The following is a 118,800-nucleotide window of genomic DNA, read 5'->3' as shown; positions in this document are numbered from 1 at the left end:
TTTTAGGTCACAAAAATTATAAACTTTCTGTTAGTGCCATTAGTTTTAAACTTTAAATAGTTTAAGTTTGAATTTTTAAAAATTTGTGTGAATCACTAGTTTATGAATAACTTTACTATAAAATTAGAAATTTTTTCTTCTTTGCTATTTATTTTTTATTTATACTTACAATTAAATACTTATAGTTTGATTTTAGGTCACAAAAATTATATTCTTTTTGCTACTGAAGAATATTATAGTTTTATTTTAGTTGATCATAACATAATATTTTAATTGATTGTTTTTATTTTCATAAGAGTTTTGTAGTTTATTCTGTTTGCTATTAATTCATTCTTTGAGCTAAATGACTCTGAAATTGGAAAGCATTTCAAAATGAACTCTGAAAAGGTTGAAAGTTGGCATGGTATCATCATTTCACCCACATAGCATGTTCCAAAAAGTAGAGAGGGTTACGACAAAAACTTGATGCACTTCGTGTACAAAATGGACAATCACTTTAGAAGTATCAAAGTTTCAAACCATAAGACATGAAAGCATTTCAAATGAACTCTGAAAAAGTTAAAAGTTGGGATGGTATCATAATTTCACCCACATAGCATGTGCATGTACAAAACGGACAATGGTAGCATGTTCGTCTGTTACAAATTTGGCATGGTATCATCATAATAGTTGCGGGAGAAAGTCTTCACTTTTTCTTCGCTTGTGTCATTTGCTTAATGCGCCGTAACCATGGATAATCTTCATTGTTTATCAGGATGCTTGGGTCAGCCTTGACATTGAAGGGAGGAATTTCATGAAACTTTTCATAATCTTCAAACATGTCTGTCTTGCCGTCCACTCCCAGGATGTCCCTTTTTCCTGAAAGAACTATGTGGCGCTTTGGCTCATCGTATGATGTATTCGCTTCCTTATCTTTTCTTTTTCTCGGTTTGGTAGACATGTCCTTCACATAGATAACCTGTCCCACATCATTGGCTAGGACGAATGGTTCGTCAGTGTACCCAAGATTTTTCAGATCCACTGTTGTCATTCCGTACTGTGGGTTTACCTGTACCCCGCCGCCTAACAGATTGACCCGTTTGCACTTAAACAAAGGGACCTTAAAATCAGGTCCGTAGTCAAGTTCCCATATGTCCACTATGTAACCATAATATGTGTCCTTTCTGCTCTCGGTTGCTGCATCAAAGCGGACACCGCTATTTTGGTTAGTGCTCTTTTGATCTTGGGCGATCGTGTAAAATGTATTCCCATTTATCTCGTATCCTTTGTAAGTCAATACAGTCAAAGATGGTCCCCTGGACAACAAGTACAACTCATCACAAACAGTGTTGTCACCTCTGAGACGTGTTTCCAACCAACTGCTGAAAGTCCTGATGTGTTCACATGTAATCCAGTCGTCGCACTGCTCCGGGTGTTTGGAGCGCAGACTGTTCTTGTGTTCATCGACATACGGGGTCACCAAGGTAGAGTTTTGTAGAACTGTGTAGTGTGCTTGAGACCAAGAATATCCGTCCCTGCATATTATTGAGTCTCTTCCAAGAGTGCCTTTTCCAGTCAGTCTCCCCTCATACCGCGATTTTGGGAGACCTATCTTGTTAAGGCCAGGAATGAAGTCAACACAACACCCGATAACATCCTCTGTTTGATGGCCCATGGAGATGCTTCCTTCTGGCCTAGCGCGGTTATGGACATATTTCCTTAGGACTCCCATGAACCTCTCAAAGGGGAACATATTGTGTAGAAATACGGGCCCCAAGATGACAATCTCGTCGACTAGATGAACTAGGACGTGCGTCATGATATTGAAGAAGGATGGTGGGAACATCACTCCTTAGCCTTGGTACGATTTCTAGATCGATCACCTTCTGAGAGATTGCATTAAGGAATGCACATAGCTTCACAATGGCTAATCGGACGTTTTTCGGTAGAAGCCCCCTCAATGCAACCGGAAGCAGTTGCGTCATAATCACGTGGCAGTCATGAGACTTTAGGTTCTGGAAATTTTTCTCTGGCATATTTATTATTCCCTTTATATTCGACGAGAAGCCAGTCGTGACCTTCATACTGAGCAGGCATTCAAAGAAGATTTCTTTCTCTTCTTTCGTAAGAGCGTAGCTGGCAGGACCTTTATACTGCTTCGGAGGCATGCCGTCTTTTTCGTGCAAACGTTTCAGGTCCTCTCGTGCCTCAGGTGTATCTTTTGTCTTCCCATACACGCCCAAGAAGCCTAGCAGGTTCATGCAAAGGTTCTTCGTCACGTGCATCACGTCGATTGAGGAGCGGACCTCTAGGTCTTTCCAGTAGGGTAGGTCCCAAAATATAGATTTCTTCTTCCACATGGGTGCGTGTCCCTCAGCGTCATACGGAACAGCTAGTCCACCGGGACCCTTTCCAAAGATTACGTAGTGTAAATCATTGACCATAGCAAGCACGTGATCACCGGTGCGCATGGCAGGCTTCTTCCGGTGATCTGCCTCGCCTTTGAAATGCTTGCCTTTCTTTCGACATTGATGGTTGGTCGGAAGAAATCTCCGATGGCCCAGGTACACATTCTTCCTGCATTTGTCCAGGTATATACTTTCAGTGTCATCTAAACAGTGCGTGCATGCGTGGTATCCTTTGTTTGTCTGTCCTGAAAGGTTACTGAGAGTGGGCCAATCGTTGATGGTCACGAACAACAACACCTTAAGGTTAAATTCCTCCTATCTGTGCTCATCCCACGTACGTACACCGTTTCCATTCCACAGCTGTAAAAGTTCTTCAACTAATGGCCTTAGGTACACATCAATTTCGTTGCCGGGTTGCTTAGGGCCTTGGATGAGAACTGGCATCATAATGAACTTCCGCTTCATGCACATCCAAGGAGGAAGGTTATACATACGTAGAGTCACGGGCCAGGTGCTGTGATTGCTGCTCTGCTCCCCGAAAGGATTAATGCCATCCGCGCTTAAAGCAAACCATACATTCCTTGGGTCCTTTGCAAACTCATCCCAGTACTTTCTCTCGATTTTTCTCCACTGCGACCCGTCAGCGGGTGCTCTCAACTTCCCATCTTTCTTTCGGTTCTCACTGTGCCATCGCATCAACTTGGCATGCTCTTCGTTTCTGAACAGACGTTTCAACCGTGGTATTATAGGAGCATACCACATCACCTTCGCAGGAACCCTCTTCCTGAGGGGCTCGCCGTCAACATCACCAGGGTCATCTCGTCTGATCTTATACCGCAACGCACTGCATACCGGGCATGCGTTCAGATCCTTGTATGCACCGTGGTAGAGGATGCAATCATTAGGGAATGCATGTATCTTCTCCACCTCCAATCCTAGAGGGCATACGACCTTCTTTGCTGCGTATGTACTGTCGGGTAATTCGTTATCCTTTGGAAGCTTCTTCTTCAATATTTTCAGTAGCTTCTCAAATCCTTTGTCAGCCACAGCATTCTCTGCCTTCCACTGTAGGAATTCCAGTACGGTACCGAGCTTTGTGTTGCAATCTTCGCAATTGGGGTATAACCCTTTTTTGTGATCCTCTAACATGCGATCGAACTTCAGCTTCTCCTTTTGACTAATGCATTGCGTCCTTGCATCGACAATGACCCAGCGGAGATCATCATCATCGGGCACATCGTCTGGTTCCTCTTGATCTTCAGCAGCTTCACCCATGGCAGCATCATTGGGCACATCGTCTGGTTCCTCTTGATCTTCACCAGCTCCCCCCGTTGCAGCATCACCGTATTCAGGGGGCACATAGTTGTCATCGTACTCTTCTTCTTCCCCGTCTTCCATCATAACCCGTATTTCTCCGTGCCTCGTCCAAACATTATAGTGTGGCATGAAACCCTTGTAAAGTAGGTGGGAGTGAAGGATTTTCTGGTTAGAGTAAGACCTCGTATTCCCACATTCAGTGCATGGACAACACATAAAACCATTCTGCTTGTTTGCCTCAGCCGCATCGAGAAACTCATGCACGCCCTTAATGTACTCGCGGGTGTGTCTGTCACCGTACATCCATTGCCGGTTCATCTGCGTGCATTATATATAATTAAGTGTCCAAATTAATAGAAGTTCATCATCACATTAAAACCAAAGTGCATACATAGTTCTCATCTAACAACATATAGCTCTCCAGAGCATCTAATTAATTAAACCATACATTGAAACTATGTAAAACATTTCAATGCGAAAACAAATGCGATCATAATCGCAACCAAGGTAACAATTGATCCAATGGCATAATGATACCAAGCCTCGGTATGAATGGCATATTTTCTAATCTTTCTAATCTTCAAGCGCATTGCATCCATCTTGATCTTGTGATCATCGACGACATCCGCAACATGCAACTCCAATATCATCTTCTCCTCCTCAATTTTTTTTGTTTTTTCCTTCAACAAATTGTTTTCTTCTTCAACTAAATTTAACCTCTCGACAATAGGGTCGGTTGGCATTTCTGATTCACATACATCCTAGATAAATAAAATCTATGTCACGTTGGTCGGCATAATTTTCATAAACAATAAATGAACCAATAGTTATAAAGATAATATACATACCAAATCCGAATCATAGACAGGACGAGGACCGACGGGGGCGGATACCAAAACCATCGCACTATATAAGATGCAATAATAAGTGTAAGAAAATGATACAAGTATCTATCTAAACATACAAGTAAGAATATTTTTCCTTTCAGAAAGAAGATAAGAACAAGAGGCTCACCACGGTGGTGTCGGTGATGAGATCGGCGTGGGTGATCGACGGCGGTGAAGATGGGGACGGGGCGTGACGGACCGCTAAATCTAGACAAATCTCGAGGAAAATGGAGCTTGGAGGTCGAGCCTCGAGAGGAGAAAGCTTAAGTAGTGTGGCTCGGGCATTCCATCGAACACCTCATGTGCATAGGAGGTGAGCTAGAGCACCACAAAGCCCTCTCCCCCTCGGCCAGAAAAAACAGAGCACTGTGCTCTGCTCTTGCGCGAGGGGGTATATATAGGCACTTCATTGGTCCCGGTTGGTGGCATGAACCGGGACTAAAGGGGAGCCTTTGGTCCCGGTTCAAGCCACCAACCGGGACCAATGGTGGTGGGCCAGGAGTGAGGCCCATTGGTCCCGGTTCGTCCCACCAACCGGGACCAAAAGGTCCAGACGAACCGGGACCAATGGCCCACGTGGCCCGGCCGGCCCCCGGGGCTCATGAACCGGGACCAATGCCCACATTGGTCCCGGTTCTACACTGAACCGGGACTAATGGGCTGAGCCGGCCTGGACCATAGCCCTATTTTCTACTAGTGGTGGATTATACGCACTCTCACCCTTCCACCATTGCTAGCCTCTCTAGTACCGTGCAACTTTTGTCGGTACCATAAAACCACCATATACCTTCCTCAAAACAGCCACCATACCTACCTATGATGGCATTTCCATAGCCATTCCGAGATATATTGCCATGCAACTTACCACCGTTCCATTTATTATGACACGCTCCATCCTTGTCATATTGCTTTGCATGATCATGTAGTTGACATCGTATTTGTGGCAAAGCCAAAGTTCATAATTCTTTCATACATGTCACTCATGAGTCATTGCACATCCTGGTACACCGCCGGAGGCATTCACATAGAGTGGTATCTTGTCATAAGTATCGAGTTGTAATTCTTGAGTTGTAAGAAAATAAAAGTGTGATGATCATCATTATTAGAGCATTGTCCCAGTGAGGAAAGGATGATGGAGACTATGATTCCCCCACAAGTCGGGATGAGACTCCGGACAAAAAAAAGAGGCCATAAAAAAGGGAGAAGGCCCGAATAAAAAATAAAAAAAACAATAAAAAATGAGAGAAAAAGAGAGAAGGGACAATGCTACTATCCTTTTATCACACTTGTGCTTCAAAGTAGCACCATGATCTTCATAATAGAGAGTCTCCTATGTTATCACTTTCATATACTAGTGGGAATTATTCATTATAGAACTTGACTTGTATATTCCAGTGATGGGCTTACTCAAAATGCCCTAGGTCTTCGTGAGCAAGCGAGTTGGATGCACACCCACTTAGTTTCTTTTGTTGAGCTTTCATATACTTATAGCTCTAGTGCATCCGTTGCATGGAAATCCCTACTCACTCACATTGATATCTATTGATGGGCATCTCCATAGCCCGTTGATACGCCTAGTTGATCTGAAACTATCTTCTCCTTTTTGTCTTCTCCACAACCAGCATTCTATTCCACATATAGTGCTATGTCCATGGCTCACGCTCATGTATTGCATGAAGATTGAAAAAGTTTGAGAACATCAAAAGTATGAAACAATTGCTTGGCTTGTCATCGGGGTTGTGCATGATTTAAATATTTTGTGTGGTGAAGATGGAGCATAGCCAGACTATACGATTTTGTAGAGATAGCTTTCTTTGGCCATGTTATTTTGAGAAGACATAATTGCTTTGTCAGTATGCTTGAAGTATTATTATTTTTATATCAATATTAAACTTTTTTCTTGAATCTTATGGATCCGAATATTCTTGCCACAATAAATAATTACATAGAGAAATATGTTAGGTAGCATTCCACATCAAAATTTCTGTTTTTATCATTTACCTACTCGAGGACGAGTAGGAATTAAGCTTGGCGATGCTGATACGTCTCCAACGTATCTATAATTTTTGATTGTTCCATGCTATTATATTATCAACCTTGGATGTTTTATATGCATTTATATGCTATTTTATATGATTTTTGGGACTAACCTATTAACCTAGAACCCAGTGCCAGTTTCTTTTCCCCCCTTGTTTTAGAGTATCGTAGAAAAGGAAAATCAAACGGAGTCCAATTGACCTTGAACTTCACGGAACTTATTTTTGGACTAGAAGAAGCCCATGGAGTATCGGAAATGGACCAGGAGAGTCCTGGGCTGCCCACGAGGGTGGAGGGCGCGCCCACCCACTGGGCGCGCCCTTGCCTCGTGGACAGCCCGGAGGTCCACCGACGTACTTCTTCCTCCCATATATACCCATATACCCTAAAAACTTTGGGGAGCACAATAGATAGGGAGTTCCGCCGCCAAAAGCCTCCGTATCCACCGAAAGCCAATCTAGACCCATTCCGGCACCCTGCTGGAGGGGGCAATCCCTCTTTGGTGGCCATCTTCATCATCCCGGTGCTCTCCATGACGAGGAGGGAGTAGTTCTCCCTCGGGGTTGAGGGTATGTACCAGTAGCTATGTGTTTGATCTCTCTCTCTCTCTCGTGTTCTTGAGGTGGTACGATCTTGATGTATCGCGAGCTTTGCTATTATAGTTGGATCTTATGATGTTTCTCCCCCTCTACTCTCTTGTAATGGATTGAGTTTTCCCTTTGAAGTTATCTTATCAGATTGAGTCTTTAAGGATTTGAGAACACTTGATGTATGTCTTGTCGTGCTTATCTGTGGTGACAATGGGATATCACGTGATCCACTTGATGTATGTTTTGGTGATCAACTTGCGGGTTCCGCCCATGAACCTATGCAAAGGGGTTGGCACACGTTTTCGTCTTGACTCTCCAGTAGAAACCTTAGGGCACTCTTTGAGGTCCTATGTGTTGGTAGAATAGATGAATCTGAGATTGTGTGATGCATATCGTATAATCATACCCATGGATACTTGAGGTGACATTGGAGTATCTAGGTGACATTAGGGTTTTGGTTGATTTGTGTCTTAAGGTGCTATTCTAGTACGAACTCTAGGGCTGTTTGTGACAGTTATAGGAATAGCCCAACGGATTGATTGGAAAGAATAACTTTGAGGTGGGTTCTTACCCTACCATAATCTCTTTGTTGGTTCTCCGCTATTAGTGACTTTGGAGTGACTCTTTGTTGCATGTTGAGGGGTAGTTATATGATCCAATTATGTTATTATTGTTGAGGGAACTTTCACTAGCGAAAGTATGAACCCTAGGCCTTGTTTCAACGCATTGCAGTACCGTTTACGCTCACTTTTATCATTAGTTACCTTGCTGTTTTTATAATTTCAGATTACAAAAACCTTTATCTACTATCCATATTGCACTTGTATCACCATCTCTTCGCCGAACTAGTGCACCTATACAATCTACTTTTGTATTGGGTGTGTTGGGGACACAAGAGACTCTTTGTTATTTGGTTGCAGGGTTGCTTGAGAGAGACCATCTTCATCCTACGCCTCCTACGGATTGATAAACCTTAGGTCATCTACTTGAGGGAAATTTGCTACTGTCCTACAAACCTCTGCACCTGGAGGCCCAACAACGTCTACAAGAAGAAGGTTGTGTATTAGACATCAGGGGTAGGGATGGCAATTGGTCGGGTTTGGGGCGGGTGGAGCTGGTCCAAATCCAACCCATGACCCATCTTCCTACCCTCTGTCCATCCACCAAATTATCCATGGGAAAAACTTGTGCCCATGTCCAAACCCACTGGATACCCACATACACATGGAGCTCCATGGGCATAGAAAAGTCAGCATGAAGCCTTCCCAAAGAGCAAATTAACTCATCATCATTCACTCACAAATGACAACATAAGCTACATGCATAAGTAGGCAACAAGTAATACGATGAGTCCTTAAGTGTGACATACCAGAGGTTGATTCTCCAGCATATAGCTCATGGAACAAGTTGCATATTTCCTGCCATTTCCCATTGATTCGCTCTTTCTACATCACTGGCATATGGCCGCACATGTCATACGGGTATCCATTGGATATCCATGGAGCACAAACTATAACCATGCCCAACCCGGTTGTTCGTGGGTATCCATGTCCATGGACCCATGGGCGAAAATGTGCTCCATACCCTTGCCCAACCAGGTCGGATATCCATGGGTATCCAGATCCATGGATAAAATTGCCATCCCTAATCAGGGGCAAGCACCACATGTTGAAGGATCTATGACAATATAACTTCTATGTGAATATGAATAAACATAAATCATTAAGTTGTCTTCCTTGTCCAACGTCAACAATTTTGTCATACAATATTTTGATGGGGGCTCACAATCACAAAAGGTTTCCAAGATAGTATATTTGCATGTGAATCTTCTCTTCCATTATTAATTCTTTCATGAATTGCATCATTGACCAATGCTATGTTTGTCAATCTCTAATAAAATTTTCTACTTATACTTCTCCTTATGGGGTGTCATTACTTACCATGAGATTAGCATATGATCTTTTTCATTTATTTCCTTTCTTTTTATTGAACATGAAAGTAAAAGAAAGCAAAACTCGACCTAAACTTTATTATATATCTCGCACACGATTACAAAGATAGATCACTAAGCAAACTATCGAAAAGAAAGAATCGAACTAAACTTTATTCATCTAAAGCAAAAGATAACTATGGATCGAACTTAGATAAGTAAAGACAAAGGATAGTGGAGGTGATACGATACCGGGGCACCTCCCCCAAGCTTGGCGAAAGCCAAGGGGAGTGCCCATACCCGATACTCAATGTTCTTTTGGTGATGAAGAAGGACGTGGTGATGATGAAGTGGAGGGCTTGTCCTTCTTTTCCTCCAACTTATCCAGGAGGATAGAGTTATCTATCCTCAACTCATCTTTCTCCGTCTCATGCTTTATTATCCTTCCGCATAATGCGTCCATGCTCTCATTCTTGAAACGATGATGGACTTGTTCATCTTCATCTTCCTCATCGGTGTACCACATATAGGGATAGGTATCCTTGAAGATATTCTTATCTAGAGGTCGATAAGTACCTAGACAATCGTCCTCAGAACTTTGAGAGGACGTATTTGCATATCTGGCAGAGAACAACAAGGAAAAGAGAGTAGAAGATTTCTCCATGATACGGTGGTCAATAGGTTCGGGGGTATATAAAGATTTTTTATCTTGGGAAACAAGCAAACAGAAGAAAAATGGAGTCCGGAAGGTACTTGAGGTGGGCGCAACCCAACTGGGCGCGCCTGGCAAGCCAGGCGCGCACTAGTGTCTTGTGCCCACCAGGGTCACCTTCCTGGTAGTTTCTTATTTTCCTATTTTTTCTAATATTCCAAAACTGACAAAAAATATTTTTGCGGATTTTTCGGAGTCCGTTTAGTTACGTATCACGTACCTCCTATTTTTCATGATTCTGGAGTGTTCCGGAAGGTTTGTTTTATGTATTCTTCTAGTGTCATAGTTTGGATAATGTTGCTTTCAACATTAATGGGCGTACCTGAGATATAATGTTTTATGCGTTGCCCATTAACAACCTTCAGCATTATTTATTTTGATAGCTCCAGATCGATAAACCTCCTCGATAACATAGGGTCCTTCCCATTTGGAGAGGAGTTTTCCTGCAAAGAATCTGAAGAGTTGTACAAAAGAACATATTCTCCAACTTTAAACTCGCGCTTTTGGATTATTTTATCATGTCATCTTTTAACCTTTTCTTTAAATAACTTGGCATTTTCATAAGCTTGGGCTCTCCATTCATCTAATGAGCTAATATCAAATAACCTCTTTTCACCGGCAAGTTTGAAATCATAGTTGAGTTCTTTAATTGCCCAATAAGCTTTATGTTCTAACTCAAGAGACAAATGACAAGCTTTTCCATAATCCATTTTATAAGGAGACATACACATACGATTTTTATATGTTGTTCTATAAGCCCAAAGTGCATCATCTAATTTCTTAGACCAATTCTTCCGGGACCTGTTGACAGTCTTTTGAAAAATTAATTTTATTTTCCTATTGCTAAGTTCAACTTGACCACTAGACCGAGGATGATAGGGTGATGCAATTCTATGGTTAACATCATACTTGGCAAGCATTTTATGGAAAGAACCATGAATAAAGTGTGAACCACCATCAGTGATTAAATATCTAGGGACTCCAAACCTTGGGAAAATAACTTCCTTAAGCATTTTAATAGAGGTGTTGTTAGCAGCACTAGTAGTTGGAATAGCTTCTACCCACTTAGTAACATAATCAACAGCAACCAAAATATGAGTATACCCCTTAGAGTAAGGAGAAGGTCCAATGTAGTCAAAACCCCAAACATCAAATGGTTCAGCAGCAAGTGAATAATTCATAGGAATTTCCTTACGCTTACCGATATTACCTAATCTTTGACATTCAACACAAGTTGAGACAAACTTATGAGAATCCATGAAGAGAGTAGGCCAATAAAATCTAGATTACAATACCTTGTGAGCAGTTCTGTCTCCCGCATGATGTCCTCCATAAGCTTCAGAGTGAAATTTCCGTAGGATTTGTCCCTGTTCATGCTCAGGTACACAACGTCTAATAATTCCATCTACTCCTTCTTTATAAAGATGTGGGTCATCCCAAAAGTAATGTCTTAAATAATAGAAGAATTTTTTCGTTTGTTGGTATGTAAAGCTAGGTGGTATGTATTTGGCAACAATATAATTAGCATAGTCAGCATACCAAGGTGTACTATTAGAAACATTTATTGCAGCTAATTGCTCATCAGGAAAACTATCATTAATAGGTTGTGGGTCATCAAGATTATTTTCATGCCTAGACAAGTTATCAGCTACGGGTTTCTCCGCTCCTTTTCTATCAATGATATGCAAATCTAATTCTTGTAGCAAGAGAACCCACCTAATGAGTCTAGGTTTAGCATCTTTCTTTTCCATAAGATATTTTATAGAAGCATGATCAGTGTGAACAATAACTTTCGAATAGACAATGTAAGATCTGAATTTATCACAAGCAAACACTGATACGTCCATTTTGCATCATGTTTTCCTACTATTATTTATGATATTTTTATGCATAATAATGCTTTTTGGAGTAATTCTAATGCCTTTTCTCTCATAAATTGCAAGGTACACACAAAGAGGGAGAATTCCGGCAGCTGGAATTCTAGACCTGGAAAAGCTACGCCAGGCTACCTATTCTGCACAACTCCAAACAAGATGAGAATTTACAGAAATTTTTTATGGAATATATGAAGAATATTGGAGAAGATAAATACCAGAGGGGGCCCACCAGGTGGGCGCAACCCACCTGGGCGCGCTAGGGAGGCCAGGCGCGCCCTGGTGGTTTGTGGTCACCCAGGCCCACCTCCGGTGCCCATATTCTAGTATATAAGTCATTTTGACCTAGAAAAATAAATAAGGAGAGGACTTTCAGGATGGAGCGCCGTCGTCTCGGGGCGGAACTTGGGCAGCAGCACTTTTACCCTCCAGCAGAGCGATTCCGCCACGGGAACTTCCCTCACGAAGGGGGAAATCATCATCGTCATCACCAACAACTCTTGCATCTTGGGAAGGGCAATCTCCATCAACATCTTCAACAGCACCATCTCATCTCAAACCCTAGTTCATCTCTTGTGTTCAATCTTGTTACCGGAACTATAGACTGGTGCATGTGGGTGACGAGTAGTGTTGATTACATCTTGTAGTTGATTAGTATATGGTTTATTTGGTGGAAGATTATATATTCAGATCCATTATGCTATTTAATACCCCTCTGATATTGAGCATGTTTATCACTTGTGAATAGTTACTTTTGTTCTTAAGGTCACGGGAGAAATCATGTTGCAAGTAATCATGTGAACTTGACATGTGTTCGATATTTTGATAGTATGTATATTGTGATTCCTTTAGTGCTAATCACAACACCTCTATTAAAATGCTTAAGGAAGTTATCTTCCCAAGGTTTGGAGTCACTATATATTTAATGAATGATCATGGTTCAAACTTTATTCATGGCGCTTTTTGTAAAATGCTTGCCAAGTATGGTGTCAACCATAGAATTGCATCACCTTATAATCCTCAATCTAGTGGTCAAGTTGAACTTAGCAATAGAAAAAAAATAGTCTTGCAAAGGACTGTCAATAGGTCCCGGAAGAATTGTTCTAAGAAATTAGATGATGCACTTCGGCCTTATAGAACAAGATATAAAAATCCTATGGGCATGTCTCCTTATAAAATGGTATATGGAAAAGCATGTCATTTGCCTCTTGAGTTAGAACATAAAGCATATTGGGCAATCAAAGAACTCAACTATGGTTTCAAACTTGCCAGAGAAAAGAGGTTATTTGATATTAGTTCATTAGATGAATGGAGAATCCAAGCTTATGAAAATGCCAAGCTATTTAAAGAAAAAGTTAAAAGATGGCATGATAAAAGAATCCAAAAGCATGAGTTTAAAGTTGGATAATATGTTCTTTTGTACAACTCTCATTTCAGATTCTTTGCAGGAAAACTCCTCTCCAAATAGGAAGGACCCTATGTTATCGAGGAGGTTTATCGGTCTAGAGCTATCAAAATAAATAATGCCGAAGGTACTAACCCGAAGGTTGTTAATTGGCAATGAATAAAACAATATATCTCAGGTACGCCCATTAATGTTGAAAGTAATATTATCCAAACTTTGACACCAGAAGAACACATAAAAGAGTCCTTCCAGAACACTCTGGAATCGTGAAAATAAGGAGGTACATGATACGGTAAGTAAACGGACTCCGAAAAATCCAGAAAAATATTTTTTTGTTAGTTTTGAAATATAAAAAAATTTAGGAAAATAAGAAACAACCAGGAAGCGTACCCTAGTGGGCACAAGACACCAGGCGCTCCCATGTGGGTTGTGCCCAGATCGGGTACCTTCCAGACTCTGTTTTTCTACAATTTGCTTGTTTCCCCTAGATAAAAAAATCTTTATATACCCCCCGAACCTATTTATCACCATATCGCAGAGAAATCTTCTGTTCTCTTTTCTTGCTATTTCCGGTTAGATCTGTTGAGCCAGACATCATGTCTTCTTCCTCGTCCAACAACATGGAAGAGGATGCTTGGTTGATGAAGATCGAGCTGAAGAGAGAAGAGCCCATAGAAGCCGTCAAGGGAGACAAGAGCAAGGAGGTTACCAAGGATCAAGCACCGGCAGCTGAGCAGCCCTGGCCTGCTAAGGAAGAAGAAGAAGAAGATATCCTTAAACCTTACTATGCTCATCTTACACCGACTGAGATTGAAGCCTTTTGAATCATTGAAACGGTTCGTGTGCAAAATAAATATCATACTCATGAAAATATTCTGCATCAAGAGCACATCATCTTCCTTCGGAGTGTCATCCGTAGATTGGAAAATCTCTTGACCGTGAAGGATAGGATCACCTCTACTACACCACCACCACCACCATTTTCTTCATCAGCAAAAGAAAATTCAGTATCGGGTATGGGCACTCCCCTTGGCTTCCGCCATGCTTGGGGGAGGTGCTCCGGTATCGTATCATCCTCACTATCTTTTGCCTTTACTTATTTTATTTCGATCCATAGTTATCTTTTTGCTTTAGATGAATAAAAGTTTAGTTTGATCCTTTCTTTTCAAGAGTTTGCTTAGTGATCTATACTTGTAACCGTGTGCGAGGTATATAATAAAGTTTAGTTTGAGTTTTTGCTTTCTTTACTTTCTTGTTGGACTAAAAAGGAAGGAAGTAAATAAAAGGAAAGGAAATAAATCAAGAAGATCTTATGCTAATCTTATGGTAGGTGATGACACCACATAAGTATAAGTAGAAACTTTTATTAGAGATTAACAAACATAGCATTAGTCAATTATGCAACTAATGAAAGAATTAATAAGGGAAGAGAAGATTCACATATAAATACACTATCCTGGAAATCTTTTGTGATTGTGAGCCCCCATCAAAATATTATATGCCAAAATTGTTGAGGATAAGGAAGACAAACTAATGATTTATTTTTGTTCATATTCACATTGAAGTCATATTGTCATGGATCCTTTAACATGTGGTGCTTGCCCCCTATCTTTGCTAGCGAAAATTTCCGCACTAAGTAGAGATACTACTGGTGCATCCAAAAACCTTTAAACCCAAATCTTATTTTCAAGTGTCCACCATACCTACCTAAGGATTGAGTCAGATCCTTCAAGTAAGTTGTCATCGGTGCAATAGGGCAATAAAAATTGCTTCTAAAAGTGTGAGACCATTTAGTGTAAGAGAAAATTGAGAGTTGTAAGAACTTGTGATGGTGAAGAATAAAAGTGACATAATGCATAATGAAGGTTTCCATCACAAGGGGCAATACAAAGCGCATGGCAACCTCTGCTTCCATTTGCGAAGGGCCTATCTTTTACTTCTATGTATTTACTTTTATGCAAAGAGTCAAAGTTTTCTCTCTAGTCCTTTTTATTTTTCTCCTTTGGCAAGCATCATGTGGTGAGGAAAGATCTAGGCACATATGTCCAACTGAATATGGGTAGCATGAGTTATTATTGTTGACATCACCCTTGAGGTGCATACGTTGGGAGGCGAAACTATAAGCTCCTATCTTCCTATGTGTCCGGTTGAAACATTTTGCACATGTGTATGCGGTGAGTGTTAGCAATCATAGAAGACTAAGTGATGGTTGAGTATGTGGACTTGCCTAAAGGCTCCGATACGTGACCCTTCCTCAAAAAAATGATGAATTGTAATTGCAAAGTTGACTGAGAACATAGTTTGTTGGTTTCTAATAGAGTTTATGCTTTATACTTCGATAGTGTGATGAATTGTTACTTATTCATGAGAAGTCTATGATAAAAGACCTATGATAAAAAATTATGTTAAAGTTTGTTGCTGTTATAATAATTCACATGATGCTTCTATGTCCGTATTTTGTTTTTATCGACACCTCTCTCTCTCTAAGCATGTGGACATGTTTATCGATTTTAGTTTTCACTTGAGGACAAGCGAGGTCTAAGCTTGGGGGAGTTGATACGTCCATTTTGCATCATGTTTTCCTACTGTTATTTATGATGATTTTATGCATAAGAATGCTTTTGGAGTAATTGTAATGCCTTTTCTCTCATAAATTGCAAGGTACACACAAAGAGGGAGAATTCCGACAGCTGGAAATCTGGACCTGGAAAAGGTACGTCAGGCTACCTATTCCGCACAACTCCAAATAGGCTGAAACTTCATAAGGAATTTTTATGGAATAAATAAGAAATACTGGAGCAAATAACTACCAGAGGGGGGCACCTAGTGAGCACAACCCACCAGGGCGCCCCAGGGAGCCCATGCGCGGCCTGGTGGGTTGTGCTCACCCAGGCCCACCTCTGATGCCCATCTTCTGGTATATAAGTCATTTTTACCTAGAAAAAAATAAGGAGATGAATTTAGGGATGAAGTTCCACCGTCTTGATGTGGAACTTGGGCAGGAGCACTTTTGCCCTCCGGCTGAGCTATTCCGCCGGGGGAAGTTTCCTCCAGGAGGGGGAAATCATCATCATCATCATCACCAAAAACTCTCCCATCTTGGGGAGGGCAATCTTCATCAACATCTTCAACAACATCATCTCATCTCAAACCCTACTTCATCTCTTGTGTTCAATCTTGTTACCGGAACTATAGATTGGTGCTTGTGGGTGACTAGTAGTGTTGATTACATCTTGTAGTTGATTACTATATGGTTTATTTGGTGGAAGATTATATGTTAAGATCCATTATGCTATTTAATACCCCTCTGATCTTGAGCATGTTTATCACTTGTGAGTAGTTACTTTTATTCTTGAGGTCATGGTAGAAATCATGTTGCAAGTAATCATGTGAACTTTATATGTGTTTAATATTTTGATAGTATGTATGTTGTGATTCCCTTAGTGGTGTCACGTGAACGTCGACTACATGACACTTCACCATATTTGGGCCTGAGAGAATGCATTGTGGAGTAGTTAATAGATGATGGGTTGTGAGAGTGACAGAACTTAAACCCTAATTTATGCGCTATTCCGTAGGGGACCGATTGGATCCGAAAGTTTAATGCTATGGTTAGGATTTATCCTTAATACTTTTCTCGTAGTTGTGGATGCTTGTGAGGGGGTTAATCATAAGTAGGAGGTTTGTTCAAGTAAGAACCACACCTAAGCACCGGTCCACCCACATATCAAATTATCAAAGTAGCGAACACGAATCAAATCAACATGATGAAAGTGACTAGATGAAATTCCCTGTGTACCCTCAAATTATCAAAGCAACGAACACGAATGCCTGTCCTTTGCCTCAAGCATGATTAAGAAGTAGGAAATATAACACTTGTATATGTTTCTCATGTATTAAGTGCAGCCAAATTCGATTTATTCCTCACATGCACAACAATACAAAATGCTACCCATGACAATGGACATCGCATTGCAGAATTGAACCAAGAAGTTAACTAAACACCACATCAAATGAACCAAACATTAACTGAGCACCACATTGCACGATATAACATACTCCTAAATGAAGATTAGACGGTTAACCAAACAGTTAACTACAGCCAATTGTAGCAATTGTATTTGTTTCTCATATATTTATTACAACCAAATTCAATTTATTCCTCACATGGTATACAATAACAGAATGTACCCACAACTATTGAACATTGCATTGCAGAAGTGAACCAAACAGTTAACTAAACACCACAACATAAATGAACCAAACGTTAACTGAGCACCACATTGCACAATGTATAACCAAACCAAGCATGCTTGACAACTTGGAAATACAGCAATTGTCACTACAAAAAAAGACACATCCATGACATTTTGGGCCAAACGAATTTTTTTCTATCATGCTTATGACATTTCTATGACGATAGTTGTGACAAAACCCGGTGGTGGGCTCCTACTTCTATGACAAAAAATCATGACAGAATATGGGCTTTTCGTCCTGGGCGGGCCGGAGATGCAGCTGCATGACATTCTTTGGGTCGTCCATGATGGAAAAATTGTGGTAGAAGCGAGGACGAGGAAAATATGACGGGAGTACCCGATTACGGTGGGTGGTCGGGGGCCGAGTGATGCGCGTTTCTCTCGTACGTACGCGCATGTGTGTGAGGCATTGCGCTCTAACTGAACCCGAGCGAGGCGTTGGCTCTAACTGAACCCGAGCGATTGCACTAGCTACGTTACTAAACCGAGCTATCGATCCCTTGCTATTAACTGAACCTGAGTGATACCTTCGCTACTGCTACTGACTGAAGCCGATTGATGCTGCCTCTTGATGAACAATGAGCGTTCTTGGGGGTTTGGATGAACAGTTCCCGGTGGGGGGTTGGATGAACAGAACCCCATGGTGTTGTCGCTGGATGAACAGTACACCAATTGATCGAGCCGGTGGATGAACATGACCCCGTGGAGGGCTGGATGAACAGGACCCCGTGGAGGGCTGGTTGAACAGTAGCCGGTGGATGGCTGGATGAAGAGTAGCCCGTGGAGGGGTTGTTGAATAGGACCCCATGAAGATGGCTGGTTAAACAGTAGCCGGTGGAGGAGCGCGCGGTGGAGGCTGGATGAACAGGAGCCCGTGGATGAACAGTGGTAGGTGGAGGCTGGAGGAGGTCGATGTTGGATGACCAGTAATCCGTGGAGGCTGGAGGAGGTCAACGGTGGAGATGAACAGTATCTCATGGAGTCTCGTTTCCCGTACGACACACCCCTCCCGATGAACAGGACCCCCGTTTCGACCGTAGCGCTCCAACACAAGTCTGTTTCCTCCATTTTACGGTACACCACACCCCTCCTGATCAACAGGACCCGTTTCGATCAAGAGAAGTCCGTTTCCTCCGTTTTGCGGTACGCCAGACCCCTTTCGATGAACATGATCCTGTTTCGACTGTGGCCGGTTGAACACAAGGCCGTTTCCTTTGTTCTGCGGTACGCTAGGCCACATTTTCATCGGCTGTTCCGTCCAAACCAGTTGGCTCCCGATGGACAACACGCGTTTGGTTGCCTCCCGATGAACACGACATATTTTGTTGCCTCCCCATGAACACGACGATGACACAGTTTCTCCGTTCCGATCCAGCCATGCACACGAGCCCTGGCCGTACGTATGCGCGAGTAGGCGTTCGAGACCCCGCACGTATTGACGTACGTGGCCATATTTTCTTTCTTGCACCCTGGCTATACGTACATGTACATGCTACGTGCTACTACGACACGTGCGCACCTTTACTACAACACATGTGTTCCTCTACATCGATCAGTATGTACGTACATGTTCGCGACCAGAATGACAACGCTACGTCAGCTTCGACTAGGTGGGTCCCGACTGTCAGGCACTTCCTTGCGTGCGAAAATGTTGCTGGTGGGTCCCAGCAGTTAGGGGGCGAATCATTTTTTGCCTGTAATATGGACGCACTTCCTTGCGTGCGAAGACGTAGCTGGTGGGTCCCAACAGTCAGGGGGAAAACATTTTTTCGCGAAATACGGTGGCCCGTCCGACGGGTCCCTGCTGTCAGGTGGAGAAATCATTATTTTTGGTGTAATAAGGAGGCAGTTCCTTGCTGCGACCGTGGACCCAGCTGTCAGCCTCTCCACGTACAATACTTTTTTGATGGAAGTCGTTCCTTGACCACATTGACCATGCCGCGGCAAGAGCACCAGGGCGGTGGACGACGGCGAGGCCTAGGAAGGGGACGACGCGGAGTCGGGGAAGACGCGGTAGTGGAAGCCCACGCGGAGAGGAATACGAGGGTTCATTGGTTCGGCTGTGGTGTGAGCCCGTGGTGGGAGTAGTAGGGGCGGTGAGGCCTCAACGGCAGAACAGCCGGCCACTGGAGGCAGGAGCAGGCGGTCTCGTCGGCCCTGGTTTGGGCGGCTGGTGCAAGAAGAGCACTGATTGAAGAAGCAGCAGAACCGTTCGATTCAAATCCAACGGTAGCTGCTGCTAGAATTGTTTGTTGACTAAATGGACAAAGCCTTGCATACGTGTCAACTTAGTAGGCCCACAGATCAGCCTCTGAACCGGTGTGCCCCAGATGTCAGTGGGAGAAATCATTTTTTTCACGTAATAAGGAGGCAGTTGATTGCGTGCGGCTAGACCAGCGGAGGGAGTAGGGTGGGCCAGTGAAGCCTGCGCGACATGACAGCGGGCCACAAGAGGAGGGAGCAGGCAGTCCCGTCGGCGCTAGTTTAGGCGGCTGGAGCAGGAAGATCAGAGATTGAAGAAGCACGTCGGCCGTTGGATGGACATCCAATAGTCACTGCTGCTAGAATCGTGTGTTGACTGACAAAGCTTTCAGTAAACAAGTCAATCTCGAAATCTGTGGTGTGTACAACCCATTTGTTATTATTTTTATAACTAGCAGGGTGACTGCGCATTTGCGTGGCTAGATTTTTTATGTATAATCTTGCTCATGCTTTTACATATTTACTATGTTCACATTTATGTGTTGGTAACTTGTATACTTATGAGATAGACATTTGAACTTATAGATAATGTTGTATCACAATTGCAACATGGTGAACTTGTTTACTTAGGTGTGTCACAATGTAAATAAAAAGTTCTATAGCGTGCATCATTCTGGTATAGAATCATCACCCTTTCTGTTCATCTTTTCATAGTTATTTTGATAATTTTCAACCGAGGATTAAATCGACACTACTAAAAAAATGACTATAGTTAATATAGACATTAATGACGCACCATGTATGTGGTGCGTCATTGCTATATAGCAGTGGTGCACCAGAATCAGATGCGTCATTGCTATGGTTTTACTAATGGCGCACCACATGAGCAGTGTGTCATTGCTATTCTTTTGGGTCCATCCCCCCCCCACCCGACATAGCAATGGCGCACCACACCTAGGTGTGCCACTACTGTGTAGCATAGCAGTGGCGCACCTAGGTGTGGTGCCTACACAGTAGTGCCACACCTAGGTGTGGTACGCCATTGCTATGTCTCACACACACAAACACCCCCCCCCCTTTGGATCGCCTTTTAGTTTTTTTTAAAAAATAAAAGAAAATGATAAAAGATTCAAAAAAATAGATGCCCATGTGTTACATGTTCTAGTTGTTAGGAAAATTAACAAACATGAATTTTGAATTTTTTTGCAAAAGGCCGCCGTGTTTTGGTAAAATGACCATAACTTTTGCATACGACCTTCGATGAAAAAGTTTTTTATATGAAAAATCATCTACTCGAAAAGTTACATTCTACGCTCATTATCGATTTTCTAGAATCCTCAAAAACCTAACAGAAAAAATGTTACGGAGCTTTCAAGATCTGGAGAGGCAAAAAAATTCAAAAAAAATCAAACTCAGTACTGGCGCACTTCCCCATGGTGCACCATTACTATTTTCCCGCCTTCAAAATTCAAACTATATCAAAAAAAAATAAAAAAAAGTTAGTAATGGCGCACCTGCCCAAGGTGCACCATTACTACCTTCCCGCCTTCAAATTCAAAAAAAAAAGTTAGTAATGGCGCACCTGCCCACGGTGCGCCATTACTATGCCGTATATATGGCTGGGCGGGGTCCTCTCCTCCTTACCTCTTCATTTTCTCCTCCACTCCATCTCCTCCTCTCCTCCACTCCATCTCCCCGCCTCTCCTCCACCATACTCCCCTCCTCCTCTCTGGCGACCTCCTCCTCCCTCCTCTCCTCCCCTCTCCTCACGGTTTCTCCTCCCTCCTCTCCGGTGAGCTCCTCCTCTCTCCTCTCCGGTGATCTCCTCCTCCCTCCTCTCCGATGATCTCCTCCCCCCTCCTCTCCTCCCCTGCCCTCACGGTTTCTCCCCCCTCCACTCCGGTGAACTCCTCTCCGGCGACCTCCCCCTCCTCTCCGGCGATGTAGGCGAGCTCCTCTCCGGTGACCTCTCCTCCTCTCCGACGATGTAGGCGAGCTCCTCTCCGATGACCTCCTCCTCCTCACGGTCTCTCCTCGGCCCTCCTCTCCGGCAAAGAACATACAAGATCCAAAAACGAGAACAAAATGTGAAAAACTATCATGCGAAAAAACAAGCAAAAAAGGGCAAAATAATCACGATCCAGATCCAAATTGAAAATTCAAAAATAGCAATGGCGCACGGTGGGGGTTAGACGGTGAGCCACTACTATTTTCCCGCCTTCAAAATTCAGAAAAAAAATTAAAACATTCAAAAAACAAATTACCAGTGGCGCACCTGTAGCAATAGTAATGGCGCACTACAAGGTGCGCCACTATTACCTGCAATACTAATGGCGCACCAGAGGTGCGCCATTAGTATTTGTTACTAGTAGCTTGGTAATAGTGGCGCACCTATAGTGCGCCATTAATAGTCAAAATAGGTGCGCCACTAACAGCCTTTTTTCTAGTAGTGCGACAGAGCATGCATGTACTAAAAGTTTACCCACCCCCCTACTCATATTGCGATCACTTGTCATAAGTTGTTGTTTTTATTGTTAACTATAGTTTTGCATTACCTTGTAACTTTTGCTAAATTTATATGATTTATCGCTAAGTGAGAACTTTTATCCTATAATATAATATGCCCACTTGAACATTGGTGTTACTTTATTATTACTATCTAATCTGATGTGTGTCTTCTATGTTATTTTCATACATGCAACATACATTTGATTGTTCCCTGTTTAACACTTCTCCTTCGGTACCAACTATTGTAAAGTCCAACATGATTTCTATATTTTGCATGCATATGGTTGTCTTTTCAGTGAAAATTACACTTTTAAGTAACCTATGGACATTGAGGTTTTGATACATCTGACCCCAAGGGATGTTAACATTGGTTCTCCTTCAATACGTCGTCATTCATAATACCAACTCAATGTCATTCGATTTATCATGAAATCAATTTTTCATATTGTGTAACTTCTGTATTACTGACATATGTGCTTTGTTAGAAGTGATACACAATATTAAAGTTATACAATATTAATATGAAAATTGAATCGATGTTACATCTGATGATATTGCTTTGGTATTGTGAATGTTGCTATTTTTTGCCATAAATTTGGTCATACTCTACCAAGATTGACTTACGACAAAGCTTATATGCAGACTAAAAAGAAACAGGAAGATTACATGCTGGGAAGTTTTATTATACTTGCCAAATTTAATAAATTTGTCCCATTATAATTCATTTTAACCAAATAATTAAAGTGCAACTTAGAGCCCAAATTAATACACCTAAAGCCGTTGCAACTAAATACTACCTCCGTCCCATAATAAGTATCTCAAATACAAAGTTGTACCAAGGTTGAGAGACTTATTTTGAAACGGAAAGAGTAGTATGTTATGTACTCGGACTAAAAAAACTTTAATATTTACCTGGTACTGATGTAGCTTGGTTTGTGTAATTTTTCGTTTAGGGTAATGGAGTGGAAGTTGTGCGCCGCGGCCGTCAAGTCCTGGCTCTGTATGGTCGCCGCTAATTCCAAATTGTACTGGACCATCAGCCGGTCTTAGGTCCAACTTCGGCTTTTGCAGGTGTGCCTGAAGGCCGAGGCCCACCTCATTTGACATGCGTTGCAAAACAGCTTGGTTCGGAAAAGTTCAAGGGATACCTCGGTTGTTGAATCTCAAATCTGACGACATCTAAAGAGCTATTGTATGCCTTTATAAAATTTGGTGCATATATGTGTGGGATGCATGGCAAACACATTATACATGATGCTTGGATATCATGATGCTGCTTGTACCCACACACATGTATACCTCTGTGTACGTGCAATGCAATTCATGTTAGATAATAATTACACTTAATATTAGGTAATATAAATTTCACGTTAATACCATTCAAGATGTAATTACTTAATTAACGTTCACGTTGATAATATGCATGATATTAGGGGAGGGTGGTAAATATGTTAAGTGTTAACCATGTTTAATACTAAACACCGGAGCGATATAGACCATTGGATAGACGAGGTTGAACAGGTGAGATATGTTGGATCACTACAACTTGCCCTTGTTATATTTGTACAGATGCATATTCTATTTTGTCATCCCATCTTGACACGTGGCTTGTATAAGTCCGCAGAATTCTGCAAATAACAGAAAGTGGTGTTGTATCTTGTTTCCAACATAAAATAATTCGTGAAATTATTGTTAATTGGAATCACATTTAAGAGATCTACTTTTGCATTAATTTTGGTCATTTTTGAGGCAGCCATGTCCATACCAGGTTTCCTCGTTGTAAGCACCTAGCCCAGCACCCACAAAAGTCACCAGCCGGATCCCACAGGAGAAGGACGCCGGAGATTAGAAACGAACAATGGGAACATCGCGCGATGTTGGAGACATCTTCAGCTCGAAGAGAGGGATCACGTGGCATCCACCCATGCCCCTGACAATTGCTCACCATGGCCTTGCTGCTAGTGCAGCTGAAGAGACATGGTCCATCGCACCGGTGGATGTCCCCTACGGCTGGGATGACGCCGTCCTCATCGTCGTTGCCGTTGCCTCTGAGCCCATGGCCCTCTCCTGAAAAAGGAGAGGCCGAAGGCCTAGCCACCACCCTCCTTGGTTATAGTGCAGGGATTGCGATAGCTGCCTCCGGCGACGGCGAGGGAAGGGGGAAGGAAGGACAGAGGTGGCATGACCTAGACCACCCCTGAGTCGCCCCGGGGAGGATGACGTGAGGCAGGTGACGTAGGGGGGGGGATTATTTTCTGCAGAAAGGTTTCTAGATCTTTCCCTAATAATAAGCGATTATCTCTTCTGCCCTACTGCTCACCGTCACGGGGCTTTTGTAAAAAAGTCCATGAGTTTTTATAAGAATCAACCCGCAGTCCTTTTCTAAGTGGCTAAAAAAACGTTTCGTTTTTGTAAAATACACCCCGACCCACTGCCTCCACCTCCTAGCCACTCATCCTCTTCCTCCCTACCGACTGCTGCGCCTCCACTCCCTTTCGGCCGGCCCTGCCCCTGCACCACCACCCTTCCTCGCCTCCGCAACCACCAACGCCGCATATGGTGGGATCTGCACTCCCCGCGCTCATCTCGATGGACAGAGGCAGAGGGCCAGCACCCATGGTGGTCTCGAGCCCAGATGCAATGGCTGATGCGTGCTCTCCACATCCGCCTGCCGCCGCCCATCGGTCGCCGTTGACAGCGAGGAAGACCTAAGCGCATCTTCTCGGGCGGGTCCAGGGCATCCGCGGCTCCTGAGCGGCGGGATACGGCACGGCGTTGCAAAATCCTCCGATGTGCTCCACTTCTGTTACGGATAGCCTGCGCCGGCGACAGGGATGGGGAGCCGGCGGCCAGCTAACAGGGGAGCGACGGACTTCGTTTGCGTGAGCGCTTTGTGGAACGGAGAAAGAGAAGAAAGCAGAGAAGCTAGCCGCAGCCTCTCCAACCTGGTCGCCAGTGACGCACTGGCTCGCCGGACGCCCCTCTTCTTTTCCCCTTTCTCCATCTTCTACCCCCCTTCTCCCGCTGCACTCCCTATTCCATCCCCCCTCTGATCTGAAGCGAGGGCAGAGGAGGCAGTGGCTGCTGGAATTTTGTCTATTTTGGGCCTAGCCCAATAGCAGTTTTAGAAATTCTTAATAAATCCTAGAGGCCCACGCAGCCCATTCCTGCAAGGCAAGAGGTGGAACTAAAGTTTAGTCCCACATTGCTAGTTTAGAGGGAGTTGGGCCTTTTTATAAGGGAGGTTCTTTCCCCACTTGTATGAGCATGAGAACAAGAGGGGCATCCACGCACGCTCCTCCTCCACCTCGCCACGCCACGCCACGCCTCGTCACGACACGCCGCGGGTTGCGGGAATGAGCCGAGCCGATGTCTAAATTTTTGCCACGCACTATGGATATACGAAAGGTCACACGGAAGCTGAAAAGATTTTTGCGAATGTGGAGTTCGAATGCGAACAGTGCAGCCCTTCGGCTGCTGGCTGTTCACTTCATCTCCGTCTCTTCATTTCACCTCCCGTCGCTGCCCTCTCGCCTCCTTCTCTTGCGCCTATAAAAAAGAGGTCGCTCCTCCCAGAGAGATGCACCAGAACTACTCCTTCCCTCGCCATCGGTTCCATTTCTGAGCTGCTGATGTCTTCCTCATTCCGGCTTGCGGCGTGCACCACACGTCAGGACAGTAGGCCTCCGAAACCGCACCTTTTGAGTCCTGTACGGGAGAAGGGTGATAAGGTTTTTGGGAAGCGCTCAGCGCGACTACTGGCTGCTTCATCATGGACGATCCGGTCACCGACGACTACTTCCCCGACGACGACTTCTTCACCGACGTCCACGACCTCCTCGACGACATGGCAGGCGAGGACACCGACCCCAAGTCCAGCGCTTCTGCTGCTGCTGTCTCGTACGTGTTCTTCTCCTTTCTATTAGAGGTCCTGCTACAGTTCCTTGTTCTAGTATTTGCCCTAGATATGTTAGACTCTATTTCATATATGCAACTTGCCACATTGTCTTCTCTAGATATGTTTAGTTACAGTTCATATATGAAGATGGTGTTTACCTTCTCTTTGTCAAATCGCATGGCTTGTTTTATCACTACTACACTGGTCATGCTTTATTTAGTATTTCTGTTAATAAAATCATTCAATAAATTGCTCATATTTCCAACAATCCAAAAAACTTATTATAGGCAATTTACCCCGAGTGGTTTTGCTGCTTCCATGAGACCTCCTATGTTTGAGGGTATCCATTATAAGAGGTGGCGCGTGAGAGCAGTCTTATGGTTTCAACCATGAGTTGCTATGACGCCACTCTTGGCAAACCTGAAGGAGAGCTTGATGCTCAACAGGCACAAGCCTTTCAGAAAATGGATACTCTGTTTAAGGCTGCTCTCTTGAGTGTTCGTGGTGAGAACATAGTTGATGCTTATGCGTCAATTGATAATGGAAAAGATATCTGGGATGCACTCGAGGCCAAGTTTGGGGTCTCGGATGCTGGCACTGAGCTGTACATCATGGAGCAATTCTATGATTACAGGATGACTGAAGAGCGCTCCGTGGTTGAGCAAGCTCATGAGATACAGTCATTTGCTAGAGAACTTGAGCACTTCGGTTGTATGCTACCGGACTAGTTTGTTGCCGGAGGTATCATCACTAAGCTTCCTCCTTCATGGAGGAACTTTGCTACCTTGCTGAAGCATAAGAGGCAGGAGTTTTCCGTCCCGGATCTCATTGGCACTCTTGATGTGGAAGAAAAGGCGAGAGCAAAGGACACACGTGCTCGAGGTATTGAGGGAGGATCTAGTGCCAATGTGGTACAGAAGCAGAACTTCCAGCCCCACAAGTTCAAGAACAAGGGCAAGTTTGATGGTAAAGCAAAGTTTGATGGGAAGAACAAGGTTGTCCAGCACAAGAACTTCAAGAAGAAGAATGACAAGAAGAAAGGTGTTTGTCATGTGTGTAGGGATCCTGGTCATTGGGCACCTAGTTGCCCTAATTGCTATGACAAGCGTCACCCTGGGAAAGGCGGCAATACCGCTAATGTTGTCATTGGAGACACTAACATGAAGGATGCTGTGTATGGTATATTTCCCACTATTCTTTCAGTATGTCATTCTCCTAATTGGTTGATTGACAGGGTGCTAATGTGCATGTATGCGGTGATATTTCCATGTTTTCGTATTATCAGACCGCAGGGACTTCAACCGTGATGATGGGAAACGGTTCAAGTGCTTCTGTTCGTGGTGTTGGCACGGTCGATCTGAAGTTTACTTCGGGGAAGATTGTGCGGCTGAAGAACGTGCATTATGTCCCCTCCATCAATAAAAATCTTGTTAGCGGATCTCTTCTGTGTAGAGATGGCTATAAGCTTGTCTTTGAGTCGAATAAATTTGTAATATCCAAGTATGAAACCTTTGTTGGTAAAGGCTATGAGTCAGGAGGCCTGTTTCGTTTATCTTTATCAGACATTTGCAATAAAGTTGTTAATCATGTTTGCAACAATAGTGAATCAAATGTGTGGCATTCACGTCTTTGTCATGTTAACTTTGGTTGCATGTCGCGACTAGCGAAGTTGAACTTAATCCCTAGTTTCACCACTGTCAAGGGATCTAAGTGTCAAGTTTGTGTGCAAGCTAAGCAACCTCGTAAGTCTCACACGACTACAGAAACGAGAAATGTTGCACCACTAGAGCTCATACATTCAGATCTATGTGAAATGAATGGTGTTTTGACAAAAGGTGGAAAGAAATATTTCATGACGTTAATTGATGACTCCACTAGATACTGCCGTGTGTATCTTCTGAAATCTAAAGATGAGGCTTTGAACTTTTTCAAGATCTATAAAGCTAAGTGGAAAACCAACTTGATCGAAAAATCAAGAGGCTTAGGTCCGACCGTGGTGGAGAGTATTTTTCCAATGAATTTGATGCTTTTTGTGCGGAACATGGTATAATCCATGAGAGGATGCCTCCCTACTCACCTCAGTCAAATGGGGTGGCCGAAAGAAAGAATCGTACTCTAACTGATTTGGTTAACGCCATGTTAGACACATCGGGTCTCTCCAAGGCATGGTGGGGGGAGGCGATATTGACAGCATGTCATGTCCTAAACCGAGTCCCCACAAAGAACATAGAGATAACTCCATTTGAGGAATGGGAGAAGAAAAGGTTAAAACTCTCTTATCTGCGAACATGGGGTTGTTTGGCGAAAGTCAATGTTCGAATTCCAAAGAAGCGGAAGCTTGGAGCAAAGACCGTGGATTGTGTTTTTCTGGGATATGCTTTCCATAGCAATGGCTATAGATTCTTGGTTGTAAAATCTGAGGTACCTGACATGCATGTCAGTACGATCATGGAGTCGAATGATGCGACTTTCTTTGAAGATATCTTTCCCATGAAGGATATGGCTACCTCATCTAATCAGGAGATGTCTAGTTCATCGAATCAGGAAGAAGTTACAATTACCGAACCTGCCATTTCGATGGAACACTTTCAAAGTCCTGTGGAGGAGAACAATGAAGTTCCTACTAGGAGCAAGAGACAGAGGACTGCAAAGTTCTTTGGTGATGATTTTCTTGTGTATCTCATAGATGACACTCCCAGTTCTATTTTAGAGGCCTATGCATCTAAAGATGCTGACTACTCGAAGGAAGCGGTTCGTAGCGAGATGGATCCCATCTTGGCGAATGAAACTTGGGAGATAACTGATCGTCCTTATGGGTGCAAACCTATAGGATGCAAATGGGTATTCAAGAAGAAGTTTAGGCCTGATGGTACTATTGAAAAGTACAAGGCTCGGCTCGTGGCTAAGGGTTATACCCAAAAGGAAGGTGAAGACTTGTTTGATACTTACTCACCTGTGGCTCGACTGACCACTATTCGAGTTCTACTTTCACTAGCTGCCTCACTTGGTCTACTCGTTCATCAAATGGATGTTAAGACTGCTTTCCTAAATAGAGAGTTGGACGAGGAAATTTATATGGAACAACCAGATGAGTTTGTACTAGATGGTCAGGAAGGAAAAGTGTGCAAGTTGCTGAAGTCTTTGTATGGACGCAAGCAAGCACCTAAACAGTGGCATGAGAAGTTTGAAAGAACTTTAACAGCTGCAGGCTTTGCTGTAAAGGAAGCTGACAAATGTGTGTATTATCGCCATGGTGGGGGCGAGGGAGTTATCCTTTGCTTGTATGTTGATGACATACTGATTTTTGGAACAAATCTGAATGTTAGGAGGTCAAGGATTTCCTATCTCGCTGTTTTGAGATGAAGGAGTGGCTGATGTCATTCTGAACATCAAGTTGTTGAGAGACGATAATGGTGGGATTACATTGCTTCAATCTTACTATGTGCAAAAGATCTTGAGTCGCTTTGGCTACAGTGACTGCAAGCCCTCTCCAACACCATATGATGCTATTGTGTTGCTTCGAAAGAATCGAAGAATTGCTAGAGACCAATTGAAGTATTCTCAGATTATTGGCTCGCGTATGTACTTAGCCAGTGCTACAAGACCTGACATCTCTTTTGTTGTTAGCAAACTGAGTCAGTTTGTTTCAAAACCAGAAGATGTGCATTGGAAAGCTCTAGAGAGAGTTTTGCGTTATTTGAAAGGCACTGCGAATTATGGAATTCACTACACTGGGCACCCAAAGGTGCTTGAAGGGTATAGTGACTCAAACTAGATCTCAGATGCTGATGAGATAAAGGCCACGAGCGGATATGTATTCACTCATGGAGGTGGCGCTGTTTCTTGAAAGTCTTGCAAGCAGACCATCTTAACGAGGTCAATAATGGAAGCAGAACTCGCAATACTAGATACAGCTACGGTCGAAGCAGATTGGCTTCGTCGGCTCTTGAATGACTTGCCGGTTGTTGAGAAACCTGTACCGGGTATCCTTATGAACTGCGACAATCAAACTGTAATCACGAAAGTGAGCAGCTCAAAGGATAACATGAAGTCATCAAGACACGTTCAGAGAAGGTTAAAGTCTGTCAAAAAAATGAAAAACTCCAGAGTTATTGCATTGGATTATATCCAAACGTCTAAAAATCTGGCAGATCCTTTTACTAAAGGTCTATCACGTAACGTGATAGATAATGTATGAAGGGAGATGGGCATGAGACCCACAATATGAGTTGTTCATAGTGGTAATCTATTCTTTGTGACCGGAGATCCCGTGAATTAGATAAGGAAGACAAGTTGTTGATCAACTGAGAGGAGAGTATCCTTACTATTCACAATACCACTCCATGAAGATGCAATACTCTCCTAATCTGCATGGCAGGTTGATGTTATCTTAATGTGTTCTAAGTGGCTCATTTAAGCAGAGATGTTATCATGCAGAACATCTTTTGAAGAACACACCTATATGAGTCTGATTGTCAAACGTCGCAATCTATGAGAGTAGGGTTCTCTCTAGTAAACTCATGAAAGGTCACGGAGTATGACGCATAAGCTCCACCCGCGGGGAAGACCCACGGTAGCCACGTATCGGTTAAGGCTTTATGTGAAGTTAGATTCGCAGAAAACTTGCAATTCAAGGTAGTGTAGCATAGAGTTCTAGGTGAAAGTTCAACTTAACAGTCTCCACTGCAGTAGCGGTATATAAAACAGTGTTTTGGAACCAAAGGCAATTTTTGTGTGCCTCTCGGATCTGGTGGGGGATTGCTGAAATTTTGTCTATTTTGGGCCTAGCCCAATAGGAGTTTCAGAAATTTTTAATAAATCCTAGAGGCCCACGCAGCCCATTCGTGCAAGGCAAGAGGTGAAACTAAAATTTAATCTCACATTGCTAGTTTAGAGGGAGTTTGACCTCTTTATAAGGGAAGTTCTTTCCCCACTTCTATAAGTATGAGAACAAGAGAGACATCCACACGCGCTCCTCCTCCGCCGCCCGCCTCGCCATGCCACGCCACGCAGGTTGTGGAAATGAGAAGCTGAAAAGATTTTTGCGAATGTGGAGTTCGAATGCGAACGATGCAGCCCTCTCGCCTCTACGATGCGTTCCGGCTGTACCTCCGTCCTGCTGTGCGCTCCTGCCTGAAAGACCTTGGCATCGTCGATTTGTCCTCGCGAGTATGACCTGCCGCAGCTCCTCATCTCCTCCATGACATCTACCAGTGACATGCTTCTTTGATCTAGCAGCCAGTCTGTCATATTATTTCCTATTTAAGCAATTATTCTGCATACATCAACACATTAGAGCTTCTTCTACAGATGGTTACTGATTACCTAAAACGTTGCTGAATTTAATTAAATATTCAATAAATTATCAACTAACAAGCTAACTATGCATGTATCTGATTCTTTCTTTCAATTGTCTCCTACACTGATAAATTTAGGCTTCAGATTTTGTAGTTTTCTGCAGGCTGTCAGATAAATTCTTCTCGACATCTTATATTCTATATCTTTTACAGGTGCGTCGGTCGTCCAAACATTGTAAGGGACATTCTAGGATTTTAATTTGACATAAAATCTGTATTACTTCTACATTGTCTCAAGACTCTCAACAATGCTGGGCTGAATATGCTGCAGCTATGTGCGTACAACCGTTCTCCATTGTCTCATGCACTCCCAACAAGGCCGGTTAGAGATGCCAGTACCGTAGCTGATGTACAGGCTTGACAAAGACAATTTCCCTCCATGCTGGCTGGGCATAACCATATTAGCACGCCTTCACATCCAGGCTCTCGTAGCACTGGTGACACCAGGTCTTTGTGCGATCTGATGGTCAGATCACAATTGTCATCACTAGCTATTGCCGATGATGTGGCGGAAACAAATCCTACTAATCTGCATACGCAGTGGTAAGCTCAAGTATTGCTGTCTTATTTAGAATTGTAGATACAGTGGAAACAAAGCAAAGCCTAGCATACTTGCACTAATATGTTTCATGCGAGCTTAGTACTTGCTTATTCTAATTAGTTAAATTTGAGATTTGACAAATTTATTTCATGAGAGAGTGCATAATTTTAGTTCCTATTTTCGGCTTGATTAGTTCCAAATTACAAGGATACGAGTGTTCAAAAGATAACTAATTGAAACACTGAACTTGTTAGTTTGATGACCTCCGACTAGCAGTTATATGCATGTTCTTCTCTCTTCCGGTTGTGTGACATGGATTACTGAATTTTAAAGAATATATATGTTTTAGGATTTTTGGTGATGTTTCATTCAAGCAAAGAAGAAACTTAACTAGGCTTGAATTTTGGTAGAGAATATCCGTATAATATGTCCTTGCTGTAAATTATTTACTTTGTTGTCGGAACTTTTTATAAAATGTTTTAGCCCTTTTTTAGTTTTGGAGAGACACTAAATGGACAGAGAAAAATACAAAAATATAACATGTATGCATGTATTTATGGTTTTTCATTGCGAGATTTAGATGACCTGAAGCTGTTAAATGAGATACTTTTAATTATAGTTATCATTTTTTTAAAGTTCGATCCCTTGACCAACTTGCGATTTTGTACATGTTGTGCCACATATCTTATTCAATATTACGGTCTTCAATTCACAAAATCAGTTTTCTCTATCACGGATGCTCCACGTCACAAATAGTTTGCGGGTGATTTTGGTATTCTTGCGGATCTGACCTGTAAGTTGCTCTCAAGTTTTGCACTTCTTGAGTTAATGTTATGGCCGGTTTAGCTAGGCCCACCGGGCAATCTTAGCCCACAAGTTATCTTAGGTTAATTCTTATGTAAGTTATCTTAGGTTAATTTTTCTGTAAGTTATCTAGGTTATAAATATAGGCTATAAGACTTTTTTGGAATTAAGCAATAAAAAGATTATCTCTATTGTCCGGCTCCCAGAGGAGCCGGAACCCTATCCGCCCCCTGCCTCTTGCGCTCCTGCCGCCATCCTCCTCTCCCGCGACGGCGCCCAGCCGCCGGCGCGGCCGCTCATCGCCACGCCCAGCCCCCTCCTTTCCCTACTGCCTACGGCCAAGACCGGGCAGAACCCTACCTCCTAACACCTTGGTATCAGATACCCGGGTTTCGACCATGTCTTCACCGCCTCCAAACCCGCCACCACGGCAGCCACCGCTGCCCAACACCTCCCCCATCGCCGCTGCCACCAATTCCACCAACGCCGCCGCTGCGTTGCCGGGCACCACAGCCTCCCTATCGGCGCCAATCTCCCCCGCACCCGGCACCACGCCGGGCCAGGGCCAGCCACAAACCCCCCTCCAGCAACCACCGCCGTCGCCTCCCCCAGCGCCGCCGCAATTCACACTAGAGGCCATGGCCGGCGTGCTCAATGACCTGGTCGTCGCGGTCCAGGGCATCCGCCTCTACTTGGCGGGCCCGTACGGGCCGCCTCCACCGCTTCATCCGGCCGCGTCCGCGGGCCAGCAGGCGCTGCCATGGTACTCAGTACCGGCGGCTACCCAGCGCTTTCCCCAACGGCGGCTTCGACGCCGCCTTGGCCGCAGTGGCCGACGCCGTTCGCGGCGCCAACCGCGCCGCCCGCCACCACCCAGGGACCGCAGTGGCCGACGTGGGCCCCGCCGCCCGCGTCGTCCCTCACCGCGCCATCCCTCCCGGTGGCAACGGTGCAGGTTCCACCACCGCCCCCGCCCAACCCTAGCCTGGGCCGGTCCTCGCCGAGCGGCCTTCCGATCCAGGAGGTCCGTTTCCCTTCGTCACCGTCACCACTTCCTGGCTGGCTCCACGGGTCGCCGTCAGCTTCCACGGAGGGCCGGCCGCCGTCAGGGTTCCAGTTGCAGCCCGAGGCGTCGGGAGCCACAGGGGACTACGCCGGCCCTTCCACCCTAGACCGAGCTTCGTCATCAGCCCTCCGTACCGCCGAGGCAGTGGGCCAGGGAGCGCCACACCAGCAGCCGCCCCGGTTTGCAAAGATCGACTTCGCCACGTACGACGGTTCCGACGACCCGCTTAACTGGCTCAACCAGTGTGACCAGTTCTTCCGTGGACAGCGCACGCCCGCGTCGGAGCGCACTTGGCTGGCTTCCTACCATCTTCGCGCGGCCGCCCAGACATGGTACTACGCCCTCGAGCAGGACGAGGGCGGCATGCCACCATGGGATCGCTTCCGCGAGCTATGTCTTCTTCGATTCGGACCACCGGTACGCGGGAGCCGCTTGGCCGAGTTGGGCCGCCTACCGTTCACCTCCACGGTGCAGGATTTCGCCGACCGCTTCCAGGCACTAGCATGCCACGCGCCTGGTGTGACGGCCTTACAGCGGGCGGAGCTCTTCGTCGGCGGCCTTCCCGACCACATCCGCGTGGACGTCGAGATGAAGGGGCCACAAGACCTTCAGACGGCCATGTACTACGCCCGCGCGTTCGAGCGCCGCGCGGTGGCCATCCAGCTGGAATCACCGTCCCGGACCGCCGGGTTGCTACCCGGGCCGGATTCCGCGTAGGGTCGGCCTGCGCAGGCTTCTGCGACACCCCTCGTTGTGACCGCTGCGCGGCAGTTCCGCCGGCTCACATCAGCCGAACTGCTCGAGCATCGTCACCAAGGGTTATGCTTCAACTGCGACGAGCCCTACACGCCCGACCATGCCTGTCCGCGACTCTTCTACCTGGAGGTTGCCGACTACATTCCGGAGGACACCGTCGCAGCCGACCTGGCCGCCCCAGCTGTCGAGAAGGTGTTTGACGCTGGTTGATCGCCTCCAGGAGTTCCGCAAGCGCTTCCCCACCTTACAGCTCGAGGACAAGCTGTTTGTGCAGGCGGGGAGAAGTGTTATGGCCGGTTTAGCTAGGCCCACCGGGCAATCTTAGCCCACAAGTTATCTTAGGTTAATTCTTATGTAAGTTATCTTAGGTTAATTCTTCTGCAAGTTATCTAGGTTATAAATATAGGCTGTAAGCCTCTTTTTTTGGAATTAAGCAATAAGAAGATTATCTCTATTACCCGGCTCCCAGAGGAGCCGGAACCCTATCCGCCCCCTGCCTCTTGCGCTGCCGCCGCCATCCTCCTCTCCCGTGACGGCGCCCAGCCACCGGCGCGGCCGCTCATCGCCACGCCCAGCCCCCTCCTTCCCCTACTGCCGACGGCCAAGACCGGGCAGAACCCTAGCTCCTAACAGTTAATCATTCATGATCGATATTGAGCACTCAACACTCTTAATTATCATTTATATCTGCAGCTCTATGCACTTCCTGAATTAGTGGTCGGCGATCAATATTGAGCAATCTACATTCTAACTGTCTTTTTTGTTGCTGCCTTATCTTTTGCTTAACTTTGACATTTCTCTTATTCCAAGGTAACAATTTTACAGTGCCCAGAAAAATTTAATTCATATAGGATGTAACTTTTATGTTTGGATGAGCCATATAATGTACTTTTTCCTGATGGCACCAACTAATCTGCCATGCCGCTGCTCTATAGTGGTTTCTTTGAGAATGACTACACATAAAAAACAATACAATGTTCCTGTATTCATTTTTCAGATAGGATGTCAACCTCTTTGGATCTCGCATGACCTATTTGGAGCACTTTCATCTCCCTTCAATGCATTTTTGCATCTATATTATTTGGTTGCGACGAAGTGCCTACATAATAAAAGAATAAGATGCCTCCTTTTTAATGTCAGATACTCCTGAGCATTATTAATCCTGACTACGATACATATAAACTCACTCAGTATAAAAAAAGTCTTGAAAATTTCTAGCTCACGCAGTTGTGGGTTGATGACTAGCTCTATTGATCTGTTCCAACCGTTCGGAACCGTGCCATTGGCCTCCCCCAGGTCCTCCTTATAAATTGCAATCTCTTCTTCCCCAGGTTAATTCCCTCCTTGCCAACGCCCCCCTTGATGGTGGCCTCCCATAAAATCACTCAACGATACCTCGCAGTCGGTTCTGCACTCCATCGTTTTCTGCCGTTGCAACGCACGGACAATTTTCCTAGTAAAGGCCTATTTAGTTAAGGAACGGTGACATGAAGTGGCCTGCTGTGAAGCCCTCCTTAGAGCTGGACACCTCATCTTGATCTGGATGGTTAGGCCTCATTAGCATCCGTCAAAAACTGCAAAAGTACCCTTATTTTGTCCATTCGGTTTATTTGGTTCACATGGGTCGGTTTGTGCGATTTATCCATTTATACGATATTAATTTTTTTGATAAATGCGGCATGAAATTAAGATATGGTTTGGTTTCGGTATATATCAAATTATTTTGTTATGGTTTCCATATATACCATAATAATCAAAGTTGACGGGAATGTGAAAATCTACCCCTCTACCCCTAATAATAAAACGAGGAGTGCTTCTGACGGTACGTCATAAAAACTCTCCTTAGAGTTGCTATAAATTACCCAATATATGCCACCCATAAGTTAAAAAACGATTCATATTTTTCTTCAGAACTCGCGCCAGATTTCGTTCATTTAAGTTAAACCCCTTATATAACGTAAGCACACATGCAGTGCAGTGGCTGGAGCCGCGAGACGTGGGTTAATTTTCTCCCTTTTCTCTCTTTATACTGGTGGACGTAGGATATAATTACTCGCCCAGGCGTCACTTAGCAGCTGCACACAATTCGGCCCACCAACTGTATCTTTAGCCTTTCTTTTTCCGTGCAGATTCAAATGTTTTTTAAGGCCATAACTTTCAAACCCTAACTTCAAATCTAACATGTTATATATAAAAATACCTCAAATAAATATTTATATTTCAAATATGCTATTATATTGAATGTTAATAATTTTTAAAATTGGTTTAGGATGCAACCTTAATTAATATTATTTCTATATGGGGTATTTTGGAAATGCATATTATGTATGTTTGCTACCCAATTTAAATTTAGTAGATATGTCAGTTTGGTGCTCTCACAAAATCTATTATTGGCACAATAGGATATGCTAAATGTTAATCATCCTCACTACCAACCCCTATATAATGATGCACACTAAATTGCTGATACAAGCTTTACGTAAACCAGTGGCTTAACGTTGATTTTCATATTGTTTGAAATTGTGCCCATAATTTTTTTATGAATATTCTTTGCTGATGTTGTCAGGTGTGTGTATGAGGGGTGATTTTTTTCCTCCAGTTGCAACACATGGGCACGTTTTGCTAGTGAGATAATAATAATTTACAAATTTATTACTCAAAACACATACTTTTTCTATAAAAATAGTATATAACTATATATATAACTTATATATGCATGGATGGATTCATGACTTGATGGGTATGGATGGGCTTAATATATTTTTTACAAAAGAGCTATGCTAAAATAAAATGGATGTATTAGCCGGGAATCAGTCTCTTGTAAAAGAAATTGACTACTTGTATGGTTGTTCGCCTCAAGAAATATAAATATATTTCTTACTTCAGTTTCTTTGTTAACTCTTTGATTTTTGGTATATACCATAAAAACCCAAATTTAAAATGGCATGGAAAGTTCATATCATATTGAAGCCAGAAATCATAAAAACCGAAAAATTGGTTTGGTTCATTTTATTTTCGGTATGGGTTTTCAGCTCGGTTTCAAAATGCATAGGGTGAAAGATAACACAGACCATGGGAGTCGGCAGCGTGAAGTCACGTGCAGGCATGGAGTCCTGCATTTTTATATTTGCATCCCTTTGCTTTGTCCTGTCAGGCGTTGTGTCGCTATGGTGGCATTGTATCGGCCGGTGTATCCGAAAGTGTTGTTCTAATTCTGAGCTCACATGAGATCGTGTGAACACTAAAATCATATTTTTTTTAAAACAAATTCATAAATTTCTGTTTTTTTTGTGAAACATTTACAATTTTTTGATAACTTGCAAAATTTCATCATGAAATGACATTCATGGAAGACGTGGCAAAGAAAAACAAGATCAATGCTCCAAAATGCGTTCGCAAATAGCATTTTGGAGCATCAATTTTGTTTTTTCTGCCACATTCTCCTAAAATGTTATCTGGTGATGAAATTTTGCAAGGTATCAAAATATTTGTTAGTGTTCCACACAAAAATAAGATATAATCTTTGGATATTTCTTTTCAATTTATTTTGATTTTAGTATTCACCTGAACTCACATGAACTTGAGATCAGAACAGACGCGTACTCGGCGTACCGTACTTATTTTCATTTCTCTGGATCTACTTTTTGTTGAACTCGTAAGGGCCTCCATTTTAAGCCGAGCATGCGGATCCGCTCTAAGAAAATACGACCGTGTTTATCTGCTCGCAAAGCTTTGGATTCACGGATCCAAAGATAAGAAGGGAGCTCCATTAGAGGACAGACCAAACGCTAGAGCATATGGATTCGATTGATCTGAGAAATCTTCATTTGCTAGCGCTTGATACGAACTTCAACCAACGGAAACACCTGTCAGAAGTCAGAACCCAGTGGCCATGAGCACAAGACTTATGAAGCATTGTCCACCTCGTGTTGTGATCACACCAATTTGCGGCAACTGATTCAACAACAAGAAAATAAGGTAGACTAGAGCTGAAACCCATAAGATCATAAAATCAACTCATAGTTCTGGCACTGGCACGTGGATTACTAACTTTCACGCACCCTTGTTCATAACTATTTTCCTGCAGTGATGCATATTGTGCGTATGTTCACACCAAATTAATCAACAAAGCAAAGCAAATGCATCCACGAACGACTCATTACAAATTCATAATCTAGGTTAATGCTAACACATTGACACCGGTGTGGACGTCGTCAGCGTCTCCGATGAACCTGCTCCAGAACCAGTGTCCCTTCCAAACGTGCACCATCTCCTCCATGGGCACGTTCTTGGTCTCCGGAAGGAAGAGCGCGACGAAGGCGGTCATGATCACCACCCAGCCGGCGAAGAAGTAGAAGAGCCCGAACTTCAGGTGGCAGAGCATGGTGAGGAAGGCCTGCGCGATGACGAAGGTGAAGAGCATGTTCACCGACACGGTGATGCTCTGCCCCGCCGACCGAATCTCCAGCGGGAAGATCTCGCTCGGCACCAGCCACCCCAGCGCCCCCCACGACCACACGAAGCCTGCCACGTACACGCAGATGAAGAGCACCACCGCCGCCGCATAACCCCTGGGCATCTCTCCCACGCCACTTGTCCCGAACCTCACCGCGATCAGAGTTCCCACCGCGATCTGGGACACCAGCATCTGCGCGCCGCCTTGCAGGAACAACTTCCTCCGCCCCAGCCTGTCGACGGTGAACATCGACACCATCGACCCGAGCACGAGGACGCCGCCAGTCATCACCGACGAGAGAAGCGACGCGTCTCCCTTGAAACCTAGGGTCTCGAATAGCACCGGCGCATAGAAGTTGATGACGTTGATGCCGGAGACCTGCTGGAAGAAGGGGATGAGCACAGCCATGGTGAGCTGCGCGCGGTACTTGCGCATCAGGATGTTGCGCCACAGATGCTGTACTTGCTTTGATATTTCCCTCGCCGCCACTAGGTCCGCGTACTCCTCGCCGATGTCGTCGGTGCCGCGGATACGGCGTAGCATCCGACGCGACGCCTCCGGGTGGCCTCGCTCCATCAGTGAGTTGGGGGTGTCCGGGAGGAAGAGTGCGCCGACCGTGATGATCACCGCAGGCACCGCACAGCCGCGAGAGCCAGGCTGACGCGCCAACCATGGCCGCCTTTGATTTTGTTAGTGCCGTAGTTGATGAGCTCCGCTGCCAGGATGCCGATGGTGATCATGAGCTGGAAACCAATGTTGAGCATGCCGCGGAGATGCGCAGGTGCCATCTCCGATAGGTACACCGGCACAGACTGCATGGATGCGTATACCAAAATAATCATTCAATTGAATCATGTGGCATGCTTGATTTAAAAATATCAATATGAGATATATGTTCTTTAATGCGTACCGTAGTAATCACTCAAATGTTTTTAATGTCTTGACTATAATTTTCAATAGACCGACACATTCTCAAGAGTGACAACCCAATAACATGATCTACAGTTACTCAAGACATTAATAAGGATACACAGTTAAATTAGGAAAAGGGAAAAAAAACATGACCACAAAATATTATGCCGAAAATCAAGAACACGCAACAACACTACCCGGCCCGTGAAAAACACAACATGTGTCCTAGCTCCCCGGCCGCTAGTGGTCCATGCCGTGAGTGGCAGTTTTGTACTTTTTCATTTGTATATATAAATGTAAGCTTTTTTTTTTCAAGTATACTCCTCCCCGTTGGTACATGCATGACCCGAAGTAAATGAAATGAAGAAATGAATTGTGCCCAATATATGTCTCCTTCTCTTTTTTCTTGAAACGGAGGCAAAAGTTTTGCCTCATCGATTAATGAATTAATTAAGAAGAAGAGAATTCTCCAGTTAATTTACGGAAAACCGGGTGAAAACCAATACAAATGAAGCACATACTAACTACTCACACAGTAAGAAACCCCACAACCGCACAGGTGACCCCGCCAGTCTCTTCGAATACACAACATCCACAGACCCGACATTGCTACTACACCAAAAGAACGCCGACAAGAACACTTGTACACAACACAAAGCAGATTCGGAATTGTCTTTCCTTCCAAGGATAACTTGTATCCATGCGCTTCAGATTATTAGCTTGGAGTTCGCCACCAGCAGTATAGCCAACCCTACCCTATCACGTCAATCCCACAAGCCTCTTATACATTTCCGTTCGCTTGTGGCGGGGGAGTAAGTCAAAATAGAAACAAACTCATCTGACACCTCTCAAGGACGGGCTAAGAGATCGAAGGTCATCCATCAAGCAGTCAGAGACGCCTTTCCTGTGGCGCTACTCTTTCCTTTGCCCACCTTCTTTTGTTTGCCCCTTATTGGCGTCCCAGTCAAGAGGCAAGCAATCGACCTACCCAAACCAGGTCTAGCAGTTTCCACATTGGCGAGCAAGTCACAAAGTTCCTTCGCGAAGAAAGCATCTGGGTTGGGAGTAGGTGGCAACACACTTGGCTCAGTGGTTGTGTCACTCACAGGCATCACCTGCTCGATGGTTGCAGACGAGGGAAGGGCAGCAACATCTTAAACATCACGCTCCATGACACCGAGAGGTAGGCTGCCTGACGCCTGACACCCAATGGACTTAGGCGAGCGAGAGACAACAACATCCAAATCACCACACTCCTCAACATCAAGTATTTGGCTAGACTCCCGAGGTGATGCAGGCAATAATTCTGCAATCGGGATCGCCGAGGGGGGGGGGCACCTTCAGTTGTTCGACGGACAGAGGCAAAACCGGAGCCCCACACAGGTCCCGAAGCTCAGGCATGATCTGCAGCACCGGAGTAACAGCCACATTATTGTCCGGTCCCTCAAAGGCTGGCAACGATGAGCTGGTGCTTGCATGAGGGGAGAAACAACCATGAAGCCCGGCTCCCCTCTCGAGCTCAAAGCTAATATCAGGCACAACCAAAGGGCAAAAAACATGAGCGGTCTGCAACACAAGTGGCGCCAGGGAGAGACCGTCCAATGCAGCCTCAGCTCGCTCCAAGAAGCTTCCCATCCGCAGCATCCAACCTTGCATGGTGTCAACGACATCGCGTAGAGGCTGAATCGTCTTATCAAGCCGGAAGGAACCCATGCCAATGAGCTCAGAGCGCAGCAGCTCGACCTACCCCTCCAAGGCAGACCGCACAAGCGTATCCGTCGACGGCACAGAGCCAGCAGGAGCATAAACGATCGAGGCCCAAGAATCATGACAAGATGTCTTCGAGGGGAGCGAGGCTTTTATCTGGATCTTCCGAGGAGCTGGAGCCTCATGGTGCCCAGCGGAGTGGCGGGGCAACATTGATGCAGTAGCGCTTCCCAATAAGTTGAGGGGACGCCAGGCGTTGCAACACCCACGCGCTCGATGACTATTCAGCAGGCACCGAGAACACCTAAACGGATTCTACAATCCGCCGCACGGTGTCTAGGATAGAGGCATCTACAACATCTACCGCGAAGCCAAGCCGGGGCCAGACGGGGAGCCCATGCAGGGGCCGGCGACGTCGGGCGTCGCATGCTGCCCCTCGGCAGCACCTTCTGCCAACCTCCGCACGTATCCACCTCAGACGCCAGGCCCAACTGAGCACCCAGAATGGCGGATTTGGTAGCCGACCGTGGCATCCGCGGGGCCAGCTCATTGTCATCCTCATCTTCTTCATTGTCCGCAAGGGAGCTCCACAAAATAGATGCCTCCGTGTCCAAACCTGATGCACTGCCGGTAGGAGTTAGAGATGGTGCGGCTTCAGCAGGAGTGGAGGACGACGAAGCGGCACCAGCAGGAGACGGGGTTGCGTGTCGACAGCAGCAGTCGAGGGCGACAGCGCAACGCCAACAGCAACAGGAGTCATGGACGACGCGACACCAACATGAGTCGTGGACGAGGGACGCCCAAGCAATGGCGGCGGACGGCCCCCAAACCCACCATCCATCTGGCCAGGGTCATGCGGGGTTGGAGCAGTGCACACAGCGTGAAGGCTGGACATCCCGGCAACGCCGGCCGAGGGAGGCCGGGAGCTCGATGCAGCCCCAACGGGCCTCGGGGGATATCCAGTGTGGGCCAAACGGCCACCATCGGCTGGGGCTGCCTCGCGGGAGGCAAGAACAGCCGCGGCGAGTGCAGCGGCGGCAGCCGAGGCGGCCGACGGATCCGGAGTTGACGACGCGGACGCAAGCGCCATGGGCAGCACAACGAAAGCTCCGAAGGGAGAAGAAATGCAGCCGAGAGAGGACGCAGAGAGCACCCCGAATCTGGTCTTGGCAGAAGAAATGGCTGCCGGAGGGAGTAGACCAGCGTGGAGCCGCTGGCCGGGGCGCAGGGTTGCGGGAGCCATGGCCAACAACCACTTAAGTGACAAGTAGATGATGTGGAACTGTCTCCTTCTCTTTTCATTTCTGCCTACATATACCAATTGATACCGTTGTAATTTTCTATATCTAAATAGCTATCACTCATTACTAGATTTACCTTCACATACGTATTTCCACATCATCTCAATTGTTGATATCATCATGTATTGCATGTACTCATTTTTTCGCGAATACCCGAAGTTTGTTTAATTTTGACTAATAAAGGAATTAGAATGGATACAAATTAGGGTACAAGACATGACACTAATGCAAGGTGGCGTGATGATGCCTGAAGCAGAGGGACAAGAGATGCTCGTCCTAAATAAAGGATACATACAGCTAAACCCACAAGCTCCGAACAAGTGAGGCACACTGAACAAGCAACATGTCCAACATCGCCAAAGTCATCACCGGGGTTGCCACGAGCGAAACAAGACGTGCCACCTCACAAAGCCATACATGTGTTTTTTAGGGGTACCAGTCATGGATGCGACTCACAAGTTAATTTATTTGCTTTAATTTTTACTAGCAAACATGCTCGTGCGTTGCAACGAGAGAAAAAACTTCTTCCATGCTTAGCTCATGAGTCCGTGTGTTGTCATGGAAGAAAACTCACGTATATGATGCTATCAAGATCCATCTTAACAAATAACTTAATTATCCATTTGTTAAAGTATCATACATGCACAATATATGCATTTGGGTACATAAAGGGATACATAGTTGAATACCCATGCATTGCTATCGAGAAAAAATCAACCGATTGCAACTTTCTCATCCCCCAATTAAACCTACGCACCTTGACCACCCTGAACCCTCTTGTCACCCAAGTAATAATAACATAAATCTACTTTAGTCACGGGTTCATGGCCAATGCATGACAAAAGTCTCTATGGAAAAAAACTATAGATCAAAGACACTTTGGGACGCTAGTTTGGGAAAGAGGGTATGCATTTCCATCCTTTGTCACCCATGTAACAACATAAATCTACTTTATTCACCCAACGCGGGATATAAGTCTGTATGAAAAAAATTATAGATCAAAGATACTTTGGGACGCCAGTTTGGCAAAGGGGATATGTATTTCCGTCCTTTGTCACCCAAGTAACAACATAAATCTGCTTTAGTCACGGCCAACGCAGGACAAAAGTTTGTATGCAAAAAACTATGGATCAAAGGTACTTTGGGATGCTAGTTTGGCAAAGCTTGTATGTATTCCCGTCCTTGACAACTTAAATTTGTTCATAGTCTCTTAGATATTTTCGGAAACATCATACATCAAAATCACGGTTAGCAATCTTAACTATGGGTTTGTCTGAATCTCAGTGAAAATTTCCGAACATGCATCCTACCTACTTCTGCTACTCAGCTTCAGAACCATTAAAAGTAAACAGCTGAGCTTGTTGCCATGGTTAGAAATTAAACCGGCTTAAATTAACAGCGCAGTGTACAACAGACCAGGAAAAATCTTAGTTTATATATACACTACAATCATTGTCATCTATATGCTGGAGTTACCTAAACAAATATTAATAAGAGAAGTAGGCCTGATCACATGCATTTGAAACTCAGTTCCGGATTGCCAGGGATAAACATGCATATGGTTGCAAGTTTTGTTGGCCTATAATTAGGTCTGTTTTATCTTCCGAGAAATCAGTTGATTAATTGTGGCAGCAACGAGATGAGACGGCCTGCTTTTTATTCGCATGACCATCGCATCCTTGCGTACATACCATGTTGGGCGGTGACGGCGGCCACGGCGACACGGCGACAAGATGCGGTTGCCTCCTCTCATCCAGCTACTGCGTTCCCGGGTACACTACCGCCACCGCCGGCGGTTACGACGACATGCGTTGATGTGATGCGGCTAACCCAGCCTGATCGACGACGACGACACTAATGAACCTTCCGTCTCATGTACGCATCACCATTATGCATGCACTTCCTTGTATTTTATTTAATCCTCAGAAATTGAATCTCACGGACTAATGCGATATGGCAGTATAATCCATGAACACCATGGCGACTTAGATGTATCCATCGGCATCCAAGAGCTGGTCTGTCATCGGTGCATGCAGTTTGGCACACGCGTGACGGCGAGAACAGCTTGCAAAGACAGCAGGGACAACCGTGGTTCTTACCGACGTCCAAAGTCTAGAACAAACTCTCATTGGTGACATGTACATAGCTATAGCATGCATGCGTTTTACTCTATTTCAGATCCTTGTAGTATTTCTCTTCGTTTCTGTATTCTTGATGAAGGGAATCGGCTTGACGGCGAAGATGTATATACCCATTGATGCATTATATACTGTTATTAGGAAAGTATATGTACTACTGATGAAGTATTTTTTATGGATATACATACCCTTTTTTATGAACATATACTTTCTAGATATACTCTTTTTTTTGTGGGGCTATCAAGATATAGTCTTTCTTATGTCTTACCAAAAAAATGGTATATACCCTCCCACAAAAAGTGGTATATACCCTCTCTACGGAAAAAACATGGTATATACTCTCTCACAAGATGTAGTACATACCTACTAAAGGAAATTCTAAATATACTCCCTTAAAGAAAAGTGGTGTATACCCTGTAAGGAAAAACATGATATATACCCCCTCACAAAAAATAGTACATGCCCACTAAAGAAACATATAAGATATACTCAATAAAAAGGGGTATATACCCTGTAAGAAAAAACATGATAGATACCCTCTCACAATACACACTACATACCCACTAAAGAAAAATGTGGATATATCATAATCTGTTGTTTTCTACGTAGGTACTGAACTACAGTCTAATATTGAGCAATATACGTACACTATTCATTATTTTTGTTGTAAGTCGTCCAACTCACAAGAATAGTGTGCACTACAAGTAGTATATACTCAAATTTTCAGAATAGTACGTACTCAAAATTGAGAGTACTACATTTGACGATGGCATATCATGCATGGACGAAAACTAAATAAAAAAGATGGGGTCAGCGGCTTCAACTAGTTAGTTCCTACCTTTTAGGGATTAGGTAGCATGCAGTCGGTTTTTAATGGTGCTATTGGGTATATCCATCCAACTAACACACCGCATCCACTAAAGGGCATGGGAGTATGTACTCTTGGAAGTACAAAAGAGGTGTCCTGGAAAATGGGTTGATACTCCTAGGAGTACATACTCCTCCGATCTCAGCCAGGCATATGCGTTGATTAACGGGTTTTGGTTTTTAAAAATAGACAGATATGTCTACCCGATTGAGAAAACCAGCCACACCCTCCCGATTTATACGGCCAGATAATTGGCATATATAACTACCTCAAGTCAAAAGACCAAGCTACCGTTTCAAACATATCCCCGTCATATTTCACGGCCAAGAGGTAACCATCGTGATCCATTTCTTTCATCCATCTTGTTTTGAATAGGCATGTTAATCTTAGATCCATCTCATTCTAATTCTCTAGATCTAGCATGTGTACATGTATTCTTTCTTTTTTTGTTCGTCTGAACATGGACTTTTTTCCGTGCGCGATTAATATGCAGGCGCTCGTGGCGGTGGCGGCCATGAAGATGTACGGCTGAACCAACCACTGGCTGCTCCGGTGTGGCCCGGTGATGATGACCTAATATCTGGCAGTGCGATTACTTATGGGTAACGGCTCCGCGCGGAGGCGATGGCGACTAGCGGTTGTACTCGGTCACCGCTCCGGCAAGGTTGCAATCTTGCAAACACCTAGACACGGCTGGCAAGCGACTGCTCATTCATCACCGGCGGCGGCAACAACGGCGAGGCTACACATCGCCGACCGGTGGCTGCTCCGGCGTTGGCGCGACAGTGACTTATCCCTTACATATTTCATACTCCACAAGTTATAGATCTATACACGCACGTACACAAGCATGCACCACAATCAGGCAAAGAAACGTGCTAGTGCTCACTTTTTGCTTCAGAGTGTACATGAATAGATATTTCATTTTGCTTCAGAGTTTAGTACGTGCATAGGTACTTCGTTTTGCACCACAGAAGTATGCACTTTCTCTTTTGCATGGTAATACGTGTCTCATTTATATAGAATAGATCAAGTTACAAGGCACGTAAGCACCGTGTTGACGAGGCGGCAGAAGTATGCACTTTCGCCGCCAAGCAATCTCATCACATATTGTACTTGTACATGTATAGGGGACAAAATGAATATACTTCTTTCAGTATCTCTACTAATATGTACAAGTATTCCTTTATTTAGATATACTCCTTATATTTGGAGCATATACTCTTTCTCATTGTTTTTTTTGGAGATACTCCATACTTCCTTTATAACATTCTCTCGCCAGATACTCTATTCGTTATGAAATACCATGTACTCCATACTACTCTTTTTTTTACAGAACCATACTACTTTATTTTCATACTACAATACTACATACTACCTTGTCTTATGATTATACTCCCTTTTTCGTGTGAATTTATGAATGTACTTCCTATATTAAAGGGCACGTCTAAGACACACATATTGTATTAAAATATGTGTCATGCACACAAAAATACATGCTCCACACTCTTAATGGAAAATATACATATACAACATACTTCATACTCCGCTAATTATATGCTAAACTCATACTCCAAGTATACAGTAGTATACTCCATGCGGCTAAAAAGTAGGTATATACTATATTGCTATCAAATTTTGAAGGAAATTTATAAGGTCATACTACATACTCCATAGTCCATACTACCTATTTGGCTATTTCTAAGAAAAAGTAGGCACGTATTCACTAGGAAATTTCTTTCAGTCTACAAGAGTAATCAGCGTATACTATTGATTTGGCTATTTCTGGTAAAAGGTAGCTACATATTCACGGAAAATTTTCTTCCACCGAACAAGAGAATGATTAGCGGTTAACGTGGTTATCCGATGTATTGCCTGTTCACGTACGTAGGCTGGAATAGAGGAGGTGGTTGAACAAATGCATCAGCTGCCGGATTATTTTATTATAAACTAAATTAGTTGCTACTGTTTGGATTTCACCACACCCGTTAAGCCAATCTCCTTACCCGGTTGAGTGCAATGGTGGAGGACACGTGGAGGACAAACAACTAGATGGTAACTACCACCGGTGGTAGATAAAATTTGTCCTATATATATAGAAACAAACAAACAAAACTACTGTAGCACTGCACGTGTTCTTTTCCTAAGTAATATTGCAGCTGAAAAGCTTTCATATTACAGCTCAAAAGTTTATGCCGGTTTAACTCTTCTTTTTCATTTTTTCATGAGCCAAAAAAAGGCTCATCGTGTTAAAAAAGGCTCATCAATCTAGTATGATACGGGAACACCCAGCTCATCAAAACTACCGTAGCACAGCACGTCTTCTTTTTCGGAAACACTAATGCTCACACTTGTGGACGTTTGCATCTCGCCCACACGCGTGGATCCGCGTCCGTTTGTACGTGCATGAATCTTGGCATGTTTGTGGTGTCACGTAGGACTGGGTTGCTATGTGGGCATTCACGCGCTCGCGTACACGTTCGTTTCACCATATGGAGGGGTCGGTGTGTGGGTGTTTAGCAGTTCGCCCACACATCAGTTTTCACTCACGCACAAGGGCTAGTGTGTGGGCATTTGCCATCTCGTTAACATGCCCGTCTTCTCTCCCACACCCAAGCTGTCAGTTGCCATGCGTTTTGCAGTGTACATGGCAACTGCCCCTAGTGTGCTTCTAAGCAGATGACAACTCTCTCTTTTTTTATCCAAACATATCAGTTGTCATGTGTTTTGCAGGGTATACGGCAACTGCCCAAGTGTGCTTGTAAGCAGATTGTAACTCTCTTTTACCCGAACATGTTGTTTTGCCATGTCTCTTTATAGCGCTACACGGCAACTGCCTAGTGTTAGTAGGTGGCAACTCCTAAGGTTTTCAAATCATGGCAACTGTAGTAAACCAGACCATACATGGCAACTACTTAGTGTTAGTAGGTGGCAGTCTCTAAAGTTTTTCAAATCATGGCAACTATAGTAAACCAGACCATACATGGCAACGGCTGTAGTTGTCCAAAATGGAATCTGTCACTTGGCCTGAGATGACAACTGCAGTTGAGCAACCATGACAACTGTAGTTGTCCGACATGGCAACTGTAGTTCAGCGACATGGCAACTGCAGTTAAACGGACATTGAAGAGGGTCCGGACCATGGCAACTGCAGGAACGCGTGGTGACTGTTACGCGGGACGCGCGGGGCCGTGAGGTAGGTGGCTGAGAGAGGTCATGTGGGCGTTATGCATTTTTCCCACACATAGGCATGTGAGAGGGACCGCAAAAAAACAAAGGATGTGGGCACTAGTTGTTTTGTTCACACGTAGGTGTGTGAGCTGGTCCTCTTAAACACCATATAAAATGTGTGGACAGACCCCTTAACAACCACACGTATAGCAGTTATCATCGTCCTTTTTTTTCCCTTTCAACCTCCTCCTTCCCATCAAGGCCAAAGGCCCATTTGGACGACACAGAGGGCCAACCAGGTCCCTTCCCCTCGTACTAATACGAGGCTATTACACGTCGTTTACGTAGGATGAGGCTTGTCTAAAAAAACATAGGATGAGGCGACGACGTAGGTGATCACTCGTGCTTCTTCCTTTCCTTCTTGCGCAACGCGTCTGCCCGCGATATAGCCCCCTCCGCCTCTCACAATCACATGAGGACACCCGCACAAACCCTTCACCGTCATCTGGCGGCTCAGTGACCCGCCGGCAGCAGGTGTTCCTCGCAGACCTGCCACACCCTTCTCTCTGCCTCGACCCCTTCTCCGCGGGTCTCCTCTGCCCGCCATGGACGCCGACCCTGTCCCCCTGCCTTCTTCTCCCCCGAGCTTGACTGAGCCACAGTCATGGCACCAAGCATAGAGCTCGGCTGCCTGCACTTCGACCCCTTTCCCTCTTCTCCTGCTGCATCACCGGCCCACGGCTGCCTCCCCGTTTTCTGCCCTCCCTTCGGCTTCCCTTCTTCTTCTCCAATTCCTTCCTACCATGGCACTCTCTTCTCTCTCCCTAGAGGAGGAGCTCACAAATCATGTCTCCCGCTTGGCCTCTCTTTAGGTCTCAAGGCAAGTTAATTCCCGAAACAGCTTCATGATTCCCCACACAACTTTTGAACGTATATAAATTGTTGAAAGGTGATGAAGACGATGGAGGTGGGACTATATAATCTGTATAGCGAACATCTTACACAACAAGAGAAGGTTAGCTTGGTTGGCTCCATCCTTGTGGTCATAAGGAAGATGTTGCCAATTTGAATCCCCACGGAAGCAATTTTTTTGCTAGTCTACCGAAAACTGCATGAAGCAAGCCCAACTCGGCCTAGATGGCCAATTCCGCATGGAAAACTAAGAAAAACGTATGAAGAACCATGAAAGTCTCCGTCCTTTAACATCAGGTAAAGATATGGTCAACATCTTTACGCTTCACATTTTTGTTAAAGATGACACCCTTGTTAAGTTCTGTTTGAATGACTTTCTCTTTCAATACATAATTTTGTCAGAGTACATGCTTTGCAGTATTATTTTATTAAAATATAAACAGAGAACTCTCTTGCATTTGTCTTTTCCATTAGCTTGAATTGTTTGCGGTTCCTGCAGCAGCCGCCAATTTTGGGGTGGGGTGGGGAGGGATCAAAGTGGAAAAGTAAAGTGGGGCTTGCCGCAGGACATCATCTGGTTAATCAATAATAATCAAGGGCACAGCCTAGTGATGCAAACAAAACAACAAAGCAGTCAAACTTCGTGGAAATTTCTTGCTTGGACTTTGGCGACATATATTTGCATACGGCGGCATTGTGATGTGACCTTGATGGTGACTTATATTTGCATATGGGATTGTGATGTTAACTTGAGGGTGACATATATAAAATTGAAATAGGTAAGTGAATCAGCCTGTTTTCAATTTGCGGATGCACACACATCTCATGTCATGGCATCATGCAGAAGAATCAACGTAGTGAACAGTCGTGTACCTGATTGGCGAACCCGATGCCGACGCCAAGCAGCATGCGTCCAACGATGAGCATCGCAACGTTCTGGGCAGCGCCATTCAGGGCGGCTCCCACGAGGAAGGTGAAGCCGCCGGCTAACATAGACCACTTGCGGCCAAGGATGCGGGTGACAGCGGACGCGAAGAAGGAGGCGACGAGGGCGGCGAGGTAGAGTGAGGATGTGAAGGCCTGGAGCAGCTGGTTGTCGTACTGGCAGTACTGGTTGCTCTTGCTGGCCGCCTGCTTCTGCCGGTACACCTCCGGGAAAAACTTCAAGAGAAAGGGGTCCATGGACGTCACCCCGCCTGAGATGCCGATGTCGTACCCGAAGATGAGGCCGCCGGTGGAGGCGACGACGCAGGTGAAGACGACGTACAGGGTGAGCTGGCCAGGGTATTGCTTTCCGCCGGCCGTGTCCACGATGGCGCCGCCGGCCATAGCCGACTGATCAGAGCTATGGATGGACGAATACTAAGTTACTGACTAATACAAGCTTTCCAATGTTGAATATATAATGCCGGGCTTCCGTCGGGCCACCGAGGAGCGGAGCCTCAGCTCACTCTGCTTATTCCACAGACGAAGTCAGAAAAAATGGATGTAGTCACAAATAGGTGGTGGGTTGGTCAAAAATGGATATTAGTCTTCGTTTATATGCGTGTTTCTCTTTCCAATAGTTGCCAAACAAATTGTCAGGAGTATGTAGTCAGTACACCCACCAAGGTATGCACCACTGATTTGATTTCACAATGTCAGTGTCTGGTACGTGAAGCAAACAAATAACGGAATAAGCTAAGTCAAGAAAAAGTCTAGATGACGCTCCGTCTCCGCCGGCAGGAGCTACGGTTCGGTGATGGGTACTTTAATTAAGCTACTAGTGACCAGCGTTTGGGTGATTGAGCTAAGTGACCAGCTCGTTAGGTGATTTTTATTTTTCAGGGAAAGATGGGAGTTTATATTCCATGATAAGTTAACAATTGAGAGGCACAAGTTTCTCGATACACCGAGGACCTCTATGCATCAATACAACAGTAGTATAGTCTGTACGACTGTATTTAGTTAGCCGATCTACAACCCTATTTTGTTCTTTCTTAATTTTCTGGGAACAAACTCCCTCTCTTCCACATGAGTGCTTTGGTTTTCACTGCGAGATGTCTATACGCGGAACTTGTCAACATATTCTCAGAAAGAATAAATAGTGCCTCAGAAGAGTCTGACTAGATCAAGGTGTGTTTGATCGTGTGATATAAGGCATGCCACCAATTGATAGGCAAAGGTGGCATGATCTTTTCTTTGACGTGCAAGGCAGTTTCATTAAGAGAGGACTAGCACATATGCCCGTGCGATGCAACGGGAGAATAATCAGTATGCATTTAAAGTTAGTGAGAATTATATGTGCAAGCAAAACCTTGTGCGCACGTGAAAAAGAAACATTTAGCTTCTCGGTTTCGCCGGTGTGATGTAATCAATCCGCTATTTTCCCATTCATTGACCGAGGGCATTTAAGAGTTTTGTTACGTCATCGTACGCCCGAGAAGGCCCATGAAATATTTAATCTACTTTTCCTTTCAGTCGAGGAGATTTTAAGGAATGAAGTTTCTCAATATTGTAGGAAACATGAACCAGTTTTAAAATCTGAGCAGTTTTTTGAAAATTATGTATACTTTCACAAAAACGATATTTTTTTGAAACAAGGACATCTTTTAAAATCCACAAATATTTTTTGGAAACACCAACTTTTTTTATAAAACATGAACATTATTTGAATTTGTGAATATATTTTTAGAATGGGCACGTGTGTTGAAAAATCATAACATTTTTTGAAAATGTGTATCTTTTAACATTATTTTGAATTGTGAAAATTTCACCAAAACAAGAATATTTTTTGAATTTGGAGAATTTTTTAAATTGCCATTTTATTTTTAGAAATCTCGAGCAATTTTGAAAAATAATATAAGTTTTCGAAAAAATAGGAAATTTTTTTCAAGTTTCGAATATTTTTCAAAATAGCAACAATTTTGAATTATGAACATTTTCTCTATTTAGATTTTATTAAAATTCTGAACATTTTTTGAGAATTTTGAATTTATGAAATAAATTTATAAGAAAATAAATTTGGATGTGAAAATAGAGATAGGGGAAGGAGAATAAAAATAGAAATAAAACATACAAACAAAGAAAAATGGGCCAGCCCATTATTGGTTGCCCTGTGTGAAGCCCCAACTATTTGTGGTCACATGCGGAAAATAGAATTTTCACAGCAGGGTGGGCAGAAAAATAATTGGGCTGGTTTCGCTCAGCCACAACGCGCGGCCCATGTACGAAATTCTGGAAAAGCCTTTCTTTTCTAACAAACGAACGCATAATAATTTAGTACCACCTCGGATTAAAAAATATTCTTTTCGGCGGTGAGCAGATGAAAAATTGGCGAAACGCACCTCGCTTTATTAGTAGGTATAGAAAAACAAATACCGAGTGACCCGGTTTATAAGGGAAACTAGACCGGAAAACCACAATAACAATAAAGAAAAGAAAAGAAGACAACCAAAGCAGACCACCAACTCCTGACTTGGCCTCTGCCCAGAGATATCGAGAGCAAGATCATTGGAAACATGTTCAAGAAGGCAAATGGCGCCTGATGACATCGGCATCCACCGGTCGACCACCAAGCTTACACCTAGCCCCGCGCTCCACCGCCCACCGAAACTTGCGAGTGGTTTGGCCATATGCCAACAACCTCCAATGTCCATTCCACCCCAATCAGTCGTGGCTCAGTGTAAGGAAGTACTCTTTGATAATGCCTCCAAGGAGGACACCTACATGCACCAACATCACCGTCAACGACCCCTCTTAAAGAACAAAGTTTTCGCCCAAAGCCTTATGCCTCGCCACCTCTGACCTAGCCTAGGGGCCAGCCCACTGCGAACTTTACGAGGGCGAGTTGCGGCTCTACTCGCATTCAACAGTGGCCAGCCTAACCAGAATGAACAGAAGGATGCAATGGCCTCCACATCGCCATGGTGGACTGCAAACAACGATGTTGGCACCACCACCAGCACCACTGCAACGGGGGCTCCATAAGCCACACTGCGCCTGTATGCCAACAGCAACACGCAGCCGCTACGTCACCTTGGCCAACCTGAAAGTGCAACTAATCCCCGATGGTTTTGGTAATTAATAACAACAAATATGTCAATGATCTAATGCTCATTGCTAATAGATTTCAAGAAAGATCAATGATTGGCATGGCAAGAACTAATGGATGTGGACCCCTCAAAATGTCAAGGACAAGGATTGGCAACTCCAAGACTCTACATTTATGGTTTAGTGATCCAAGATCACATTGAGTCCCTTAGGAAAGCCAATACTATTAAGAAGGTATGAGGTATTGATGATGAGGTTGTTGCTCAAGTGCTTAGTGATATTGCTCCAAAAAACCTCAATCATTTTCTCAAAAGAACACATATGTCCAAACCCTAGTTCACCATGTCGGTCCCACCGATACTATCCACTCTGGACCCACCGATATGACCACTCCCATTGCCAACCCATAACCCTAGCAATTTGGTTTGACCGAAAATGGATCTCGGTCCCACCGAGATGGCACTACCAAGTTTCTGTATTGGCATTGTTTCACTTCAGAATCACCGAGTTGAAACAATCAAAAATTCTGAGATTGGGCTTTGCACTAGCGATTGCACTTCGGTCCCACTGAGTTGTTCCACTTCAGTCCCCACCGAAAAGCCCAACATTCATATCTTTTAATCTGATCGGTCGCACCGATTTGGGTCAAAAATGTCCAACGGTTGGATTTTGGGTGAAGGCTATATATACCCCCTCCACCCTCACTCACTAAAAGTGAGAGCCATCAAAACAAAACGATACTTCCATCATTCGTTTTCTGAGACAAAACCACCTAGTCATGTGTTGAGATCAAGCGATTCCATTCCTATCAATTGAACCTTGATTTCTAGCCTCTTGAAGTTACTTTGTACTCCAATCCCTCTCCTACCCAAGCCAATTATGTATCAGACATATTGAGTGTTGAGGAGACTATCATTTGAAGCACAAAAGCAAAGAGTTCATCACCAACACAACATCTATTACCTTTTGGAGAGTGGTGTCTCCTAGGTTGGTTAGGTGTCACTTGGGAGCCTCCAAGATCACGTGGAGTTGAAACAAGTTTGTAAGGGCGAGGAGAACGCCTACTTTGTGAAGATCTACCCGAGTGAGGCTAGTCCTTCATGGACGTAAGTCATGATGAAATAGACAAGGTTGCTTCTTCGTGGACCCTTCGTTGGTGGAGCCCTCTATGGACTCGCGCATCTGTTACCCATCGTGGTTGAATTCTCCATCAACATAGATGTAAGATAGCACCATCTATCGGAACCACGCCCAAAATCATCGTGTCTTCATTGCGAACTCATAGACTTGCATGTGTAGGGTATATTTGACTTGGTAGAATTGCTAAAACTTACCCACAACTAAAATTAGGAAAATGATAAGTTTTTATTTGGTCAAGTAGTCTAATCAGCCCCCTCTAGACATACTTTCGATCCTACAGAACCACGTCGTCTGGTGCATAATCTGGCCACAACGAAAGCCACAACCAAAGCATAACGCGACACGAACCTGCCGTGATCCAAACCACAGATGAGCGACGGCCGATAGGACGCTCGTTTGATAAAGTTTACTCCGGCCACAGCCCACCCAGGCAAAGATCGGGCTATCTGTTACCCAAATCAAGCTCCCGCCACCACCATGTGTGTGTCGTGCCACACTGCCACGCCCAACCGCACGGGTCCACGCCGCAAGAGTAGGATCACAACCGCGCGACAGAAGACCTCGAAGGCCAATGCGGGAACAATCAAATTGGGTTTCCTAGATCTGGGCCAAAGAGTTGTCGCACATACAGCCACAACAACCGCCGAGCACCGAGGCCTCACTGGAGGTCCTCCATGCAACCAGCACGACGCCCAGAGCCTCACCAAACAGACCGCCACCAGCTGACGCCTCCTAGCGTAGCCCGCCGCAAATGAGCCTCCATCGACCAGAGGAACAAGGCCCGTTGCCGCCATCTCCCTCCTGGACATTCCCAGAGGGGGGTTGCCAGCCGGGGCGAGGGAGAGGACGGGGAGGAGGGGAGGAAGGCTAGAGATGTGCCACCGCCGCCTGTGTCGCCATGGGGAGGAAGTGACACGGGGGCGGTTTTCTAACCAATTCCACAATGATATCTCTTGTGGGAAGATCTTTCGTTGAGATGATAACTATCGATTGTCAATCCGACTACAACGTCCAACCATGTTGCTACTTACTACTATCTAAACTACTTTCGTGGAGGTTAATGGCGATCCCGGAAACAAGATTAGCATAACCCCAAATATCTATTCCTGGAAGACATCGAAGAACGAGAAAGAATATGATAAAAACAATCTAAATATTGTGGATATAGATGAAGTATTGATAAAAGTGGGGTTCTGATAGCAATCTTGGCCAGGTCGTTGGATGCAATCGAACTACCTCACAATGGCTAATTAACCTTTAACTAAATATAACCTAAGAAAAACGCTAGGGGTTTGATCTACTTATATAGGACTAAGGTGTGGTAACCAAGTGTATGGACACACGTGCAAGGCAATGAAAACCAAACATAGGTCATACAAGACCCATGGGCCCAAGTAAAGGTGACACATCATTGTTTGACTTGTAGTTTGAATTGGATTCTGCATCAACATCAGATTGTTTTGGTGATGTCTACGTGATCGGGACGAATTTTGAAGGTGAATCTAATGACGTAGGAATGTTCACAAGATAAGCAGTCCAACAAAGTAAGATTCACCTAACTTGGAGTTCGAACGCAAAAGTTATAGGCATTTGAAGTCAGTTATGTCTGTGTCGTTCGAATCTGAGTCCATAGCATGTGGAACTTGAACTGTAACTTCTTTAATTATTACCAAACGTGGATTGTACAAGTGTTCAATAATCCTGCAAATAGACATGAAGCAAAAATAGGTAAAGTATTTTGCCCTTGATAACATAAGAAATTTATTGAATAATTTTTATTAGAAAACACCTAAAAACACACATATATGGTATATTTTTCTGTCATATCCAAGGTAGCGATGTCGATTTCCGTATCACATAGTACCACCTCACTGCTTTCATCACCGGCCATGAAGCTGAGCGTATCTACCATTTAGAACTCCTGGATCGAGGCCGCATGCCACGTGCATAATGGCGCCATGGCTGGTTGTAGGCTGTCCGCAAACTTGCACATCTCCTCGTCCTTGTCCTTGTGCTCCTCGGCTGCGTCCTCCAGGATGTCGGTGAGATCTTCGATGTTGGCGATCAGATGAGTGGTGGGTGGGTCAAAAAAATTTGATTAATTATTGCTCCTGGGCACAGCACGACGCCATGCCTTGAAGAATTAACTCGCTGCAGGAAAGATGTCGCGCTAGCAATCAGGGTGTTGCAAGCTTGCTTCGCCATTGTTTGTGGCCCCACAAGATTCTGAGATAAACAACTTTTATGGCGCATCATGACTGTGTGTGTCATCACGCACAGTATGACCATAGAAGACCGAGCGAGGTCAGCCATAGGAATTTTGGTACGAGAATGAGGGAAACAAAATTTACATAGCTCTTGGGAACTCAAGCAGGGATGAACATCGTCTTCCAAGATTTTTCTCAAGTGCGTTGATAGATTGAAGACTCCAGGAGGCATGAACAATTTTGTGATGACCTTGTGGAGCACTTGTGGGAGCTATATGGGCGTTGAACTTCCTCATGTTTACTTTGAATGCATTTCAACCATTTATTATGTGTGAATTTTAATATCCATACTTGTGGATTTGAAAATTAGGATGAATGATACTTCCTCCTTCCCGTTATGTAGGGTGTATAAGCTTTTGGTAAGGAAATTAGCACAAGGCTTCTCGCAAATTAGTGGCCATGGTTATAAAAAGTTTCTTCCATGATATCTTTTAGAAGCATGGTTGGCTCATCCACCATTAGCAATGGTTAGTTTACTGTGACCATACAAGAGAGAATATCAGGGGCTCGGTGCTAACACGCCTTAGATGTTTATAACTCTTGAGAAAGGTTAGCCCAAGGTTTTGGGAAGAAGGGAGTATGTGTTAAAGACAAAAATGTAGGAGTAATTGATGGTCAAATGGTCTTGTCTAGATATGTATGCATTAGTGTAAACAGAAGCCGGAAAAACAGATTTTAAGATCGAATTTATAGGGAAACTGTTTCGTCCGCACACAATTCAAATCCAATAACTTAGTTGACAGACCCCTAAACGTACTTATAGGAAATAGGAAGAGGTTTTTGAGAGAACTACTGAAGATGCTTCAATAGGATATTGAACGTGGATGTTGTCATTTACGATGAGGTTTCCATGATATGTCATATTCATCTCCGTTCAAGGTTCTTGAATGAGGATGTCGTCGTCTCCGACGAAGCTGCTCCAGAACCAGTGTCCCTTCCAGACGAGTACCATCTCCTCCATGGGCACGTTCTTGGTCTCTGGAAGGAACAACGCGATGAAGGCGGTCATGACCACAACCCAACCGGCGAAGAAGTAGAATAGACCGAACTTCATGTGGCAGAGCATAGTGAGGAAGGCCTGTGTGATGATGGAGGTGAAGAGCATATTCACCGACACGTTGATGCTTTGTCCTGCCGATCGAACCTCCAGAGGGAAGATCTCGCTCCGCACCAGCCATCCCAGCGCCCCCCACGACCACACGAAGCCCGCCACATACACACAGATGAAGAGGACGACCGCCGCCCCATATCCCTTGGGCATCTCCCCCACCCCGCTAGTCCCAATCATCACGGCAATAAGAGTTCCCACCGCGATCTGGGACACCAGCATCTGCGCACCGCCCTGCATGAACAGCTTCCGCTGCCCCAGCCTATCGACGGCAAACATCGACACCACCGACTTGAGCGCGAGGACGCTGCCGGTCATCACCGACAAGAGGAGCGACGCGTCTCCCTTGAAACCCAGGGTCTCAAACAGCACTAGCGCGTAGAAGTTGATGACATTGATGCTGGTGACCTGCTGGAACAAGGGGATGAGGACGGCCATGGTGAGCTGTGCACGGTACTTGCGCTGCAGGATGTTCACTACAGGAATCGCACCCTATGCCGACAGCCCTGGCCGTCGGCATATCCCTGACTGGCCGTCGGGACAGGCCTATGCCGACGGCCCTCGTCGGCATAGGGTCGTCGGCAACATATCCGTCGGCGTAGCCTGGGAGGCCGTCGGCATAGAAAGGCCGTCGGCATAGGTCCTATCCTGACGGTGTTCGTACATCTATGCCGACGGCCCTGGCCGTCAGCAACATTACCTCCAAACGGTGGCCGCCGTCAAGTCCTGACCAACGCCTGCTCGCCACGTGTCAGGTCTATGCCGACGGCTTTTCTACGCCTACAGCCTATCCTTGGCCGTCGACATAGGTCCATAGATGCCGACGGGGGCCGTCGGCATAGATTTGGCCGTCGGCAACCCCAGGTTTTCTGGTAGTGATTGCGCCACGGATATTGTACTAGCTTTGATACTTCTCTCGCCGCCACCAGGTCCGCGTACTCCTCCATCAGTGAGTTAGGGGTGTCAGGGAGTAAGAGTGAGCCGATGGTGAAGATGGCTGCAGGCACGGCCGCGAGTGCCAAGCTGACGCGCCAACCGTGGCCGCCTTTGATCTTGTTAGTGCCATAGTTGATGAGGGCCGCTGCGAGGATGCCGATGTTGAGCATGAGCTGCAAACCGATGTTGAGCATGCCACGGAGATGCGCCGGTGCCATCTCCGACAAGTACACCGGCACAGACTGCATCCATGCATACCAGTAAAATCATTCAACTAAATTAGCTGGTGTGCTTGATTTCCCCCTTTTTAGATCACAATATGAGATAGACGTTGACTATATTTTTACATAGGCCAACACATTTCTCGTTCGTAGAGAGTGATTCTAATTTCACCCAAGAACATGATGTATAGTTAGTCAAGACATCAAGGATGCACATAGAACAAAAAGAGACGACCCAGAAAAATCATGCTGAAAACAAACGACAACGCACAACAACATAAAACAACACTGACCACCACATTTGAAAGTACAAGAACCGTGAGAGGTTCTTCCACAGCAGTACCTCCAGAAGACGAATATACACACATGCCAACATCTTCAACTTTGCATTAATATTTTTCATGTGAGCCATGCCACCTCACCAAGTCATGCAAGTATTTTTAGGGGTATCAAGTTATGCATGTGAGTCACAATTTATTATTTTTTCTTTGATTATTGTATGGTCATGAACGGCATCTGTGTTGGACCTCGGAGCAAAAACGAGATAATTCATTGCTCACATTTTTTTAAAGATGACATCATGTTAAGTTCTGTTTCAATGATTCTCTTTTGATACATCACTTTCTGATGCACTTATTCTATTGCTTTTGAAATGTGTACCGAGAATACTTTTACATTTTTATTTCCATTAGGTTTAACTAGTCATCAAACCTGTGCACCTGCACGGGCTAGTAATTTTTTATTTAAATGTAGGGGCATTTGGGATGCTATTCGATCATTGTAGAAGTATTTATTTTCTGATTTGCTATACGAAAAAAATTGAGTTAAACCACTCCATCCCCTTGTGAATGTACTGTTTGCATGCATATCCTTTCCAACCATCAATTATGTCACACTTATGTGGGTGATATTCTTGTTGTGTGAGGCCATGCCCCGGGAAGTTTGGTTTTATAATAGTTATAACACCGTTCCAGTTTTATAAAGGTTGCCTCCGTATTGGTGGCTATAGTGTTGTAAATACAAAATTCGGTGGATGTATCATTTCTTGCCCTTTTCCCCAAAAATTATGATGAAGTTTGGTGTTATGGTTTGAAGACTTTCAGCATGCCGTCGGTAAAAAAATTACCTTTATTATATCATATTGTTTTTGAGATCATATTTACATAAAATATGCACGCAAAATGTTTTATTCAGGAGGACATGATGTAATTCATTTCACTCATGATACATAGTGAATCCATGCACTGTTTTCTGTCCGGACAGATGTGATACTGAGCCCATTTATATTACATGAAATGCAACTGTAATAATTTTTTCTTAGTTTTTTCTCTTAAACTACACCAGATAGATAATATGATTTTAATTTCTTCTACAAATATGTGATACTCGAGCCACATATATGATACTGAGCAGATCCTAGCAACAATATCTGCGTCAATAGATATTGTTGTATTGTTTTCTTAGTTTTTTTCTTTACGCAACATCAGATTATATTTATTTTTCTAACGGCCGACAGACATAAGGCTTACTTTTATTACCTTATGTCAGTATATTGGCATGGAGATTTTAGGATATAATCATTATTAATATTTATTTCTCCTAATTCAGAGAAAATAGAGAAAATTATGTAGTTACCACACCTTCCATCAAAGTATCAGAAAATTTGACACATGTATCCAATCATCTGAACTACCACAAATCTGGAGCACACATTTTTTTTTCCGAAAAGGAGGTTATCCCCCGGCCTTTGCATCGGAGTGATGCATGCGGCCATCTTATTAATAAGCAAAGTTCAACAACGTCTCCAAGTCCCGAATAACAAAAAGGCTCACAAAGAGCAAAAGCATGAACATGAGATAGCCACACCCGGGGAACGATGAAGCCGGCTTGTGCAGTTAGACCAAAGAATATACTGGTGTTGTTGGCCTGCTGCCGGCCAGTAGCCCAGTACCCCCCCGTCATCTCGTGGCATGGACCTCTTAAGCACTTCACCTCATCTATTGGATGGTCATGAATTCACTAGCGTTTAAAAGTCATGGTTTTTTAAAAACACACGACTGCTGGTGCGTACAGCGAGATCCGATTACATGGCTGCGACGTTGGATCTCAGAAAGATCGATTGGTGATGCCGCACGTGGAGGGTGTTGACGACAGGAGGCAATTTGTCCTCCAGCGGATTAGATGTACAGGGCGGCTTGTTGAGGACAGGAATTAATTAGTAGCTGCAGTGAGGATTAGATGTATTTAATCCTGTATTTCCAATTTTTTATTACCGAGTGAGATGGAAAGAGATTAGAGTCCCCGCGTCCACATAAAAAAGTTATTAGAGTCCTCCTCTCTCACGTGGGTGGAAGCGGCCATGTAGGGCACATCATCGGATTGTTATTTTTTCATCATTAGTTAATCCTATGGATGGAATTTCCTAACCTCTAGATTTAACGTGGAACCTCATATGGTATGCCTCGTATGGTGCTTTCAATTAGTAAATATAAGATAAGATTGTTTTAAACAACTACTTTTTATGTATTTATTTTCACATGATTCCTACATCAATGCACGATGCATACATCATCTAGTTAATTAATAATAATTAAGATACAAACCACCTAGTGATGAGGCAAACAACAAAGCAGTCAAACCTGTTGGAAATTTCTTGGTTGCACTTGGGAGACATATATTTGCATACGGCGGCATTTTGATGTGACCTTGAGGGCGACATATATTTGCATAAGGGATTGCGATGTTAACTTGAGGGTGACATATACACAACTGAAATAGCTAAATGAATCAGCCTGTTTTAAATTTTCGGGATCCACACACATCTCATGTCATGGGCTCATGGCAACATATACAAGAATCAACGTAGTGAACAGTCTCGTACCTGATTGGTGAACCCGATGCCGATGCCAAGCAGAATGTGTCCAACGATGAGCATCGCGAGGTTCTGGGCGGCGCCATTCAGGGCGGCTCCCACGAGGAAGGTGAAGCCGCCGGCTAACATAGACCACTTGCGGCCAAGGATGCGGGTGACAGCGGACGCGAAGAAGGAGACGACGAGGGCGGCGAGGTAGAGTGAGGAGGTGAAGGCCTGCAGCAGCTGGTTGTCGTACTGGCAATACTGGTTGGTCTTGCTCGCAGCCTGCTTCTGCCGGTACACCTCTCGGAAAAACTTTAAGAGGAAGGGGTCCATGGATGTTACGCCACCTGAGATGCCGATATCGTACAAAAATGAGGCCGCCGGTGGAAGCAACGACGCAGGCGAAGACGACATACAGGGTAAGCTTGACAGGGTATTGCTTTCCGGTGGCCGTGTTCACAATGGCGCCGCCGGCCATAGCTGTCTGATCACAGCTACGGATGGACGAATACTAAGTTACTGACTACGAGCTTCCCGAAGTTGAATATATAATGCCGGGCTTCCGTCAGGCCACCGAGGAGCGGAGCTTAACTCAGTCTGTTGTCTGCTTATTCCACAGACGAAGTCAGAAAAAATGGATATTTGTCTTCGTTTATATACTCATTTTATATAGGCTGCAACGTGTATGGTTGCGCATAATTAGAGCTACGGAAACTGAAGGGTTATAGGTGTTATTTTTTTTGAGTTGTTTGGATTGTTCACCACATATGTCACGTGGTGGTTACAGGTGTTTCTCTTTGCAATAGTTGGCAAAGCAAATTGTCAGGAGTATGTACTTAGTGCTCCCACCAAGATAAACCACTGATTCGATTTCAGTGTCGGTGTCTGGTACGTGAAGCAAACAAATAACGAATGGAGGAATAAGCTAAATGAAGCCGCATCGTCCTTCCTTTCCGGCGCCGGCCCTTTATTTATATATTGGTGCAACACAAGTCAAGAAAAAGTCTGATTGGCACCCCGTCTCGGCCGGCATCCTGCTCTCCAGAGGGTGCGGTCAGGAGCTACGGTTCCTTGATACACCTAGGACTTCTCACTAGTAGAAAATAGGGCTTTGATTAGAGCCTGCCAAGCCTATTAGTCCCGGTTCAGTCAAGAATCGGGACCTATGAGGACATACGTCCCGGTTCGTGCGTTCAGAGACCCGGCCGGTCCTCGGGAGACATTTGTCCTGGTTTATGTGAACCCATTTGTTTCGGTTCTAGGCACGAACTGGGACCAATGGGCCTCGCTCTTGACCCACAGCCATTGGTCCTGGTTATTGGTCCTGGTTCGTGCCTAGAACCGGGACAGAAGGCGGGCCTTTAGTCTCGGTTCCAGCCACGAACTGGGATAAATGAGTTGCCTATATACCCCCCTCGCCGACGAGCAGAGCACTCCACACTGCTCTGTTTTTTTGACCGGCGAGGGGAGGGCATTTGGGTGCTCTAGCTCACCTCCAATGCACACAGGTGTTCGATGAAATGTCTGAGCCATGCTAGTTAAGTTTTCTCCTCTCGAAGCTGGACCTCCTCCATTTCCCCGAGATTTGCATAGGTTTAGCGGTCCGTCACGTCCCGTCCCCGTCTTCACCGCCGTCGATCGCCCGCGCTGATCTCGTCGCCGACACCACCGTGGTGAGCCTCTTATTCTTATCTTCTTTCTGAAAGAAAAACAATTCTTACTTTAGATAGATACTTGTCTAATTTTCTTACTTTTGACACACATAATTATATATAATGCACACAGATGAACCGACAATGGATGTATGGTGACATACACACCTACGAGTACATTAAGGGCCTGCATAATTTTCTCGAAGTGGCTGAGGCAAACAAGCAGAATGGTTTTATGTGTTGTCCATGCCCTATATATGGGAATACGAAGTCTTACTCTAACCGGAAAATCCTTCACACCCACCTGCTTTATAGTTTCATGCCACACTATAATGTTTGGACGAAGCATGGAGAAATAAGGGTTATGATAGAAGATAGCGAAGAAGAAGAGGACGATGACAATTATGTGCCCCTGAATACCGTGATGCTGCAACGGGGGAAGCTGCTGAAGATCAAGATGAATCAGATGATGTGCCCAATGATAATAATCTCTGCCGGGTCATTATTGATGCAAGGACACAATGCGAAAGTCAAAAGAAGAAGTTGAAGTTTATCGCATGTTAGAGTATCACAAAAAGGGTTGTACCCCAATTGCGATGATGGCAACACAAAGCTCGGTACCATACTGGAATTGCTGTAGTGGAAGGCAGAGAATGTTGTGCCTGACAAAGGATTTGAGAAGCTACTGAAAATATTGAAGAAGAAGCTTTCAAAGGATAACGAATTGCCCGACAGTACGTACACAACAAAGAAGGTCGTATGCCCTATAGAATTGGAGGTGCAGAAGATACATGCATGCCCTAATGACTGCATCCTCTACCGCGGTGCGTACGAGGATTTGAACGCATGCCCGGTATGCTGTGCATTGCGGTATAAGATCAGACGAGTTGACCTTGGTGATGTTGACGGCGAGCCCCCCAGAAAGAGGGTTCTTGCAAAGGTGATGTGATATGCTCCTATAATACCACGGTTGAAACGTCTAGTCAGAAACGAAGAGCATGCTAAGTTGATGCGATGGCACAGAGAGGGCCGTAAGAAAGATGGGAAGTTGAGAGCACCCGCTGATGAGTCGCAGTGCAGAAAAATCGGGAGAAAGTACTGGGCTGAGTTTGCAGGTGACCCAAGGAACTTATGGTTTGGTTTAAGTGCGGATGGCATTAATCCTTTCGGGGAGTAGAGCAGCAATCACTGCACCTAGCCCGTGACTCTATGTATGTATAACCTTCCTCCTTGGATGTGCATGAAGTGGAAGTTCATTATGATGCCAATTCTCATCCAAGGTCCTAAGCAACCCGGCAACGACATTGACGTGTACCTAAGGCCATTAGTTGAAGAACTTTTACAGCCGTGGAATGAAAACGGTGTACATGTGTGGGATGAGCACAAACAGAAGGAATTTACCCTGCACGCGTTGCCGTTTGTAACCATCAACGATTAGCCCGCCCTCAATAACCTTTCAGGACAGACAAACAAGGGATACCACGCATGCACGCACTGTTTAGCTGACACCAAAAGTATATACCTGGACAAATGCAGGAAGAATGTGTACCTGGGCCATCGTCGATTTCTTCCGACCAACCATCAATGTCGAAAGAAAGCCAATCATTTCAAAGGCGAGGAAGATCACCGGAAGAAGCCCACCATGCGTACTGGTGATCACATACTTTCTATGATCAATGATTTACACGTAATCTTTGGAAAGGGTCCCGACGGACTAGCTGTTCCGAGTAACGCTGAGGGACGTGCACCCATGTGGAAGAAGAAATCTATATTTTGGGACCTACCCTACTGGAAAGTCCTAGAGGTCCGCTCTTCAATTGACGTGATGCACGTGACGAAGAACCTTTGCGCGAATCTGCTAGGCTTCTTGGATGTGTATGGGAAGACAAAAGATACACCTGAGGCACGGGATGACCTGCAACGTTTGCACGAAAAAGATAGCATGCCTCCAAAGCAGTATGAAGGTCCTTCCAGCTACGCTCTTACCAAAGAAGAGAAGGAAATCTTCTTTCAATGCCTGTTCAGTATGAAGGTCCTGACTGGCTTCTCGTCGAATATAAAGGGATTAATAAATATGCCAGAGGAAAAGTTCCAGAACCTAAAGTCTCATGACTGCCAGGTGATTGTGACGCAACTGCTTCCGGTTGCATTGAGGGGGCTTCTACTGGAAAACGTCCGATTAGCCATTGTGAAGCTATGTGCATTCCTCAATGCAATCTCTCAGAAGGTGTCGATCCAGAAATCATATCAAGGCTAAGGAGTGATGTGGCGCAATGTTTTGTGAGTTTCGAGCTGATGTTCCCACCATCCTCTTTCAATATCATGATGCACTTCCTAGTTCATCTAGTCGATGAGATTGTCATTCTGGGACCCGTATTTCTACATAATATGTTCCCCTTTGAGAGGTTCATGGGAGTTCTAAAGAAATATGTCCGTAACCGTGCTAGGCCAGAAGGAAGCATCTCCATGGGCTATCAAACGGAGGATGTCATTGGGTTTTGTGTTGACTTCATTCCTGACCTTAAGAAGATAGGTCTACCTAAATCGCGGTATGAGGGGAGACTTACTAGAAAAGACACGCTTGAAGGGGACTCAATAATATGCAGGGATGGACATTCTTGGTCTCAAGCACACTACACGGTCCTACAGAACTCTACCTTGGTGACCCTGTATGTCGATGAACATAAGAACATTCTGCGCTCCAAACAACCGGAGCAGTGTGATGGCTTGATTACATGTGAACACATCGGGACTTTCAGCAGTTGGTTGAAAACATGTCTCAGAGGAATCAACTAAAAAGGACGGTACTAAAGCTTTTATAAACCTCTAGTATTATTGAAACTAAAATTATATAGAATTTATGCAACTAAAATTACCAAAGTATTTTCTGTTCAAAACATTAAAAGCAAAAAGAATTTTCATAAAATAAATACGAAAAGCAAAAATAAAATAAAATAAATAAGTATAAACAAAATAAACTTTTATAAATAAGTAGAAACAAAATAGAATAAAATAAATAAGTAGAAACAAAATAAAATAAAATAAAGTAAACTTTTATAAAATATATAAGTAGAAACGAAATAAAATAAAATAAAATAAACTTTTATAAAATAAATAAGTAGAAACAAAATAAAGTAAAATAAATAAACCTTAATGAAACAAATAAAAATAGCAATATTCAATATTTTGTCGTAAGTACAAACAAAATAAAAAATTAAAGAACAAAGAAAACAAAAAAACTGGAAAAAAATTAAAAACAAATGCCACCTACTGGGACACCACGGCCTGAATACGACTGGAAACCCAATCATGGGCCAGGATTCAGCCCCGCTACAGGCCCAATATGCCCACAGGCAAACAGTGTCAGGTTAGGCCCGAAAGCCTGCTATTGAGAGGAGCTCGAGAGGGTTGGCGCAGCAGCGCTTATAAACCACTTTCGAGCTCTCTCAGCTAGCGAGGTGGGACTAAACTTTTGACGCGGGCAGCACAAGGCCTTTGGTCCCGGTTGGTGGCTTCATCCGGGACTAAAGGGGTGCATTTGTCCCAGTTGGTGCCATGAACCGGGACCAATGCTGAGTGTATATAAGCAGCACTTGTCAAATTTTTCATTCAGTTCTTCGATCCGCCTCTCCGCGCCTTGCCTCTCTGCCGCCGAACACCTCGACGCCGCCAGGCTGCCGGACCTCGACATCGTCGCCACGCCTTGCCTGCCCTGACACCGCCGTGCCCCTGCCCTGCCCCGACGCCGACGCCGTGCGCCCCTGCCCTGCCTCGACCTCACCGCCACCGTCGTGTGCCCCTGCCCTGCCTCGACCTAACCGCCGCCGCCATGCGCCCTTGCCCTGCCTCGACCTCACCGCCGCCGCCGTGTGCCCCTGCCTCGACCTCGACGCCAACGCCGTCGCGCCCCTGCCCTGCCCCGACATTGCGTCGCTCCCCTGCCTTACCATCAACGCCGCCACACCACTGCCCGCCGGATAGGCCGGTACTCCCTCCTCCCTCCCACCCCTCTCCTCTATCCTTCCTCCATGTATGCGATGATGGTGAAGTTGGTTCAGTGCAAAATTTCAGAGAATTGCATGTTTTCAGCCATGCTCACAAGGTGTTTGATGGAATGCTAGGGCTAGCTAGGGAACTTTGTTTTATGAGAAACTTGGCAGGATGATGTCTCCATGGATGTTAGTGAAGATGGTCAAGTTGGTTTGATAAAAGAAAAAACTTGTTAGTGCTCAAAATTCAGATTTTTTAGCAAGGAAGATGTATGCATGTATGTATGGATGGATCGATATGGATGTATATACAAAATGTTCATATATGATGTTTTTTTGTTCATATGGTGTATGTATTCTTCTTCCTCTTCTTATTTTTTATCGGGTATGTCGTTGTCGATATACCCCCCTCCCCGATAACTTTTAGTAACTACTACTTAGAAAGTGTTTAATATAATTACTTAGAAAAATAATAGAATAGTTAAACTAGTTTATTTTTAGTAACTGCTTAGTAGTTGAACTACTTGATTTAATAAAACTACTTTATTTTACTATAGAAGTAGTTTATTTTTGGTAAGTACTACTTTATTTTATTTATAGTAAGTGCTTAGTAGTTGAACTAGTTGATTTAATAAAACTACTTTATTTTACTATAGAAGTAGTTTATTTTTAGTAAGTACTACTTTATTTTATTTATAGTAAGTGCTTAGTAGTTGAACTAGTTGATTTGATAAAACTACTTTATTTTACTATAGAAGTAGTTTATTTGTAGTAAGAAAATTAATAGAACTAGTTTATTTTTTTAGTTCAAGCAATTATTCCCGCATCGACATCGTCGATGCCTATCCTGCATCCTCGTCGTCGACTCGGCGAAGGAGGCCGGCTTGATCAGGGGGGGGCATGTCCGGGACTGGGCTCCGCCGGGCTGTTTGTAACATCCCAATTTTATTAAATTTGGATGTTAATAGAATCATTCAATGCATATCATATTTCTTTGCATTTTGGAGTTTTTGAAATATTCAAATAATAGTTTTCCACTCGAGAAAAACAAATGAGAGGGGATAAGATGACTTCCTCAAAATATAAAAAGAGTGGGAAATTTTATTTTGAATATTACTTTAAGTTTTGGAGTTGTTTAGTATTTATTTTATTTGCAAAAAGTGCATTTGTTGCATTAGGAAATTTATGTTCAAAATGTTCTGTGCTTAAATTAATGTTCATTAGGCTCTAAATATTATATAGTTATTTTTGAAATTAATTTTAGTTATGAGCATTTTGGTCTCCTGTTAAAAAAACACACACACACGCAGCCTGGACTCAAACTGGATTCGGCCCAGGAGCGCCCTTCCAGCCCAGCTAGCTATTTCGGCCCAAGGTCGCCCGCGCACCCCAACCTCCCGCACCGGTCGATCGCCCGCAGCCCCCCTCGCTCGCTACCGCCGCCGCCACTGACGGGTGGGCCCCGCTCCACCTCATCTCCCCCAACCTCCCGCTTTCCCCGCTCAGGTGAGCTCACCGCCGCGCTCCCGCAACCGCCGGGCGAGGCCCCACGGATAATGCATATCCGCGGCACCCGCACACCCTCCCCTCGCTTATAAATGCCCCGAGCTCCCCTTAGTTGACCTCGCCGTCCCGCTTCTCCCCACGCTGCCCATAGCCGCCATTGTCGCCGTTTACATCTCGCCGGAGCCGCGCCGCTCCGTCATCCCTTCCGTCGCCAGTAAGCCACCATGGCCTCCCCTTCTTTGTCAAATGGCTCCCCGCGGCAAAACGCACCTGTTTGACACCTTTTCCTCGCCTAGGTCCCGCCGGAGACGACGCCCCGACGACGCCCGACCTCGCCGGAGCCCACGGAGCGCCGCCGCCTTCACCTCGCCGACCCCGACGCCCCTAAGGAGAACCAACGCCTCCATCCGGATGCCCAAGCCGCGCCGTAACTCCCCGTCGACGAGGACCACCGCAGCCGTCGTCCCCTCCGTCACCGACGCCGCGCCGCCGTCTTCTGCTCGTCGCCGACGTCGCCAGCCGCTGTAAGCCACCGCACCTCCCCTCATTCGTTAGATCGAAGATCCACGGCCCAGATTAGATTAGGTCCATTTTTTTATTTCGCGAAGAGGTACGCGGTTAACCGCGGTTCCCTTAGACCGTGCGGTTTATTGAAACCGAGCGTCCGTTTTTCTTTAATTAACCACCGCCGTTGTTTTTTTTATTTAGCGGCCGTTCGCCATATAGCCTCCGCAGCGGACGCTGCTCGGCCAGCAGGAGCTACCACGTGGCCAGGGACTTGTTTGCGATAGTTCTTTTTCTGTTTAGTCCCTGATCTTAGATTAGCCATAACTTTTTAACCGTAGATCCAAACTCGATGAAACCAGCGGCAAATTCTTCGTATTGTCTAGATCTATCCAGTAGCATAGTTTTTGCAAAATTTGATCAGATTCAAATTTGAATTTATTCAGATTTGAATTCGAACTTCAAATAGCCATATATCACAATTTATTCAGATTAAGTTGATTCCTTTTGCATGCTGTCACCGTAGCAAAACCCTATCACCTGGACCTTTGTCACAATAATTTTTCACACACTAGAATCTGCACTTTAATATTTTTACTAGTATGCATAGTATGCACTATATTTCACATCACCCTTTGAACCATAGGCCTATGATGTTTTGCACTTAGAGTATTTCTGTAGTAGCTTAGTGTGTTGTATGTTCATTTGATTTTTCCGAGACTTTTTGCTATGCATGTTCTTTTGGTTCTCTGGAATGTTTGCTTATGTTTGTTATCTTCTTCGCGATAGATTGCCCGGAGTGCGAAGCAGAATATTATCAGTCTTTAGAATTCAACCAGCAGTACCAAGGCAAGTTGCATCTTGATCATGTTTCATTACCTATGTTTTTATTATGCACTTAGTTCTTTGCGGTAGGACTGCATGGTAGGAAACTGGTGCCGCATGACCTTGCTTTTCAACCAGTAGTTCATTGAGGTAGGTCTGAACCATATAACTTTGTCACCATCGTTTTACTTTATGCTGCTATGCTAAGTACACGTGGATTGGGGAGTGACCATTGTAAAGTTTGAGTGACAATGTAGTAAATAGGACCTAAGTTAATTAATGAACTACCTAGGCGGAAACTTGTGGGAATGGTGGCGAAGTACAGTGGGGCACGCATGGGAAATCCATGGTGGTGCACCACTAGTGGACCGTCCGCTCAGGCTCAAAGAGATCAATTGTTTTCCCATGTCTAGAAGCTTACATGTGCAACCACATGCCAATATGGGCTCTGGCTTAGTTGAGTAGTTAGTGTGACCCCTTCCGGGATGGGCTAGCAGATGTAGAATGATGTAGGTGTACCGGCCTATCCGTGGGTAAAGGGGGAACATTTTCGAAAGGCTATGTCTCGATCTTCCGATCATGGAGGTGGTCGAGTCTTGTGGGGAAAAGTGCACAACCTCTATAGAGTTTCGACCTAATCGATTAGCCGTCTCCCCGGTTACGGACAACTTGAGCATCTAGTAGTGGAAATGCCGGGAGATCTCCTCACCTTTAAATTAAATATTTGGGTTTTAAATGAAACTTGGGAACGGATGGAGTTGGGTTTGCCAACTCATCCCATGCCAATGTGTAGTAGTAGAATAACATCTTTTCTAATAGGGAAAAACTAGCTTTATGCAAAAACTAAACATAAAGCTTTCCACCGGCCAAATTGCATGTAAATATAGGTTCATTACAGTATGATGTGACTTGCCAGTACATTCAATGTACTGACCCATTTGGCTGCAACTTATCATGTTGCAGATATATCCGACGAGGTCGATGTTCTACACTCAACCTTGCTCGTGGAGTTGGACTCATTTACTTCTTTGCTTCCGCAGTATTTTCTTATTAGCTCTATGCCCTATTTTGTAATAAATGTATTGCTCCTGGACTATCGATGTAATAAAGAGATGTGTGTTATTTCTGTTATTTCATGGAGTACTGTGTGTGCTAGGAAGTCGATCCAGGGACTAGCATGGTAAGCACAGAGACTTTGACTCTTACCTAGTCGGGTCGCTACAAGATGGTATCAGAGCACACGTTGACTATAGGACAGCCATAGGATAAAGACTATAGTTTTCATTTTCCATATATATCCTTTGGTCTCGTACCTTCTCTGCTTCAATAATAATTTATTTTCTTTTTCAAAATGTAGATGTCGTCCATCCTTGTTGAGTTCGAGCAGCCCGATGAGACCATGCCCTTTGGAAGGCAGCTGGTGAAGATCACGAAGCAACTGAAGATTGGGCTTCCCACATTCACTAGAACCTTCACGGCCACCCTGCCCGAGGAGACACGTTGGAGGATTGATGCTCATATTCCCGGACATATCCTTGGAAACTGCACCAAGCCCATTGATTTCCATGTGGATACCACAACATGGGGCTTGGGCAGGGGTATCGCTGCTCACATTGCTCTCGGACGCATTCGAGAGGTGTATGACGAAGACCTCAAGAGGACCTCCTTCGTGATGTGTGGACGCCACGACACAGATGGAGATGTGGTGCGTACCCTGGAGGACGAGACGATAGCATCCCATATCCAGGACATAGAGGAGCACATTCGTATGATGGAGCTGGAGCTGTCCGACAACATGGTCGTCATCAAGAACCTCATGACCCGCAAGGCCGAGCTAGAGGAGGAGCTCCAGGACGCTCGCATCGAGCATGAGGGAGAGCTGGACACACTGCAGGAGAAGATAGACGACCTGAAGCTTGAGCTTGAGGAGGCTGAGGAGAAGCTGGATGAGGGAGAAAACATCCAGGAGGATCACTCGTATGGTGCCTATGTCAGCCAGGAGAGGGACCAAAATGATGAGCTCGGAGATGATGACACGGAGAGCGATGCAAGGACACCCGATGTCGACATGGTTGACTTCTCCTCATCTGATGAGAGTTAGATTTTATACCACCATGAGAGTTTAGAAATTCGATTTCGTTATCCGATTAGTTTTATTTCATTTGTAAGACCTTGTCAAATCTTGTGACATGGCTTACTTTAGGTTTGATTATTCATGTGAACCTCTTTGTTTGAAATTGAATTGGAGCGATTTGAAGTTTTATTGCTATCATGCATGTGCATATGGGTAGTGTGATTTTACTCGCTAGGGTTTGTTCTATTCTAACTCGTCATCCACTCTGAAACCCATCAGATGCCCCCAAGACGTGACCCCGGATTCAACTTTCCGCCGGAGGTTACGCAATTGATCCAACAACAGAATGCTCTTATGAAGATGCTCATTCAGAACCAGAACCAGAACTAGAACAACAACAACAACAACCCACCGCCGCCACCCCCGGTTGACAGTCTTACCCGTTTTCTGAGGCTGAACCCACCCGTGTTCTCCAGCAGCACAGAGTCGATCGTCGCAGATGACTGGCTCCGCAAGATAGGAAGGGAGCTGGCCACGGCAGGATGCAATGATGCGGAGAAGGTGAAGTTTGCTGCCCACCAGTTGGATGGACCGGCAGCTGCTTGGTGGGAGAACTACACCACCACATACCCCATGGAGAATGTGACTTGGGCTCAGTTCCAGCGGGCGTTCCGCACTGCTCATGTTTCAGCTGGAGCCATGAGTCTGAAGAAGAAGGATTTCCACAGCTTGCGCCAGGGAGGATGCACGGTATCTCAGTATGTTGATGAGTTCAGTAAGTTGGACCGTTACGCCCCAGAGGACGTGGCAACCGATGCATCCAAGCAGGAGAAGTTTCTGGAGGGACTGAACGATGAGTTGGGAGTTCAATTGACTGTGACAACATTTGCGGATTATGAGGAGCTGGTTGATAAGGCTACCATTCTTGAAGGCAAGCACCGGAAGATGGAGAATCGTAAGAGGAAGTACGGTCACGGGAAGTATAACTCGGGAGTTCAACAGAAACCCCGCTACATCCCGTACTCAGGGAGTTCTGGATCAGGCACTAGCAAGTTTGGAGGGAATCACCATAACCATGGGGGCCACATTCATCATTGGGGGAATGGACACAACCACCATGGTTACAAGCAGGGCCATGGTAATGGAGGAAATGGCAATCAACAGCATTTCAATTCTTCCACACCGATGAAGAAGGACCTGAGTCACATCACCTGCTTCAAGTGCAAGAAGACAGGTCACTACTCCAACGAGTGCCCTAAGGCGCAGAATGGAAATGGAAATGGCAATGGGAATTCTGGAGGCAAGAAGCCGAATCCTTTCATTAAGGGACATGTGAATCATGTCAATGTGGAAGAGGTTTATGAGTAGCCTGACGCAGTGATTGGTAAGTTCTTAGTTAATTCATTTCCAGCACTCATTCTTTTTGACACTGGTGCATCACATTCATTCATATCAAGGGGATTTTTGGATAAACATAAGTTGCCTACCATAGCTCTTAAGGCACCCATTCTAGTGAGTTCCCCAGGAGCCGAGTCTATGGCTAGTCAGGGATGTTTCCAATTGCCTTTGAACATAGGGGGAAACGTTTTTCCCACATATATGATTATACTAGAGTCACAAGGGTTGGATGTAATCCTGGGGATGGATTGGATGTCCAAGTATGAGGGAAACATTGATTGTGCTAGTAGATCGATTTTTCTCACCACCCTAGAGAAGAAGAGGATCAAGTACGTATCCAGGCTTAAGCCTAAGAGGACTCAGGTGAACTCTCCTACGGGAGTTGTCCAGGAAGAAGTACCAGTGGTGAAGGATTATCCCGATGTATTTCCGGATGAGTTACCGCGTATGCCGCCAGATCGGGAGATTGAGTTTTTGATTGAGTTGCTGCCAGGCACATGGCCTATCTCCAAGAGGCCGTATCGAATGCCTGCTAATGATTTGGAGGAAGTCAAGAAACAGATTAAGGAGTTGCTAGAGAAAGGGTATATTCGCCCGAGTTCATCACCTTGGGGAGCCCCAGTACTTTTAGTGGAGAAGAAGGATGGAACCTTGAGAATGTGTGTGGATTACCGCTCTTTGAATGAGGTGACCATCAAGAACAAGTATCCCCTACCGATGATCAATGACTTGTTTGACCAGCTAGAAGGAGCTAGTGTTTTCTCCAAGATAGATCTTCGATCGGGTTATCACCAGTTGAATATTCGTGAGAAGGATATACCCAAGACAACTTTTACCACAAGGTATGGGCTTTATGAGTATACAGTCATGTCCTTTGGTTTGACTAATGCCCCTGCCTATTTCATGAACATGATGAACAAAGTATTCATGGAGTTCTTGGATAAGTTTGTTGTGGTATTCATTGATGACATATTAGTTTACTCCAAGAATGAGGAGGAACACGCTGAACATCTGCACTTAGTTTTGGAGAAGCTCAGAGAACATCAACTTTATGCCAAATTCAGCAAGTGTGAGTTTTGGCTCAAGGAAGTTGGATTTCTGGGACATGTAGTGTCAGGTGAAGGGATTGCAGTGGACCCTACCAAGGTAGAGTCAGTCACAGAATGGAATGCGCCCACCTCAGTTGGCGAGATTCGTAGTTTCCTTGGACTTGCAGGATATTACCGGAGATTTATTGAAAATTTCTCCAAGATTGCCAGGCCCATGACAACGTTGTTGAAAAAGGACACCAAGTTCGTTTGGACTGAAGAGTGTGAAGCCAGCTTTCAAGAGTTGAAGAAGCGTTTGGTTACAGCCCTAGTGTTAGTCCTGCCTGACGTACACAAGGACTTTCAGGTGTATTGTGATGCTTCACTTCAGGGACTTGGGGGTGTTCTTATGCAAGAGGGGAAGGTTGTAGCTTATGCTTCACGACAGCTTTGACCTCATGAGTTGAACTATGCCACACATGATTTGGAGTTGGCAGCTGTAGTGCATGCACTCAAGACATGGAGACACTATCTTATTGGGAATCGTTGTGATGTTTACACGGATCACAAGAGTTTGAAGTATATCTTCATGTAGAAGGAGTTGAATCTCAGGCAAAGGAGATGGTTGGAACTTACATAGGATTATGACATGAGTCTGCATTATCATCCAGGAAAAGCCAATGTTGTGGCAGATGCTTTGAGCCGTAAGAGTTATGTTAATACCCTTACAGCAGGATGTTTACCTCAGGAGTTATGTGATGAGCTTAGAGACCTTCAATTGGAAATAGTCCCAAGAGGTTATGTTGCCGCACTCGAGGTGCAGTCCACCTTTTGGGAAGAATCAGAGAAGCCCAGAAGTTGGACCAAGGTATTGCTGAGATCAAAGAAATGATGAGCAAAGGGAAAGCAGAAGGATTCCGTGAGGATGAACATGGAACCATATGGTTTGAGCAACGGATTTGTGTACCCAATGACCCAGAGATCAGGAAGTTGATTCTTCAGGAGGCTCACAACTCACCATATTCGATACACCCAGGCAATACTAAGATGTATTTGGACTTGAAGGAAAGTTTTTGGTGGGCCGGTATGAAGCGAGAAATTGCCGAGTATGTGGAAATATGTGATGTATGTCAGAGAGTAAAGGCAGAATATCAGAAACCAGCAGGATTACTTCAGCCGTTGCCGATACCTGATTGGAAATGGGATAAACTTGGTATGGACTTTATCACGGGGTTACCCAGGACCCGTTCAGGTTATGATTCCATTTGGGTGATAGTAGATCGTTTAACCAAGGTTGCTCACTTCATTCCAGTGAAGACCACCTATACAAGTGCTAAGCTGGCAAAGATATATATGACCAGGATCGTATGTCTGCATGGAGTTCCAAGGAGCATCATATCAGATAGAGGAACACAGTTTACCTCAAAGTTTTGGAAACAGTTACACGAAACTTTGGGTACCAGGCTAGAGTTCAGTACAGCCTTCCACCCACAGACTGATGGGCAGACAGAGAGAGTCAATCAGATTCTAGAGGACATGTTGAGAGCGTGTGCGCTAGACTATGGGTCTAGTTGGGATGATAACTTACCCTATGCAGAGTTCTCATACAACAACAACTACCAAGCCAGTTTGCAGATGGCCCCTTTTGAGGCATTATATGGAAGGAAATGCAGGACACCTTTGATGTGGGATGGAGTTGGAGATCGCAAATTGTTTGGACCTGATTTGATCAGGGATTCTGAGGAGAAGGTCAAGTTGATTCGAGACAAACTTAAGATAGCCCAGTCAAGGCAGGAAAGTTATGCTGATGCTAAACGCAAGGAAGTGATCTATGAAGTGGGAGATAGAGCATATCTTTGAGTGTCCCCACTTCGAGGTATTAAAAGATTTGGAGTCAAAGGAAAGTTAGCACCACGATTTGTGGGAGCATACAAAGTTCTGGAACGTAGAGGAGAGGTTGCATACCAGTTAGAATTACCAGAGGCTTTGTCGGGAGTTCATGATGTGTTTCATGTTTCCCAGCTAAAGAAGTGTCATGTAGAGATGGCGGATATTCCTTTGAGAGATACAGTGCCACTTGAGGCAATTCAGTTGGAGAATCATCTGACTTATGAGGAGAAGCCTATTAAGATTCTTGAGACTGCAGAGAGAATCACTCGTACCAAGATCATCAAGTTCTGCAAGGTTCAGTGGAGTCACCACACCGAGGAGGAAGCCACTTGAGAACGAGAGGAAGATCTTAGGCAGGACCATCCGCACCATTTTGCTGGCCAACCCGAATCTCGAGGACGAGATTCATCTTAAGGGGGGTAGGTTTGTAACATCCCAATTTTATTAAATTTGGATGTTAATAGAATCATTCGATGCATATCATATTTCTTTGCATTTTGGAGTTTTTGAAATATTCAAATAATAGTTTTCCACTCGAGAAAAACAACTGAGAGGGGATAAGATGACTTCCTCAAAATATAAAAAGAGTGGGAAATTTTATTTTGAATATTACTTTAAGTTTTGGAGTTGTTTGGTATTTATTTTATTTGCAAAAAGTGCATTAGTTGCATTAGGAAATTCATTTTCAAAATGTTCTGTGCTTAAGTTAATGTTCATTAGGCTCTAAATATTATGTAGTTATTTTAGAAATTAACTTAGTGTTTTTATTAATTCAATTGAATTAGTTATGAGCATTTTGGTCTCCTTTTAAAACACACACACACACACACACACACGCGCGCGCGCGCGCGCGTGCGCAGCTTGGACCGAAACTGGATTCGGCCCAGGAGCGCCCGATCGGCCCAACTGGCCATTTCGGCCCAAGGTCGCCCGCGCGCCCCAACCTCCCGCACCGGTCGACCGCTCGCAGCCCCCCTCGCTCGCTACCGCCGCCGCCACTGACGGGTGGGCCCCGCTCCACCTCATATCCCCCAACCTCCCTCTTTCCCCGCTCGGGTGAGCTTGCCGCCGCGCTCCCGCAACCGCCAGACGAGGCCCTCGCGGATAATGCCTATCCTCGGCACCCGCGCGCCCTCCCCTCGCTTATAAATGCCCCGAGCTCCCCTCAGTCGACCTCGCCGTCCCGCTTCTCCCCACGCCGCCCATAGCCGCCGCTGCCGCCGTTTACATCTCGCCAGAGCCGCGCCGCTCCGTCGTCCCTTCCGTCGCCAGTAAGCCACCATGGCCTCCCCTTCTTCGTCAAATAGCTCCCCGCGGCAAAACACACCCGTTTGACACCTTTTCCTCGCCTAGGTCCCGCCGGAGACGACACCTCGACGACGCCCGACCTCGCCGGAGCCCACGGAGCACCGCCGCCTTCACCTCACCGACCCCGACGCCCAAGCCGCGCCGCACCTCCCCATCGACGAGGACCACCGCAGCCGTCGTCCCCTCCGTCACCGACGCCGCGCCACCGTCTTCTACTCGTCGCTGACGTCGCCAGCCGATGTAAGCTGCCGCACCTCCCCTCGTTCGTTAGATCGAAGATCCACGGCCCAGATTAGATTAGGTCCTTTTTTTATTTCGCGAAGAGGTACGCGGTTAACCGCGGTTCCCTTAGACCGTGCGGATTATTTAAACCGAGTGTCGATTTTTCTTTAATTAGCCACCACCGTTGTTTTTTTATTTAGCGGCCGTTCGCCATATAGCCTCCACAGCGGATGCTGCTCGGCCAGCCAGGAGCTGCCACGTGGACAAGGACTGGTTTGCGATAGTTCTTTTTCTGTTTAGTCCCTGTAAATAGCAGATTAGTCCCTGATCTTAGATTAGCCATAACTTTTTAACTGTACATCCAAACTCGATGAAACCAGCGGCAAATTCTTCGTATTGTCTAGATCTATCCAGTAGCATAGTTTTTGCAAACTTTTGTCAGATTCAAATTTGAATTTATTCAGATTCGAATTCGAACTTCAAATAGCCATATCTCCCAAACCGTAGCTCCGATTAAGTTGATTCCTTTTGCATGCTGTCACCGTAGCAAAACCCTATCACCTGGACCTTTGTCACATTAATTTTTCACACACTAGAATCTGCCCTTTAATATTTTTACTAGTATGCATAGTATGCACTATATTTCACATCACCCTTTGAACCATAGGCCTATGATGTTTTGCACTTAGAGTATTTCTGTAGTAGCTTAGTGTGTTGTATGTTCATTTGGTTTTTCCGAGACTTTTTGGTATGCATGTTCTTTTGGTTCTATGGAATGTTTGCTTATGTTTGTTATCTTCTTCGCGATAGATTGCCCGGAGTGCGAAGCAAAATATTATCAGTCTTTAGAATTCAACCAGCAGTACCAAGGCAAGTTGCATCTTGATCATGTTTCATTACCTATGTTTTTATTATGCACTTAGTTCTTTGCGGTAGGACTGCATGGTAGGAAACTGGTGCCGCATGACGTTGCTTTTCACCCAGTAGTTCATTGAGGTAGGTCTGAACCATATGACTTTGTCACCATCGTTTTACTTTATGGTGCTATGCTAAGTAGACGTGGATTGGGGAGTGACCATTGTAAAGTTTGAGTGACAATGTAGTAAATAGGACCTAAGTTAGTTAATGAACTACCTGGGCGGAAACTAGTGGGAATGGTGGCGAAGTACAGTGGGGCACGCATGGGAAATCCATGGTGGTGCACCACTAGTGGACCGTCCGCTTAGGCTCAAAGAGATCAATCGTATTCCCATGTCTAGAAGCTTACGTGTGTAGCCACAGGCCAATATGGGTTCTGGCTTAGTTGAGTAGTTAGTGTGACCCCTTCCGGGATGGGCTAGCAGATGTAGAATGATGTAGGTGTACCGACCTATCCGTGGGTTTAGGGGGAACATTTTCGAGAGGCTATGTCTCGATCTTCCGATCATGGAGGTGGTCGAGTCTTGTGGGGAAAAGTGCACAACCTCTGCAGAGTTTCGACCTAATCGATTAGCCGTGTCCCCGGTTACAGACAACTTGAGCATCTAGTAGTGGAAATGCCGGGAGATCTCCTCACCTTTAAATTAAACAGTTGGGTTTTAAATGAAACTTGGGAACGGATGGAGTTGGGTTTGCCAACTCATCCTATGCAAATGTGTAGTAGTAGAATAACATCTTTTCTAATAGGGAAAAACTAGCTTGATGCAAAAACTAAACTTAGAGCTTTCCACCAGCCAAATTGCATGTAAAAGTAGGTTCATTACACTATGATGTGACTTTCCAGTACATTCAATGTACTGACCCATTTGGCTGCAACTTATCACGTTGCAGGTATATCCGACGAGGATTAAGGTGCGATAGGTCGATGTTCTACACTCAACCTTGCTCATGGAGTTGGACTCATTTACTTCTTTGCTTCCGCAGTATTTGCTTATTGGCTCTATGCCCTATTTTGTAATAAATGTATTGCTCCTGGACTATCGATGTAATAAAGAGATGTGTGTTATTTCTGTTATTTCATCGAGTACAGTGTGTCATTAAACCAATCCTTATTTGGTGGCGGTCGCGTTGGCCAGTAACGGTGCCGAGTGTTGGAGTTGTGTCGAATATAGTGTACGAGGTAGGTTACAGTTGGAATTGTAGTTGTATTGTGTTTAGATAGGATATGGAGTCGTGTCCTAATAGGACACCTGTATCCTAGGCCTCTCTCATATAGCGGGGGTAGACACATGATGTAACCTATGCCAACATAATAGCACCGGAACGCAGGGGAAGCCGGCGGCATGTGCCGGTGTCTAGGGAGACCAGGTGCGGTATTGTAGCGGTGTCATGGGGAGGAGCGCCCATAGTCAAGCCCCGGGGATGTAGCCATATCGGTGAACCTCGTTAACAAATCTCGGTGTCGTGCTCGTGTGATTGCTTGGTCCTCGGATGATCGACGGTGTGCCTCGGATTTATTCTAACAAGTGGTATCAGAGCTAGGTTGTTCGAAGGCTGTGAATTGTTGTTCTGGAAGAGTAAAAACATCGACAAAAAAATCTGTGAGAAGCGGTCGTGATACGGGGCGAAGTTCGTTGGCGAGTTGTGATCGAGAAACAGATGCGGTCGAATTTTACTTGACAGAAGCGATCGGAAGCAGCGGGTTGATTGGTCGATGTCGATCCCAGCGGCAGCGAGGCGTGCACCTACGGCAGACGACTAGTACAGCGGAGGGTTTCAGATCAGATTGTGGTGAGATCGAATCGCCTAGGTGCTGGCCAAGCCAGGCCAGACATGGGTGCGAGCTGGTCTATAAGGACCGATGCCCAAGGGCGACGTCATGTGGCATCCCATGTGGAAGCTAGTCAGGCGTGGAAACTGCAGCAAGGCAAAAGTGGAACGCTGGGTGGGCTGCGTGTGGCCGTACGCGCTACATGAATCGGGAGTAGACGTGAGATTTGTTTTGGAGCAAAAGAATAGGACCGAGTCCTGGTATATGACACCGGCAGATCAAATCTTGCGAAGGAAAAAATCCATTGATACATCCATCGGGGACTAGCAAGGATGGTTGGCAAAGCAAAAGCAATTAGCTTAGTATCAAGAGTTAAAGCCAAGGCAGGAGCTGCTCACGTGAAGACCAAGTTGGTTGGTTTTGCAAGTAGCGTCGCGTGGAAAGCTCGGATAGTTTTTTCATAGGGTCAGCCGTGCGAAGAACCAGGACGTCAACGGGTTCCGGGTTTGAGGTGGAGAAGTTCGTGGAACTGAAAACCTTGGGTTATGGCAAACAAAGGTGAAAGATTTGTTGGCACAACAGGGATGCTTGAAGGCGTTGCATGAAGTCATGTCAGCGAAGATGGAATTATCAGGTGATGGATGGAAATTCACGGAAAACGATTTGAGAGCCTCGAGCGTGTCATGCAGTCGAACAAGTTCGGCTTCGTCAGACTAGTCAGTCTGACGGATCGACGTGAGTCGGTTAGTACAGAAGACGGTGGTGAGATTGGCGACGATGACATAGGTGCGTGATGCTGATGGTGACCGACTTCTGGGGCGTGGAAACACGTGGCACATCCCTGAGTGCTTGTGTGGCTTTGACAAGGCTATGGTGCGGGGTTGATTCAAGACGGTGCACATGAGAGCTTGAAGACGATGGAGCGCGGGGTGGACTGATCATCTACCATGGAGTCCTGTTGAAGGTGGAGCTGGATTAAGGGGCTACGATGTAAGGATCCAGGGAACCGAAGCCTATCCAGCAGGCGGAAAAAGCGAGTGACATGCAGTTCGGACTAGAGCCCAGTGGTCTGATGGAAGCGTGAAACTCGTCATCGGTCGGTGATGATTGATGGTACTCTGCAGTGGGGGTTGAGTGGTGTGGGTTCGCTACCCTTGAGACTCGACCGGGACAACGGAGGCTCGACGCGGTAATAGCGCTGAGGCGTGCAGTTTGCACGGGACATGGAGACGGTCCAGGGCTCTGGTGGTCATACATGTGCTGAGACAACTGCGAATTTGACTCAGGATGACTACAAGCAACGGTGAAATTCCTTCAAGTTTCAGACTGGCTATCAAGAAAGGAGCGGTGATGTTGAGTTCAGGTAACTCTTATGTGTGACACCCAATATGTGAGTTGTTCATTTTCACGCAGGTCGGTGATCAGTGTGTGATGGCGTTGGACTGATACTCTGGAAGTTGGGAGCGCAAACTAGAGTAATGTGGAACTTAAGTTTGTTTGAGTGTTGACTGTGGTCAATAAAAAGAAGGGACTACAAGTTGTAGGTGGAGTCATATGGAGTCTTTGGAGTAGCAGCGGTGCTCATGGGATAAGCTCAAGTCCAATGTACATGGAAGTTTGACGCATTGACAAATTCAGGGTGGTGGAGTATATTCGCCAAGGTGGAGTTTGTTGGAGTTGTGTCGAATATAGTGTACGAGGTAGGTTACAGTTGGACTTGTAGTTGTATTGTGTTTAGATAGGATATGGAGTCGTGTCCTAATAGGACACTTGTATCCTAGGCCTCTCTTATATAGCGGGGGTAGACACATGATGTAACCTATGCCAACATAATAGCACCGGAACACAGGGGAAGCCGGCGGCATGTGCCGGTGTCCAGGGCGACCGGGTGCGGTATTGTAGCGGTATCATGGGGAGGAGCGCCCATAGTCAAGCACCGGGGATGTAGCCATCTCGGTGAACCTCGTTAACAAATCTCGGTGTCGTGCTCGTGTGATTGCTTGGTCCTCGGATGATCGACGGTGTGCCTCGGATTTATTCTAACACCGAGGCTTCCGGACACCGCGGAGGTGGTACGTCACCGTGTCAGTGAGAAGGACGAGCACGTCCGTCGCTACATGGTTGCGTTGGAGGGCAGGTTCGACAATACCTGGCAGGTTCTTCAGGGATCTCACTGGAGTTATGATCCTGTGATGGTTCCTTCTCTTTGGGTGTCCACTGCCCGTGCCGATATTCGTCGGGCGCTACGGTTCTAGTTGTATTAGCGATTCTATATTTATGATAGTATTCGAGGTGTATTAGTGATAATATTCAACGATGTACGGACGCGAGAGATGATGTAGTTTTGCTTATAATTGAATGCATGCTAATTTGAATACTACATTCTTTTACGATTTGGTTTTGCTTATTGAATGCTCAAATTGGAAAAACTACTCCTACTATGAATGCTAAAATTGGAGAGCACTATGCAAGGCGTATGCATTTGATTAGTTGATAGCTTATAGGTGTTGGGGAACGTAGCATAGATTCAAAATTTTCCTACGTGTCACCAAGATCTATCTATGGAGTCATCTAGCAACGAGGGAGGAGTGGATCTACATACCCTTGTAGATCGTGCGCGGAAGCGTTCAAGAGAACGGGGTTGATGGAGTCGTACTCGTCGTGATCCAAATCACCGATGATCCTAGCGCCGAACGGACGGCACCTCCGCGTTCAATACACGTACGGAGTAGCGACGTCTCCTCATTCTTGATCCAGCAAGGGGGGAGGAGAGGTTGATGGAGATCCAGCAGCACGACGGCGTGGTGGTGGAAGTAGCGGGATTCCAACAGGGCTTCGCCAAGCGCTGCGGGAGGAGGGAGATGTGTCATGGGAGGGAGAGGGAGGCGCCAGGGCTTAGGTGTGGCTGCCCTCCCTTCCCCCCACTATATATAGGGCCAAGGGAGAGGGGGGGGGCGCAGCCTTGGCCCTTCCTACAAGGAAGGGTGCGTCCCGGGAGGAGTCCATCCTCCCCAAGGCACCTAGGAGGTGCCTTCCCCCTTTAGGACTCTTCCTTTCCCTTATCTCTTGGCGCATGGGCCTCTTGGGGCTGGTTCCCTTGGCCCATATAGGCCAAGGCGCACACCCCTACAGCCCATGTGGCCCCCCGGGGCAGGTGGACCCCCTTGGTGGACCCCCGGACCCCTTTCGGCACTCCCGGTACAATACCGATAATGCACGAAACTTTTCCGGCGACCAAAACAAGACTTCCCATATATAAATCTTTACCTCCGGACCATTCCGGAACTCCTCGTGACGTTCGGGATCTCATCCGGGACTCCGAACAACTTTCGGGTTACCGCATACTAATATCTCTATAACCCTAGCGTCACCGAACCTTAAGTGTGTAGACCCTACGGGTTCGGGAGACATGCAGACATGACCGAGATGACTCTCCGGTCAATAGCCAACAGCGGGATCTGGATACCCATGTTGGCTCCCACATGTTCCACGATGATCTCATCGGATGAACCACGATGTCAAGGACTTAATCAATCCCGTATACAATTCCCTTTGTCTAGCGGTACGATACTTGCCCGAGATTCGATCGTCGGTATCCAAATACCTTGTTCAATCTCGTTACCGGCAAGTCTCTTTACTCGTTTCATAACACATCATCCCGTGATCAACTCCTTGATCACATTGTGCACATTATGATGATGTCCTACCGAGTGGGCCCAGAGATACCTCTCCGTTTACACGGAGTGACAAATCCCAGTCTCGATTCGTGCCAACCCAACAGACACTTTCGGAGATACCTGTAGTGTACCTTTATAGCCACCCAGTTACGTTGTGACGTTTGGCACACCCAAAGCACTCCTACGGTATCCGGGAGTTGCACAATCTCATGGTCTAAGGAAATGATACTTGACATTAGAAAAGCTTTAGCATATGAACTACATGATCTTGTGCTAGGCTTAGGATTGGGTCTTTGTCCATCACATCATTCTCCTAATGATGTGATCCCGTTATCAATGACATCCAATGTCCATGGTCAGGAAACCATAACCATCTATTGATCAACGAGCTAGTCAACTAGAGGCTTACTAGGGACATGGTGTTTGTCTATGTATCCACACATGTATCTGAGTTTCCTATCAATACAATTCTAGCATGGATAATAAACGATTATCATGAACAAGGAAATATAATAATAACTAATTTATTATTGCCTTTAGGGCATATTTCCAACAGTCTCCCACTTGCACCAGAGTCAATAATCCAGTTCACATCGATATGTGATTAACACTCAAGGTCACATCCCCATGTGACTAACACCCAAAGAGTTTACTAGTGTCAATAATGTAGTTCACATTACCATGTGATTAACACTCGATGAGTTTTGGGTTTGATCATGTTATGCTTGTGAGAGATGTTATAGTCAACGGGTCTAAATCTTTCAGATCCGTATGTACTTCGCAAATCTCTATGTCATCTTGTAGATGCAGCTACTACACTATATTTGGAGCCATTTTAAATAACTGTTCTACTTGGAGCTATCCTAAATTGTTGCTCCATTATACGTATCCGGTATCTCTACTCAGAGCTATGCGGATAGGTGTTAAGCTTGCATCGACGTAACTCTTTACGTCGAACTCTTTATCACCTCCATAACCGAGAAACATATCCTTATTCCTTTAAGGATAATTTAGACCGCTATCTGGTGATCTACTCCTAGATTACCTTTGTACCCTCTTGCCAGATATGTGGCAAGGCACACATCAAGTGCGGTACTCAGCATGGCATATCGTATAGATCCTATGACAAAAGCATAGGGGACGACCTTCGTCCTTCCTCTTTCTTCTGCCGTGGTCGAGCTTTAAGTCTTAACTTCATACCTTACAACTCAGGCAAGAACTCCTTTGACTGGTCCATTTTGAACATCTTCAAGATCATGTCAAGGTATGTGCTCATTTGAAAGTACCATTAAGCGTTTTGATCTATCCTTATAGATCTTGATGCTCAATGTTCAAGTAGCTTAATCCAGGCTTTCCATTGAAAAACACTTTCCAAATAACCCTATATGCTTTCCGGAAATTCTACATCATTTCTGATCAACAATATGTCAACATATATTTATCAGAAATTCTATAGTGCTCCCACTCACTTCTTTGGAAATACAAGTTTCTCATAAACTTTGTATACACCCAAAACTTTGATCATCTTATCAAAGCATATATTCCAGCTCCGAGATGCTTACTCCAGTCCTTAGAAGGATTGCTGGAGGTTTGCATACTTATTAGCATCTTTCAGGATTAACAAAACCTTCCGGTTGTATCACATACAACCTTTCCTCAAAAATCGTCGAGGAAACAATGGTTTTTGGCATCCTATCTGCAAGATTTCACAAATAATGCAGTAATTGCTAATATAATTCCAACAGACTCTTAGCATCGCTACGAGTGAGAAAGTCTCATCGTAGTCAACTCCTTGAACTTGTCCGAAAACATCTTAACGACAAGTCGAGCTTTCTTAATGGTGATACTTACCATCATTGTCCGTCTTCCTTTTAAAATCCATATGTACCTAACAGCCTTACGACCATCAAGTAGTTCTTCCAAAGTCTACACTTTGTTTTCATATATGGATCCTCTCTCGGATTATATGGCCTCGAGCCATTTTGGAATCCAGGCCCACCATCGCTTCTCCATAGCTCGTAGGTTCATTGTTGTCTAGCAACATGACTTCCAAGACAGGATTACGTACCACTCTGAAGTAGTACGCATCCTTGTCATCCTACGAGATTTGGTAGTGACTTGATTTGAAGTTTCATGATTACTATCATAAGCTTCCACTTCAATTGGTGTAGGTGCCACGGGAACAACTCCCTGTGCCCTGCCACACACTAGTTGAAGAGATGGTTCAATAACCTCATCAAGTCTCCACCATCCTTCCACTCAATTCTTTCGAGAAAAACGTTTCCTCGAGAAAGGACCCGATTCTAGAAACAATCCCTTATTGCTTTCGGATCTGAGACAGGAGGTATACCCAACTGTTTTGGGTGTCCTATGAAGATGCATGTATCCGCTTTGGGTTCGAGCTTATCAGCCTGAAACTTTTTCACATAAGCGTCGCAGCCCCAAACTGTTAAGAAATGACAGCTTAGGTTTCTCTAAACCATAGTTCATATGGTGTCATCTCATCGGAATTACGTGGTGCCCTATTTAAAGTGAATGTGGTTGTCTTTAATGCCTAACCCATAAACTATCATGGTAATTCGATAAGAGACATCATGGTATGCATCATATCCAATAGGGTGCAGTTATGATGTTCGGACACACCATCACACTATAGTGTTCCAGGCTGTATTAGTTGTGAAACAATTTCCACAATGTCTTAATTCTGTGCCAAACTCGTAATTTAGATATTCATCTCTATGATCATATCATAGATATTTTATCCTCTTGCCACGACGATCTTTCAACTTCACCCTGAAATTACTTGAACCTTTCAATAATTCAGACTCGTGATTTATCAAGTAAATGTACTCAACATCTACTCAAATCATCTGTGAAGTAAGAACATAACGATATCCACTACACGCCTCATCACTCATTGGACTGCACACATCAAAATGTATTTCTTCCAACAAGTTGCTTTCTAGTTCCATTTTACTGAAAACAAGGCTTTCAATCATCTTGCCCATGTGGTATGATTTGCATGTCTCAAGTGATTCAAAATCAAGTGAGTCCAAACGGTCCATTTGCATAGAGTTTCTTCATGCATATACACCGATAGACATGGTTCGCATGTCTCAAATTTTTCAAAAATGAGTGAGTCCAAAGATCCATCAACATGGAGCCTCTTCATGCGTTTTATACCGATATGACTTATGTGGCAGTGCCACAAGTAGGTGGTACTATCATTACTATCTTATATCTTTTGGCATGAACATGTGTATCACTATGATCGAGATTCAATGAACCATTCATTTTAGGTGCAAGACCATTGAAGGTATTATTCAAATAAATAGAGTAACCGTTATTCTCCTTAAATGAATAACTGTATTGCGATAGACATAATCCAATCATGTCTATGCTCAATGTAAACACCAATCTCGATGGTAGAGGGAGCGTGCGATGCTTGATCATATCAACATTGGAAACACTTCCAACATATATCGTCAGCTCACCTTTAGCTAGTCTCCGTTTATTCCGTAGCTTTTATTTTGAGTTACTAACACTTAGCAACCGAACCGGTATCTAATACCCTGGTGCTACTAGGAGTACTAGTAAAGTACACATCAACACAATGTATATCCAATATACTTCTATCGACCTTGCCAGCCTTCTCATCTACCAAGTATCAAGGGTAATTCTGCTCCAGTGGCTGTTCCCCTTATTACAGAAGCACTTAGTCTCGGGTTTGGGTTCAACCTTGGGTTTCTTCACTAGAGCAGCAGCTGAATTGCCGTTTCATGAAGTATCCCTTCGTGCCCTTGCCCTTCTTGAAACTAATGGTTTCATCAACCATCAACAATTGATGCTCCTTGATTTCTACTTTTGTGGTGTCAAACATCGCGAATATCTCAAGTATCATCATATATGTCCCTGATATATTATAGTTCATCACGAAGCTCTAGCAGCTTGGTGGTAATGACTTCGGAGAAACATCACTTTCTCATCTAGAAGATCAACTCCCACTCGATTCAAATGATTGTTGTACTCAAACAATCTGAGCACAAGCTCAACAATTGAGCTTTTCTCCCTTAGTTTACAGGCTAAGAAAATCGTCGGAGGTCTTATACCTCTTGACGTGGGCACGAGCCTGAAATCCCAATTTCAGCCCTCAAAACATCTCGTATGTTTCGCGACGTTTCAAAAACGTCTTTGGTGCCTCAACTCTAAACCGTTTAACTGAACTATCACGTAGTTATCAAAATGTGTATGTCAGATGTTCGCAACATCCATAGACGAAGTTTGAGGTTCAGCACACTAAGCGGTGCATTAAGGACATAAGCCTTCTATGAAGCAAATGAGTATAATCCTCAGTTTACGGACCTAGTCCGCATAATTGCTACTATCAACTTTCAACTAAATTTTCTCTAGGAACATATCTAAACAGTAGAACTAAAACGCGAGCTACGACATAATTTGCGAAGACCTTTTGACTATGTTCAGGATAATTAAGTTCATCTTATGAACTCCCACTCAGATAGACATCCCTCTAGTCATCTAAGTGATTACATGATCCGAATCAACTAGGCCGTGTCCGATCATCACGTGAGACGGACTAGTCATCATCGGTGAACATCTTCATGTTGATCGTATCTACCATACGACTCATGCTCGACCTTTCAGTCTCTTGTGTTCCGAGGCCATGTCTGTACATGCTAGGCTCGTCATGTCAACCTAAGTGTTTCGCGTGTGTAAATCTGTCTTACACCCGTTGTATGTGAACGTTAGAATCTATCACACCTGATCATCACGTGGTGCTTCGAAACAACAAACTGTCACAACGGTGCACAGTTCGGGGGAACACTTTCTTGAAATTATTAATTAGGGATCATCTTATTTACTACCGTCGTTCTAAGCAAATAAGATGCAAAAACATGATAAACATCACATGCAATCAAATAGTGACATGATATGGCCAATATCATATTGCTCCTTTTGATCTGCATCTTCGGGGCTCTATGATCATCGTTGTCACCGGCATGACACCATGATCTCCATCATCATGATCTCCATCATCGTGTCTTCTTGAAGTTGTCATGTCATCTATTACTTCTACTACTATGGCTAACGCTTTAGCAATAAAGTAAAGTAATTACATGACGTTTATGTTGACATGCAGGTCATAAATAAATAAAGACAACTCCTATGGCTCCTGCCGGTTGTCATACTCATCGACATGCAAGTCATGATTCCTATTACAAGAACATGATCAATCTCATACATCACATATATCATTCATCACATCTTTTTGGCCATATCACATCACAAAGCATACCCTGCAAAAACAAGTTAGACGTCCTCTAATTGTTGTTTGCATGTTTTACGTGGCTGCTATGGGTTTCTAGCAAGAACGTTTCTTACCTACGCAAAAACCACAACGTGATATGCCAATTGCTATTTACCCTTCATAAGGACCCTTTTCATCGAATCCGATCCGACTAAAGTGGGAGAGACAGACACCCGCCAGCCACCTTATGCAACTAGTGCATGTTAGTCGGTGGAACCGGTCTCACGTAAGCGTACGTGTAAGGTTGGTCCGGGCCACTTCATCCCACAATGCCGCCGAATCAAGATTGGACTAGTAACGGTAAGCATATTGAACAAAATCAATGCCCACAACTACTTTGTGTTCTACTCGTGCATAGAAACTACGCATAGACCTAGCTCATGATGCCACTGTTGGGGAACATAGCATAAATTCAAAATTTTCCTACGTGTCACCAAGATCTATCTATGGAGTCATCTAGCAACGAGGGAGGAGTGGATCTACATACCCTTGTAGATCGCGCGCGGAAGCGTTCAAGAGAACGGGGTTGATGGAGTCGTACTCGTCGTGATCCAAATCACCGATGATCCTAGCGCCGAACGGACGACACCTCCGCGTTCAATACACGTACGGAGCAGCGACGTCTCCTCCTTCTTGATCCAGCAAGGGGGGAGGAGAGGTTGATGGAGATCCAGCAGCACGACGGCGTGGTGGTGGAAGTAGCGGGATTCCAACAGGGCTTCGCCAAGCGCTGCGGGAGGAGGGAGATGTGTCATGGGAGGGAGAGGAGGCGCGAGGGCTTAGGTGTGGCTGCCCTCCCTTCCCCCCACTATATATAGGGCCAAGGGAGAGGGGGGGGGCGCAGCCTTGGCCCTTCCTCCAAGGAAGGGTGCGGCCAGGGAGGAGTTCATCCTCCCCAAGCCACCTAGGAGGTGCCTTCCCCCTTTAGGACTCTTCCTTTCCCTTATCTCTTGGCGCATGGGCCTCTTGGGGCTGGTGCCCTTGGCCTATATAGGCCAAGGCGCACACCCCTACAGCCCATGTGCACCCCCCGGGGCAGGTGGACCCCCTTGGTGGACCCCCGGACCTCTTTCGGCACTCCCGGTACAATACCGATAATGCGCGAAACTTTTCCGGCGACCAAAACAAGACTTCCCATATATAAATCTTTACCTCCGGACCATTCCGGAACTCCTCGTGACGTCCGGGATCTCATCCGGGACTCCGAACAACTTTCGGGTTACCGCATACTAATATCTCTATAACCCTAGCGTCACCCACTACAAGAAATGTGTTAATTCATGACGGATTTCTGGTGACGTTCACGAGATCCGTCATGAAAACCGTCACATATAAGCAAGATACGAATGGGCCTGAAAACAGTAGCCCCTTTATGACAAACTTTGAGAGACTGCACAAAAACTGTCACGGATCGACCAGCTGTGCCTAGTCGGGCTTAGACTTTTTTTCTTCATATACCATTTGGACCGTCATGGATGGTTCTAGCTGATGCGCCATTTGTTTGGCCCACGGTTCAGTCGAATGCAATCAACCCTAAAGAAACCAAAACTGAGAGCGCGCGCGGCAAAAGAAAATTTTAAGTCGCCAGCGCGGGGTGTTGAAATTTTCGAGCCGACCCGTTTAACTGCAGAGTCCACGCCAACCTAACCCTAATTACCCTTCTCCCAGCTCCTCCCTACCAACCTTCAGCCGCCGCCACTCCACCTATCCTCCTGGTGCCACTCCACCGGCGCCGGCGCTGAACTACCCCGTGCCGCTCCACCGTCGCCAGCGCTGAACCACCCCGCGCCGGGCCGCTCCCCACCATTCCCCTCCCATCTCCATTCAGATCTCCCCTAGTCCTACCCCTCAAGCCGAGGTGGCAGTGGCGGCAGCGGGACTGACGGCCGGACTTGGAAGCCCCCGAGGTCATCGCGGTGGGGCAGGCAGCCAAATTTGTAAGTCCCCGAGGTCACCGGCGGCGGGCACGGATCCAGCTCCATCCGACGGAGAGCCCTTGTGAGTAAGGAGTCACCCATCTTGGTTGTTCGTCAGGGATTGAGTGCTTACATAGTTTCGTATTCGGGATGGGGATCTGCAGGTCGGTCTCATGGGGATGGTTAGCTGCAAGGCGGAGCAGAACACAAATGAGTCCTTCACGCTCGACCACGGCACCGACCGCATCGATTTCATTAGATGGTGAGTGCAGAGCACAGACAACATCGACGATGTTGGCTATTAGTACGACAGTGCAAGAAAATCCAGTAATATGGGAATAAAACCTACACATTCTTAACCATCTCTGATTAGTTCAGTAACTGAGTTCTAGATGTGTTTTAGGATACAAGTTGCGCGCGACTAAGACAGATTTTCCAATTTACATGTCGCAAGATTCATCTCTCTATCCACCCCTTTGTCTTGCCTTTGGTCTTCCTACGTCCAGGGGAATGGCTTGCTTGCTTTTCACTTGGTACATAATACTTGTTCTTCCCAGAATACTGTCTAGACACCATACTCCATCTTATTTATTAATGATTTTTAGGGGTTCTCATGCTTGTTTATTCTGGATTTCTCTGTCAGAACTGCTTGTGTGTCCATCTGCGACAATGGCTTCTGGTCAGTTTATCTATTTCTTGCTTTCCTTGCAGTGGCGGAGCTACAAAGAAAAGCCTAGGCAGGCCAATCTAAAAACCATGAAAAAATCAACCCAAGGAAAGGATGATGGCTGCCGCTGAAAAGTCTTCCTCAACTCCATCCGTAACGTACATCTCTTTTTTCACTTGAAAACCAAATCGATTTTGCGTTGATTAGCGTTGCTACCCAGTGCCCATGGCAATTATCTACTACCCAAATTAGCATGTGTATTATTAATTCACTGAATCTCAGAGTGCTATAGCCTACTTTTTATAGGGAAATTAGACTGCCTGGGAGATGAGAGTTTGCGGGGTGTGCATGTGCCTGTGTTAGTGCAGCAACGCTCGTCGCCTAGGTCTGCACTTGCTGTCGCCCGGCTGGGCGCAACCGCTGCTAGCTGCCGCCTGGGGTATGGCCAAGCCACCGCGGCATGGGTCGCCCTCGAGCATTCGCAGTCCGCACCGCTCTGCGCTGCTACTCGCTGCGACCGGCAGCCGGACCTTAATTTGCTGCTCCGGCCCACCTCTCTCTTTCCCTCCGTGCAGCTGTTCGCCTGGCTCCTGGCTCGTGCCCTGGATATTATGAATTCTAAAAATGCAGACATGACTGAAATGACACTCCGGTCAATAGCCAACAGCGGGATCTGGATACCCATGTTGGCTCCCACATGTTCCACGATGATCTCATCGGATGAACCACGATGTCAAGGACTTAATCAATCCCGTATACAATTCCCTTTGTCTAGCGGTACGATACTTGCCCGAGATTTGACCGTCGGTATCCCGATACCTTGTTCAATCTCGTTACCGGCAAGTCTCTTTACTCGTTTCGTAACACATCATCCCGTGATCAACTCCTTGATCACATTGTGCACATTATGATGATGTCCTACCGAGTGGGCCCAGAGATACCTCTCCGTTTACACGGAGTGACAAATCCCAGTCTCGATTCGTGCCAACCCAACAGACACTTTCGGAGATACCTGTAGTGTACCTTTATAGCCACCCAGTTACGTTGTGACGTTGGCACACCGAAAGCACTCCTACGGTATCCGGGAGTTGCACAATCTCATGGTCTAAGGAAATGATACTTGACATTAGAAAAGCTTTAGCATACGAACTACATGATCTTGTGCTAGGCTTAGGATTGGGTCTTTGTCCATCACATCATTCTCCTAATGATGTGATCCCGTTATCAATGACATCCAATGTCCATGGTCAGGAAACCATAACCATCTATTGATCAACGAGCTAGTCAACTAGAGGCTTACTAGGGACATGGTGTTTGTCTATGTATCCACACATGTATCTGAGTTTCCTATCAATACAATTCTAGCATGGATAATAAACAATTATCATGAACAAGGAAATACTCCCTCCGTTCCATAATGTAGTGCCTATAGATTTTTTGAAAAGTCAAACTTTACAAACTTTGACCAAGTATGTAGAGAAAAATATTTATATTTACAATACCAAAAATATATAATATGAAACTACATCTTATGATGAATCTAGTGATATATGTTTCGCACTCTAGATGTAAATATTTTTCTCCACAAACTTGGTCAAAGTTTGTGAGGTTTGACTTTTTAAAAAATCTATAGGCACTACATTATGAAACGGAGGGAGTATAATAATAACTAATTTATTATTGCCTCTAGGGCATATTTCCAACAATAGGGTTTTTGTTTTTGCAGAAATCTAGGAGCCCCCTCCATCATCCCCACCATCACCCCCGTCAACGACCCCCCTCTGACCTCGAGGTGAGACCAGCCAAATCTCCATGTCAATATGAGTCCTATAAGATATTTTGAAATGTTTTTGCTCATATTTTCAACCATTGAAATGTAATGGCCATCAAGTTTGAATGCTCATATGATGTAGAAGTTTAATATTTGAATTATGAACATACGAAATGTCGTACTCGGACGATGAAAGTCTCCCGGGGGAGTGCGACTGGTGCCACGACGACCGAGGTCTGTGCGACAGGAATCACCTAGACGAAGATCGGTGCTTCAACATAAAGCTCGAGGAGACCTTCGATGCTGAAACGGTACGCAACGACGACAAGTGTTTTTTTCGTAATTAAGCACGACTTCAACTATTTCAACGTGTAATTTTCATCTCTTACAATTCGACTAGCTTATCCCATGCCATGCAAGACGCTATGTCTTGGAGAGGATGGGTTTTGAAAACCATGAAAGGATGGAAACAAAGAAAATTCACCTAAGGGCCCATCATGGTATGGATTTCGAAGTAAAGCTGTACAATTCTGAGAGTGTAACCCATTTTCGTTGCAAAAATGGAAAGCACTTTGCAAGATGTATGGTTTTCATGAGGATATGCTTGTCACCATGGATCTTGGTGATCCTGAAATAGAGCAAGACAATATGGACATCTGGGTCCTTGTTGATACGCCTCCAATTCTACCGTTATGTGAGTTTCTCAAACATAGTTATTAACTAATTTATATTGTTTATTTCAAAATAGTTGACAACTTATTTTCATTATTCAAAAAATGTCTGGAAGATGGTAGAAAAAACCCACTACATCGATGGCTCCGAATTAACTTATCAGGAGAAAAATCATTGATACGTCTCCAACGTATCTATAATTTTTGATTGTTCCATGCTATATTACCTACTGTTTTGGACTATATTGGGATTTATTTTCCACTTTCATATTATTTTTGGGACTAACCTATTAACCGGAGGCCCAACCCAAAATTGATGTTTTTTGCCTATTTCAGTGTTTCGGAGAAACAGAATATCAAACGGAGTCCAAACGGAATGAAACCTTCGGGAACGTGATTTTCTCATCAGACAAAACCCAGGAGACTTGGACCCTCCATCAAGAAAGCCACGAGGCGGGCACGAGGGTGGAGGGCGCCCCCCCTAGGGCGCTCCCCCCTGCCTCGTGGGCCCCTCGAAGCTCCAACGACATACTCATTCCTCCTATATATACCTACGTACCCCCAAACGATAGGAGACGGAGCCAAAAACCTAATTCCACCGCCGCAACTTTCTGTATCCATGAGATCCCATCTTGGGGCCTGTTCCGGAGCTCCGTCGGAGGGGGCATCGATCACGGAGGGCTTCTACATCATCATCCAAGCCCCTCCGATGAAGTGTGAGTAGTTTACTTTAGACCTACGGGTCCATAGTTAGTAGCTAGATGGTTTTTCTCTCTTTTTGGATCTCAATACAATGTTCTCCCCCTCTCTCGTGGAGATCTATTCGATGTAATCTTCTTTTTGCGGTGTGTTTGTTGAGACCGATGAATTGTGGGTTTATGATCTAGTCTATCTATGAATAATATTTGAATCTTCTCTGAATTCTTTTATGTATGATTGGTTATCTTTGCAAGTCTCTTCAAATTATCAGTTTGGTTTGGCCTACTAGATTGGTTTTTCTTGCCATGGGAGAAGTGCTTAGCTTTGGGTTCGATCTTGCGGTGTCCTTTCCCAGTGACAGAAGGGGCAGCAAGGCATGTATTGTATTGTTGCCATCGAGGATAACAAGATGGGGTTTTTATCATATTGCATGAAACTATCCCTCTACATCATGTCATCTTGCTTAAGGCGTTACTCTATTTTTAACTTAATACTCTAGATGCATGCTGGATAGCGGTCGATGAGTGGAGTAATAGTAGTAGATGGAGGCAGGAGTCGGTCTACTTGTGTCGGACGTGATGCCTATATACATGATCATACCTAGATATTCTCATAACTATGCTCAATTATGTCAATTGCTCAACAGTAATTTGTTTACCCACCGTAGAATACTTATGCTCTTGAGAGAAGCCACTAGTGAAATCTATGGCCCCCGGGTCTCTTTCTCATCATATCAATCTCCATCACTTTATTATTGCTTTGCTTTTTTACTTTGCCCTTTTACTTTTTACTTTGCATCTCTATACCAAAAATACCAAAAATATTATCTATCATCTCTATCAGATCTCACTTTCGTAAGTGACCGTGAAGGGATTGACAACCCCTAAGCATGTTGGTTGTGTTGAGTTATTGTTTTTGTGTAGGTACGAGGGAATCGTGCGTAGCCTCCTACTGGATTGATACCTTGGTTCTCAAAAACTGAGGGAAATACTTACGCCACTTTGCTGCATCATCCTCTCCTCTTCGGGGAAATCCAACGCAGTGCTCAAGAGGTAGCAAGAAGAATTTTTGGCGCCGTTGCCAGGGAGTCTGCGCAAAAGTCAATATACCAAGTACCCATCACAATCCCTATCTCCCGCATTACATTATTTGCCATTTTCCTCTCGTTTTCCTCTCCCCCACTTCACCCTTGCCGTTTTATTCGCCCTCTCTCTCTCTCTATCATCCCTCTCTCTCTCTATCCTCCCTCTCTTTCTCTATTTGCCTCTTTTTGCCCATTTGCCTTTTGTTTGCTCGTGTGTTGGATTGCTTGTTTGTCGCGATGGCTCAAGATAATACCAAATTGTGTGACTTCACCAATACCAACAATAATGATTTCCTTAGCATTCCGATTGCTCCTCTTACCGATGCTGAATCTTGTGAAATTAATGCTGCTTTGCTGAATCTTGTCATGAAAGATATGTTTTCCGGCCTTCCTAGTGAAGATGCCGCTACCCATCTTAATAGCTTCGTTGATTTGTGTGACATGCAAAATAAGAAAGATGTCAAAAATGATTAAATTGAAGCTATTTCCTTTTTCGCTTAGAGATCATGCTAAAGCTTGGTTTTCTTCTTTGCCTAAAAATAGTATTGATTGATGGAACAAGTGCAAAGATGCTTTTATCTCTAAGTATTTTCCTCCCGCTAAGATCATCTCTCTTAGAAACGATATTATGAATTTTAAGCAACTTGATCATGAACATGTTGCACAAGCTTGGGAGAGAATGAAATTAATGATACATAATTTCCCTACTCATGGTTTGAATTTGTGGATGATTATACAAATTTTTTATGCCGGATTGAATTTTGCTTCTAGAAATCTTTTAGATTCGGCCGCGGGAGGCACTTTTATGGAAATCACTTTAGCAGATGCTACTAAACTCCTAGATAATATTATGGTTAATTATTCTCAATGGCACACTGAAAGATCCACTAATAAAAAAGTGCATGCGATAGAAGAAATTAATGTTTTGAGATGGATGAACTTATGAAATTATTTGCTACTAAGAGTGTTTCATCTGATCCTAATGATATGCCTTTGTCTACTTTGATTGAGAATAATAATGAATCTATGGATGTGAATTTTGTTGGTAGGAATAATTTTGGTAACAACGCGTATGGAGGAAATTTCAACTCTAGGCCTTATCCTAGTAATCCCTCTAATAATTATGGTAATTCCTACAACAATTCTTATGGAAATTATAATAAGATGCCCTCTGATTTTTAATCTAATATTAAAGAATTTATTTCTTTGCAAAAGAATTTTAATGCTATGATTGAAGAAAAATTGCTTAAGATTGATGATTTGGCTAGGAAGGTTGATAGAATTTCTCTTGATGTTGATTCTTTAAAGATTAGATCTATTCCTCCTAAGCATGATATCAATGAGTCTCTCAAAGCCATGATAATTTCCATTGATGAGTGCAAGGAAAGAACCGCTAGGACGCGTGCTATGAAAGATGCCTTTATTAAAGCATGTTCTTCCAATTCCTATGAAAATAAAGATGAAGATCTAAAAGTTATTGATGTGTCCCCTATTAAATATTTGTTTTGAAATATTAATCTTGATAATGATGGGACTGAATATGATCCAAAGTTACCTAGAAGGCATTCTAAAAATTCGGAGTATTTAGATCTTGATGATGAAATTGATAAAAGTGGGATTAAAAGAAATAAAACCCTAGATGATGCTAAACCCACTATATTGGATTTCAAGGAATTTAATTATGAAAATTGCTCTTTAATTGATTGTATTTCCTTGTTGCAATCCGTGCTAAATTCTCCTCATGCTTATAGTCAAAATAAAGCCTTTACCGAACATATCGTTGATGCCTTGATGCAACCTTATGAAGAAAAACTTGAGTTGAAAGTTTCTATCCCTAGAAAACTTTATGATGAGTGGGAACCTACTATTAAAATTAAAATTAAAGATTATGAGTTTTCTGCTTTGTGTGATTTGGGTGCTAGTGTCTCTACTATTCCCAAAACTTTGTGTGATTTGCTAGATTTCCGTGATTTTGATGATTGCTCTCTAAACTTGCATCTTGCGGATTCCACTATTAAGAAACCTATGGGAAGAATTAATTATGTTCTTATTGCTGCAAATAGGAATTATGTGCCCGTAGATTTTATTGTTCTTGATATAGATTGCAATCCTTCTTGCCCTATTATTCTCGGTAGACCTTTCCTTAGAACGGTTGGTGCAATTATTGATATGAAGGAAGGGAATATTATATTTCAATTTCCATTAAAAAAGGGCATGGAACACTTCCCTAGAAAGAAAATAAAATTACCATATGAATCTATCATGAGAGCCACTTATGGATTGCCTACCAAAGATGGCAATACCTAGATCTATTCTTGCTTGTTATGCCTATCTAGGGGCGTTAAACGATAGCGCTTGTTGGGAGGCAACCCTATTTTATTTTTATTCCTTGCTTTTTTGCACCTGTTTAGTAATAAATAAATTATTTGGCCTCTTTTTTGGTTGTGTTTTTTGTGTTTAATTAGTGTTTGTGCCAAGCAATGTTAGGGATATCGCTTATCGGGAACTTATCGGTCGACCCATGATAAGGGGTAAATCGGCCAGTTTATCGGCATATCGGCCGATTTATCGTCATATCAGTTGATTTATCGGCCGATATATCTTATCGGTCAGACAGTGGTAAGCAATAAATCGGCCGATTTATCGGAATATCGGAAGATATCTTGAACAGTGGTGCCAAGTAGAACCGTTGGGAAGACTTGGGGAAAGTCTTGTTGAACTTTGTGTGAAAAACAGAAACTTTAGCGCTCACGAGAACTGCTGTAATTTTTATTTGGAGAGTGGTATTTAGTTAATTCCTTTTGCAGATGATTAATAGATAAATTCCTCACGTCCAGCAATTTATTTTAGAATTTTTGGGGTTCCAGATCTTGTGCTAGCTACAGATTACTACAGACTGTTCTGTTTTTGACAGATTCTGTTTTTCGAGTGTTGTGTGCTTATTTTGATGAATCTATGGCTAGTAAACTAGTTTATAAACCATAGAGAAGTTGGAATACAGTAGGTTTAACACCAATATAAATAAAGAATGAGTTCATTACAGTACCTTGAAGTGGTCTTTTGTTTTCTTTCGCTAACGGAGCTGACGAGATTTTCTACTTTAAGTTTTGTGTTGTGAAGTTTTCAAGTTTTTGGTAAAGATTTGATGGATTATGGAACAAGGAGTGGCAAGAGCCTAAGCTTGGGGATTCCCATGGCACCCCCAAGAAAATCTAAGGACACCTAAAATCCAAAGCTTGGGGATGCCCCGGAAGGCATCCCCTCTTTCGTCTACTTCTATCTTACTTGGAGCTATATTTTTATTCACCACATGATATGTGTTTTGCTTGGAGCGTCTTTTATGATTTGAGTCTTTGCTTGTTAGTCTACCCCAATCATCCTTGCTGTACACACCTTTTGAGAGAGCCATACATAATTTGGAATTTGATAGAATACTCTATGTGCTTCACTTATATCTTTTGAGTTTTATAGTTTTGCTCTAGTGCTTCACTTATATCTTTTAGAGCACGGTTGTGGATTTGTTTTATAGAAACTATTGATCTCTCATGCTTCACTTAGATTATTTTGAGAGTCTTAATAGCACGGTAATTTGCTTAATAATAATATGCTTGGTATTCAAGATTTGTAAAACTTCCTTTTGAGTGCGTTGAATACTAAGAAAAAATTGATGCTTGATAATTGTTTTGAGATATGAGGATAGTGATATTAGAGTCATGCTAGTTGAGTAGTTGTGAATTTGAGAAATGCTTGTGTTAAAGTTTGTGATTCCCGTAGCATGCACGTATGGTGAACCGTTATGTGATGAAGTCGGAGCATGATTTATTTATTGATTGTCTTCCTTATGAGTGGCGGTCCGGAACGAGCGATGGTATTTTCCTACCAATCTATCCCCCTAGGAGCATGCGCGTAATAATTTGCTTTGATAACTTCTAGATTTTTGCAATAAGTATATGAGTTCTTTATGACTAATGTTGAGTCCATGGATTATACGCACTTTCCTTCCTTCCACCATTGCTAGCCTCTCTAATACCGCGCACTTTTCGCCGGTATCATACACCCACCAAATACCTTCCTCAAAACAGCCACCATACCTACCTATCATGGCATTTCCATAGCCATTCCGAGTTATATTGCCATGCAACTTTCCACCGTTCCGTTCATTATGACACGCTCCATCATTGTCATATTGCTAGCATGATCATGTAGTTGACATCGTATTTGTGGCGAAGCCACCGTTCATAATTCTTTCATACATGTCACTCTTGATTCATTGCATATCCCGGTACACCGCCGGAGGCATTCCTATAGAGTCATATTTTGTTCTAAGTATTGAGTTGTAATTGTTGAGTTGTAAGAAAAATAAAAAGTGTGATGATCATCATATTTAGAGCATTGTCCCAAGTGAGGAAAGGATGATGGAGACTATGATTCCCCCACAAGTCGGGATGAGACTCGGCATGAAAAAAAGAGGCCATAAAAAAAGGCCCAAACAAAAAAAATGAGAGAAAAAGAGAGAAGGGACAATGTTACTATCCTTTTACCACACTTGTGCTTCAAAGTAGCACCATGATCTTCATGATAGAGAGTCTCTCATTCTGTCACTTTCATATACTAGTGAGAATTTTTCATTATAGAACTTGGCTTGTATATTCCAATGATGGACTTCCTCAAAATGCCCTAGGTCTTCGTGAGCAAGCGAGTTGTATGCACACCCACTTAGTTTCTTTTGTTGAGCTTTCATATACTTATAGCTCTAGTGCATCCGTTGCATGGCAATCCCTACTCACTCACATTGATATCTATTGATGGACATCTCCATAGCTCGTTGATATGCCTATTTGATGTGAGACTATCTTCCCCTCTTTTTGTCTTCTCCACAACCACCATTCTATTCCACATATAGTGCTATATCCATGGCTCACGCTCATGTATTGCGTAAAGATCAAAAAAGTTTTGAAAATGTCAAAAGTATGAAACAATTGATTGGCTTGTCATCGGGGTTGTGCATGATTTAAATACTTTGTGTGGTGAAGATAGAGCATAGCCAGACTATATGATTTTGTAGGGATAGCTTTCTTTGGCCATGTTGTTTTGAGAAGACATAATTGCTTTGTTAGTATGCTTGAAGTATTATTATTTTTATGTCAACTTGAACTTTTGTCTTGAATCTTTTGAATCTGAATATTCATTCCACAATTAAGAAGATTTACATTGAAATTATGTCAAGTAGCACTTCGCATCAAAAATTCTATTTTTATCATTTACCTACTCGAGGACGAGCAGGAATTAAGCTTGGGGATGCTTGATACGTCTCCAACGTATCTATAATTTTTGATTGCTCCATGCTATATTACCTACTGTTTTGGACTATATTGGGCTTTATTTTCCACTTTTATATTATTTTTGGGACTAACCTATTAACCGAAGGGCCAGCCCAGAATTGTTGTTTTTTGCCTATTTCAGTGTTTCGGAGAAACATAATATCAAATGGAGTCCAAACGGAATAAAACCATCGGGAACGCGATTTTCTCATCAGATAAGACCCAGGAGACTTGGACCCTCAGTCAAGAAAGCCACGAGGCGGTCACAAGGGTGGAGGGCGTCCCCCTCCAGGGCGCGCCCCCTGCCTCGTGGGCCCCTCGAAGCTCCACCGACGTACTCCTTCCTCCTATATATACCCACGTACCCCCAAACGATCAGATACGGAGCCAAAAACCTAATTCCACCGCCGCAACTTTCTGTATTCATGAGATCCCATCTTGGGGCCTGTTCCGGAGCTCCGCCAGAGGGGACATCGATCACGGAGGGCTTCTACATCATCATCCAAGCCCCTCTGATGAAGTGTGAGTAGTTTACTTCAGACCTATGGGTCCATAGTTAGTAGCTAGATGGCTTCTTCTCTCTTTTTGGATCTCAATACAATGTTCCCCCCCTCTCTCGTGGAGATCTATTCGATGTAATCTTCTTTTTGCGGTGTGTTTGTTGAGACCGATGAATTGTGTGTTTATGATCCAGTCTATCTATGAATAATATTTGAATCTTCTCTGAATTATTTTATGTATGATTGGTTATCTTTGCAAGTCTCTTCGAAATATCAGTTTGGTTTGGCCTACTAGATTGGTTTTTCTTGCCATGGGAGAAGTGTTTAGCTTTGGGTTCGATCTTGCGGTGTCCTTTCCAAGTTTCAGAAGGGGCAGCAAGGCACGTATTGTATTGTTGGCATCGAGGATAACAAGATGGGGTTTTTATCATATTGCATGAAACTATCCCTCTACATCATGTCATCTTGCTTAAGGCGTTACTCTGTTTTTAACTTAATACTCTAGATGCATGCTGGATAGCGATCGATGAGTGGAGTAATAGTAGTAGATGGAGGCAGGAGTCGGTCTAATTGTCTCGGACGTGATGCCTATATACATGATCATACCTAGATATTCTCATAACTATGCTCAATTCTGTCAATTGCTCAATAGTAATTTGTTCACCCACCGTGAAATCTATGGCCCCCGGGTCTCTTTCTCATCATATCAATCTCTATCACTTTATTATTGCTTTGCTTTTTTACTTTGCCCTTTTACTTTTTACTTTGCATCTCTATACTAGAAATACCAAAAATATTATCTATCATCTCTATCAGATCTCACTTTCGTAAGTGATCGTGAAGGGATTGACAACCCCTAAGCGCGTTGGTTGCGTTGAGCTATTGTTTTTGTGTAGGTACGAGGGACTCGCGCGTAGCCTCCTACTGGATTGATTCCGAGGGAAATACTTACGCTACTTTGCTGCATCATCCTCTCCTCTTCGGGGAAATCCAACGCAGTGCTCAAGAGGTAGCAATCATCTGATTGCTTTTTGTACTGATATTGAGAATTACAATATCTACTATCAAACTCCTCAACATTATGGTCAATACATGCCACTAGCTCACGTGTTGAACCACGATAACTACCATGGAGATACCATGGTAAGATTTTTTACTATCACGACATCCGTGCATCTTTTGCGTACTTCTAAAACTAGTACATCATTGCTAACTATGAAGTTATTAATATGTTTTTCAATAGAGAATCCCGATGGATTGTGTGCCTCATTTGATGTATCAGAAAGGTAGCCTTGATGTTTTGAACATACATCCAGGTCATCGTACGAATCTGAACCGTCCATACCGGATTTCTAAAAGAAGTGGAGACATGCTAATCAAAGAATGGAAAAAATGTATGGACAGTCGTAAGGAGGTTCTTGAAAGCAAAAAGAAGCGAAGCGCAAGAATTGGAGACAGGATCTATATTGTTTTATGCTATTTTACCTTAAAGAGGGTACTTAGGTCCTACCTAATACTGATGATCATGTGCTAAGAACAATTAAGTAGGGTTGGTTCGATGACTATGAGGATGATGATCGTATGACTTGTTACTAATAACGAGTAGAAGTTGTATGATGATGATTAGTAGGACTTGTTATTATGATGATGCATAATGCGAGCATGAAGAGTTATTATATATATCAGTGAGTGAAACGAACATGGATTGGATTGAAGTGAAGGCAACATGCATGTGGTGCATGTTGAAAGTAGTACAATCCAAACTTGATCAAGTTAGGACTAGTATTACTTTCGACATGCACCACATATTGCGTTCACTTCAATCTAAGCCATGTTTAGGCATAGCAGTAGCGTTGGTAAACCAAGCACGGAGATAAGAGAGGACACTTCTCTCCATTAGCTAGCTAACAACCTAAATTAACCTCAGCTCTTGCTAGCTGCTGACGCGTGGATGTCTTTTGGTCCCGGTTGGTGCCACTAACCGAGACCAAAGGCCCTTCTGCCTGGGCTCGCCGCAGCGGCCCATCTGTCCCGGTTCGTGTAAGAACCGGGACTAAAGGCCTAGGGCATTAGTAACGACCCTTTAGTCCCGGTTCGTTCGTCAACCGGGACAGATGGGCCTTACGAACCGGGACAAATGGCCCTTTTTCTACTAGTGTATATGCATCAATACAACAGTAGTAGACTCCGTATGACTATAATTAACTAGCCGATCTGCAACCCATGAGTGCTTTGGTTTTCACTATGAGATGTCTATAAACGGAACATGCCAACATATTCCTAGAAAGAATAAATTGTGCCCCAAAGGAGTCTGACTAGATCAGGGTGGGTTTGATCGTGTGATATAAGGCCTGATACCAATTGATAGGCAAAGGTGGCAGGATCCTTTTCTTTTTGACGTGCAAGAAACAAATACAGAGTGACCCAGTATATAAGCGACGCTAGGCCGGAAAACCACAATAACAACAAAGAAAAGAAAAGAAAATAACCGCCAACGACAATCAAAGCAGACCACCAACTCCTAACATCGCCTCTGCCCCAGAGATCGAGAGCAAGATCTTCAGAAACACGTTCAAGAAGGCGAATGACGGCCAAGGACATCGCCATTAGTGGCATCGATCCCGGTCGAACACAAAGCTTTTGCCCAGCCCTGCGCTCCACCGCCCCACCGAACCATGCCAGTGGTTCGGCCAAGCCAACAGCCTCCAATGTCCATTCCACCACAACCGGTCATGGCCCATTGTAAGCAAGTACTCTTCCAAAATGCCTCCATGGAGGAGGACACCCATGGGCGCCAAAATCACCAGCAATGACCCCTGTCAAAGAACAAAAGCTTTCGCCCAAAGCCTTATGCCTCGCCACCTCTCACCTAGGGTGGGCACCAGGCCGCTGTGAACCTTACTATACCAAATCGCGGCTCCGCTGGCATTCAGCAGTGGCAAGCATGACCAGAATGAACAGAAGGACGCAATGGCCTCCACATCGCCATGGTGGATTGCATACATCGATGCTGGCACCACCACCATCACCACAACAACGAGGGCTCCCACAAGCCACATCGCCGCCTATATGCCAACAGCAACACATAGCTGCGGCATCACCGAGGCCAATCATGTTGTATGGTGCATGCCCGGCCACAACGCAAGCCACAACCAAAGCATACCGTGACACCAACTTGCCATGATCGGAACCACAAACGAGTGACAACAGAGAGGACGCTCGTTTGCCAAAGCTTACTCCGGCCGCAGCCCATTCTGGCAAATATCGGGCCATCCGTGACCCAAATCAAGCCGCCACCACCACCGTGTGCGCGCCGTGCCACGCTGCCACACCCAACAGAATGCCTCCATGCCGCAAGCGCAGGAGCACAACCGCATGACATAAGACCTCGAACGCAAACGCTAGAGCAGGAAAATCGGGTTTCCATGATCTTGGCCAAAGAGCCATCGCGCGCGCAGCCACAACGACCGCCGAGCACCGATGCCTCCTTAGCATTCCTCCACGCAACCAGCACGACGCCTAGATTAGCACCGCACAACCCGCCACTAGTTGACGCCTCGCCGCATAGCCCACCGCAAGCGAGCCTCCATTGAGCGGAGGAACAAGGCCCGCCGCCGCTGGCTCCCTCCCGGCTTTTCTTGGAGGGGAGCAGCCGGCGGCAGCGAGGGAGAGGGCGGGGAGGAGGGGAGGGAAGGTAGATGCACCTCCGCCACCCGTGTCGCCATGGGGAGGGAGCAACGCGGGGGCAGTTTTCTAATCAATTCCAATATGTGTCTCTTGTGGGACGATCTTCCATTGAGATGATAAATATCGATTGACAATCCGATTACAACATGCAACCACGTTGCTACTTAGAAATCAGCAAACTAATTTCCTAGAGGTTAATGGCGACCCCATAAAAAAAGATTAGCATAACACCGAAGATCTGTTCCTAGAAGCCAGCGAAGAACGAGAAAGAATATGATCAAAGCAATATGAATATTACAGATATAGATGTAGTATTCATAAAAGTGGGGTTCCGATAGTATTCTTGTCCAGTTCGTTGGACACAATCGAAGTACGTCGCAATGGCTAACTTTTAACTAAATAAAATCCAAGAAAAACACTAGGGAATTGATCTACTTATCTAGGACTAAGGCATGACGACCAAGGGGATGGACATACTTCCAAGGCAGTGAAAACCAACTGTAGGTCATGCAAGACCCTTGGGCCCAAGTAAAGGTGACACATCACCATTTGATTTGTAGTTTGAATTGGATTCTGGATCAACATCAGATTGTTTCGGTGATATCTACGTGCTCGGGACGAATTTGAAGGTGAATCTAATGGGGTTGGAAAGTTCACAAGATAAGTTGTCCAACAAAATAAGATTCACCTAATTCAGAGGTCGAATGAAAAAGTTACAGGCATTTGAAGTCAGATATGTGTGTGTAGTTTGAAACTGAGTCCATAACACATAGAACTTGAACTGTAACTTCTTTATTACAACACATGGTTTATAGAAGTGCTCAATAATCCTCCAAACAGACATGAAGTAAAAAAAGGTGAAGTATTTTGCCCTTGATAACATAAATTAATTATTGCATAATTTTTATTAGAATTTGCCTAAAAATACACATATATGCTATAATTTTTGTCATATCCAAGGTAGCCATGTCGATTTCCACATATATGCTAAAAATTTCATCACTGGCCATGAAGCTCGTCGGATCAACCATGTAGAACTCCTGGACCGAGGCCGGATGCCACGTGCATGACGGTGCCATGGCTCGTTGTAGGCTGTCTGCAAACTTGCACATCTCCTCGTCCTTTTCCGCGTGTTCCTCGGCTGCGTCCTCCAGGATGTCGGTGAGATCTTCGATGTTGGCAATCAGATGGGTGGTGGGTGGGTGAAAAAATTTGATTACTTGTTGCTGCTTGGCACGGCACGACGCCATGCCTTGAAGAATCAACTTGCTGCAGGAGAGATGTCGCGCTAGCATTCGGGGTGTTGCAAGCTTGATTCGTCATAGTTTGTGGCCCAACAAGATTCTGAGATAAAAACCTTTTATGGCGCATCATGACTGTGTGTGATCATGCACATTATGATCATAAAACACCGACCAAGTCAGCCATAGGAATCTTGTTATGAGAATGAGGGAAAGAAAATTTACATAGCTCTGTCGAACCCAAGCAGGGATGAACATCGTCTTTTGATTTTTTTTCAAGTGCAACGATAGATCGAAGACTCCACGGGGCATGAACAACTTTATGATGACCTTGTGGGAGCTACATGGGTGTTGAACTTCCTCATGTTTACTTCGAAAGCATTTTGACCATTTATTATGTGTGAGTTTAAATTTCCATACTTGTAGATTTGAAATTAGGATGAATGATACTCCCTCCTTCCCATTGTGTAGGGTGTGTATGCTTTTGGTAAGGAAATTAGCACAAGGCTTCTCGCAAATTATTGCCATGGTTACAAAAAGTTTCTTCAACCTTTTTTATAAAATGAATATATTAATATCGCGAAGATACCAATTATATCCTGCCTCTCCACAAACAAGATATTGAAATACATCAAGGATGCACACAACTACGAACAAAAATAAAAAAAATTCACCCTGGAGAGTCCGAGATCCCAAAAAACAATGCCTTCGCAATGACCATTGCCATGTACAACCAATGGAAGCCAAACCTTGGGATTTCACCCTGGAGATCATGGCTCGGAACTCGAGAAGCACCGCCAAAAATGTTGTTCACCTATGTTGCCGCCCCCTCTTTCCAAGGCCACCACTGCAAATGCTCAACACCGGACACACAGGAAAATGCCGCCAGTCTTCAGCACAACCAAAACTCCTATCCGTTATTACAAGTCTCCGATCGCAGACACCGTGACTTTCTTCACCACATGTTCCATGGCACCGACAAGGCAGCGAAGCTTCGCGCCACACCCTCATAAAGGCTCTCTGGCTGAAGATGAGGGCGCTCCCAACCGGATCAATTCCGATCTAGATATCAAGTGATGCAATCGCCAAAAGCTGTCCAGATCAAGGAGGCCGGCATGAAGCAGATCGAAGTTATGGAGCTTGAAGAATAGTAGGGCCAACCACCTCGGGGCTCGCCTGGATCCCGATGGCCGGATCTAGGCAGTGTCACGCTTGACATCCTCCCCCGATGCAGCCCCAAATGGCCACGACGCTGGTAGCCGCTCCCACACCCATGTGAGGACGTGAGGTCTGCCACCGGTCGCCGGGATCCTAAGGCCCAATGCGCACCGTTGCACCTCCCAACCTGCTGCCCTACAGGAAGGAAGCCGCTGTGGGAGAGAGCCTGGCCTCCGCTGTCGGCCGCGGGGGCTTCACCCAGTGGCGGCGCGGCGTGAGGAGGGGAAAGAGCGGCGCTGGTGTGTGGATTGCTGGCCGCGCCCGAGTCGCCTTGGGCTGGGTGACGTGGGAAGAGCCTTTTTTCGCGGAGGGGTCAAGCCGATCGATTGGTTATGATGCGTTCTTCTTCCATGATATCCTTTACAAACATGGTTGGCTAATCCACCATTAGCAATGGTTAGTTTAGTCTGACCATCCAAGAGAGAATATCAGGGGCTCAGTGCTAACACGCCTTAGATGTTTAGAAGTTTTGAGAAAGGTTAGGCGCCTAAGATTTTGGGAATAAGGGAGTATGTGTTGAAGATAAAAATATTTTTTATGGTAAAAATGTATGCATTAGTGTAAAGAGTAACAGGAATTATAAGATCGAATTTACAGCTGCACACCATTCAAATCCAATAACTTTATTGGACAGACCCCTAAACGTACTTAAAGGTAATAGGAAGAGGTTTTTGAGGGAACTATTGAACGTGGATGTTGTCATCTACAATGAGGTTTTCATGATATTTCATTATTCATCTCCATTCAAGGCTCTTGAACGTGGATGTCGTCATCTCCGACAAACCTTCTCCAGAACCAGTGTCCCTTCCAGACGAGCACCATCTCCTCGATAGGGACGTTCTTGGTCTCCGGCAGGAAGAGCGCCACGAAGACGGTCATGACCACCCCCCATCCGGCGAAGAAGTAGAAGAGCCCGAATTTCATGTGGCAGAGCATCGTGAGGAAGGCTTGCGCGATGACGAAGGTGAAGAGCATGTTCACCGATACGTTGATGCTCTGCGCCGCCGATCGGATCTCCAGCGGGAAGATCTCGCTCGGCACCAGCCACCCCAGCGCACCCCACGACCACACGAAGCCCGCCACGTACAAGCAGATGAAGAGCACCACCGCCGCCGCGTAGCCTTTGGGCATCTCTCCAACGCCGCTTGTCCTGAACCTTGCCGCGATCAGCGTCCCCACCGCGAGCTGAGACACTAGCATCTGCGCGCCACCCTGCAGGAACAACTTCCGCCGCCCCAGCCTGTCGACGATGAGCATTGTCACCAGCGAGCCAAGCACGAGGACGCCGCCTGTCATAACTGACGACACGAGCGACGTGTCCCCTTTAAAACCGAGCGTCTCAAAAAGCACGGGTGCGTAGAAGTTGATGACGTTGATGCCAGAGAGCTGCTGGAAGAAGGGGATGAGCACGGCCATGGTGAGCTGCGCACGGTACTTGCGCAACACAATGTTGCGCCATGGATGTTGCACTAGCTTTGACACCTCCCTTGCTGCCACCAGGTCCGCGTACTCATCACCGATGTCGTCGGTGCCGCGAATACGGCGTAGCATCCGACGGGACGCCTCTGGGTGGCCTCGCTCCATCAATGAGTTGGGGGTGTCAGGGAGGAAGAGTGAGCTGAGCGTGATGACCGCCGCTGGCACAGCCGCGAGCCCTAGGCTGAAGCGCCAACCATGGCCGCCTTTGATCTTGTTGGTACCGTAGTTGATGAGCTCTGCTGTCAGGATGCCGGTGGTGATCATGAGGTTGAAACCAGTGCCGAGCATGCCACGAAGACGCGCTGGTGCCATCTCCGACATGTACAACGGCACAGACTGCATGCATGCGTATCAAAGTAATCATTCAATTGTACTTTTACACACTTGATTCATCATGTGTACTCACAATATGCCCGAAATTATGTGGCGTGCACATAATATTGGATGATTTTGACTCACCATCAATATACTTTCATACTTGCTTGCACAACTATCGATTTATTTCTGCACATAGTAATGCAGTGGGATAGACATGGAGGACATACTACAAGACAGCACCTAGCACCACCTCAGTTCATGCTTTTCTTTTATACTATTTTTTACTACTTAAAAAATTGTCAATGGGACTTGATGTTTAGTTGGTTTTCAATCCATATATCTTCCCCGTTGGTCCATGCATATCCTAAACAAATGAAACAAAGAAATGAATGTGCCCCATATACGTCTCATTCTCTTCCCATTTCGTGTACGTACCTGTTGGTGCAACTGTTAATGTAATTAATCAATAACTACTCTATGCGTATCAGAATATAAGACGTTTTTGGACACTATCATAGTGTTAAAAAACTTCTTATATTAAGTTACAGAGGTAGTAAGACACAAACGAGTGACGCAGAACGGCAAAGCAGTCAAGCTCTTTGAAATTCCTGGCTTCAACTTGGGCGATATATATTTGCATGTGGCGGCATTTTGATGTGACCTTGAGGGCAACATATATTTGCATACGGAACTGTGATGTGACCTTCATGGCGACATATATTTGCATACGGAACTGTGATGTGACCTTGATGGCGATATAGATAAATATATTTGCACACGCACACATCTCATCTCATGCAAAAAAGTCATTGGAGTGAACAACCTCGTACCTGATTGGCGAAGCCAATGCCTACTCCGAGCAATGTGCGTCCAACGATGAGCATGGCAATGTTCTGCGCGGCGCCGTTCAGGGCCGCTCCCACGAGAAAGGCGAAGCCGCCGGCAAACATGGACCACCTGCGGCCTAGGACGCGGGTGACGGTGGATGCAAAGAAGGAGGCGATGAGGGCGGCGAGGTAGAGGGAGGAGGTGAAGGCCTGTAGCAGCTGGTTGTCGTACCGGCAGTACTGGTTGCTCTTGCTCGCCTCCTGCTTCTTCCAATACACCTCTGGGAAGAACTTCAAGAGGAAGGGGTCCATGGAAGTGACGCCGCCTGAGATGCCGATGTCATACCCGAAGATGAGGCCGCCCGTGGAGGCGACGACGCAGGTGAAGACGACATACAGAGTGAGCTTGCCAGGGTATGGCTTTCCACCGGCCGTGTTCATCATGACGCCGCCGGCCATGGTTGATCGAAGCTAGGGATGGTAGGATGGACGAATACTTGCTAGCTCACTATTAAGGTTGGAAATATATGATGCTAGCATGCCACCGAGAAGAGGAGCGCAGCTCAATCTGCTTATATCAAGGACGAAGCCTATAAAATTGTGCTCCTCGAGAATGGGCTGGGCTACGTACTCCAACCTGGCTTAGGCCGAGTTCGGTTTTTGGGATTAAATCCCAACAGTGAACTAAGCCCTGGAGGGATTGGTGGATCCCCTGTCCAATTGTTGGATTTAGAGCGACAGTTACTTATTTTATGTTGACCTAGATCGCATCGAAATAACTCCAGCCCCCACCATCGCCACGGAAACTTTTTCGTCCCCTCTCCTCCTGCCGCCGTCTTGGCACTGAGAGGTGGGGCCCCTCGGATCTTCAAGAGTAAACTACTATTGCTTTTCTATTTGGTGGTTCCATGAAGCTAGAGAGTTTATATTGAGCCTTTTATCTCTCAAGGCTTCCAGTATTTCTGGATGGGTGACTCAATGGGCTTTCAAAAACCTTTTTTCCGTAATGTTCTTACTGGTGAAGAAGTCTTGGGAGTATTTCGTCTAGCAGAGATTGACACCACAGAGAAGTTGTTTCCAAGAGATTTCAATATTTTTTTAGTCATAAGAGTTACTTCGTATTTTTGGATCTTAGATCTAAATCTATGTAACTATAATATTTATGAGTAGTATGAATAAAATTACAGGTGTTTGTCAATTTTTTTTTATTCAAACCCCTGTTTGTTGAAACAGGCTTTCGCGCACTTTCTATATTAATAAAGCTACAAGGCCAAATGATACATGACATCCATGAAACACTAAAAAGCTGATCAAACATAAAGGTATGAAAAAACAAGCTGAGAACGATAAAAACGCACACGCGTGCAGAACTAAATGCCTCATGCAAGTCGCTGAGAAAAAGAACATGAATCACTCTGGCATACAATCATGCCCGAGGGGACATAACACTCATCGGCGAAGCCCTCAAGAACACATGGCTTGAAGCAACGTGACACTGTGTCAGCCGAATCATACAAAGATTTTTACCTGAGTGTCGGAGGGCAAGGAGAGAATCAAGGTGACACCCCATGAGGAGAGTGATACCGGAAGGTGTCGCCGCCACTGCCGCCGAGGCGTGGAGCTTTTGATGAACTTCCCCTACTCACAACATCATGGGAACAGGAGCACCATGACGAGCACCGAACCTAGCGGAGCATCGACTCTAGATGCGTATTTGGTTTGGCTTGTTCTACAGGACAACCCAGTACATTCCAAGAGGCAAGTAAAGATCCGAAGTGGAGAAAAGCTATGGAAGAGGAATTTGAAGCACTTCGAAGGAACATAATTTGTCATCTAGTTCCTTCACCTAGAGGTAAAATTTTGATTGATTGCAAATGGGTGTTCAGAACACTAGTAGAAAACAGGGCTTTGGTTCAGGCCGGGTCAGCCCATTAGTCCCGGTTCAGTCCAGAACCGGGACCAATGTGGGCATTGGTCCCGGTTCGTGAGCCCAGGGGGCCGGCCGGGCCACGTGGGCCATTAGTCCCGGTTCATCTGGACCTTTTGGTCCCGGTTGGTGGGATGAACCGGGACCAATGGGCCTCGCTCCTGACCCACCACCATTGGTCCCGGTTGGTGGCTTGAACCGGGACCAAAGGCTCCCCTTTAGTCCCGGCTCATGTCACCAACCGGTACCAATGAGGTGCCTATATATACCCCTCGCTAGCGAGCAGAGCACCCCAGTGCTCTGTTTTTCTCTGGCCGAGGGGGAGAGGGCTTGGTGGTGCTCTAGCTCACCTCCTATGCACACAAGGTGTTCGATGGAATGCCCGAGGCACACTACTTAAGCTTTCTCCTCTCCAAGCTCGACCTCCAAGCTCCATTTTCCATAATATTTGTCTAGGTTTAGCGGTCCGTCACGCCCCGTCCCCGTCTTCACCGCCGTCGATCACCCGCGCCGAGCTCATCGCCGGCACCACCGTGGTGAGCCTCTTGTTCTTATCTTCTTTCTAAAAGGAAAAATATTCTTACTTGTATGTTTACATAGATACTTGTATTATTTTCTTACTTTTATTATTGCATCTTATATAGTGCGATGGTTTTGGTATCCGCACCCGTCGGCCCTTGTCCTATCTATGATTCGGATGTGGTATATATATTATCTTTATAACTATTGGTTCATTTATTGTTTATGAAAATTATGCCGACCAACGTGACATAGATTTTATTTATGTAGGATGTATGTGAATCGGAAATGCCAACCGACCCTATTGTCGAGAGGTTAAATTTAGTTGAAGAAGAAAACAATTTGTTGAAGGAAAAAATAAAAAAAATTGAGGAGGAGAAGATGATATTGGAGTTGCATGTTGCGGATGTCGTCGATGATCACAAGATCAAGATGGATGCAATGCGCTTGAAGATTAGAAAGATTAGAAAATATGCCATTCATACCGAGGCTTGGTATCATTATGCCGTTGGATCAATTGTTACCTTGGTTGCGATTATGATCGCATTTGTTTTCGCATTGAAATGTTTTACATAGTTTCAATGTATGGTTTAATTAATTAGATGCTCTGGAGAGCTATATGTTGTTAGATGAGAACTATGTATGCACTTTGGTTTTAATGTGATGAGGAACCAGACGATATGCCCAATGATGCTGCAACGGGTGAAGCTACTAAGATCAAGAGGAACCAGACGATGTGCCCGATGATGATGATCTCCGCCGGGTCATTGTCGATGCAAGGACGCAATGTGAAAGTCAAAAGGAGAAACTGAAGTTCGATCGCATGTTAGAGGATCCCAAAAAAGGGTTATACCCCAATTGCGAAAATGGCAACACAAAGCTCGGTACCGTACTGGAATTGCTGCAGTGGAAGGCAGAGAATGCTGTGGCTGACAAAGGATTTGAGAAGCTACTGAAAATATTGAAGAAGAAGCTTCCAAAGGATAACAAATTGCCCGACAGTACATACGCAGCAAAGAAGGTCGTATGCCCTCTAGGATTGGAGGTGGAGAAGATACATGCATGCCCTAATGACTGCATCCTCTACCGCGGTGCATACAAGGATCTGAATGCATGCCCGGTATGCGGTGCATTGCGGTATAAGATCAGACGAGATGACCCTGGTGATGTTGACGGCGAGCCCCCCAGGAAGAGGGTTCCTGCGAAGGTGATGTGGTATGCTCCTATAATACAACGGTTGAAACGTCTGTTCAGAAACGAAGAGCATGCCAAGTTGATGCGATGGCACAGTGAGAACCGAAAGAAAGATGGGAAGTTGAGAGCACCCGCTGACGGGTCGCAGTGCAGAAAAATCGAGAGAAAGTACTGGGATGAGTTTGCAAAGGACCCAAGGAATGCATGGTTTGCTTTAAGCGCGGATGGCATTAATCCTTTCGGGGAGCAGAGCAACAATCACAGCACCTGGCCCGTGACTCTATGTATGTATAACCTTTCTCCTTGGATGTGCATGAAGCGGAAGTTCATTATGATGCCAGTTCTCATCCAAGGCCCTAAGCAACCCGGCAACGAAATTGATGTGTACGTAAGGCCATTAGTTGAAGACCTTTTACAGCTGTGGAATGGAAACGGTGTACGTACGTGGGATGATTACACACAGGAGGAATTTAACCTTAAGGCGTTGCTGTTCGTGACCATCAACGATTGGCCCGCTCTCAGTAACCTTTCAGGACAGACAAACATAGGATACCACGCATGCACGCACTGTTTAGATGACACTAAAAGTATATACCTGGACAAATGCAGGAAGAATATGTACCTAGGCCATCGTCGATTTCTTCCGACCAACCATCAATGTCGAAAGAAAGGCAAGCATTTCAAAGGCAAGGCAGATCACTGGAAGAAGCCTGCCATGCGTACCGGTGATCACGTACTTGCTATGGTCAATGATTTACACTACGTAATCTTTGGAAAGGGTCCCGATGGACTAGTTGTTCCGAATGACGCTGAGGGACACACACCCATGTGGAAGAAGAAATCTATATTTTAGGACCTACCCTACTGGAAAGACCTAGAGGTCCGCTCCTCAATCGACGTAATGCACATGACGAAGAACCTTTGCGTGAACCTGCTAGGCTTCTTGGGCGTGTATGGGAAGACAAAAGATACACCTGAGACACGGGAGGACCTGCAATGTTTGCACAAAAAAGACGGCAAGCCTCCGAAGCAGTATAAAGGTCCTGCCAGCTATGCTCTTACGAAAGAAGAGAAAGAAATCTTCTTTGAATGCCTGCTCAGTATGAAGGTCACGACTGGCTTCTCGTTGAATATAAAGGGAATAATAAATATGCCAGAGAAAAAGTTTCAGAACCTAAAGTCTCATGACTGCCACGTGATTATGACACAACTGCTTCCGATTGCATTGAGGGGGCTTCTACCGGAAAATGTCCGATTAGCCATTGTGAAGCTATGCCCCAAGGCTAAGGAGTGATGTGGCGCAATGTCTTGTCAGTTTCGAGCTGGTGTTCACCATCCTTCTTCAATATCATGACGCACATCCTAGTTCATCTAGTCGACGAGATTGTCATCCTGGGACCCGTATTTCTACATAATATGTTCCCCTTTGAGAGGTTCATGGGAGTCCTAAAGAAATATGTCCGTAACTGCGCTAAGCCAGAAGGAAGCATCTCCATGGGCCATCAAAGAGAGGATGTTATCGGGTTTTGTGTTGACTTCATTCCTGGCCTTAAGAAGATAGGTCTCCCTAAATCGCGGTATGAGGGGATACTGACTGAAAAGGCACTCTTGGAAGAGACTCAATAATATGCAGGGATGGATATTCTTGGTCTCAAGCACACTACATAGTTCTACAGAACTCTACCTTGGTGACCCCGTATGTCGATGAACACAAGAACAGTCTGCGCTCCAAACACCCGGAGCAGTGCGACGACTGGATTACATGTGAACACATCAGGACTTTCAGCAGTTGGTTGGAAACACGTCTCAGAGGTGACACCACTGTTTGTGATGAGTTGTACTTGTTGTCCAGGGGACCATCTTTGACTGTATTGACTTACAAAGGATACGAGATAAATGGGAATACATTTTACACGATCGCCCAAGATCAAAAGAGCACCAACCAAAACAGCGGTGTCCGCTTTGATGCAGCAACCGAGAGCGGAAAGGACACATATTATGGTTACATAGTGGACATATGGGAACTTGACTACGGACCTGATTTTAAGGTCCCTTTGTTTAAGTGCAAATGGTTCAATCTGTTAGGCGGCGGGGTACAGGTAGACCCACAGTACGGAATGAGAACAGTGGATCTGAAAAATCTTGGGTACACTGACGAACGGTTCGTCCTAGCCAATGATGTGGCACAGGTTATCTATGTGAAGGACATGTCTACCAAACCGAGAAAAAGAAAAGATAAGGAAGCGAATACATCACACGATGAGCCAAAGCGCCACATAGTTCTTTCAGGAAAAAGGGACATCCTGGGAGTGGACGGCAAGACAGACATGTCTGAAGATTATGAAAAGTTTCATGAAATTCCTCCCTTCAATGTCAAGGCTGATCCAAGCATCCTGATAAACAATGAAGATTATCCATGGTTACGGCGCAATAAGCAAATGACACAAGCGAAGAAAAAGTGAAGACTTTCTTCCGCAACTATTATGATGATACCATGCCAACTTTGTAACACACGAACATGCTACCATTGTTCGTTTTGTACATGCACATGCTATGTGGGTGAAATTATGATACCATGCCAACTTTCAACTTTTTCAGAGTTCATTTGAAATGCTTTCATGTCTTATGGTTCGGCCCTCGTAATACCATGATGGCCCATGTCAACTTTCAACTTTCAACTTTCTAAAACTAATGGCACTAACAGAAAGTTTATAATTTTGCTCCTCGCCCCTGGCCCATGACCATTAGTCCTGGTTTGTGCCACAAACCGGGACTAAAGGGTTGGTCCTCGTTGCGGGCAGAGTTTAGTCCCACCTCGCCAACCGAAGGGGGCTCACACCGGTTTATAAGCCCTTCCCTCTCTGCCTTGTTGAGCTCCTCTCAAAGTGAAAATAGATGCCCTAATAGAGAAAAGTTTAACCTAAATTCATAGTGAATTTCTCTGAAATTCATAGAAATTTACTAGGAATTTAGGTTGAATTTTCTCTATAAGCGCATCTATTCTCATTTTTTTAGTAAGTTAATCACAAACTTGTGATTCAAACAATTTTCAAAGAATTCAAATTTTAACTATTCAAATTTGAAAACTAATGGCACTAACAGAAAGTTTATAATTTTTCT

At 44.7% G+C, this 118,800-nt stretch overlaps 1 protein-coding gene, 1 long non-coding RNA gene and 2 pseudogenes across 2 annotated transcripts; 1 reads left to right on the top strand and 3 right to left on the bottom strand.

Annotated features, from left to right (window-relative positions):
• Positions 1 to 38,701: 38,701 nt before the first annotated feature.
• Positions 38,702 to 51,321, bottom strand: LOC123059308 (sugar transport protein MST3-like; annotated as a pseudogene).
• A 6,984-nt stretch (positions 51,322 to 58,305) lies between these two features.
• On the bottom strand, positions 58,306 to 63,031 carry LOC123059307 (sugar transport protein MST3-like; annotated as a pseudogene).
• Positions 63,032 to 92,265: 29,234 nt separating this feature from the next.
• On the top strand, positions 92,266 to 93,495 carry LOC123059306 (uncharacterized). The gene is made up of 3 exons (XR_006427413.1): positions 92,266 to 92,639; positions 92,722 to 92,819; positions 93,269 to 93,495. It is a non-coding gene; the product is annotated as an uncharacterized lncRNA (long non-coding RNA).
• Positions 93,496 to 110,160: 16,665 nt separating this feature from the next.
• On the bottom strand, positions 110,161 to 112,499 carry LOC123059305 (sugar transport protein MST3-like). Its single transcript, XM_044481902.1, has 2 exons — positions 112,044 to 112,499; positions 110,161 to 111,231 (listed from the first exon to the last, which is right to left on the bottom strand). Exons 1-2 carry the CDS (start codon positions 112,497 to 112,499, stop codon positions 110,161 to 110,163), a joined length of 1,527 nt encoding a protein of 508 aa, XP_044337837.1.
• Between the last annotated feature and the right edge of the window lie 6,301 nt (positions 112,500 to 118,800).

This window comes from Triticum aestivum, chromosome 3A, assembly GCF_018294505.1.
Source record: "Triticum aestivum cultivar Chinese Spring chromosome 3A, IWGSC CS RefSeq v2.1, whole genome shotgun sequence".
NCBI lineage: Eukaryota > Viridiplantae > Streptophyta > Magnoliopsida > Poales > Poaceae > Triticum > Triticum aestivum.
Note: the sequence above shows the minus strand (reverse complement) of the source record. Positions and strands in the feature narration are given on the sequence as shown.

Coding starts and splice junctions, on each gene's coding strand:
- LOC123059305 (XM_044481902.1), bottom strand. CDS start 112,499: ATGGCCGGCGGCGTCATGATGAACACGGCCGGTGGAAAGCCATACCCT. Junction 111,232..112,043: donor GCATTGGCTTCGCCAATCAG/GTACGAGGTTGT, acceptor GCATGCATGCAG/TCTGTGCCGTTGTACATGTC.